General features: G+C 39.0%; 5 protein-coding genes and 1 long non-coding RNA gene across 6 annotated transcripts; 1 reads left to right on the forward strand and 5 right to left on the reverse strand.

Moving 5' to 3' along the window:
* Positions 1-738: 738 nt before the first annotated feature.
* On the reverse strand, positions 739-17,844 carry LOC122240342. Its single transcript, XR_006219927.1, has 3 exons — positions 17,470-17,844; positions 1,175-1,397; positions 739-827 (listed from the first exon to the last, which is right to left on the reverse strand). It is a non-coding gene; the product is annotated as an uncharacterized LOC122240342 (long non-coding RNA).
* Positions 17,845-25,871: 8,027 nt separating this feature from the next.
* On the forward strand, positions 25,872-26,952 carry LOC102957140 (testis-specific H1 histone; the record flags this gene model as incomplete). The annotated part of the gene is given in 2 exon segments (XM_015539910.2): positions 25,872-25,995; positions 25,998-26,952. Coding segments are annotated over 2 exon segments (897 nt in total), but the record flags the coding sequence as incomplete, so codon positions are not given.
* A 2,547-nt stretch (positions 26,953-29,499) lies between these two features.
* ZNF641 (zinc finger protein 641) lies at positions 29,500-45,144 on the reverse strand. The gene is made up of 6 exons (XM_042992190.1): positions 45,056-45,144; positions 42,085-42,293; positions 41,360-41,451; positions 40,096-40,225; positions 39,097-39,210; positions 29,500-38,268 (listed from the first exon to the last, which is right to left on the reverse strand). Exons 2-6 carry the CDS (start codon positions 42,266-42,268, stop codon positions 37,514-37,516), a joined length of 1,275 nt encoding a protein of 424 aa, XP_042848124.1. The 5' UTR covers positions 42,269-42,293; positions 45,056-45,144; the 3' UTR covers positions 29,500-37,513.
* On the reverse strand, positions 44,702-69,270 carry LOC102957426 (olfactory receptor 8S1-like). The gene is made up of 3 exons (XM_042993689.1): positions 68,345-69,270; positions 45,274-45,494; positions 44,702-45,225 (listed from the first exon to the last, which is right to left on the reverse strand). Exons 1-3 carry the CDS (start codon positions 69,268-69,270, stop codon positions 44,702-44,704), a joined length of 1,671 nt encoding a protein of 556 aa, XP_042849623.1.
* A 23,688-nt stretch (positions 69,271-92,958) lies between these two features.
* On the reverse strand, positions 92,959-93,870 carry LOC102957715 (olfactory receptor 8S1-like). The gene has a single exon (XM_007073068.1). It carries the CDS (start codon positions 93,868-93,870, stop codon positions 92,959-92,961), a length of 912 nt encoding a protein of 303 aa, XP_007073130.1.
* Positions 93,871-117,217: 23,347 nt separating this feature from the next.
* On the reverse strand, positions 117,218-118,129 carry LOC102958006 (olfactory receptor 8S1-like). The gene has a single exon (XM_007073069.1). The coding sequence runs from the start codon at positions 118,127-118,129 to the stop codon at positions 117,218-117,220; it is 912 nt and encodes a 303-aa protein (XP_007073131.1).
* Between the last annotated feature and the right edge of the window lie 26,050 nt (positions 118,130-144,179).

Raw genomic sequence — 144,179 nt, forward strand, 5'->3', positions numbered from 1 at the left:
GATGTATGGATAAAGAAGATGTGGTATATATGTACAGTGGAATATTGCTCAGCCATCAAAAAGAATGAAATCTTGCTATTTTCAACAATGTGGCTGGAACTAGAGTGTATTATGCTAGGTGAAATAAATCAATCAGAGAAAGGCAAATACCATTTGACTTCACTCATATGTGGATGACCATAGAGGAAGGGAAGGAAAAATAAAAATGAAATAAAAACAGAGAAGGAAGCAAACCACAAGAGACTCTTAACTACAGAGAACAAACTGAGGATTGCTGGAGAGGAGGAGGGTGGGGGAATGGGCTAAGTGGGTGATGGGCATTAAAGAGGGCACTTGTTGCTACCATTTTTTTTTTTTGAGACTGAGAGAGAGAGAGAGAGAGAGAGAGCGCACACATGCGTGCAAGCGGGGAAGGGGCAGAGGGAGAGAGAGAATCTCAAGCAGGCAGCCTCCATGCCGAGCACAGAGCTCAACATGAGGCTTGATCTCACAACTGTGATGTCATGACCTGAGCCAAAATCAAGTCCCTTAGCCGATTGAGCCATCCAGGAACCCTAAGGAGGGCACTTGTGATGAGCACTGGGTGTTATATATAAGTGATGAATCACTGAATTCTACTTCTGAAACAAATACTACACAATATGTTAAATAACTTGAATTTAAATAAAATCTTGGAAGAAAAAAAATAAAAGATGTTATTTGAAAAAAAGGGAAAAAAAAAAGAAAAACTTACTTAGGACCTGACTGTAAGAAAATTGGGTATACCATCTTTCGGTCTCTAGAATTACTATCATCAGGAAGAGAAGGAAACTAGGAAGGTGAGTGATCTAGAGAAGAAGAAAGTAATTAGAAATAAGGAATATTCTTACTTTCTTCATTACAATAGGGTCTATCTTCCCAAAGGTAATATTACTAGGAAAATGAAAACTGAAATGTATTTTTTATGTGTTTTTCATCCTTGATTTGAAATCTAGATCTGTTCTCCATAAAATTGATTCTAGAAAGATAGTTTGCCTTCAAGACCATCTATTGCTCTGCCCTAGGATGGTCCCAAACTGAATTTGCTTCTCAGAAAGTGAGAGTAAGAAGTTTGGGTTGAGGGGAGAAGGAGAAAGGTCATAACCTGTTTTCTGTCTATATTGGGCTTAAATAACAGACATTTCTACTCACTTACCTGGACTTTCCCTATTCCTCCAATCTGGGATACAGATACTGTGACTCCTCTTCTTAGGAAAGTTCTTCAAATTATGGTTTAGTTTTCTGTACTGGGGAAGTCAGTAATGCCAATTCCATCGAGTTTCTGGTCCTATTTCTGTATTTAGACTTGAAGACCATTCCTTGTTGCTATAGAATTCAGGGTTAAGACTTCTTGGAAAACTGGCTTGAGATGCATAGACCTGAGGAAAAGAGAAGGGGAAAGAGAAAATAGAGTCCTGTTTTCAGGGGTTATTAGGGATATTAAATAAATTTCCAAAAGACTTTGGCCTAAACCTAAAGCTAGGATCTCCTGAGATATAGGGTACTGAGAGTTAGAAGAAGGACCTTCCAATCTCTACTCAACTTTGTTGTCCTGTATTCATGCCTTCTAGTTTCATGTATTCCCATCATGACCTCTGCTATGCTACAGTAGTTGATAACTATAAGCAAAGAGACAAATTAAAATTAGAGGTATAGGGCCTTAGGAAAGAATCACAAACTTCTCTAAAAAGATTAGAGGCCCAAGAGAAATACAAATCTTGTAACACACAGCAAGGATACTGGCCCAAAGATACATAAATCTCTTCCTCACTGCTGCTTGTTGTTTTCCTTTTTGGAAGAAAATCCTCAAGAATATTTTCCAGTATTCCACATACTTAATTTGTGTGTGTCCTTATGGGAAACCAAGAGCCAATGAGCTCTATTCCTTCTCTTCAACTCTGCCCTTCTAGATTCCCTCTCTCGTGGATAACCCAAGTGCCCTATCTCACCTACTATGTGAACTTCCAGGACTCTTTCTGCAAGCTTTCTCTTATGTCATGGTTACAAATCCTCATCAATTTTTGGACTGTGCTACTGAACACATACCTAGATATCCTTGGGCAGAACATTAAGAATCTGCTCCTGTCCTTCCAGTATGTGTTCCTTGGTGTAATTTTGACTTCAACCCCTCAAGGCATAACTGCCAGAATTGAGTCAGAGCTAATTCAAAGAAGCTATGGAAAGAAATATTTGGGCCGAAAGAGCCCCCATTTATGCTGAACTCCTGATTCCAGGGAGGATGTTCCTGAGTTACAACACAGGTTACTCTTCTGTCTCCAATGCCTGGCCATTATCTAGCTTGGAGGACAACTGTAGGCCAGGGGAAAAGCCATCTTTTAAGAAAATAGATACGGACTCTCAGAAGTCCAGCCTGGCATATACAGGAACTCTATGGAAATTAAACACCATCTTAATTTACATGCTGGCATTCCAAATTCTGACTACACACCTCCTGCTAACCATTCCCTCAGAAAAGAGATTTTCCCCAGAACTTCCTCTAAACACTTCTTTTTATGTTTCTTACTTTTATACTTTTTCAAACACAACTCAGGGACATTTGGGGACCTGAAGCTCAAAATCCTTGAACCCATGTACCCTTCACCATGTGTTAAGTGCTTTACTCTGATAAAAATCTCATGTGTATTCGACCCCAGCCTGATGAAGTATCAGTACTCCCATTTAATAGATAAGAAAACTCAGAGAAGTAATTTATGTCAGATTTAATGATCAAGCTGGGACTTGAGTCTAGGCTTTCCTAAGGCTAAGACCTCTGCTTTTTCCAAATCCCATGCTGCTGATTATCATTGAATTAGGAATTCAATTTCTGAAGGTATCTAAGAAGAAAATAATAAAATCCTCTAACTCTATCATTTCATAGGTTAGCTTAATGTTTATTTATTTTTGAGAAAGTGAGATAGGGCATGAGTGACAGAGGGGCAGAAAGAGAGGGAGACACAGAATCAAAAGCAGGCTCCAGGCTCTGAGCTGTCAGCACAGAGCCTGAAGCGGGGCCCGAACCCACGAACCGCTAGATCATGACCCGAGCCGAAGTCGGACACCCAACCAACTGAGCCACCCAGGTGCCTCTCATAGGTTAGCTTAGAACTTATAATAATAATAATCACTACAAGGAAGAGGGGACATAAAATAGAAGGGATAATACAGCTTAGGTTAGAGCATAGGACACATTTGAATATGTCTACTTTACCAATTTCATGGGTCCCAGGCTCCTTATCACTGGAGATTCAGTTATTCCTCACAACCCAAAGCTCATGGGAAAGGTAAACTTACTTTGTAGAGCCAACTTACATAAGAAACTCCCCAGATGTAGGGACATCCATTTGTCTAGGCAGAAAGCCAGAATTCTGACGACACTTTTCCCTGACACTACCTCTCTAGCCTTTATTCACTCTCAGAAGTGTGAGAAGCTGATCTCCACACCTCATTGGCTTGCCTGTAGGTAAGTCATTGGAGAATGAGCCCTGGGTACTAGTTTCAATGCTGTTGCTATGTCATGGTAGGAGCTTGATTGAGCTCATTATCTCTCGGTTTTTTTCTTCAGTGAAATGAGGGAGTGTTCAAGAGCTACTATGGGGAGTCAAGCAATGGGAAAGGACAGACCCATAGATCCTCTGACCCAAACCATATATTTCTTCCCTTCAAGTCGGTACCCATAATGGGTGATCACTTTTACCCTCAGAGGCCTTTACCATATTAGGTTCCACAAAGGCCACAAACCTACTGACTTCTTTGTGCCAAGCACTGTGCTAAGCATCTTCACAGACTTGAGTTTTCCCATTAGCACTCTCCGGGGAAAAAGAAACAGAAACCAAACACAACCTCACTCCCTCACTCCAATGCTTAGGTGAGCAAAATAAAACTCCTAGTCGGTTTCTGGAACCCTCAGCAGTTTCAAAGAAAGAAACTGAAGGAGAGCAGCCCCTGATCTTCAGGAGGGTGAAATTTAGGAATCTGTCAACTTCTACCCCAGATTGTCTGTAGCCATCATCTCACCCATTTCTTATTCTATGTCTCATTAATAAGGAGCACAACAGACTCTTCCTTCTGAGGCAAATGACTGAGACAGTCCTGGGGCTGAGTGGCCTCCTAGTCCCATTTAAGAAGCCCTGAGACTACATTCCCCACAAGCTACGGCTCCACTTCCGTCTGCAGATTCCCCCTCCCCACCAAGGGGGCGTGCATGCTCTGACCCATCGGATGGTTCAGATTAGACTCACCCAGCCTTCAGAATATGGGAAAGTACTCAAAAGGTAGGTACTTTCGGCTTTTACCCACTCTTGGCACCTAATCTTTCTCCAGCACCTCTTGCGGTAGCCTCGGGACCCCGCATGGTCCCTTGGTCCTGATGCCTGTGGTACCTGGAGGACAGGAGTCCACTACGTTATGTCCCCTCAGCCTTAATGCAAGAGGGAGCCAGATCTCCCAGGAAAGGGATTTTGCAAAACTGCCCGGAAATTATTTATGCAGTTTGCATAATTTTAGTTTTAAGTGTAAATAGGTGGGGAGAAAATTATGAAAGGGAGTGAGGCAAGCAGTCAGTTTCTTAGCCATTGGAAAGCATAACTGAGGGTGCAGACCTGAAAAACCCGCCCCATTGCCACGGCAACAACCCAAGGACTACAATTTCTGGTTTCTTTCATTCTCAAATCAAATCTCAAATACACCGATAAAGGCCCACCAAATAAGATCTGGCCTTTGCTCTCCAGGAGATGAAGTAAGGAGAATAGGCGGTCAGTTGATAAATATTAAACTTCTACTGTGTAGGCAACATACTAGACATGGAAGTAAAACAAATAAATGCTGCCCTTGCTTTCAAGCAAACTAGTCTAAGACAAGTGATGATTGTTGTGATGTGTGCTATGGGAACAAAACACAATGACTCCTAACCCATACTGTTGAAATGGAGAGGTAGAAAGAGTCAAGGAAAGCGACCCAGAGAAAGTGATGGGTGTGAATAAAGTCCTAAAGTGTCCCTAGATTTGGAAAGAACTTCAGCCTTCATTATCTACACACAAAGTTAAATCCCAGATGGATTAAAGAATGAAACAATAAAAACAACTTTAAAAATATGTAGGATACTATTTTTATGACCTAAGGCAGGGAAACAAGTCACAAAACTAAGAAGCCATAAAGGAGAAGACTGATAAAACAGACAACATAAAATTAGCAACTTATCAATAATAGAAGATACCATAAACAAGGTTAAGAGATAACAGAAAGACAAGGGGAAAGTATCTGTGTCATGAATGAGAGCAATCAATATCTAGAGGTTTGTGTCCACCAGCCAAAAGTGCCAGGAAACCTGTAGGTAAGCAGAGTCGGATTTTTACATGCTGCAGCAAGAGAGACTATGCACCATGGGGAACCTGTGGGGGGTTAAGAGTGGATTAAGAGGAATTGGCTTGTGATTTGGGCTTGTGTTAAGTTTGGGGAGAGTCTGCCAGAACGTGGGGCAATTCCATGATTGGATAATTTAATTATCCAGAGGTGGGAGGACTTGAATAGAGCTGAAACTGTAATTGATTAAGCAGTAGCAGGCCCTTGTATTAGCTGGGAGAAGGGGATGTTTGGTCATTTTTTTGTAATTTGCACAGTGTTATTTTTATCTGTGCTCAGACATGATTACAGACTGGTAGTATTTTTGTCTTGCTCCAACAGAGTCACAAATAGCCTTGTTTGATGTAGGTGTTCTCTGAAATTGTTTCTATTAAGTAGGGAACTTCTGGGCCTAGGTTCTAGTTATAGGCTAGCTTCTATCTGACATTCTGTCATTTTCTTTCTTGTAGAATGTAAAGACCTTCTACAAGTCAATAATAAAACAATATAAAACATTACAGAAAAATAGAAACAATTCACAAAAGAAATACAAATGAAAAATTAAACACATGAAAGGATGTTCAACTGCACCAATGGGAAAATGCAAATTAAAACAGTAAAACACTATTGGCATTAATTTAAATCGGTTCAGCCCTTTCAGAGAGCAATTTGACAATACCTACCAAGACATTGTATGCATACACCCTTCAACCAGGAATTCCATTTCTAGAGATCTCTCCTAATGAATTATATGCACATGTACACAAAGAGGAATATAAAGAGAGACTTACTGTAGCATGTTTGTAATAGTAAAAACTGTCAAAGGGGCATAATCAAATAAACTCTGGAATATTGTAATAGGTATATTAGCAGGCACTAATCCAGACTAGCTGACTTGGCCAAATGATTGTCAAAATACAGTACCTATACAGAAAAGAGCTCATATGGGAATGCAAGATTTTCTAAAAGTACCCAGACTCTCTGACTTATTTTAAAATTCTATGAGGGCTTGCAAGGGGGAGTCTGGTTACTCTTATGTACAAGTGTTGCCAGCCTTCTAAACTGATTTAGTGACCTTGGTGACATGTTAATACTGCTTTAAAAAGCTCTTGTTATTTTTAATTACCGAGTAATGTGAGCATCAGGCCCTTTTATTTTATTCCTGAGCCTTACTCCATTCCTGAGCTTTCTTACAATTCTGGACTTTGCCAGAGAGTGTCATGGTTTGGGCAAGGTTTGAAGAAGAATAAGGTCAGGGAGGAATGTATAATAAATTCATAGGATGTATAATCTATTCAATAAAATATTTAAACTGTTTCTATTGACTTAACTTTCACTGAAGGTTAATTTTAATATTTCCACTTTCTTCTGGAATATCTCCTTTTATTAACTCAAATGAAGAGTGCCCAAAACCAAATATATCACTTCCTCTCACAATGAGCCATTATTTAATAATTAACACAGAACTTTCAGAAGATCAAACTCTAGGCCTATCCTGTTCTCACTGCAAAAAGACCAAAGCCTAACAAGCCCTTCTTAAATTTTGACGAAAGTGTATTCCATAGTTGCAGATCTCATCTGACCTTATCCAAGTAACTCCACCATAAAGAAGAGAATGAAAAATGTAACAAAGGAGCAAGTTCAAGAAGGATCAAGTGCTAAAGACAAGTGAGGACAACAGGACTCAGGCATATCTCAAGGTTACAGTGTGGTAAGGATTAGGCTCCAAATGAAATTGCCACATAGACTTTGAAGTGATTTTGTAGAGAGAGATAAGAATAAGGGCTTCAGTAGGTTGGCTGAAGGAGTTCACTGTATAACACTATGATGACAGGTAAACTTGATGGTAGAAAGCCTATGAATATACTCAAGAGTTTAGAACCAATTAGAAGATACAAGCAAAGCACAGTTGCTGTAATATGACTGGATCCAAACAGTATTATAACTAGGTTAATGTTACAGCTCTTGAGAGTGTTAGGAGATAACACTGTTAGGAGAATAATAATAGTGATGATAATAATATATATTATAGCCAAACTTTTTACATGCCTAATATGTTGCAAGGCTGTAAGTACTTTATAATCATTCATTTAACCAGTATTTATTGAACACCTAGTGTGTGCTTCTCAGCACAATACTAGTTGAGAATAGGGTGGTTAACAAGTCAGAGAAGATTCTTGTCTTATTGGGGTTTTTGTTTGTTTGTTTCAGGTGTAGCATTTAGTGATTCACCACTTAAATACAACTCCCAGTGCTCATCACAAGTGCCCTCCTTAATACCCACCACCCATCTAACCTATCTCCCTGATCACCTCCCCTCCACTAACTCCGTTTGTTCTCTATAGTTAAGAGACTTTTCTGGTTTGCCTTTTTCTTTCTTTCCCCCTATGTTCATCTGTTTTGTTTCTTAAATTCCACATGAGTGAAATTATATGGTATTTGTCTTTTTCTGACAGACTTACTTAGCATAGTACTCTCTAGCTCCATCGACATCATTGCAAATGGCAAGATTTCTTTTTGATGGCTGAGTAATATTCCATTGTGTATATATACCACATTATCCATTCATTAGTCGATGGATATTTGGGCTCTTTCCATAATTTGGCTATAGTTGACGATACTGCTATAAACATTCAGGTGTATGTATCCCTTCAAATCAGTATTTTTGGGTAAATACGTAGTAGTACAATTGCTGAGTCCTAGGGTAGTTCTATTTTTAACTTTTTGAGGAACCTCCATATTGTTTTCCAGAGTGGTTGCACCAGTTTGTATTCCTACCCACAGTGCAAGAGGGTTCCCCTTTCTCTGCATCTTTGCCAACATGTGTTGTTTCCTGTGTTGATTTTAGCCATTCTAACTGGTGTGAGGTGATAGCTCACTGCACTCTCGATTTGCCTTTCCCTGACGACAGGTGATGTTGAGCATCTTTTCATGTGTCTGTTAGCCATTTGGATGTCTTCTTTGGAAAAATGTCTATTCATGTCTTCTGCTCATTTCCTAACTGCGTTATTTACTTTTTGGGTTTTGAATTTGGGTAAGTTGTTTATAGATTTTGGATACTAATCCTTTATCAGATATGTCATTTGCAAATACCTTCTCCCATTCCATAGGCTGTCTTTTAGTTTTGTGGATTGTTTCCCTCACTGTGCAGAAGCTTTTTATCTTGATGACGTTCCAATAGTTTTTTATTTTGTTTACCTTGCTGCCAGAGACATGTCAGTAAGAAAATTGCTATAGCCTATGTCAAAGAGGTTACTGCCTGTGTTATCCTCTAGGATTTTCATTGTTTCAGGTCTCACATTTTAGATCTTTCATCCATTTTGAATTTATGTTTGTGTATGGTGTAGGAAAGTGGTCCAGTTTCATTCTTCTGCATGTTGCTGTCCAGTTTTCCTAACACCATTTTTGAAGAGATTTTTTCCCATTGGGTATTCTTTCCTGCTTTGTTGAAGATTAGTTAACCATATATTTGTGGGTTCATTTCTGGGTTTTCTATTCTTTTTCATTGATCTCTGTGTCTGTTTTTGTGCCAGTACCATACTGGCTGAATTACTAGAGTTTTGTAATATAACTTGAACTCTGGAATTATGATGCCTCCAGCTTTGCTTTTCAAGATTGCTTTGGCTAACAAATTCTAGCTCTGTGAAAAATCTGGTGGTATTTTTATATGGATTGTATTAAATGTGTAGATTGCTTTGAATAATATAGACATTTTAAAAATATTTGTTCACCCAGTCCATGAGCATGGGATGTTTTTCCATTTCTCTGTGTCATCTTCACTTTATTTCATAAGTATTTTATAGTTTTTGGAGTACAGATCTTTTACCTCTTTGGTTAGATTTCTAAGTATCTTATGGTTTTTTGGTACACTTGTAAATGGGATTGATTTTTCAATTTATCATTCTGCTGCTTCATTATTGGTGTATAGAGATGCAACAGATTTCTGTACATTGATTTTGTATCCTGTGACTTTACTGAATTTGTGTATCAGTTCTAGTAAGGTTTGTGTGTGTGTGTGTGTGTGTGTGTGTGTGTGTGTGTGTGTGTGGTCTTTTGGATTTTCTACATAGAGTATCATGTCATCTGCAAATAGTGAAAGTCTGACTTCTTTACCCATTTGGATGCCTTTTATTTCTTTTTGTTGTCTAATTGCTGAAGCTAGAACTTCTAGCACTATGTTAAATAACAGTGGTGAGAGTGGACATCCCTGTCTTTTTCCTGACTGTGGAGGAAAAACTCTCAGTTTTTCCCCATAGAGGATGATTATTAGCTGTGGGACTTTCATATGTGGCCTTTATGATGTTGAGGTATGTTCCCTCTATCCTTACTTTGTTGAGGGTTTTTATGATGAATGGATGTTGTACTTTGTCAAATGCTTTTACTGCATCTATTGAAATCATCATATGGTTCTTATCCTTTCTTTTATTAATGTGGTGTATCATGTTGATTGATCTGTGAATATGGAACCATCCTTGCAGTCATTGGACTTATTTTCCAGTGGATTTAATAAGGTATATAATGATTTCAACAATGTATCATAGGTAGTATTAAACCTATTTTTAAAATAAGGAAACCTAAGGAGCAGAGAAATTAAATAACTTTCTAAAAATCACAAGTGTAGAAAGGTGTCAGAGTTGGAAAATGAACCCAGATGGTCTGACTTCAAAGCCTTTATATTATGATCATGGTTAATTTTTCAAGGGCAATAATATATTTCTATGTGTGTATCAAGGAGTTCTTAAATTTTGAGGGGAAAAGAAAGGTCCCAATCACTACTCAAAAGGAAAACTTCTTCTTAGGCCCAAGACCAATTAGAGACATTTGTGATAGCCTGAATCTTAGAGTTCAACACCAAGAGCAATGCAAAATTACCTTTTGTAATTCTTGACTGAGAAACAACAAATGTGTGGGATTTCCACAAATGGAATGTAGTGAGAAAGAAATAACTAACTACCTCTAATATCCAGGAACTGCTTTGACACTCACAGATAAGCTATGGTGTCTTCCATTTGGACATAATCTCACAAGGATATCCACTTCAGACACCTTGTACAACCCACAATGCCAAACATCTCCCTTTCAACTAAATGAATTAATGCTACTTCTTTACCAATTACATCTTTGCCTCTGCCCTAGTTTATGCTCCCCATAGATAAAATTTATTAATACCCAATCATAGTGTTGCCTTGATTTTTAGAACCACCAAGCCTAAAACCTCCACTTCCTCAGACTCTCCCCCAAATTACCAAACCAAAGCCCAAATCCCAAAATAAATTCTTTCTAACATCCTCTTACTGAGACACTCCACAGCTCCTTGTGGTACATGTTCTCTCTTGCTATGAGTGAGTAAAAGATCCAACTTGTTTAACTGCAGGTGTTCCTGCAGCCTTTGGCTGAAGAACACTGACAGTAGCATTAATGATAAGTAACTGCGGGTTTATTTCACCAATTATTGCCTATGCTATATGCAAAGTGATATTTTAGGTTTTAGGGAGTATTTGTGCAAAGGAGCTTATAATCCATTGAGGATACAAAATAAGTACACTAATGAGGCACAAAGTGCATGGATTTTAAGAAGATGCAAAGGTTATATTAAGGGAATCAGGACAACTTCATGAAGAGGTGTATTTTGATATTCATCTCAAAGTAGAGGAGGATTCCTGATTTCTACATGTGGAAATAAGAAAGAGGATATTAAGAACCAAGGTAAGTACTATATTTTGCTTTAAGCTACAACAACATTGTCAATAAAGCACTAAATGCTCTAGAAATATCAGCCTTATTTATTCCTCATAATATCCAAATTTTATGGATGAAATTGAGAGAAGTGAAATCACTTGCCCAAGATCACACAGCAAATAAGTGTTAGTGCTGCGATTCAAACCCAAGTTTGCCAGACTTCAGAGTCCATAAATCTTAACCGCTACAAAAGAGCAAGCCAGGCTTTGTAAGTAATGGCAACTCTGCCTCAGTGTCCCCCAGTGTTGAAGTTACAGCTACAATTTAAGCCACTGGGCTCAGTCAATGATGTTAAAAGGAAGAAAGTGAGCCAAAAAAAGGTTTGAAGAAAAGGAAGAAAAAAAATAATTGGTCACTGTGGATAAGAATATTGTTATTGCAATATCTAGGCATTTGAGTATATCAGTAAGCACAGTATTTTTTAAGGCAAATTATTCTACTGAATTTACACTGACCAGCTAAAGGTCCATCACAGGTGACCTAGTGATAATTAATGTTTACTCTGATTGGAGGGGCCCTACATAGGAGGAAAGGAACCCTGACGGATGGTAGTCAGGGGAACAATTTACTTCTGAAGGTAGTAAATATCAATAGGACTACAAAATGGTAGCCATGACACACATAAGAATTATATGAAAGAGAAAGATGGTGTAATTTCAGGACAAATAAATGGTTCAGAATCCTTTCAGTGTATAACAGGGTTTAATGCTGGAGAGAAAGTTTGTAAATGGTGTTCAATATTTAAGGAAATTTAATTTGTTAAATTTATAAACTAAATGAGCACTAAATCTCAAAAGAAATAAACATAAACGTTTACAAAAAATCCAAGTTGAATATAAAGTTTATAACTTTACTATTAAAAATTAAGACACAAGTCACTATGAGTATTACCCCTCCCTATTAAACACACATATAAGTGCCCTCAGACATTAAAACCCACTAACACTAGGGGTGCAATAGGTGACAGGAAAATTCAGCGTCTTTCCATCTTGTAAGGATTTTCTGTCCTTAGTGTGAGATGTCTTGAGACTGTACTATGAATTACATTAATTCAATTAGCATGAATTATATGACTAACTATAACTAGGCAAGTGTAGAAGACAATAAACTGGTACCTCATGGACTCCAGTAGGAGAAACCCAGGTGAAGAAATAGAACTGTGCACCTCACTCCAGAAATTCTATTAACCTTGTCCCAGTAATAATCCTCTCTCTTCCCCCATATGTAAATGCTCACATGACTTTTAAAGTAATCACTCCTTGCTTTTTTAAAATACAATTTTATCACACAAATATGCATCCATAGTTACGATAGTTTAGTCTTGTCCATTAAAAAATGTTTGATGTGCTACTGGAAGTCAAAAGAAAGCTGGAACCATAATTATATTAGACAAACTAGATTTTAAACTAAAGACTGTAACAAGAGATGAAGAAGAGCATTATATAATAATTACAGGGCCTAACAATTTTAAGTGCTTATGCACCAAATTCAAGGCATCCAAATATATAAAACAATTAATCACAAATCTAAGCAATCTCATTAGTAAGAATGTGGTAATTGCAGGGGACTTTAATACTCCACTTACAACAATGGACATATCATCTAGATGGAAAACCAATAAAGAAACAATGGCCCTGAATGATACACTAGACCAGATAGACTTGACAGATATATTTAGAACTTTTTGTCCAAAAGCAGCAGAAAATACATTCTTCTTGAGTGCATGTGGAACATTCCTCAAGATAGATCACATACTGGTTCACAAAATAGCCCTCAATAAATACAAAAGAATTGAGATCACACTTTCAGATCACAATGCTATGAAACTTGAAATCCCCCCCAGGAAAAATTTTGGAAAACCTCCAAATGCATGGAGGTTAAAGAACATCATACTAAAGAACGAATGGGTCAACCAGGCTATTAAAGAATAAACTAAAAAATATATGGAAACAAATGAAAATGAAAACACAACAGTCCAAACCCTTTGGGATGCAGCAAAGGTAGTCCTAAGAGGAAAATACATTGCAATCCAGGCCTATCTCAAGAAACAAGAAAAATCCCCAATACAAAATCTAACAGCACACTTAAAGGAACTAGAAGCAGAACAACAAAGAAACCCCAAACTCAGTAGAAGAAGAGAAATAATAAAGATCAGAGCAGAAATAAACAATATGGAATCCAAAAAAAACAGTAGAACGGATCAATGAAAGTAAGAGTTGTTTTTTTGAAAAAATAAACAAGACTGATAAACCCAAAGCCAGACTTCTCAAAAAGAAAAGAGAGAGGACCCAAATAGATAAAATTATGAATGAAAATGGATTTATCCACAACCAATCCCTCAGAAATACAAGCAATTATCAGAGAATGCATGAAAAATTATATGCCAACAAACTGGACAACCTGGAAGAAATGGACAAATTCCTAGACACCCACACACTACCAAAACTCAAACAGGAAGAAATAGAAAATTTGAACAGACCCATAACTAGTGAAGAAATTGAATCAGTTATCAAAAGTCTCCCAACAAAAAAGAGTCTTGGGCCAGATGGCTTCCCAGGGGAATTCTACCAGACATTTAAAGCAGAGTTAACCTATCCTTCTCAAGCTGTTCCAAAAATAGAAATGGAAGGAAAACTTCTGGATTCATTCTATGAAGCCCTCATTACCTTGATTCCCAAACCAGACAGACACCCCGCAAAAAAGGAGCATTACAGGCCAACATCCCTGATGAACATGGATGCAAAAATTCTCAACAAGATACTAGCAAATCAAATTCAACAGCATATAAAAAGAATTATTCACCATGATCAAATGGGATTCATTCCTGGGCTGCAGGGCTGGTTCAATACCCACAAATCAATCAATGTGATACATCACATTAATAAAAGAAAGGATAAGAACCATATGATCCTGTCAATAGAGGTAAAAAAAGCATTTGACAAAATACAGCATTTTTTTTCTTAATAAAAACCCTCAAGAAAGTTGGGATAGAAGGAACATACTTAAACATCATAAAAGCCATATATGAAAAGCCCACAGCTAATATCATCCTCAATGGGGAAAAACTGAGAGCTCCCCCCTGAGATAAGGAACACAGTAGGGAAGTCCACTCTCACCACTGTTAGTTAACACAGTGTTGGAAGTCCTAGCATCAACAATTAGACAACAAAATGAAATAAAAGGCATCAAAATTGGCAAAGAAGAAGTCAAACTTTCCTTTTGCAGACGACATGATATTCTACATGGAAAACCCAAAAGGCTCCACCAAAAGACTCCTAGAACTTATACATGAATTCAGCAAAGTTGCAGGGTACAAAATCAATGTACAGAAAACGGCTGCATTTCTATACACCAATAATGAAGCAACAGAAAAAGAAATCAAGAAACTGATCCCATTTACAATTGCACCAAGAACCATAAAATACCTAGGAATAAACCTAGCCAAAGATGTAAAAGACATGTAAGCTGAAAACTATTGAAAGCTCATGAAGGAAATTGAAGAAGACACAAAGAAATGGAAAAACATTCCATGCTCATGGATTGGAAGAATAAATATTGTTAAAATGTCAATACTGCCCAAAGCAATCTACACATTCAATGCAATCCCAATCAAAATTGACCAGCATTCTTCTCAAAGCTAGAACAAACAATCCTAAAATTTGTATGGAACCACATAAGATCCCAAATAGCAAAAGTAATATTGAAGAAGAAAACCAAAGTGGAAGGCATCACAATCCCAGACTTTAGCCTCTACTACAAAGCTGTAATCATCAAGACAGTATGGTATTGGCACAAAAACAGACACATAGACCAATGGAATATAATAGAGAACCCAGAACTGGACCCACAAATGTATGGCCAACTAATCTTTGACAAAACAGGAAAGAGTATCCACTGGAAAAAAAAGTCTCTTTAACAAATGGTTTTGGGAGAACTGGACAGCAACATGAAGAAGAATGAAACTAGACAACTTTCTTACATCATACACAAAAATAATCTCAAATGGATGAAGGACATGAATTTGAGACAGGAAACCATCAAAACCCTAGAGGAGAAAGCAGGCAAAAACCTCTTTGACCTCAGCCGCAGCAATTTCTTACTCGACACCTCTCCAAAGGCAAGGGAATTAAAAGCAAAAATGAACTATTGGGACCTCATCAAGATAAAAGACTTCTGCACAGCAAAGGAAACAATCAACAAAACTAAAAGGCAACTGACGGAATGGGAAAAGATATGTGCAAATGACATATCAGATAAAGGGCTAGTATCTAAAATCTACAAAGAACTCACCAAACTCCACACCCGAAAAACAAATAATCCAGTTAGGAAATGGACAGAAGGCATGAATACACACTTTTGCAAAGAAGACATCCAGATGGCCCACAGACACATGAAAAGATGCTCAATGTCACTCCTCATCAGGAAATACAAATCAAAACCACACTGAGATACCACCTCATGCCGGTCAGAGCGGCTACAATGAACAAATCAGGAGACTATAGATGCTGGTGAGGATGTGGAGAAACGGGAACCCTCCTGCACTGCTGGTGGGAATGCAAACTGGTGCAGCCGCTCTGGAAAACAGTGTGGAGGTTCCTCAAAAAATTAAAAATATGTCTACCCTATGACCCAGCAATAGCACTGCTAGGAATTTACCCAAGGGATACAGGAATACTGATGCATAGGGGCACTTGTACCCCAATGTTTATAGCAGCATTTTCAACAATAGCAAATTATGGAAAAAGCCTAAATGTCCATCAACTGACAAATGGATAAAGATGTGGTTTATATTTACAATGGAATACTACCTGGCAATGAGAACGAATGAAATCTGGCCATTTGCAGCAATGGGGATGGAACTGGAGGGTATTATGCTGAGTGAAATAAGTCAGTCAGAGAAGGACAGATACCATGTTTTCACTCATATGTGGAGCTTGAGAAACTGAACAGAAGACCATTGGGGAGGGGAAGGGGAAAAAATAGTTACAGAGAGGGAGGGAGGCAAACTGTAACAGATTCTTAAGGACTGAGAACAAACAGGATTGATGGAGGGTGGGGGAGAGGGGAAAGTGGGTGATAGGCATGGAGGAGGGCACTTGTTGGGATGAGCACTGGGTGTTGTATGGAAACCAATTTGACAATAAATTATATTAAAAAATAAATTAAAAAAAAAAAACAGAACAAAACAACAACAAAAACAAGAAAAAACCCAACTCACAAAGAACAGATTGGTGGTTGCCAGAGGTGGGGGGTGGGATAGATCAGTGAAATGGGTGAAATAAATTTCCAGTTATAAAATAAGTCATGGGTATGTAATGTACAGCATAGTGACTGATGAGGGAAAACGGGGCAAGCTCCCTTGGCAAAGTACAGGCTAACAGCAACCCCCACCCCACCCCCGCCCCAGCCTCCAACCCCAGATGGGATACATGTGATATTCCTCAGACACTCCTGGCTACCCAAGAACAAAGGAAAGGAGTTTAAGTGCTTGCCATGGCGATGTGGGAAACTAAGGCCAAATGACAAATTAAATTCCCTTATTGCCTACAGTCCGTTGACAAGTCCTTGAAACAGGCAGAGTGATCTTCCTCTAGGAGCTCAGCTGCCTAGATGAGCTTTGCTACGGGCAAAAGGGAATCTTGGCTTAACATTATCCTTACCCCCCAGCATCCTATAAGCCTACTTCCTTTATCTCGACTGCCCCAAGATATATGCTGGCAATCACACTCCAAGCTTATGGCCCTCTGATATACATCTAAACGGTCTCGTGACTGAGGTTTTACTAAACAGCAATAAATAGCGTTTTCCTCACAACACTAGCCTGTTAAGGTCCTGGAAACCTTGCTTCCAAAATACGTTAGATACTTACTCTATCCCTAAACCCCTCCCAACCTGCAGGTATGTAACCAGTTACCTTCACAACCCCAGTGCAGCTCTCTCTGCCCACGGATCCTGTCCTTGTGCTTTAATAAAATCACCTTTTTGCACCAAAGACTTTTCAAGAATTCTTTCTTGAGGCCATCAGCTCTGGAGCCCCACCATCACTCCAAAACACCATCACCTGTAGTAGGAAAGCTCTTCAGAGGACAAGGAAACACTTGCAGGTGAACACAGGAAGGGAAAGAATATATTTTGTGGACTATTCAGAAATACCTGGTCTAGGTGCAGGAGAAAGAACGTCTTGTGGCCCTGCCCATGCCATTCTTTCTGACTAAATGCCTTGTTACCTGTTCTCTGCCTGGTCTAAACCTTTCACAAGCAACTCTTTCCCACCTCCAAGAGTCTCTTCCTCCATCCACTTGGCCAGCATTTTCCTCTCCTCAGCCTCACAAAGTAACCTTCATTCTCAGTGTTCCTTTCGCTCCCCGGCCTTACCTAATAATGGTCGCATTTCCTCCTTTGACTATTATTTAGCTTTTTTTGTTCCTCTTATCCCACGCGGGGCAGGAGCTCTCTGGCAGCAGCTACCGAGGTCCTTTATAACTCCCCGTTGGCTCTAAAGAGCCGCCTTCCTTCAGCCTTTGGGGTATAGGGCGAGAAAGCCACGGAACAGCTGCTCTCATTGGCTAACATTTGCTTTTCTCACCGCGCGGAGGCTCCTGGGAGGAGGTTTGAGGTGTTGTGTTTTGTTTTGTTTTGTTTTGTTTTGTTTTGTTTTGTTTTGTTTTGTTTTGTTTTGTTTTGTTCTTGCAGCGAAGCACCGCCCACTATAATTCCTGGGCTTGGCCACTATTGAGCTCGTGAGTTCCGGGTTTTCTAGGTCAGAGGGCGGGGCAGCCTGGGGAGGCTGTGCCCTCTCTCTGAATTAGGTTATCTGTGAACCATCATTTTAATTTGGATTCCTCTGGTATTCTGAGGGCCCCTCCACCTCCCTGGCGAGTCTTATGCCTGCATCCCTGCCAGGTCTGTTTGTGAACCTTCACTTCTGGAGTGGTGAAGTTTGCGAATTTTTGAAGAACGATTTTAGCAGATTCAGAAATGGAGGCTTTCCGAACACAAATATTCTACAGCAAGGGAAGAGGCAGGAGACTCATTACGTGGTCAGTATAGGACGTGAACAGGACGAAGGTAGAATAAGCAGGGGAAATGTTGCTCACCTTGTTTTCTTTGGGATAGTACATAGTAGAATTGGTTTAGGTATACAGTCATAAATATAAATAAAAATAATATAAAGTTTTAAATAAATATTTAAGATAAAAAGTAAAGATAAAAATAAATATAAAATAAATATTTTGCTACACAGAATATTAAAAAAAGGGTAGTCAAGGGTTTGGATTTAATAAAATTAGTTTTTATTGCTTCATCAACGATATTTAAAGTAAAACTTTTCTTCCCTTTCTTTTCTAGAAGTGTGTAGTGGTAAAGAATATAGTGTCTTCTAGTACAGTTTGGTGCCACTGCCTTGATTCATGCTTAAAGGCCAGCAGTTTTACCCACTATTGGTTTTGCACTATTGGAGTCAAGGTCAACACAGGTAAATAGTTTCTAAGGATTATTATGAAAAGTTTTGACCTCGTGATACTCCCCTGAAAGTCTTGACTTTCCCAGGGGTTTAAGGACTACATTTTGAGAATCAGTGCCCTAGGGAACAGTAAGGCCTTTTCTTTTTCTCTCTAATCCTTCTCATGCAGAGAAGGTAGTACACTTTAGTGAATTATTCAGTATCTCCTTTTCATGTGTGTGTACAGTTGTCCATTCAATTACATGCAAACACCATATTCAATTTGCAACCCACAGAAGGGATTTTAGAAGCCATCTGGACCAATAATTGGTCATTTAAAAATGTTCCACTAACTAATGGCCTGAATGCCATGATTTGAGTCTTTGTTCCCCTTAATGTAATGTCTTGTATTTCTTTGTCTGCTTTTCAGGTTTGTTTCTTCCAGTTTTTTAAGTAGTTTGATTGTGATGTGTCTGACTATAATTTTAAGTTCATCTGTTTGGGTTTTGCTGTGCTTTTTGGATCTGTGAATTTATACCTTTCACTAAATTTGGGTAATTTTCAACTATTTTATATATATGTATGATTATGTATTTTTTCTGCTCCGGTCTCTTTCTCCTCTCCCTCTGAAACTTCTGTGACATGAATATTGTTCCTTTTGATATTGTCCTACAGGTCTCTAAGACTATTTTTCAACTCATTTCATTTTTTTCCCTTGTTTATATTGAATACTTTTTTTTTATCTTCAAGCTCAGTGACTCTTTCTTCTGTTATCTCCATTCTGCTGAGTCCCTACAGTGTTGCTGTAGGATTATGTTATGCGGAATCTGCTACTGCTGCACAGTGGGGAGGAGGAGTTGCTCTGCCTCTTTATTGGCACTTCCCTGGAATAGAGTAGAAGGCTGAAATAGGGTTTGCCTTTCAGGGGCCACCTCACTGGTTGTGAGGAGGGGAAGGAGTGCTGCTAGTTTGAGGATAACCACCTGCAATAGGATAGGTAAAAATTGGAAAGATTCCATCCCATGGTCCTCCCTTTCTTATTTGCCAGTCCTATAGCTAGACAGAATAGAATTTTCTCCTTTTTTTTTTTTTCTTCCTGTCTGGGCCATTGGAAGTTCTGGTTTTTAGGCTGCTCTAGCGTCCAGAATATATATGAGGCAAAAAAGAAAACTCAAGGAACTTGCAGCTACCGTGTCCCCTAAGTCCTGAGACCCTGAGCCAGTCTGCCTGCTTTTATCTGCTTTTTAGAGGCTTCTGGTAGTTTTATATATTTTAGTCCAAGGTTGTTATTTATAGGAGAGGTTGAATGGAAGTGATTATCTTATCTGGAAATAGAAGTCTCTTATCTCTGTTTTTATTAAAAAATAATCTTTGTTACTTTGATAGGTCAAAAATTATTACTTACTTTGTAATGTTATTATAGTCAAGGGAAGAGCTTGTTTTTTCACATATTAACCATTATTTTCATTTATATATTGCTTAATTTGGGGGTTTACTCTTAATTTTGAAATAACTCTGAGACTGTTTTGGCAGATTTTTCCTCAGTTTGCTTTTTCACTCTTGTCTTAATCCTTTAATGCACAAAACTTTTAGATTTTTATATAATCATGTCAGTATTTCCTCTGTGGTATCTTCCATTAATTTTATACTTAGAAAATATTTCTTCTTCCTAAAATCAGATAAATACATAAACTTCTTCCTGCTTTCATTTTATATGTTTAACTCTTTGATCCATCTCAGTTTTATTAGTGTGTTGTTAAACATGAGTATTGTGCTTAAAAATTTTCAAGTTATTAACTATTGTATTCTATGCGTTTTTCTCATTAAAAGTTACTCCTACCTTGTTAAAGGTAAAGGTAGGTCTTTTAGCCACCTGGGTGGCTCAGTTGGTTAAGTGTCCAACTCTTGATTTCAGCTCAGGTCATGATCTTGCAGTTCGTGAGGTCGAGTGCCACACTGGGCTCTGTACTGACAGTGCAGAGTCTGCTTGGGATTCTCTCTCTTTCTGCTCTCTCTCTGCCTCTCCCCAGCTCGTGTGCTCTCTCAAAATAAATAATAATTTTTTAAAAAAACATTAAAAAAAAAGATATAAATTTTTTTTTCATTTGCCACAGTGGAGAATGGGGACTGTGTATGGGGCCAGCATTGGCCCATGGTGAGGCACGGCCCAGACCAGAGAAGCATATGTTGGGAGTGGACTGTGAAATGAGGTGGGGACATTATGTCTTGTTCTCTGCAGCTCAAAGTGCTAGTCCACATGAGTTGTGCCTACACACCATACAAAAATAGGCAGCAGGCTGGTTTTGGCCCATGGGCCACAGTTTTCCAACCTCTGCTCTAGCAACCTGGTGAAGGACCAGAGAACCAAACTGAAAGGGAAAACCCTTTCCTCCTGCAAAGTCTCTGCAGTACCCTTTACTTATAAAGCTTAACATCACGTCAGCTGGAAAAGGAAAAATATTTAAAAGGCCCAGATCCATTTTCACATTCAGGTAACAAAAGCAATAATTTGGCAACTGGCATAACTAGTATGGTAGAAGGTATAGTGAGGAAAGGGGAATCTGAATTGCTTGCCCAAAGCTTTGATTAGTGAAATGATATAAGAGCTGGTGTGGCAATTTCTTTTTTTCTAAGTGGAAAATGAAAAATAGGAATCCTTGGTAGGCTTAATTGTGAGGTGTAGAGAATTCTTATTCCAAACTTTTCCTTCAGTACACCACTTACCTTGTCATCTGTAAATGTGAATAATATTATCCAGTTTTCAGTGCTGTTGAAAGAACTAGTGATAACTTCTACATAATACCTGATCCATAGGCCTTCAATAAAAAGTAGCTCTTCTTCCCTAGATGGATCAAAAGCTGAGAAAAAGCCAGGAAGAAGAGTAGGATTAAAATAGAAAATTAGATGTAATTATTCCCAGGAAATGGAGAGGTAAGTGTTTTTGAAATGAAATATTTAGAACTGCAGGTTTGAAGGAAAAAATGGGGGAAATTATTCAGGATAATTCCAGGAAGTGTATTGTGAATTGTGAATGCAAATCAGTCTTGCTCTTGGTTGTATTCCTGAGCATGGGCATTTATTTACACCATTTAATTTGGAGGAAAGAAATTTTTAGTTAGTGAATTTGGGTTTCCTGGAATTTTAGATTTGCAAAGATTAGGATAGAAATAAGGTTCCTTGTAGTGGTTATAGGTCTGAGATATTTCAATTTTCAGACTACAAGAGTTACATATCTATGGTAACTGATTTCTTACTCTGCCATTTTTTTGTGTTTCTGCTTTGGCTTCATTTATACTGTAATTTGGGAATTGACAAAGGGGTTTGATGGCTGGGAGTTACTATAACAGAAATGAATGATGCCCAGCATGTAGTGTTATTCTGGGACTGCAGTTTATCTGTGTCTAGGGATGACCTAAGCCTCATATTGAAAGTAAAAATCCTTAGAGAAATGGGTTTTCAGTTTTGAGATTTAACTGACTATAGCAGAATGGTTCTTAGAGGTCCCACATTGTGGGATCATGGAAAGACTTAACTATTAATGATGCCTTGATGTAATTTATGAGAGATTTAATTTATATAGCACACCTTTGGGTGAGAAAAATAACTTGGGTAGGATTTTGCTAATACCAAAGCCCTTATTTCTCTCTTGTCATTTTTGGAGGGGTGAGTATAGATTTTATATTTGTGGGGAGGGGTGTGTTACACTAGGTGTTTAGAGCTTCCTGGGAGGAGTCAGGGAGACCAGATCTTATATTTTATATAATTGCTGAGAGATTTTCCTGTTCCTCCAGTAAGATCACCTGGATCTAGATTGTCTAGACTCTCTTATGAACAATTATGCTGAGGATTAGAAGGATGAATGCCCAATTGCTAGTCTGTTTCCATGCTTTTATGGAATCTTGATATTTTATTTTTGCATTCGTTTGTGTGAACTACTTTAGTCCTCCCAAAAGCCATGAGTGGACTGGTGGGTTTATTTGCTGAAATGACTGTTGTGCCAGGCACATAGCAGTAGTTCAGGAGAGAAAAGGAGTCTTTTGGGGAAAAACAACTAACAGTTTAAGGTCAGTGGGGGAGTTATAATAGATTAATGAACAGGTTAATGTCATTTGGTTTTGGGAGAGATAAACTGAGTCAATCCAAGATACTTGAGTGAGACCTAGAACCTTGGGGCTGCAGGCCTGTGGATCAAGGAGGGACAGTGAGGTATAGATTGAAGTTAGATCAGAGTGTGCTACTAAATTTTGCTGTACCCTTACATGGAGTTATCCTTAATGAAGTCAGAGCTGCATAACTCTATGTGAGGGAGTGAAATTAATGAAATCTGATGTTCTAGAATTTTGTAAGTAATTAAAGGTAGCCCTGTCTAAGGCAACCAAGTTCCTCTGGAGACCTCACAGAATCATGACCATCATAGAAGAGTCTTGTTACCAACAGAGAACAATATGATCTTACTCTAGAACTTGAAGCAGAAGGATTTAGGCTAAACATTATTCCCAAGTATCCTTTTTTTCTCCTCTGCCCCCACCCCCTTAACTCCAAAGCTTCCAGAAATTAAGAGCTATTGATCTTTTTCACAACAGGGTGGTGCTAGGTGGTAACTTCTGGTTTGTAATCATAGACCATTAAAATTGGAAAAGATGGTTCAGTTTTGTCTTTCTGGAGCTGGAGTTGGTGTCTCCTAATTAGAGGTATGATGCTGGTTTGTAGTGAATCTTTTCCTAATGAAATCTTTTTCCTAATGCATTCTATTTTTTTTTTTTTTTGAAATGTCTTTTTGTTTTGGGGCATCAGAATAAGAGGGCTGGCAAGTAGATTTATTCCAAAGAGGAACAAAGTAACTCCAAGGGATTGGTGCTATAGAAAGTTTCTGTCAGCTAGCTGGCTTTCTTAACCTCTGAACCAGCTGAGTGGTAGTAAGGCATTTGTTTCCTACCTCTCATTTTTGTTTTTCCTCTATTACTTAGAGTATATTTATACAGAAATCTATGTATAAATGAATGGTTATATATAAGTGAAAATGTTTTATTTTATTTTGCTTTCATATATTTCTTTTCCTTTAATTTCACCCTCTCCCAAAGGTTTCTATTTGGCCTCTTTTCTCATCACTGGGGTATCAATAAACATGGTTGATTTGGTTCTTGTCTTTCTCTCATGATGATACCATTGTGTGCAGCCAACCTATTTTTACCTGGAGCCAGTTGATATGAAGGTCAGACTTTGTTTACCTTCCTCTTATTCTCAAAGCAAACAGTTTTGCCCTTTTATCTCTAGTGGTTGCCCCATCCTATGGCCACTGACCTCTGTAAACAGGAAGTATAGCCAGACCAAGAGACTACACGAATGAGAGAAATCCTGCTCCATGTGGCTCTGCCTCTCCATCTGGCAGCTCTTCATTCATGCATTGTCCCTGTGCTGATGTGTTACTCTCCTGTTCTTAGAGATCCACAGTACCCTGCTCTAATTTAAAGACTGGGAGAAGGTACAATGAGTGCTGGTAGATCCTTTTGATTCTGAGCTATAATTGTGGAGACAAACTTCCTCTTGCTTTGTAGTAGAGATACATAAAGGTGTGGGGAGGGTCAACCTTGGAGAAAAGGAAACCTAGCTCAGTAGTTAGTAACTCAGGCATTAGAATTCAGTAGACTTAGGCATGAATCCACACTCTACCACTTACTGCTGTGTGACTACTTATAGCTGTGTCATTTTTATGTTATGTCCTTCACACCTTGGCCCTAACCTACCTTTCCAATCTAATCTCTTGCCTCTCCTGTTCTGTCTCCTCCCCACTCCCTCTAAGGGTTGTTTTATAACCAGATGGAACTACCTAGGAGCTTGTTGGAAAGATACAACCTCTGGCCTCATTCTAGACCTAATGTACTGGAATCTGTACTTTCTGAAGTACACATTAAAGTTTAAGAAGCACTGGTCTAAGCTACTTTCTAGCACTTTTATTCCTGGGAGAAACTATGTCACAGTCTAGCCTGTGACTGCTGGGTATATGTGAATGTCCTTTGGAGAAGTAGGATATGCTTTGCAATTTGAAGTGTTCTCTGAATAATTCCCAACTAAACTGTGTCCAAAATAATAAGTCCTTGAGCAACTAGCTTCCTTTTCAACCCTTTGAGATTCATCCTGCTCCTTTCTCCAGATTTTCTGGGAGTTTCCTTTGAATCCAGAGAAAGTCTCCTCACCAGAGAGGAGCTTACACAGACTCAATTAAATGCCTGTTGTGTTTAATAAAGAATAATGTTGAGTGCAGCATGGACCATAGAAATTCAAAGGCTATTTGGCTCTCAGGGACCTTTTAATTTAGTTGGAAAGACATAAACATTCAGGGTAAAGTTAATGTTATGCCTTATATTTGGGTAGTCCTTTGTCATCTACCATCACCTCTTCTGAATTTTTGCAATAATTCTGTGATGTTGGTAGGAACGTATTACTGGCTTTTTTTTTTAAGATAAAAAAGTCAGATCCAAGGATATGGAGGGATTTAGCAATGCCACATGGCTGTTCAAGAGCTGGGGTATGTGTCTATGTCTTACAGCTCTGAGTCTAGGCTGTTTTCTTGTTAAAACTATTGTGCCTCATTGTATCCTCTAGTACCGAATTAATTTAAAATAAAGAAAATGCAGTATAGCATTGCAAAATTTTAATGTGGTAGTTGAGAGAAATCATTTGACCAAAAGAATATGAGGGGGCTTCAGTGAAAAAGGTATTTTGCAGGACTCTGAAAGATGAGCAGGCATACTGGGCAGAGAAAAGGGGTGGGCAATCTAAGAAGAAGGACAAGAGGCAGAAAAGCAAAGTCTGCTCAAAGAATAATGATTATACCAGAGTTCTTAGGCTATTTGTAAACTGGACTGTTCCAATCCAACCGAATGAGGCATCTGAATTTCAGATGTAGGAATCATTGTTTAGGGTAGTGGTTTATTGGTGCCTTCTTTCCTTCATATTCTTGCATAGAATCCACCGTGTCATGAGACACATCAGGGAGGCATGACCATAGATCTCTAACTGGTGGGCAGAAAAGGTGGGAGTTTCTAGGTCGGGGGTTGTTTGCTAGACTACCACATTTTTTTTTTTTTAAAGGCATCATATGACCTGTTTTAGATAGTTGGGGGCAGCTTCTTTCACCTTAGGGAAATGTGGGTCAATGGTATTCAGGACCACGGAAAAATAGTGAACTTAAGTAAATGGTTGAGATCAAGGTCAAGAAGTGGTAGCACAATAAGGGGCGGGGCGAACACACCCTGGGATCATAAGGGTGATTCTTATGGGTGCAGAGGCGCTGAGGATCTGGATTGGTTTAGACCTAGAAGAAAGTTAAGTCTGATTGGACACCCTACCTGGGTGGCTGCTCCCTAACCAGGACCTGAACATCTCTGTGGGGCCTTGCCATTGTGACGTGGTCCAGACAGTCTCAGCTTTAGCTCCCGCCTTGGCTGGGGAGGCCCAGAGCAGTGGCCCCGCGGAGGCGGGAGCGGGGCCATGGCTGAGGTGCTTGGGCCCACTGGTGAATCCAAAGGCACTGAAGTTAAAACCCAGCAGGCCACGGAAAAAACCCTCAGGGCACCGCCAAGGCGGGGTCCACCCTCGGTGCTCAAAGTATCCCAGTTGTTGCTCCGAGCCATCACAGCACACAAAGGGCTGACTCTGGCCACTCTCAAGAAGGAGCTCGGAAATGCTGGCTATGAAGTGCGCCGGAAGTGCCGACACTCAGGCGAAGCACCCAGGTCAGATGTTAAGGGCACGCTTCTCCGAGTCAGCGGTAGCGATGCCTCCGGCTACTTCAGGGTTTGGAAGAGTCCAAAGCCGAAGAGAAAGCCTGGACGCCTGAGGTTGGAGGGGGGCGTGCGCTCTTCGAGGAGGACTCCTCCTAGGCCACGGAGCCCACGGAGGCGCAGCACGCATCGCAGGGCGGCCAAGAAGGCCAGGGAATTATGGAGACGGAGCACGAAGGGAAACACGAGGATGAGGAAGGTCAGGCCACGAGCCAAGGACTCGGTGCGTTCCAAAGCCAAGGAGGGAGCAAGGGCCAAGGTGATGAATCAGGGGAGAGGTCGCACCATGAAGGAAGACATCAGGCCTAGGACCCGAGAGAAGAGGCCAAGCTCGAAGCCCAGGGAAGAGAAGCAGCAGGACCAGGAGACGTTGGTAAAACGCACTATCCAGAAGACATCCTTGGTTAAAAGTGACCTAAATTTTAGCGGTCAGGGGAAGACCCATGCATGACCCAAGGGCTGTTCGCACAAAGACTTCTACTAAAGCTTAAAGTCCTCCGTATGCAGCCGGGAGCCTGTAGTGTGGGAGCAATTTCCCTTCCTCCAGGCACAGATGCCTTTCCCCTTAGGCTCTAATGAGAGCAGCTCTCACACACTGAAGTGGACAAAACTATACACAAGACCTTTCCACTACATTGTGTCTGTTTCGTCTTTGCTGTACCAGGAAGGGTAAGGGTGGGTGGTGAGGTGAGACCTATAGCAGAGGCATATGGAGTGAAGAGACAAGGAGATGTTGGGATTCTGTTCCTGCTTCAGGACCTGGGAAAATGCCTTTCAGAAGGAAAAAAGAAAATAGGTAGAAGAAAAGCGGCAACTTGACGAGATTAGATAGAAGTACTGAATTAACGTTAGACACCCTATCAAATCCAAATTGAGTTTTGGGGAGAAGGGTATGTAAAGAGCAAAGTGGGGGGCATCGTTGGGACAAGAAAATAGACAACCTTTAAGTTGAGTGGTCTCACTGATCCAAAGTGTTCTTAACTGAAATTCCTTTTAGGAAAAAGGCCCTTCTCCCAAAATTGTAATGGGTTTATAGTTTTTGCTTGACTTGATAATCTTAACTTTAAAACTTTGTCTTATATGTTAATCTTCACTTAAAGGAGAGTGTGAAAGCATCTAGCACAGGGTAGGTGCTCATTACTGAGATTTTAATGAGTATAAATAATTTGTGATTATGTAATAATGACTATAGCAGAAAACTATACAGGATCAGTACTTAATGAGACCAGGATTCTAGTCAAAGTTCTGCCACTCTGACCTTGGCTGAGTTGTTACTTACCTGTTCATAGCTTGGTTTTCCTTCTCTGTAAAAAAAGAGTTGCAATTGGGCTAGGATGATTTTAAGTGTTAGTAAAATAAGAAGTACTTAAAATATCATGACATAGGCTTTTCTTGCCAAAATTCAGTAAAGGAGTTATCAACTGGGAAAGCACTAACTATAAGAGAGGATATTATCAAGATTTATGAATGCAAAACAAGCAACAAAGATTTATAGAATGCTTATCAGAAGTATAAGATGGGGAAGGCTAATGAATAGCTAAGTCTTTTGCTTTTCTTAAAAAAAACAGGCATTGAACACTATATATCAAATATGGGGCAAATGTATGATTTCTTTTAGTTCTGAAAGCAAAGGTTAAGAGCAGCATGGGAGTAGTTCTCATGCCATAGGTCATGACAGGACACGGAAGTGGTCCCTAGGGAAGTAAATATCAAAGTTGCTGGTTCAGGGAAATGACGCTGTTTCCAACTGAAGCCAAACAAATAGGGGAAAGGGAACAACTGGGAAGGTGCTTTTTATTCTTGAAAAGAGGTGAGAATGATCGTTGGAGGTGGGAAGGTGTTGGGACAACCTGGGGAGCTTTTTCAGAGTGTACCTGACCAAGCTTTTGCCAAGAGTCTGATATCACCTACAAGGGGGAACAGAGTATGTGTATTTACAAAAAACAAAACAAAACAAAACAACCACACAAGAAGAAAAGAAAGCTTAGTGATGCTAATAATCACCCTCTCACACCCTTAAATAAGAATTACCACTTTAAACCTATGCAAAGCTAATAGTAAAATGCTTGAAGTATATCTCATCTATAGATGATTTGAACTTTGAAATTTCCCCCTGCTGTAATTAGGTTGTGTTCTTGAATTGTCTGTGAGTAGCAGAATGAAGCAAACGGAATCAGAGAATAGGGAGCCATCTGAAAAGAGGCTGTGAAAAACATTGTCTATTGAACACAATTAGAACAAAGTTAATCAGATGTCCTTGTGATAGCCAGATGTATTGCCCCTTTATAGTCCTGGGAGGTTTTATTATTTCATTTTTATTTTAGAGAAAGTGTGAATCAGGGAGAGGCAGAGAGAGGGGGAGAGAATCCCAAGGAGGCTCCACACTGTCAGTGTGGAGCTTGATGCGGGGCTCAAACCCACAAACCATGAGATCATAACCTGAGCCGAAGTTGAGTGCTTAACTGACTGAGCCACCCAGATGCCCCTATAGTCCTGGCAAGTTTTTACCTAAAGAATCAGATGATCTAGAACTAGATGCCTTTTCTCCTAAGATGGGATGCAAAACAGGGGCAAACATTTTTCTAGATTTCCTAAGAACCATCCCAGTTCTGTTTGTATTGTGATGATTTCATTTAAGCAAATTTCCATCTATTCAGTCAGTACATTTATTGAATTTATTAAGTGTCAGATCCTGACTGTAATAGCTATCAATGGTCACTACAGATTATTTTTCATTCATAAGCTTTTGGGTGGCTGTACTCCAATGAAATATAAGAAATGACTTTACTCATTGGCAAGCTATCCAGATTATCTAGATTATAATGCTAGCTGGGTACTTCTGTGAAAGGAATTCCCAAGAATAGGTAATCTCATCCCAAGTGTTCACTAATAACTAAATGCCTACAAGATTCTGGGTGCTTTGCTGAATAAAGATGGATAAAGCATAATCCCCACTTCTCACTGCTCACACTCTAGTGCCATATTTGGGTATTTAACTTTAGTCAGAGCAAATGGAACATCCCTGACCTCAATTCTTTGCTTTCAACTGCCTAGTCGATGATGATGATCAGAAAATTGTTGGACTTTAGAGTTGTAACAAAGCTTAGATGCCCTTTAGCAACAACTATTCAATGGTTGTTGATAAAACAGTTAACAAAAAATACAAATGGCCTTTAAAAATATGAAAAAGATACAATTTTACTCATAAGAGAGATGCACATTAAAACAATAAGATAACATTTTTAATCAATTCAAAGGTTTTGAGAACCTACTCCATTGGTAAGGCTGTGGGGGAACAGGCACTCACAACACTAGTGAGAGTGTAAATGGAGGGAATTTCCCTTTTACAATTACAAATGCAAATATCCTTTGACCCAGTGGAACCACTTTATCTTTTAGATGTAAATGCATTTGTGAAAAGACTTATGTCCAACGTATTCAGTACAGCACTGCAGTAACAGAAAAGGAAATAATCTAAATTTTACCAGGGGCCTGGTTAAACTGAAGCTTCCATAAAGTGAAATAGCATGCAGCTGTAAAAAGGGGGGATTCTCTATGTATTATGACAAGCTCCCAAAGATATGTTAAGTGAAAAAACAATTTGGGACATTGAGTATACCATACTACCTTTTGTGTAAAATGGAGGAAAATATACCTCTTTGTAATTGTATAAAATTCTGGCAAGATACACACAAAAAAAACTAACTGCTTCTCTACTGTGAGGGGAACGTGATGGGAATGGTAGAGGATACGTAGAAATGAGACTCTTTACTATATCTTTTTTTTTTTTTTTTGGATTTGTTTTCGGAATCAAGTAAATTGTAACTTGTTCAAAAATAAAGTAGAAAATTCCATGTAGTTGTTATAGTTTTTTCATTTATAAGATGGTTTGTACTTTTGCATGCATTATTTCATTTCATTTTCACCTCAGTCTCTTAGATCTTAAGTGAAAAAGCTAATGTTTAGAAAATGTGCACTTTAGAAATTGACTTTTAACTGTGAATCCAGTGCTCTCTTGTCTACAATTATTGATGTCAGATGGGGCCACATCATCTACTCAGTAACTCTCCAAGATATCTTTTCGATGTAGGTAAAGATCCCGAAGTTAGGATTCACTTCTACATTGAGTGTTTTGGTAACTTAGAGGATTTTTGTGGGGGAGGGTGTTCTTAAACACATTGTGGGGTTTTCAGAACATGCAAGCATCTCCATTTGTCAGTGGTCTCAAAGCAGTAGCTCTCTCCTGTCCCCGCTCCTCTGGGGAGCTCTGAAATGGCAAGGCAGTGTGGTTGGGCTAGAAATGCCTAGCAAGGACAAGAAGACATTCTGGGAAATTAATGTAGGGGCACCATGTCAGAAAGGGAGTTTGAAAAAGATAAAAGCCAAAGGATTTGGAAGAGAGGAACTGAAGACTGGGGTGGGGGGTTCAGCATGAGGCCGTGGATGGGGCTGGGAAAGGCACTGATAGAGGGGAGTAAGGGGAGGAAGTCAGGATTCCAATAGACCACTGGAGCCGGCAGAAAGAACAGGGCCCTCAGTGAACAATCACAGCTGGGTTTCTCCTCCCCCTGTTGTCAATTCCTTCCTTCCTCCTTTTCTGGTCAGGAGAAAGACCAGACTTGTCAAGAGTATTACTCCAAGTGACAGTGGGAAGTTAAGAGTGAACATAAGAAAATAGGGAAACCTGAAGCACTGAGGTAGGTGCCAAAACAGTCTGGCTGGTGTTCAGAAAGCTGCAGAGGCAGATTGTCCCCTAAACAGTAGGCTTGAAGCTCCATTAAGGCAACTCCCACGGAGGAAGAGCAAAGCCTTTGGGATGCACTCAAGGCCTGGGAAACGGCTCCTTCCCTTCTTCCCCATGTCCCATGAAGCTCCATAGGTGGGAGGTTGTGTCAGTGGATCAGAGGCTAGTGGTGTCCATGCCAGCTTCCCATGTTTACTCCCACACGAACTTTATTCTCTTACCTTATTCTCTTGATCCCCTTTGCCATATGCTCATCCTCTTTATCCACAAGGGCGAGTATGTCTGGTGGACCCAGTTCCTGCCTAACCCCATCTGTGCATGCCTCCTCTGGCTCCCCCCACCAAATCTCCAATTACTGTAAATTTGCCTAGGGGGTCAATTCATAGTCACCATCATCACCTCAGTTTCCAGACTTGGGTTCAGCACTTTAAGGGTCTCCCAAGAGCAGGGTCAGCACTTGAATGACCCTGAGATGGAGGGCCTTCTTATATTTGCTCCCTAGACCCTTACCTGCCTTACTCTAGGCCCAGTCCTGCTCAGCAATCTCCTTTTCCCAGCTCCAGGTTGGGTGAAGACCAGAGGAGGGACATCTGGAAGCCAGGACACCAAGAGAGAGATGGGGAGGCCTAATTTGTGGCATCTCAAGGTTTATGTTTTTGGGAGAAGCAGTGAAGGGGCTCACGCATGACTGTGTGACTCCTCCCAGAGCTGTCTGGTGTCTCCCACTCTGTTGCAGTCTTTTGATCATGAGAGAAGAGCTGAGAATGGAGGGAAGAGTAGAGGAGAGGACTGAGAGAGGAAATCAGTGACACAGCCAATAAGACCTTTATTCAACTGACAGGGACCATAGGGAGCATATTAGAGACCCCTAAGGATACAGACAAAGGTCCCCAGTGGGTAACCCATGGGAAATTCACAGTCCATCAGAGGGAATCAAGTCAGACAAGAGCTAGAAATCCAGCAGGCACAGAGCAGTTGGGTTGGATGGCAAGTGGGCATACACTCCCAAAACTTCCTGGAAGAGTGTGCCTTGGTGTGCAGTATCATGAGACATGGCAGGAAAGTGGTGCCAGGGGAGGGCTCAGTTGAGGAACATGCTGAGTACAGGGACCATGGTCACACTTGATTTCCCAGGCCTGGAAGAGCCGGTGCCTGGCACATAGTGAGATTGCCAAAAATGGCTTATAAAATTGAGAGGGATTCTCAGGAGCCACAAAAGACAGGAAGAGATTGAGTAAATTAGAGTAGCAAAAAGTAGAAACCCACTTTGGAAGCTAAATCTAGGGAAGAAGAGCCTGTAGGGAATGGAGTGTAGGGCCTGGACTTGGCAGTATGGACAACCTCTTAGCCAGGTTAGGATGTGGGGAAGGGTGAGAGAGAGAAAGAGATGCAGGGTGGTAAGATGGCAGCTGAGCTGCTAGAGCCAAGCCAAGGACTGGAGGGAAGAAAGTGGGAAGTATGAGTACTTGACCCCGCTTTGTAGGCTTACAGCTGACAAACTGGACAGCAGGCAGAGGGATGGAGGGGCTCACGGTGGAACGGAACTAGCTAGAAGCCTAAAGACAATAACTATGATGGAAAGAGAAGGATAGGGATTGGGAAGAACATATATCCTTAGGAAGGTGAAGCATTCCCCAGGCAAAACAAAACGAAAAGCTACTAAACCAAACCAACTGAAAAAGAGAAATGGGAGTGAAGAATGGAGGAGCTCCATTTATTGGGAAAATGAGGGCAGTAACTGGAAAAGCAAGAGAGAGAGACCCTGAAGACTGGAGTTGAAGAAAACTGTAGCCAAGCTTCTCCACCTTGGGGAGAGGAGCTGATCACCTCCAAAGAGACGTAGGTTCACTCCAACCTTTTGACCTTGGAGAGCCCCACAGGAGTGGTCATTTTAGTTCAGTCTGTCCTCATGAGTTTGGTTAGAAGAGGAGCTAGAGGTAACAGGACCAGGGCCTGCAAGACAGGCCCCTTCTTGCAGCCTGAATTGGACAGAATCTTCAAGCAGGAAATGCATTTTTGACACAGGTGCCATGGCTTAATTGATTACAACTCTACCTGGTAAACAGAGTCTGGGTTCAAATCTCACTTCTGTCACATATTACTAAATGAGCCTGGTTCTTTCTTGTGTCCTGGGGACTCTCCAGTACTTCTGTTGCCCTTGTCCACAGGGTATGCCAATTCATGGTTAGAAATCCCTTGCATGGTACCTCATTGGTCTCCAATGCAATTGTGAGGTTGGAAAACTTGGTTCCTTAAGGGCTTGGGAGAGCTGGCCATACCCTCTATCCTGTGCTAAATATCCACCTTGCAAGCCTCCAGGGCAACTTACTAGGCCTGGAGAAGGACCACTAACTAGCAAAGGAGGACCATTTCCTTGGATGTTAGTTTTTCAGTTTTACATTGGATTTCCTTTCTTTGAGGTATCTTCTCCTTTTTATCCTTTCAGATTTCTGGACCCGTGAATCCTCAGGGCCCATTTTAGAAGCTCTAGCCCCAGTAAGTCACGGCACATTGGTAGTTGCCCCCCGCCCCAAACACACAATTTCTAAAATTGTTGCCTAACCCAGTCCTTTCACCGATTTAAGGGTGCGGGAAGACCTTGGGACTCAAGGGAACCAGAAATGAAGAGAAACTAGCCTGGAGAGGTTGCAGAAAATAAATCTGGCAGCAGGGGTTTAAAGATTTCCCTCCCTTTCTCCCCATTTGAAGAGGGTGAGGTACCACTGATTGAAGTGGAACTTGATTCTCCTAGCCAGTGATTCTCAAACTTTAGTATACATCAGATATTCTCGAAGGCAAGTGAAGACCGATTGCTGGGCTCCACTCCCAGAGTGTCTGATTCAGTTTGTTTGGGATGGAGCCTGAGAATTTGCATTTCTAAAACAAGTTCCCAGGTGATGTCCATGTTGCTGGTTCAGAGACCACCTTTTGAGACCCAAGGCCTAATATAGCACTCCAGGAATAGAAGGAAATTTTGCCAGCTCAGGATCTCTAAGGGGTATATGGGAATAGATTTCACTTTTCTGTTACTGCCCAGCTCCACTCACCCCCATCCAGTGCATTCATCTGAATAGGAATGGAAAGAACATATCTTCTGGCATCTCTGGTTCTGAGTCAGGGCTCACCTTGCCCTTGATGGAAATAAGGAAACAGTGGTTTGAGTGCAGAAGTGCTGGAAAGAAAAGGACTTTGTCACAAATTATCACCCCTTTAGCTCCCGGAAGGAGCTAAACAAGGGAAAACTTTTTCTTTCCACTTCTACTATCAGAGCTAAGGCTTAAAATGTAAATGACTCTGGGAAAAGCTAATACTTTGAGTTATTTCCTCCAGTGTAAGGGATTCTTTGAAGACATACTTTGATGGAATAGAAAGGGGAGGACACTTGGGCCCTGAACAGGGTAGAGGCACCACAGAAAGAAAAGGTGACAGGTTTCTGAAGATGGACTTCCCCATTTTACATTTGCCCAGAGAGAACACAGAGACAGTTTTTTTATTTAAAGGGGATGGGTGGACACGTGGCAAAGCAAGTTGGGAGAAAGATGGGAGTTTGAGACTGATTCCCTATGGGACAAATCATTCAAATCTATTCACCCATCTGATGGCTGTTGCTTATTTTATTTTTCATCCAAGGAAAGTGGTGTTGGACCGAGGTAGAGAAGACAGTGGTATACCAGAAATGCCCTAAGATGTCCTTTCTGCAGAAGGCCCTTAGACTCCATGATGCCTTTCATTTGGGTATTACGACTGCCCCCACACTTTGGGGGCTTCGCTTACTCTCCTTACATTTACTAAAACAGATCAAAGGCTGGAGGTTAACATTTGGTTATTAAGAGGTGTAATCTGATAGTACAGGGAGTCACCTCCCACAGGTCTTTAAAACAAAGTTTGTGAGGAGCTGGATTTGTTAGCATGTCATCGTTTTAAAAAATATAAGTAGAATGTAAGCAATACTCTTGTAGTCATTAAAGACTAGACTCTGTCTTTATCCCCTATTGCCTCTGATATCTTAGTCCTTAAAATATTTAGCGATCCTTGCCCTGTAATTCTTGACACAAATATATAACGACCATACTGGGTCAGGGTAACTCCCTATGATCCCAGATTAGTGATTCCACGGATAGGCTCTGAACCTGCTAAATGTATATATAAAGCAGAGTGAATTGCTAATGTCTATTATTCTCAAAAAGTGAGTTTCTGGTTATCAGATTCTCAAAAGGGTCTATGATCTAAAACAGGTTCTGAACCATTGCTTACATAGAGCTGATCTACATTAATGAATGAGGTGTAGTGGGAGGGTAAAAGAAATGGTATAGCCCAGTTTTACCACTGGAATCCAATACTCTCCTAGTCCCTGGGGTATCTCCTAATACTAATCCTAAAATGTTCCTTTCTCTGAGGACTTTATAAAGGGCTGGTCATTTTGCTCTATTACTAGGAATGTAAGCAAGAACAGTACATTCCAAGCAAAGAAGGAAGGCTGCTCTGAGCAGCAGAAGGGAGGCAGGGGCTCGGCTGCTCAACTCATATACACTCTAAGAAGCCAAGTCAAATGGCCCTATTTTCAGCTCCATCTGGGTCCAGAACTCTGAAGAGCTGTGATTCACCCAGTTTTTCCTAAGCAAATGAGACAGTCATTAAACTAGATCGTTGCAGCTTACTTCCTCTTGCCTCTCTAGTTAATTCCACCAATTGTGGTTGAGAAATAAGTTAAGGACAAACCAGAGTCTAAGCATTAAAGAGAAACTACCCCACTTTCATCCACTTTGCTCCTTTCTCTCCCTAACCCCAAACTGCTCTTTCATACAAGATCATTTTTAAATTATAAGCTTGGTATTAACACATTATCAATAAAGCAAAACAATGACCAACTTATCAACCAACAGATGCTAGAATACTTATGTAAGTCCTGGAGTTAAGAGTCTTAGTGTGGATACCTGTCCAGAATTGGGAAGAAAACCCAATGCATTACCCTGCATCAGCTGAAAAGCTAAACCATAGCCATTTCCCTCAAGTTCTGTTTCTGGGAGAATGAGATCCCCAAGAAAAACTGTCTCCTTGATGAGGCAATCAAGGTCAGATAAGAATGATGACAACAACCTGCAAGCACTGTGATTCCTGCCCTAATTTCCCAGCACTAAAACAAGACAAAGAAACCCACTAAGCACGAAGCTTCTATATGCAACTTACTTGAAATCAACAAGAAACAGCTCACCTCACTGAGGATGGGTCTTTCTTTCTCCTCCCAGGCCAAAAGAATCTGTGGCCGGGAGAGTCAGACCTAGACATATATATCCACGTTTGTCTTGATCTTACTAATACTGGGGAAGACATTATATCTCAACTCCCACAACTTAACCCATCACTTAACCCTTTCCATGAGGGCTCTCTTAATTGCTCAGCTTACTTCCTATCTTGAAACAAAACAAAAACTCCCATACAATCCCTACTACCCTCATCCCCAGAAAACAGCCCCTAGAAAATCTAGCTTGTACAGTTTGCACTTTGCATGCTCTCTGAATTCAAAGACCCTGCACACAGATACACATAGACACATAAAGACACAGATAAGAGAAGAGGGGTCTGTTCAAGGGGATAAAGTTTTTTCTTCCGTGTGGGCCTGGGTTACTTGCGGGTATAAGTCCATCTCTTAGCATTGTATGTAGGGTGATCTCTCAGCTGGATATATGTATGAAGAGGATGAAGAGAGTAGGAATAGGGGGTGAAAAGGTTCTTGTTTCTATTTTTCAGGAGGTAGGGGTAAGAGGTGTGGATGTATATTTCGATGATCCGGTTAAGGGTGATGGACCCACACAGGAATGAGGTCTGCCCCTCAGCTTTCATTTGGATAAAAAAAGGGGGACTCTGGGTACCTGATCACTATTTCTTTCCTGTTTCCTCATTACTCTCTAACCCAGTGTTCACCAGTGTGTTTCATGGAGTCACCAGTTCTGTGGGATGTAAGATAGAAAGGATACTGAGGTCAAATAAATTTAGGAAACACTGCATTAAAAGAGGCTTAACAATTCCCTGTACCCAGAAAGTTCTCAGAGTCTTTAATATGCTAATATGGTCTTTCTCTCTATATATAGAGAGGATATAATAGTTACAGTATACAAAGGTGGTACTCAAATATTTAACTGGGATAGCATAGGCTCCAACCACTCGGTTTGGACCTCAGTAATAAACTCCCTTGAGAATGGGCTCAGGCTGAATATCAGCCCATGTAGTAAGCACTGTTTCCTAAAGTTTTGCCCAAAGAACTCATCTTGTGTGGTATCTCACAGAACTGGTGAGAAATGTCTGGCCAATGTTGGAACCTCATCTTTCCAGGCATGGAGCCAGGGCTCATGATTCTGGCCATTGGGATGCAGGAGAGGGGCAACTCTGGGAGAGACTCCTGGTAGCACCAGCTGCTGATAGATGTGACCACAGCTGCAGCAGAAACAGATCTCAAAAGACAGATGTCCCTCTGTCCCAGCTGCTCCGGGGACTTTGTCCCTGGTGGGTCAGCAGGTGCCTGTCCAGGTGATGTTTACGGCCAAAGCTCTTTTCACAGCGAGGGCACTGGAAGGGCTTCTCCCCAGTATGGGTCAGCCAGTGTCTCACCAGGTGGTGCCGTCGGCCAAAGCTCTTCCCACACTCAGTGCACACATGGCACTTTGGCACTGGTGGGGCCCGCTGCCGTTTCCTAGCCCCAGGGCTCTCTCCAACCTCTTGGCCCTTGCAGGATTTGCCTTCCGCATGCACTCTCTGGTGGCTGGCTAGATGGGAGTTGCATCGGAAATTCTTGCCACACTCAGAGCACCTGCTGGGCTTGTCATGTAGGTGGGTTTTCTGGTGCCGGATCAGGTGATGTCTTCGCCCGAAGCTCTTTTCACACTTGAGGCAGCTGTAGGGCCGCTCCCCAGTGTGTGTTTGCTGGTGCCTGGCAAGGTGGGAGCCCCACACAAACTGTTTCCCACATTGGGGGCATGTGTGCGGTCTTAACAGGGAATCCATCTCTGTGCTACATAGAAGGTTTGAGAAGCTATCTTCCTGAAGAAAAGGTGGACCCAGGAGCATTCCTCTGGAGCTCCTGGGCATGGAATCCCAGCTCTCATCCTGCTCTGGGTTCCAGAGAACAGTATCTTCAGACACACTAGATAACATTCTGGGAGGTTCTGCTTCTAGTTCAGGGGTATCACCCTCGTGCTCACTGCCATCTCCTGTGGAGAAGGGAAAATACCAACCCCAAGAGGGGAGTCACAAGAGAGTACCCCAGGACCCAAGTCATAGGTGAGGTAGTATGATTCCTGTTAGGGCCTAAACCTTACCCCACAAGGGCTGAGAGAACAGGCTCTAATGTTGTATAAGACAGTGCAAGAGGTGCAGAGGTTAAAAGCCTAGACTTAGGAAGCAGATTACCCAATTCTGAATCTCAGCTTTCCCACTTAACTTCTGTAAGCCTTCATTTTCTCTTCTGTAAAATGGGAATAATTATAAGATAAATGTTATAAGATAGATAGTAGAGTACCTGCACATAGTGAGCACTTAGTAAATGGTCTATGCTATTGTTGCTATTTATTTATTATTATGAGCATAGGTGGAGAGAGTTAAGAAATGTGCTGCAATCCTCACTGGCTGAGTGACCACCTGTCAGCAATACAAGAGACATTTTGGAAAGCATTTACAATAACATCAACAATAACAACAACAACAACTAACATTTATTGAGTGCTTATTATGTGCCTGGTACTGTTCTACTATGTTAACATATTTAAATCTCACAGTAACATATGGATGAGGAACCCAAAGAGGGGTGAATTTCTTTTCCAAGGTCCCCCAGGTGTGGTCCTAGATTACAATCCACAAAGTTTGGCTCTAGAGCCTGCCTTCTAAACCTTTCTGCTACACTGTCTTGCCGTTGAAGAAAAATATCTCTATACTTTTTGACTCCGTAACTCGCTGAGCAGAGGAGGGATTAGACGGACATGTAATGATGACACTCCAAGAGGGGTGAAGGAAGTGGCTGAAAGTCTATTGTAGGTGCTTACCTGTATATGTGACCCTCAGGATGTCCCTCTCCTCTAAGTCTTGGGGGTCAGGGACCCATTGTTCTTCCCCTCCTTCTAGTTGAGAAAGCATGTCCAGCTTGGGAATTGGAAATCCTGCCCATGGGAAAGGAAAACAGAGATGTCAATGAGTTCAACTGTAATTATCTATTTCTGACAAAAAGCTATTTCCTAGATTACTCCTTGGAACTGAAGATAAAAGAAGGCCAGATATAGGCCTCTCTCCCCAAGCCCCCATGTGATTTCTCTTAAGTCCCTCTTCTTTCTTTTAGAAAATCACATTCTCTTCCCTAGTGTGTCTGTTCTCTTCTACTCAAATTCCACTCAAATTTCAAATACTAGCACAACTGTGTTTAACTTCACTTAATTAGCCCTACTAGAGCCGTCCTACCCCCAGACTCCCATCTTACCCTAGGTGGCCGTTGAGTTTCCAAGGACTCAGTTCTATCACTTAAATGTCCTCTCTGCTTTCTAAGAATCTCCCAATTCCCAACCAAGGTGAGCCTAAAGTTCTCTTCTCCACAATTCAGCATTATTTTGCTGTTGTTTTTAAAAAATGACACCTCGGGGTGCCTGGGTGGCTTGGTCAGTTAAGCGTCCGACTTCGGCTCAGGTCATGATCTCACGGTCTGTGAGTTCGAGCCCCGTGTCGGGCTCTGTGCTGACAGCTCAGAGCCTGGAGCCTGTTTCGGATTCTGTGTCTCCCTCTCTCTCTGCCCCTCCCCTGTTCATGCTCTGTCTCTCTCTGTCTCAAAAATAAATAAACGTTAAAAAAAATTAAAAAATAAAAATAAAAAATGACACCTCACTTCCATTTTCCTTGAATTAGGCTTAATGCTCTTTCTCTGGTGAAAGCTTACACATATTGCCAGCCAGGGAAAGTACCCTAGACAGACACTCTAGAGCATCAGCTCTAGAGCAGATGGCTCCATCCTCCCAGAGTATAATCTTATAAAAGTGGCTAGGGAAGATTATGCTTACTTAGAGAGACCACTATCCCACAGTTTTCCTGCATGACATATTCTCCATAAAAGTCTGTCTGAGAAGGATCCAGGCTCCGCCACTCCTCCTGAGAGAAGCACAGTGATACATCCTTGATGGTTACCAGGCCCTGAAACAAAATGTAGCATCATCTGTTAGTAATTGTTCGTTAAGGAAAATGTGATCTCAGTATAAAATGCTGAGATAGTAGAGGAGAGAGGCACAGGAGCATCTAGAAAGAGAATTTCCCAGAGATAGGGCATACAGTTTTGGTGAAGGGTAAATGAACAGAGGTGTAAAAGTAATGGTCAGTGAGTGAGTAAGGATAATGTCTCTTGAGGAGTTTCCCACTGGGACCATGGCAAGTTGGAGGCACGCTCCCTCATTGCTCATTGCTCCCTCTGTTTAATTACAGTGTCTGCCCAGTGCTTCCCACTTGCCTTATTTTTTTCATTGCAGAAATTGGGTACTAACATCTCCTTCCTCCACTTGACCTTTCCTTTTCTATCAGCACAAAATCATATAGATAAAACATTCTTTCTCGCCCTCCACCCATCATGCCATATCCCTATCTTTTGAGGTAGCATAGTATGGTGGCTAGAAGCCCAGATTCTTGAGCCAAATGACTCCTGGCTCTGCCACTTATTAGCAGTTTGGCCGTACACAAGTGCTTCAATCTTATCCTACCCTATTTTCTCATCTGTATAATGGGCATAATTGAGTTTCTCTCAGGGTTAAATGGGTTAGAATATGTAAAGCGTTTAGAGAACCACAGTATGGTAAGCATTCTGGGAGTGTAGTTCTTCTGTGGTTCTTCCATTGCCTTCTGAATCTAAATCTCTCTGGCTCTGCCCCTCTTTACATCTTTCTGTTTTCTCTTTTTTTCCATAAATGCTCCACTGTCCACCCAGTCCTGCCTATTTTATGTTCTTCCAAACTTCCTTCAGGTCATCTTTTCCTAATCTTTCCAGATTTTTTTTCTTAAAAGACATTAACAAATTGTTCTTAAAATCCCTCTAGGGATAGCACAACCATCCATTAAAAACAAATTAACCTCTAGGAATTCACCCTCTTCTTGTCAAGCCTCCACTCATTTTTTCAAGGGTATGATGAGCCCCTTGGAAAGGAAAGAATCTGCTCAGTTATAAGATGGGGATACTATTAGTGATCATGCGAAATAACAAATCAATAGGGTGATGCTGAGGCTACAGAAAGGCAGTCGAGATGAGACCCTGGGAGAGGCTAAGGGAAGCACACGGCCCACCTGTGATCCTGCCGCAAGAAGTGCAGCTGCCATCTCCCAATCTCCGGTGCTCCCCTCCTGGGGAATGGCAGGAACCCAGGGGGCCGACTGAGCTGAAGAGAGGAAAGAGGAACCACTAGAGATGGACCATCCACCGTTTCCCAATAAGAGACTGGGCCCCATGTTAAAGGAGCTTAAGGGTCACATTGTCCTGTATTTTTGCCCACTGATAAAATTCAAATGCATACACCTAGTGGAAGAGACCTTTACTCAAAATATTCTGCAAGGGTATTGAGTGGTTTTTAGTAGAACTTATATGCCAGCCATCTCTACTGGACTAGCTGTGGTTTGAATTTATATTATTTGAATGTAATTTTCACCTAGTAAAGTGCATCTCACTGGGTATGTTCTCAACAGTAATCAGAGTCTGTCTGAGACTTGTCACTTCCTTTGTCTCCCACATACAATACCACTAACCATGCACTTGCAGCATGTGGAGGGAATGATTATGCAAGAAACGGGAGAAACCCAGTTTCATGGTTTACAGAACCCAGGAGCTCCTTATACTCTGTGACCAGGGCGCAGGAAGAATGGACTAGTCCTGGTACTGGTTATGGTGTTCAGTCCATGGCAATTTGGGGATTTTAACTCTGCTTTCAACATAGATTAAGAGACTACTCTTTGTACTGTGCTCTCCCCTCCCTGCTACCCAAACCCACACACACACACACCCTCCAGGCTCTTACCCTTCTCCTGAAGGGACTGTGGCTCCTCTTCAAGGTCACAGCACAGGTGCTCCAGTGGCCCTGGTGCTGTTCTCCATGGCCCCTCTTCTTGACTTCCCCTTTCCACCTGAGGCTCTGTTCCATCCAGCTGGACATTCATTGACTCCCATCCTGTCCCCAGGACTGCTGTTTGTTCTGAAAGCATCTTTGCTGCAAACCCAAATTGTGACCTGAAACAAATTCATTATCAGCTGTGCCCATTAAAAATGTAAAGGGGTAATACTCCTAAGGGAGTTATGGAAAACAGCCCTAGGGATAAAAGATGAAACTGGGTACGAGAAGCTTGATGGAAGATGAATTTTAAAAGCTTGGTGTGTTCCAATCAACTAAGCCTGGGCCGGGCTTCTTGGAGAAATTAAGAAATGAGCAGGTGCTAAATAGCAAAGTCACTAACAGTTATTTTGGGGACCTCATGGTAGATACAGAATATCCCTGATGGCTGTAAGAACTTCATTTGAAAAAAAAAAAAGAACAATCCTGGAAATTCAAAAGCTATTCATTTAATTTCAATCACTGAAAATACAATAAAGTAAGCAATCTGGACACATGCAGGAAAGAATATGCACTGACTTCCACTCAACAAAAATGGATATAATCACATGTAAGATTTTCTGCCACAAATCCATTCTCATCAATTGGTTCAGAATGAAATGACTACTATAGGTGGCAGTCCCAGGCAAAAGTATGTGTGTGTCAGGAGCACACACCTCCCTTATGAGACTAAACCAAATGACACCTCACTTAAGCCTCAACAAAGGGACACAACCTCTCTGATGCAGAAAATGAGAACTGGTAATAAATGTGGGACAAAGACCAGTAACTCAGAAAGCAGGGGTAAAACTCCCAAGCAACCCTGACAGATAGGAGAAATTGTTAGTCAACGGGGAGTCGATGTCTGATGGAGAAAAGTAAAAAAGAAGAGAAAGTGTTTGAACCAAAAGTGGATAAAGGGGAAATAGTTGCTGCTAATATGACCTCGCGGTGAATTCAAAGTCCTATGAGTTGAAACATAAGAAAGAACCTGAGACAGGAAAGATCCAGTCAGATCTCATAGAAAAATATATTCAATTTTAAAGAAGGGTGTGAAGAAGCCAGAGTATGTTCCATCAGAAGAAACAAAAGTGGAGAAAGAGATGGGAAATATGGCCATTGGTTAAAAGTTAAAAGCAACAGATACAGTTTTCTCCTGTCTAGGAGAAAACAGAAGTGGTTTCTATCTCTGTGTACAGGTCTATTCTCTTGATTGCCAAGAGAAGAGATTTGGGTTAGATAACAAACATTCTTAATAATAATCCTGTGGTGCATAGGACCAGGCTGTGGGCTTTTCTCCTCTCTGGACATCTTAGGGGTTAGGGCAGGTCTCACGTGTTGTTGACAAGTGATTCCCTGCCTCCTGGCAGATAAACAGTCTATGAGATGGCACAGAGAGCCCTTCTACTTGGCAACATCAGTGTGTGTGTGTGTGTGTGTGTGTGTGTGTGTGTGTGTGTGGTGTGATTTTTATTCAGTACCGAAGCCGTCAGAGCCAATGAAAGGCTTCCAAAAACAGGTCAGAACCTTGGTGAACTATCCTGGCTCACTCATACCCATTCAATGACATTTGCAAGAACCCAGAAGCCCAGGATAGGTAATGACAGATGTCAAGTCATTTATTTTCTTGCCTATTTGTCTTTGACAGAAGAGGTAGGTGACAACCCTAAGCCCAATGCACAGGAAGGGAACAAATTATCCTTTCATCTCAGAAGTCCAAAGGAGTCTCAGGGCCTCATGGGAGCATCCTGGACTGATTCCCAGCTTAGGAGGTTTCCTTTTCAGAGACTTCTCATGAGAAAGGAAAATTCCCCATAAAGCAATAAAGGGAAACTTCCTTTTTAGCTTTCTCTTCTGAATTCCAGCCCCTGTATTTGCCTCATTTTTAACATATAAGGTGCGAATTCCCTCCCTTCACTGGAGGTCTTCCTTGTTTCTCAAGCTCCTTTTGAACATCCTCCCTCAGGGCTTTACCTACAGCTACTATCTGAACACCTGTCTCAAACTCATTTCTCCATCCCCCCAGCAGCACAGTCCCTTGATGGGAAGCCTCCTTCTGCAGAGCTTACTGGGCTAGCTGTGAGCCTCTCCAGACTACTGGAGACTACTTTCCACAGAAAACCTGTGGAAGTGCTGGCAAAAATCTCAGCAGCAAGGGGGTGGCTACTTATCCTCACACTGCATTTCCTACATGTTCACTCTCTCAGAGACAGCACCTGGGCAGTTAAGGTGTCAGCCCTAACCAGGTTTCTCCTGGCTCCAGGATGTTCCCAGGCCTACTGGAGTCTGGGTTCTAGGGCTTGCATTTCTCACTTTTCCTCACATATCCGGGGCTCAAGCCACCTGCAGAAGTTTTTGCAGCGGGCGCTGCTGAATAGGGAAAAGGCGGTGTATCAAAATGAGTGGCCCAAGGGCACGAGGACGTGTCTCTCCCGTTCTGTCAGAGAACCCTGCCCTCCGCCCCGGGTGGGGCATGGGCGGGACGGGCGCCTGCTCCGGAGTAAGGTTGCTTCTTCCCTTCTTCTGGTCACAGTGCCCCTGGAGAGGGTCAGATTTCAGAGAATCCGAGAGGCTGAGCCGGGGCAGGGGAAGTGAGGTCAGAAAACAGGTTTCCCGTGAACTGGGGCAAGAGCAAGTCAAGAGAAAGGAGCCACGGGGTAACCTGTGCCCGAGTGACAGCGGCGGGAACCGCGGGGCCTGACAGCGACGCTGGGGACGGGGAAGCCTGGGCGAAGGCCGGACACAGAATGTCAGTGGGGCCAACCCCCCGGTTAAGGCAGCGACCGGAGGCCGCGTCGATCCTCCTCCCCGCCCCGTGGGTGACTAGGCCCCCACCCGCCTTCCCGGGAAGCCGGGCGTCCCTCCCTCCAGCCGCGACTAACTGCGGCTCGGCCCCACTCACCCCGGTCGGCTTGGCCTGCGGCCCGTGCCTCCCTCCTGGGCGCCGCCGGCCCCTCCCCTCCGCCCTCCGCTTCGTCGGAGCCGCCGGCTGCTGAGCCAGCGACGGGCGGAGACGGCGGCCGGGCGGGCGCGGGTGGGGCGGGCACAGGAAATCCCCGCCCGCTTCCGGGGCTCGGCGGCGGCGGCGGCAAGGGGGAGGGGGCGGGGGAGGGGGTGGACCGTGGCCCCCACGCCCCCCATCGCTCAGGCGGGTAGAGCCGGGGACCTCCGCGCCCGCCGCCCCGGGACGCCGGATCCAGCCTACGGTGGCCGCCCACCCGCGCCCGCTCCCTGACTGACCATTTTCGGTCCCGGCCCTCGGCCTCCCACGGGGTTCTTTGCACACGGGTTCATTAATTACCCCGACATTTAATAACCGATCGTTGTATGCCAGACAATCGCTGTGAGAGCAAATTCTCAGGCAACAATCTGGAATTCGTCAAGGAGCTTGACTTGTAGGTTTCAAGGTAGCATGGATAGGGGGCTTGAGAGGGCATTGAGGAGGAGTCACTAATGCTGCTTGAGAGATGGTCAGGTTGACTTCAAGGACAAGGTGCTATCTGAAGTAGGCCTTGCAGCCGCATTGTCCAATTTGCGGGAGCCACTAGCCATATGTGGCTGCTGAACTCTCTGTATGTGACTAGTCCAAATAGAGATGTGTTGTAACACACACACACACACACACCAGGTTTGGAAGACTGAATTAACAAAATGTCAAATAGCTAATAAGCAGCATTTGGTATATATAGGACTAAATACATTACTTTGTTTTTAAAATTTTTTTAAATGTTTTTATTTTTGAGAGAGAGAGAGACAGACTGTGAGCGGAGGAAGGGCTGAGAGAAGGAGACACAATCTGAAGCAGGATCCAGGCTCTGAACTGTCAGTGCAGAGCCCGATGGGGGCTCAAACTCACAAACCAGAAGATCATGATCTGAGGTGAAGTCGGTGGCTTAACTGACAGAGCCACCCAGGTAACCCTATAGGGTTAAGTACATTATTAAAATTAATTTCACCTACTTTTTTTCACTTTTAAATATGGCTACTAAAATTATTAAATTATATATGTGGCTTGCTTATTTTTCTATTGGACAGAGCTACCTCGGAGCATTAAGATGAATTTGAGAAAGATGAGAAGGAATAAACTATGTTACCATTAGAACCTATTTATAATCTACAAATCACATTATTTCATTATCACAACAATTCTGTACAATTTTGTAGACTTAAAAAATAAATGACTCACTTTAAGGTCATAAGTGACTATCACTCCTTTAATATATATTTAGTTTTTGCTATGTGCCAGGCACTAAAACTAACTGCTGGCAGTCAGCGATCCCAAAGGAATTGTCTGTGTTTCAAGAACTCAGTCTTTGGAAACATAGGTCAACAAATATTTGCAGTTAAATGTAATAGATGCTAAAATGGAGGAGTATACTCCACATTAGGAACAAAGAAATAAATATGTATGGGAGGGAAGTCAGAGAATGCCTCACAGAAGTCTTGAGGCACAGAAGAGTAGAGAGGGCTCCATAATGAGGAAGAAGAGAATGTGATAGACCTGCAATTGGGAAAGGGTATAGAGTATACTCTAGAGCCAATCACCAGGTATGTGGGGGGAGTGGTCAAGCCAAGATTTGTATCTTGGAGTTCTGGAACTAAGTCCAGGGGTTCTTTTCATTATGTTACCACTGTTGATAAATATAAGGTGTGTTAATCGGGTAGGCTAACAAAACCACTATCTCAGTGATTTAACATAATAAAGACTTATGTTTCATATAAGTCAGGTGTAGTGGGTTGGTTGGGGCCAGTGGGTTGGCTATCTGCTCCTTGAAATCATGGAAGGACATGGCTTGTATCTTGTGGCTCCACCATCACCAGTTGCCTTGTAATTGTCCAATCTATGGGCCTCAGATAAGGGAGAACTGTGGTGGACCTGTTGGAGATATCCGGGGCCAGCCTGGAAGTGAAGTACGTCATTTTCACCCCATTCCCTTAGACTGAATTCAGGTGTGTAGTCACATGGTCCCACCTGACTGCAGGGGTGGCTGGGAAGTAAAATGCTTGTGCCTAGTAGAAAAGGAAATGGGGTTTAATGGACACTTATATTGCCTCTGCCACACAAAATGAACATAACCAGGCACCTAGACCTGACTTTACTTAAAAGGGATATTTGGGGAGAGCTAGTAGATAGATAGATGATAGATAGATAGATAGATAGATAGATAGAAGAGGCAGCCCAGATTCTCCTCTCTTCTTTGGGAAACAAACCAGTGTAAGATTGTATGCTTTAAAAAAAAGGGGGGAGGAGGCAAAATAGGCTCTGGCCCAATGGCATGATAGTGGGCCATTAATAATTAGTAAACATATACTTTATGTCAGAACCTTGTCTTAAACATCACAGGGAAAAATGTAAAACACCTCTATATTATGCTTTGATGTGCCATCTCTTTACCTATCAATCAGCAAACTGTGAAGTGTAGATATCATCTCAGCATGGGTTTGGGGTATTAAGTGAGCCAAAAGGCAAAATTAGAAATTGAGCCCTGGGCTTAGACTTATAACCTGGTACACCAGAGTAGATCTTAGCTTTCACAGTAATATATGGACAAATCCAAATGCCTATATAATGTTACAAGGTGGAATAATTAAATATGCAGTGAGTTTCAGGTAAATAATTCCATCTTTTAAAACCGTTCTGGTGGAAAAGTTTCAAGATCAGTCTTGATGGCAAAATGTAGGAAGAACAGCTTGGATAGAATCAGAAGACACAAATGGACTTGCTGTGGCATGCTGTGGGATGAAGAATACAGATGTGGGGGTGTCTATCTAGAGTAGAGGAGAATTGAAATGAGGAAATTGATAGAAAGATGAGAATGTGGGGTTTTTTATGTGCCATGTCAAGTAATAAAGAGTCATTATATTTAGTATTACAAGAAAGCAATATACCTGATGGGTCTAATCATGTCATTCTAAGGAAATGTGGTGGCCTGTGGCTGCCCTATTGATAGAGTTCAGAACCTCAGAATGGGATGAAGTGGGCCCATAGCCAGATTCTAGTGTGTGGAATATAGAGTTCTTTAGGACACAGCAGTGTTCTTTCTGAGCCTCAGGGAGAGTTCCCAGGCACTTACGGTTTCAAGTTCTCTATAGACTTTGAAAGACCTTAAAAGACTCAGTCTCTTGCCTATCAGTCTTGGCCTCTTCCTTTCTGAAATCCTGTTCTGCTGTGGTTTGAATAAGAAAGTACAATGCAGGTATCTACCAGTTCAAGACTGTGTTATAAGAGTTCTTTTATCAGTCAGTTGATTGTAATGAATTATCAGCTTGGCTTATAAAAGCCTATTCGGCCATTATGAAGCCCTACCTTCTGTTGCTAACTAGAACCTAACCACCACTTATGACACTGCTTTTCTTCCATTCAAAGTTTTGAAGACTAGTGTCAGAGATGAATTTTCTACCAACAGGTCAGTGGGGATGTTTACTTCCTCTATGTCCATGACTATAAACAAGAGAGAAGGGTTGAGGGAAGTTTCAGATTAGGGCTCCTATGTAGAGAAAGGTCTCGTAACCAGTAATTAATAATTATAACTAACATTTGTAGCGCACTTTACATTTTACAAAGTACTTTTTGTATATGTGATCTTCACAACTCAGAGAGATAAGTTATTCCTAGTCTATGGTTAAGGAAATAGTGGTTCAGACATTTAAACTGTAGAACCTCCACCTTCTATCATCTTGGGCAGATTTATGTATATAAAACTGTTTACTAATCAATAAAATGAATGTCATTATGAAGGCCAAAATGAACCCCTTCTTGGTGGGGTTGCTGTGAAGGATGAGATGACGTAGATAAACAATTGAATGCATAGTAAGAATGCAATAAATGATAAGACCTAAGAATTGAAGCTGCATAATGATTGAAAAGAGGACTTTAGTAGGGTGATGGATAGGGAAAACATAAGATGAAAGATCAGTTTTATTCCAGAGTCTTAGTGAAGTAGACAAATTGGTTAGAATGTAATGAGCTGAAGGTGCAGGTGGTAGAGTGGGGAGCTTGAATTGGAGATAGGGAGGGGCTGCAGTCGTTGGTAGTAACTAGGTATAGGATACGACTGTGAAAGTGAGTGGCCAAAGTGGTGGACAAAGTCATTTCAGGTAAGAGAAAGCCAAGGAGCTGAGAGGCTAGGGTGTCAGCAGGGATAGTATTCAAAGTATTTAACTACCAATACTAGCATGGACATGGATCCATCAAAATGGATGTAGCCTATAGTGTTGGTCCTGGAGGCACCAGCGACTATGAAAATATTTCAGTATTTTAATAATCACACTTGTGCAATCTAACCCAGGGCATAAGATGGAATTGTCCACATGGATATCGGGGTCGCCAGGAATGATGATGGTGTTATGGAGCATGGGACAGCAAGCCGGTTGAGGGAGGCTTTGATGAAAAAAGGAGAATGACCAGGATATGTTAGGTCATAATAACAAGGAAGCGTGTTGTGTAAGATGGTTTGATGGCAAGTGCTTCAAAGATACAGGACATTATTTATGAAGGAAGGAGGGAAATGGTACTTGAGGCAGCATGAAAAGCAAAGAGAACATTTTACTTCTGGCCGTAGATAGTGTAAAGCCGTCATTCATATAGCTGAAACAAAACTTTCATGAAACAATACTCACCCTAACCACATGCAATGTATGCTGTTGGTTTCTATTCTATTACTTTATTTTTAAAAGTTTTCCATTTACTACCCACTAAATTAGTTTCACAACTCACTAATGGATTGCAGTTTATCATTTGAAATGTATTGGTATGTAAGTGGTAGGCGCAAACATAGCCACCTCTCCAGAGGACTGCATAGGAAGCGTGCTTTGTTAAGGGACAGCCAGGTTTTGACTAGATAAAGAAAATAAAGAAACGTCTATCAAAGACGTTGAAGGATATAGGGGTGTCTTGGTCCGTTTGGGCTGCTGTAACAAAATACTGTAGACTGGGTAGCTTATAAACACTGAACATTTATTTCTCATAGTCCTGGAGGCTGAGGAGTCTAAGATCAGTGTCTAGTGAGAACTTGCTTTCTGATGTCTTCTCACTGTGGAAGAGGTAAGGGAGCTCTCTTCTGAGGCCTCTTTTATAAGGCTACTAACCCCATTCATGAGCCATCTGTCCTCATGACCTAATCACCTCCCAAAGGCCCCACGTCTAAATACCATCACATTGGAGATTAGATTTCAACACATGAACTTTGGGGAGATACAAACATTCAGTCTATAGAAAGGGGGTTTTGTTGATGAAAGACCCTGAATACCAAAGGTCACAATGGAAGGATTTAGAGGTTGTTTTGGGAGTTGGAGTCTGATTCAAATTAGGCAATGTAGAGGACCGTAATAGGGTGAGAACCTCTATTTCGAGAGATGATCTGGAGTGTTGTAAGCAGAGATATAGGGCATGATGGGATTAGTTCTCTCAGGCGAGGGGGAGGGGTGGATAATCAGTTCTAATTATAGCCTCCTTCTTGGGACTGGTCCCTTAGTCAGTTTGTCAGTAGAGGGGTGAGGTATAAAGATTGGTTGGTGTTGAGTAAGATGAGGTGTGTGTGCCTCATCTTGAGGTGTGTGAGGTCTCACCAAGGAGTGTGCTGGGCTCTGTGGACTCTCTTTCAGTTCTGTTTTGGACAGAGTTAAGGCTAGAGGGATTGTCTTTCCAGAAGTTCCAGGCCTGTGAGGATCCCCTAAACCACGCTCGGCAATGAGTGGTAGTCGTATCAAAGCCTAAGAAGTTTTGTGGCTTACACTCAAATCCTACTGTCCTTGATATTGAGAGGGAGGGAAGGGGTGGCCTTAATAGAAGCTAATAGTTTCACGTACTCTTGAAGTAGAAACATGTTAATTAAAAAGACAGTGCTAAATTAAATAGTGGGCACAAGGGTATGCTAGAAATAGTGCTAAATTAAGAACCAAAAGATTTGTTTTTTAATTCTGGCTGTGCCTCTGGGTGACAGATCAGAGCCTTAACCTCATCTATCAAATTAGTATAATGTTGTTCTTCCTTTCCTTAAAAGCTGTTGTGAGGAATAAATTAAGTAAAAATATAGGCATATGGTGTAACATTTATAAAGCACTATTCAAAAGCAAGATGTTGGCAATGAGTATTACTTGGCAGAAATAATTTGTAGTCAGTGCAAATAGTGGACCAAGTGCAGGCAGCTGTCAGTTAGTGACAGCTGGTGTTACAATTAGGGTAAGACTAGATGTTTTATAAAATTTAAGGAGATTTTTGATGGTGGGACACAACTCAGATAGATAAAAAGGCAGAACTCTTTGTTAATTACAGCTCCAAAGAGAGAAGTCTGTCGTGCAGGGATGCATAGCAGGTTACACTTGAGGACAGGGTAACAGTAAGCTGAAACTGTAGGAAGGTGCTTATGTATGGCAAACAGGATAGAGTTAGGTAGGTTTCCCAGGCAGGCTTCCTGGGGATCAGATATTTTAAATAATTCAATGGGCCTAAGAAAGAAGTAGCTGTTCCTGAGTGTAGGTATCTGGGGGCCTCTGGCAGTTGGATATGTGTATATTGTAACCCAGGAGTGTTAGAGCCTGATAAGGGAAGTAGTTTGGGGTGGGGGTTGATAAGTTGCCAGTGAAGGAGAATTGAGAGTTTTAGCCATGACATCAAGACTGGGTCAACATGGCACTTGTGAAATATCATATTACACTGGGACAGTTTTGGAATGGTGTAATCTCAAACTGTCATTTTTTTTTTTATTGTACAAAAGCTTACTCAAAGCAGACTTCTCATTGATATAGTATAGTTTCTTCATTTAGCTGTTTATTTACAACACATTTTATTTATAAGTTACTGAAAACCTAATCTTTAATTCTATTATCTCTACCTCTTAATTTATATTTTAAGTAGGCCAGATTTCTGAATCATTTTAGAGAAATACCTGGCATCATCTAATACCCCATGGCAGAAAGAGTTACACTTTAAAAGTTCTTCTGAGATTATAAATGCCTATAGCATATAATGGCTGGTATAATACAGGCTCAAAGTTGTTTTCTCTCAGATTAGAGTTATTTGCCTATCATGTGGCTGTGCTAAAATAATTTTAAGATGTCTCCTAACATTCTAACCCCCTCATATATGTCCTCTGTAGTCCCTTCCTCTTGAATATGGATGGGACTTGTGAATATGGTAGAATTTTTGTGGAGTTATTTCTAGAGAATGTATTATAAGCCCTGGAGGGTGAATGGGGCAATAGCTGAAACGTCAGCAGTGTTCTGGTCTCAGGCTGTTGAACGTGATAGCATTATGAGATACAAAGCCCCATGATCCCCCCCAAGGACAGTTAAGAAACAGAACCCACCGCAATTTCCTGACACTCCTTGGAACTGTACATACTCCCTGCATGCCTTCATGTTGTCACCAGATGTATGTCTGAAAATCCTTTGTGTTCTCTTTCCATACTTTGATACTCTTGGATACTTATATCTGATAAAATATGAAATAAAGGCTATGTGCAGTCTCCTGCTTTTACTGCTCTCTCGCAGAGGCAGTCCTGCACGTCCGCTCAGTCTGGTGTCTGAGAACTTCTTGTTCTGTGCATGGCAACAGAATTTCATTTCCATGATTATCTACTGATCAGTTGGCTTTGAGTTAATCAAAATGGAGATCATCTTGAGTATCCCTGATCTAAGGGGGTAAGCCCATAGGAGTGGGCACTTCCTAAAGTCAGAAAGCTGCCATACTGTGAGGGGGCCATGTGGCTAGGAACTGAAGGCAGCCCATAGGAGCTAAGAGTATTCCCTGGCTGTCAGTTAGCAAGCAAGTGGGGACCTCAGCCCTACAGCCACAAGAAATTGGATTCTAACAACCATGTGATCTTGGAAGTAGACCACTGAGTCTCAGGTGAGATCATAGCATGGCTCGCAGTTTGATTTTAGCCTGATGAGACCCTGAGCAGAGTACCAAAGTGATCCATGCCTGGACTTCTGACCCACAGAAACTGTGAGATAATAAATTTGTGTTGTTTTTGGCTACTAAATTTGCGGTAATTTTTTATGCAACAATAGAAAATGAATACACTATGTATCCCACTTTTCATTTTTATGATTGTGCATGCATAGGCACTACACTTATTTTTTTTTTCCTTGTACATGGAAATGAATTATTTACTTTTTTTTTTTTTTTTGCCTCCTTGAACAAAGCTACTGTGAGCACCTTGTAAATTACTTCTGGTGTACTTGTTCAACAGTTTCCCTAGGATTAGAATTGCTGAACATGTGAATATTCATCTTTATTAGATAATGCCAAATTGCAAAAGTTGTCGCAAAGCTTTTTAAAAAAATAAATAAAGTTAATAAACCTCCACTAGACAAAAAGAAAAAATGAGTTACCAATATCAGGAATAAAAAAAGTGCATCACTACAGATTCTTCATAGACTCAAAAGTTAATAAAAGCTAATAAAAGACTGTTATGAACAATTTTATGCCAATGACTTGGACAATTAGATGAACTGGACAAGTTCTTTGAAAGAATTATCAAATTATAAGAAAATATAAAAATCTAAATATATCAACTAAAGAAATTAGATTTGTAATCATAAATCAGAAGGAATTTCAAGGTCCACATAGTTTTACTGGTGAATCTGATCAAACTTAAACAAAAGTATACTAATCCTACAAAGAAAAATACCTACAAAGAAAAGAGAGAAGGGGACAATTCCTCACTCATTTAAGGAGGCTATAATTATCCTAATACTAAAAAAATTTTTTTAATATTGGAAACAAGACAAGGGTGTCTGCTCTCACTGTTTCTTTTCAACATTGTACTGGAGGCCCTAATAAGTGCAAAAAAGGGCAAAAATAAAAAATAAAATCCACATAGTTTAGAAAAGAAAAGTAACCTTGTCATGTACATAGAAAATTTAGAGGAATCTACAAAGAAGTTACTAGACTATAAGTGAATTCAGGAAGGTCACATGATACAAGGTAAATACAGAAATCAATTATATTTTTATAAATAAGCAACAAACAGTGGGAAAATAAAAGTAAAGCAATTCAATTTATGATATTTAAAATATGATATACTCAGAGATAAGTTTAACAAAAGATGTGTAAGATTTGTACACTGAAAACCAGAAAACACTGCAGACAGAAATTGAAGAAGTTTAAATACATGGAGAGATACACCATGTTCATGGATTGAAAGATTCACTATTATTAAGATATGTTACCTCCAAATTGTTCCTTAGTGTCTTTAGAAGAAAACATAGGAGAATAGCTTTGCAACACTGAGAACATTTTGGTGAAACAACAAAAAATGTTAATTTTATTAAATCTTGACACTTGAGTATACATCTTTTTACTTTTCTGTGTAATAAAATGGGAAGTATGCATAAATCTCTTGTGCTGAAAAACAAAGCAGGATGGTTGTCTTAAGATAAAGCATCTGTAATTTCAGTTGTGAACTGAAGTAATTACTTTTTGAAAAAAATAGAATAGCACTTTTACTTGAGAGAATGTATTCAAAATGGATGAAAGACCTAAATTGAGATAGGAAAGTATTAAAATCCTAGAGGAGAACACAGGCAGCAACCTCTTGGACCTCAGCTGCAGCAACTTCCTACTAAACACATTGCAGAAGGCAAGAGAAACAAAAGCAAAAATGAACTATTGGGACTTCATCAAGATAGAAAGCTTCTGCACAGCAAAGGAAACAATCAACAAAACTAAAAGGCAATGTACGGAATGGGAGAAGATATTTGCATATCTGATAAAGGGTTAGTATTCAAAATCTATAAAGAAATTATCAAGCTCCACACCCAAAAAACAAATAAACCAGTTAAAAAATGGTCAGAAGAGATGAACAGACACTGTTACAAAGAAGACATCCAGATGGCTAACAGACATATGAAAAAATGCTCAACATCATTCATCATCAGGAAATACAAATCAAAACCACAATGAGATACTACCTCACACCTGTCAGAAATGGCTAAAATTAACAACACAAGAAACAACAGGTGTTGGCAAGGATGAGGAGAAAGGGGAACCCTTCTGCACTGTTGGTGGTAATGCAAACTGGTGCACCCACTCTGGAGAGCATCATGGAGGTTCCTCAGAAAGGTAAAAATAGAACTACCCTATGATCTAGCAATTGCACTACTTGGTATTTACCCCAAAGATACAAAAATACAGATTCAAAGGGGTACGTGCACCCTGACGTTTATGGTAGCATTATAAACAATAGTCAAACTATGGAGAGAGCCCAAAAGTCCATTGACTGATGAATGGATAAAGAAGATGTGGCACATATATACAATGAAATGTTACTCAGCCATCAAAAAGAATGCAATCTTACCATTTGCAGTAACATGGATGGAGCTAGAATGTATTATGCTAGTGAAATAAGTCAATCAGAGAAAGACAAATACCATATGATTCAACTCATATGTAGACTCTAAGAAACAAAACAGATGAACATATGGGAATTGGGGGGAAAATGAGAGAGGGAAACAAACCACAAGAGTAAACTGAAGGTTGATGGAGGAAAGTGGATGGGGGATTGGCTAGATGGGTGATGGTTATTAAGAAGGGCGCACTTGTTGTGATGAGCACTGGATGTTGTATGTAAGTGATGAATCACTGAATTCTACTCCTGAAACCAATATTGCACTGTATGTTAACTAAAATTTAAATTAAAAAAAATATTTGCCAGACTTTTTCTTAAAATCAACATAAATAAGCATGACAGAGAAAAATAAAACTGACATTATTTGTTGCTAGTGGTAACATTCTGAGATTGGTGATGATATTTTTGGATGTGATTTTTTATATTATCTAAGTAACTAAGTTAATATTTGGAACATCTGTATAATACATATTTGGAACATCAGGGAACCAGTATTTCTCATATGACCAATGCATGGTATTTTAAAAATCATGCCTGGATGAAAGTTCTACTCAAAATGCAATATAGACCAATGTATTTTAACAGAGTATGAAACAATCATTGATATAGTTTCAGATCTGAAAATGCTCCTCCCTTTTCAATAATGTATCTATCTGTCTGAGGCAGGATATTCTTCATATACTTCAGAAAAAACAGGTTCAGCTATCTTCATTAAGTCAGACATTAAAAAGATTTGCAAAAATGTATAACAATGCTACTCTTCTCATTTTTTTTGTTTCAGAAAATATAATTATTTTAGTGACAATGATACTTATGTTGGGGCACCTCGGTGGCTCAGTTGGTTAAGCCTCTGACTCTCGATTTTGGTTCAGGTCATGATCTCATGGTTGATGAGATCAGGCTCCGAGTCGGGCTCTGCACTGACAGCATGGAGCCTGCTTGGGATTCTCTCTCCTTCTCTCTCTCTGCCCCTCCTCTGCTTGTGCTCGCTCTCTCTCTCTCTCTCAAAATAAATAAAAATAAAACATTAACAAATGCTACTTATGTTAACACATAATGGATTTATTATTGTTATTTTTAGATGAATTGAAAAACATTTTTTAAATTCTCAGTTTTAATTAAAATTTTTTGAGAGTGTGAGTGGGGGAGGGGCAGAGGAAGAGGGAGAGAGAGAGTCTTAAGCAGGCTCTATGTCCAACATGGAGCCCAACTCAGGGCTCCATCTCATTATGGTGAGATCATGACCTGAACCAAAATCAAGAGTTGGACCCTGAACTGACTGAGCCATCCAGGTGCCCCTCTCAGTTTTAATTTATAAAACAGTAAATATCAATAGGTATAACCCACATTAAAAAGATACCTTTGGAGTCTTCAATAAGTTTTAAGAATATAACAGGGATTCTTTTTTAAAAAATATAATTTATTGTCAAATTGGCTAACATACAGTGTGTAAAGTGTGCTCTTGGTTTTTGGGGTAGATCCCCGTGGTTCATCGCTTACATACAACACCTAGTACTCATCCCAACAAGTGCCCTCCTCAATGCCCATCACCCATTTTCCTCTCTCCCCCTCCCCCCATTAGCCCTCAGTTTGTTCTCTGTATTTAAGAATCTTATGGTTTGCCTCCCTCCCTCTCTGTAACTATTTTTTTTTCCCCTTCCCTTCCTCCATGGTCTTCTGTTCAATTTCTCAAGATCCACATATGAGTGAAAACATATGGTATCTTTCTCTGATTTATTTCACTCAGCATAATTCCTTCCAGTTCCATTCACATTGCTGCAAATGGCATGATTTCATTCTTTCTGATTGCCAAGTAGTATTCCATTGTATATTCAAACCACATCTTCTTTATCCATTCATCAGTTGGTGGACATTTAGACTCTTTCCATAATTCGGCTATGTTGAAAGCACTGCTAAAAACATTGGGGTAAATATGCCCCTATGAATCAGTACTCCTGTATCCTTTGGATAAATTCCTAGTAATGCTATTGCTGGGTAATAGGGTAGTTCTATTTTTGAGGAATCTCCACTCTGTTTTCCAGAGCGGCTGCACCAGTTTGCATTCCCACCAACAGGGCAAGAGGGTTCCCATTTCTCCACATCCTCACCAGCATCTGTTGTTGCTTGAGTTGTTCATTTTAGCCACTCAGACCAGTGTGAGGTGGTATCTCAGTGTGGCTTTGATTTATATTTCCCTGATGATGAGTGACGTTGAGCATCTTTTCATGTGTCTGTTGGCCATCTGGATGTCTTCATTGGAAAAGTGTGTATTCATGTCTTCTGCCCATTTCTTCACTGGACTATTTGTTCTTTGGGGGTTGAGTTTGGGAAGTTCTTTATAGATTTTGGATATTAACCCTTTATCTGATATGTCATTTGCAACTATCTTTTCTCATTCCATCAGTTGCCTTTAAGTTTTGTTGATTGTTTCCTTTGCAGTGCAGAAGCTTTTTATCTTGATGAGGTCCCAATAGCTCATTTTGCTTTCAATTCCCTTGCATTTGGGGATGTGTCAGCAAGAAATTGCTGCAGCTGAGGTCAAAGAGGCTGTTGCCTGCTTTCTCCTGTAGAGTTTTGATGTTTTCCTGTCTCACATTTAGGTCTTTCATCCATTTTGAGTTTATTTTTGTGTATGGTGTAATAGGGATTCTGATACCAAATAATTTGAGAACTGCTACAGTAGGACACTGCTTCAATCCCACAAAGTGTTGTCACTCAGCTGCCATGATAAATGAGATTTCAAAAGGCCATTCTTCCATTTTATAATGGCAGCGTCAGGGTGATGGAGAATATGGTAAAACCAATAAATTCCATTGGCATGAGCACACTGCTCATAATTTTTTTCTGGAAAATGAACTCTCTGATTAGAAGCAAGACTATGTAGGGACACCTGAGTGGCTCAGTCAGTTGAGTGTCCAACTTTGGCTCAGGCTGTGATCTCATGGTTCATGAGTTTGAGACCCACATCGGGCTCTATGCTGTCAGTACAGAGCTTGCTTTGGATCCTCTGTCCCTTTCTCTCTCTCTGCCTTTCCCTTGCTTGCGCTCTGCCCCCTCCCACCCCCCAAAAAAGAAGCAAAACTGAGTAGAATATGATGACAGTCAATATGGCAATCCAGCAGCCCATGGATGATGGTTTTGGAATCTCACCATCTGGAGGACTTTCCTTAGAGCAGATACAACTTAACTCTTTGTAATATCTTGTCTTCATTTTTTCATATTTTACAAAGCTGATACTTTTATTTCTAGGAATACTCTATTTTTCTTCATCTTTGTATAACCTCTACTTGAATTTACTTTTCTAGGCATTTCTTAAATGTATAATAAAAGAAAAAAATGAGTTTTCATTATAGCATAGTGGCAATATGAAAAATCATATTGATCAGAATAAACTGGAGCAGTCACTTGGTTTGCAACTAATTTGTCAAACTTTACAGGAAAAAAAGGAAAGATAGAAGGTGTTATGGGTGGAATTGCAATTGTGTCTCTCAAAAAAAGATATGTTGAAGTCTTAATATCCTGCACTTCAGAATACAATCTTATTTGGAAATAAGGTCTTTACAGAGGCAATCAAGTTAATAATTAGGGTGGTCCCTAACCTAATATGACTGGTAGCCTTAGGAAAAGGGGCAATTTGGACACAGAGCCAGACATGGATAGAAGGAAGATTATAATATGAAGACACAGGGAGAATGCCATGTGAGGACAGAGAATTAGAGTGATGGCAATGGGAAGACAGTGTCTAAGGAATGTCCAAGGCTACTGAAGATGGGAGGAGGCCTAGAACAATTCTCTCTTACAGCACTCAGAAGGAACCAACTTTGGAGACACAAAATTAACAACTTCCAGAATCGTGAGACAATAGCTTTTTGTTGTTTTAAGCCACACAACTTGTGGTACTTTATTAATGGTAGCCCTAGAAAACTAAGGCAGATGGTAAAATATTTATGGGAGTAACTATATTAACCAACCCAACCTTTATCCCAGAAACCAAGCACTGAGTATTGAATACTTAATACATCAGGCCCACTGAATGTTGAATGAAGATCCTTGAAAGTGGAAATCTCCCTGAGGTATATGTCGATCATCTTGCTCCTTATTCCCTGTTCTTGGTCCAAAACATTAGACATTAAATGTTTTTTTAATAAAATAAGTACTGATAATTGGGATGAAAAACAAATATAAAATATGAATTTCAAATATATTTTATATTGTTAATTAATACTATTTTATAACATTTATTTTCTTTAAATATGGGAAATATAATACCTACTCTTCTAGGGGCAGTTCTTTCCTTCCTTCCTCCTTTCCTCCCTCCTTCCCCACACCCACACCTTCTTCCTTCCTTCCTCCCTTCCGTTTTTCCTTTTTCTTCCTTCCTTCCTTCCTTCCTTCCTTCCTTCCTTCCTTCCTTCCTTCCTTCTCTTTCTTGTTTTCAACTACCCCCAAATTTTATTTATTACAATATCACCAAAATAACAATAGGAAGATGTATTTTTTAAATAAAAAGATTATCCAGAATTCTATCTAAGCAGTAGGTGCTTTGGGATGATCAGGGCCTTGGAAATGAAAGTGTGGTGAAGTCAGGATAAACACAGGTATTGAGATCAAAATACCTAGTCCTAGTTCTGCTCTGTAGGAATAAGCTATTAAATAACCCCTCTGAGCCTCAGTTTTCCCATCTGTAAATGGCAGATGTTTAACATAAAACTGTTGAGAGAATGAAAGCAAAAATAAAATTATCCTTTATTAAGTTAATTTTACATATAAGAATATAGGATCACATGGGTTCAATAACTTTCACAAAGTCACCATCTAGTTAACTCACCAATTCCAAGGCCCAAATTCTATTAGAACTGACCCATACTATATGAAACCTTTTAACTTCACTTTTCAATGGTATATGGTGATTATGTAGCAAAATTGGTAGCCAGGGCTGACTCAACCTGCATAGCCTGTCTAGCTGCCCAGTTCAGTTCAAGTTCTTCATCTATTAATGCCTTCTAACCCTCATAGGGCTCCAAAGGTCCATGGGTTAAGGTCTTAATTTTCCAGACCTCATCTCTGTTTAGCAAAAACTTTGGATACAAGGCAATAGTTTGTGGAAGAGTAGATCACAATCACAATCAATCACCCAAGCTTGATTTTTCATGTTTGCTTCACCAGAAAATGGTATTTTCATTTCTAGAAAAATACAAAAGAACTTTTAAGCCTGTTATCAGGTAAAAGGAGATATAAGAATCCAAATTTGAACACATGGCTTAGGGATGCAGGGTATTAGAGAAAAGAAAAAGATCAGAGGTGAAGCAAAAAAATCACAGTTTGGGCTGCAATAGGGTGCATCACATTTGGTCATACCTGGGCTGGGAAGGCTAACTCTGTCATCAGACCATACCATTTAGAGGCACATGAGTCTCAAGACAGAGAAGGGATCTTGAATTTGGGCAAGAAGAAGGCTGCAGAGTTTGGCTCATTGACTGCCTTTGTGCCAACGAGAGTTCAAAGATTGCTGAGCCCATGCAAGTAGTAGGACCTTCACTAACACAACAAATGCACCAGTAGGAAGTGAGGAGGGTGGCCTGCTAAGGAAGCCTAATCCTGGAGAGTAGGGGAAAGGCCAAGAGAACCTTCAGAATGGTTCAGAGCTCAAAGTCAGGATACAGTGAAAGGTGAAGGTGGCCTGTCCTGGCCACTCAAGGAGGCTTCCATCAGGATCACTTCAAGAAAACTGACTACCCAGGCAGGCTGAGAAAAATAGGTCAATATATATTGCCAGTAAGAATCAAAGCAATGATGTAGAAATAAGCCTAAGCCTTAAAGCTAAGGAAAAGTACTTATACACCATAGGACTGTGCTTTAATAATTTATGGACATTATCTGTCTGACCTTATGACTCAGGTGCCAAACCAAGTTTATATATTGAGCCAACCACATGCTCACTAAAACAGGAGTGCTGTTGTCTTTTTTGTGACTGCTGAGTTGTAGATCCTTTTAAAGGGCAGGTTAAAAAGTTGGGTTAGATAGGAAAATGGCATTATATGTCCTTTCTCAAGCACAAGGTGACTTAATCTAGGCCAGTTGGACCCTTTCACTCAGGCATTTTCATTATCAAAGGTTATGGTTGTCCAATAGGGGGATAATCTGAAGAGATTATTCATTAATTTCCATGACTTAGATCTCCACAGGTACTCTAACTCCTGACCTGCCCGAAGTTTGGATCTTCAGCTTTCTCTTTGATTTCTTGAGATGCTCAATTTCCTTCAAATTTATTCTATTATTATTATTATTATTATTATTAATTATTAATATTTTGCTGAGGACAGCCATGTGGTATGTCTTTCCATTTATTCAGAGCTTGTTTTATGTCACTCAGTATAGTTTTATTCATACAAGTTCTGTACCTTTTTTTTTTTTTAACATTTTATTATTTATTTTAGAGAGTGAGAGAGACAGAGCACAAGTAGGGGAGGGGCAGAGAGAGGAGGACACAGAAATCAGAAGTGGGCTCCAGGCTCTGAGCTGTCAGACAGAGCCCGATGCAGGGCTTGAACTCATGAACTGCGAGATAATGACCTGAGCCAAAGTTGGCCACTTAACTGACTGAGCCACTCAGGTGCCCTTGTACTTTTTTTTTGGTTAAGTTTATTATAAGTTATTTTGTGATTTTGTTGCTAATGTGAATGAATGATTTTTTTTCCATTTCCAGTTTAAATTGGTTACTGACAGGATAGTAAAAGGCTATTTTTTGTTGTATTTATTTTGTGTGTTGCCAACTTAGTTTCTCTTATTACTTCTCATACTTTTCACCCCACCCTATTGAATTATCTATGAATATAATCACATTATCTGCATATAAGAATAAGTAACTGGTTTTCTACGATCATTCTAAGTATTTCATCATCATGTCTTATTACCTTAGTTATAATCTTCAAAACAATATTAGGAAACAGTGGAGAAAACAGGCATCTCTGCCCAATTTCTGATTTTAATAGTAATTACTTCAGTATTTCACCATTTATTTTGGTGTTTACAGTTTTTAAGGAATTTTTAAATATGCCATACATCCTGAATAGTACATGTAACATATATATATAGTTTAGCAAATAATTACAAAGTGAAGATCTATGTAAACACTATATAAGATTTTTTAAGATTTAAGTACATGTAACATATATGTATAGTTTAACAAATAATTATAAAGCAAAGATCTATGTGAACATTATAAGAACAAAATTAACATTTTTTAAAAGATTATCAGCACTGGGAATGTATACCACTCCATTATAAGAACCTTGTTCCTTCCCCTCTTATGATAACCCAAGCTGCCCTAACATTCTTACTGATTTCCTTGCTTACTTTATGGTATTACCATTTATAATGCATCTCTAAATAAAATAGTCCTGTTTGCCTTTACTTGAATTTTATATGAATAGAAAAATGTATTACATATAATTTCGTTCAATATTATATTCAAGATTCATTCGTGCTATTCCATGTGACTATAGTTTGTTAATTTTCATTGATTATATTCACTTCACAGTATGGATATATCAAAATTTATCTATTTCTATTATACATGGCCATTTGAGTTATTTTCTGATTTTGGTTATTACAAACAGTGCTACTATGAACATTCTTGTACATTTATTTTGGTGCAATGAGTATGAGTTTCTCTAGGATAAATGCCTAGTGGAATTCTGGGCTGAATTAACTTTACCATATAATGGGTCACTGAAACTTTTCCTAAAATGAGAGTCCTCATTGTTCCACATTATTGCCAATACTTCATTTTATTGGACTCCTTAATTTTTCCCATTCTGATACCTGTTTAATGGTCCTTTTCATTGTGGCTTTAATTTGCATGACTACTATTAAGGCTGAGAAACTTAAAGATTTAGACTTCCTCTTCTATCAAGTTCCTGTTCTTTTTGCTCATTTTTCTATCAGAATGATTTTTTTTCTTTTTATAATGTAGGATATTAGGATTTTTGGTATTCATATGTGTGGCAAATATTTTTCCCACTTTGTGGCTTGTCTTTTCATTCCTAAGAGAGTTTTGATAAAGTTCATAATTTTAATATAATTGTATTTATCAACTTTTTATACTTAGTGCTTTTCATATCTTGTTTTTAAAAATCCTTCTCTATCATCAATACATTGTCCTGTACTATTTTATAAAAGATTTATAGTTTTGCCTTTCACATTTAGTAGTTCAGTCTAATGGGAATTGGTTTTTGCATATGGTGGGTGAGGATAAGATTTCATTAATTTTCTTCATGGATAACTAATCATCCCAGCCCTACTGACTGAAAAGTCTATCCTGAATGAATTGATATGTCTTATGATCTCAGTATCCATTTCTGTATTTCAGGCCCATTTCTGAGTTCTCTTTCCTTGTCCATTGGTGTATTTGTTTGTCTCTGTGTTAGTAATAGAAAATCTTAGTTACAGTTTTATAATAAATCTTGATGTCTGGTGAAACAAGATCATTTACCTTGCTCTTTTTTTAATGTTTATTTATTTTGAGAGAGAGAGAGAGAGAGTGAGCAGGGGAAGGGGCAGAGAGAGAGGGAGACACAGAATCCTTAGCAGGTTCCAGGGTCCAGCTGTCAGCACAAGGCCAGACGTGGGGCTCCAACCCACAAACCGCGAGATCATGACCTGAGCCAAAGTCAGACGCTTAACCGACTCAACCACACAAGTGCCCCTACCTTGTTATTTTTAGCTTCAAGGGTAGCTTGGCATTTTTTGGACCATTTTGCTTCCACATAAGTTTTATTTTATTTTTTATCTTTTTTTAGTTTTTATTTATTTATTTATCTATTTTTTCTTTTTTTTCTTTTTTATTTTTTTCTCATACATTTTATTTTATTTATTTTATTTTATTTTATTTTATTTTATTTTATTTTATTTTATTTTATTTTACTTTATTTTCAATATATGAAGTTTATTGTCAAATTGGTTTCCATACAACACCCAGTGCTCATCCCAAAAGGTGCCCTCCTCAATACCCATCACCCACCCTCCCCTCCCTCCCACCCCCCATCAACCCTCAGTTGGTTCTCAGTTTTTAACAGTCTCTTATGCTTTGGCTCTCTCCCACTCTAACCTCTTTTTTTTTTTTTTTCCTTCCCCTCCCCCATGGGTTTCTGTTAAGTTTCTCAGGATCCACATAAGAGTGAAAACATATGGTATCTGTCTTTCTCTGTATGGCTTATTTCACTTAGCATAACACTCTCCAGTTCCATCCATGTTGCTACAAAGGGCCATATTTCATTCTTTCTCATTGCCACATAGTATTCCATTGTGTATATAAACCACAATTTCTTTATCCATTCACCAGTTGATGGACATTTAGGCTCTTTCCATAATTTGGTTATTGTTGAGAGTGCTGCTATAAACATTGGGGTACAAGTGCCCCTATGCATCAGTACTCCTGTGTCCCTTGGGTAAATTCCTAGCAGTGCTATTGCTGGGTCATAGGGTAGGTCTATTTTTAATTTTCTGAGGACCCTCCACACTGCTTTCCAGAGAGGCTGCACCAATTTGCATTCCCACCAACAGTGCAAGAGGGTTCCCGTTTCTCCACATCCTCTCCAACATCTATAGTCTCCTGATTTGTTCATTTTGGCCACTCTGACTGGCGTGAGGTGATATCTGAGTGTGGTTTTGATTTGTATTTCCCTGATGAGGAGCGACGTTAAGCATCTTTTCATGTGCCTGTTGGCCATCCGGATATCTTCTTTAGAGAAGTGTCTATTCATGTTTTCTTCCCATTTCTTCACTGGGTTATTTGTTTTTCGGGTGTGGAGTTTGGTGAGCTCTTTATAGATTTTGGATACTAGCCCTTTGTCCGATATGTCATTTGCAAATATCTTTTCCCATTCCGTTGGTTGCCTTTTAGTTTTGTTGGTTGTTTCCTTTGCCGTGCAGAAGCTTTTTATCTTCATAAGGTCCCAGTAGTTCATTTTTGCTTTTAATTCCCTTGCCTTTGGGGATGTGCCAAGTAAGAAATTGCTACGGCTGAGGTCAGAGGTATTTTCCTGTTTTCTCCTCTAGGGTTTTGATGGTTTCCTGTCTCACATTCAATTCAGGTCCTTCATCCATTTTGAGTTTATTTTTGTGAATGGTGTGAGAAAGTGGTCTAGTTTCAATCTTCTGCATGTTGCTGTCCAGTTCTCCCAGCACCATTTGTTAAAGAGACTGTCTTTTTTCCATTGGATATTCTTTCCTGCTTTGTCAAAGATGAGTTGGCCATACGTTTGTGGGTCTAGTTCTGGAGTTTCTATTCTATTCCATTGGTCTATGTGTCTGTTTTTGTGCCAATACCATGCTGTCTTGATGATGACAGATTTGTAGTAGAGGCTAAAGTCTGGGATTGTGAGGCCTCCTTCTTTGGTCTTCTTCAAAATTACTTTGGCTATTCAGGGCCTTTTGTGGTTCCATATGAATTTTAGGATTGCTTGTTCTAGTTTCGAGAAGAATGCTGGTGCAATTTTGATTGGGATTGCATTGAATGTGTAGATAGCTTTGGGTAGTATTGACATTTTGACAATATTTATTCTTCCAACCCATGAGCACGGAATGTTTTTCCATTTCTTTATATCTTCTTCAATTTGCTTCATAAGCTTTCTATAGATTTCATCTAGCATACAGATCTTATACATCTTTGGTTAGATTTATTCCTAGGTATCTTATGCTTCTTGGTGCAATTGTGAATGGGATCAGTTTCTTTATTTGTCTTTCTGTTGCTTCATTATTAGTGTATAAGAATGCAACTGATTTCTGTACATTGATTTTGTATCCTGCAACTTTGCTAAATTCATGTACCAGTTCTAGCAGACTTCTGGTAGAGTCTATCGGATTTTCCATGTATAATATCATGTCATCTGCAAAAAGTGAAAGCTTAACTTCATCTTTGCCAATTTTGATGCCTTTGATTTCCTTTTGTTGTCTGATTGCTGATGCTAGAACTTCCAGCACTATGTTAAACAACAGCGGTGAGAGTGGACATCCCTGTCGTCTTCCTGATCTCAGGGAAAAAGCTCTCAGTTTTTCCCCGTTGAGGATGATGTTAGCTGTGGGCTTTTCATAAATGGCTTTTATGATGTTTAAGTATGTTCCTTCTATCCCGAATTTCTCGAGGGTTTTTATTAAGAAAGGGTGCTGAATTTTGTCAAAGGCCTTTTCTGCATCGATTGACAGGATCATACGGTTCTTATCTCTTCTTTTATTAATGTGATGTATCACATTGATTGATTTGTGAATGTTGAACCAGCATCTATTTTTTAATATAAAATTTATTGTCAAATTGGTTTCCATACAACACCCAGTGCTCATCCCAATATGAATTTTAGAATCAACTTTTTAAATTAAAAAAAAAAAGTATTCTGGATTTTTGACTGACATTACTCTGAATATATAAATCAATTTGGGAACAACTGGCATCTTTACAATAACCAGGCTACCAATTCATAAGCATGGTATATTACTCTCCATTTATTTAGGTCTTCTTTAATTCTTCTCAGTAGGCTGCTGTTATATATTTATGTTTATTAATTAAGTATATCCAAAGGGTACTTTGTTAATCTTTTAATTTTGTTTCTATAATGATCATGTCTATTCTCCACTCCATATACTGGTATACAATATATATTTAGATCAAATGCACATTCTGTATTTTTAAATGTGAGACCTCAAGGTGAGAGAGTTTAAGAAAAATAAAATAGGCACAATATACTGATTTTCAATCTGACAATTGATTATTATTTTTATTTTTCCCTGCTCTATTGGTCACGCTTTTCCAGAAAAATAGAATGAACAGAATAGAATGGAATAGAAAAAGAGATATACATTGCTTCTTGGCCTTTTGGCTAAGACAAGTGTAGGAAAAGAGATTTGTTATGAGGGATTGACTGGCATGATTATGGAGGCTGAGAAATCCCATGATTGCTGTCTGCAAGCTGGAGTCCCAGAAAAGCCAGTGGTGTAATTCCATCCAAACTCAAAAGCCTAAGAACCAGGGGAGTCAGTAGTGTAAATTCCCATCTGAGTCTGAAGGCCCAAGAACAAGGAGCCCTAGTGTCTGAGGTCAGGAGATGGATGTTCCAGCTCAGAGAATGTAAATTTTCCCTACCACTGCAGTTTTGTTCTATTTGGGCCCTCAACCGATTGTTGAAGGTTGGGCCTTCCACAATGCCCCACATTGGTGAGGGTCATCTTTACTCAGTTCATTGATTCAAATTCATCTGGAAACATCCTGAAAGACACATCCAGAAATAATCAATTTGGCCAGACACCCTGCTCTGCTCCAAATACGCTTTATCTGTGTCAGCCCTGCTATCTTCTCAGTGGAGCCAAGATCCCTCTCAGATTATTTTGCAAAGGGCTGCTAGATAGGAGCCTATATATCAAACTCTTTCCCCACCCTCCATTTTTGTGATAGTTTATTTGCTTTGAAGTCCAGACAAATACTTGAATTTTTTTAAGGACATAGGGTGAGCTCACATTTATCATTTTCTTATTTTTTTTTAAGTTTTTATTTATTTATTTTGAGAGGGAGTGCAAATGGGGGACGGGCAGAGAGACTCCCAAGCAGGCTTTGCGTTGTCAGTATGGAGCCTGATGTGGGGCTCCATCTCATGAACCATGAGATCACGACCTGAGCTGAAATCAAGAGTCATACCCTCAACCAACCGAGCCGCCTTGGCACCCCCAAATACTTGAACTTAATTGAAATGAAATCTCCCCAAGTGCTCTATGCCCATAAAAATCTTTCTTCTTTAGAGATAATTTTTTTCTATTTCCTGAGCAGAATCACGCAGCTTTTATTGTACCATGAGGCACACTTTTGTTGCTTCAGCATCCTCTGCAGAGCAGCCTTCACCTCCTGGTTCTTGAGGCTGTAGATGAGGGGGTTCAGCAAGGATGTGATCACACTGTACTGAATGGAGACCACACGCTCCAACACCGAGCCTGAGGCAGGGCTGATGTACCTGAATAGAGCTGTCCCATAGAACAAGAGCACCACAGTGAGGTGGGAGGAGCAGGTGGAGAAGGCTTTGGCTTGGCCCTCAGAGGAGCGGATGTTCAGAATGGCAGAAATGATTCTGGAGTAAGAGAAGAGGATCAGGGGAAGAGTCAGCAGCCCTAGAAATGCACAGGACACCGCAAGAAGAATCTCATTGACAATGGGATCGGTACAGGACAGAGGAAAGAGAGGAGGTAGCTCACAGCTGAAGTGGAGGATGATGTTGGACCTACAGAAATACAACTTGTGGATGAAGAGACTATTCAGCAAGGAAATCAGAAATCCCACTGTCCATGCTATGCTCACAATCACAATACAGAGAGGTCTGTTTATGACCATGGTGTAGACCAGAGGGTGGCAGATAGCAGCATAGCGGTCATAGGCCATGGCAGAGAGCAGACAAGCTTCTGTTCCCCCAGAGAGAGTGAAAAAGAAGCTCTGAGTGATGCATCCCCACATTGAGATGCTTTTATTCTGAGATAAGAAGTTCTGTAGCATCTTGGGCACAGTGACTGAGGAGAAACTGAGATCCAGGAAGGATAAGTGTCCAAGGAAGAAGTACATGGGTGTGTGGAGGCGGGGATCAACCCTGATCACCAGGATCATCACCAGATTCCCCACCAGGGTCAGGAGGTAAATCCCCAGGAACAGCACAAAGAGCATGGTCTGGATCTGGGGGTCACTGGATAATCCCAGGAGGACAAACTCAGTAATCATACTGACATTTTTCATGGTTGCTTAGAGATTCTGTCCCTCAAAAGGAATGAATGATTTTTCCACTTGATAAGACATTGATCTGAGTCTTTCTCAGCGAACAGGAGTTTTCTACTCGCAGACAATATATCTCCTTACCTATAGACCAAAACAGGAAACTCAGGATAAGGAAGTGTCTTCTCAGATACAATCTCTTCACTTGTCCTTCTTTTCTAACTACTAGCACTATCTTGTCATGATCTCTATACCTTCACCCTACATGACTTTTTTTTAAATAAAAATACCATGCACATGCAAGTCAGGTACATCCTGGAATCAAAAGAAGGGAAAAGAGCCCCAGTGGCTAAGCCTAGAAAACCTTTTATGGTTAAGGGCTAGGAAGCCCATGCACAAGTGATTCCTTCTCAGAATAGTAAGGTCATAGACTCACAGTAACTAAGGATGGTGTCATAGTGGACTTTAAACCCTTCATTTTACAAATAAGGATAGGGGCGCCTGGGTGGCTCAGTGGGTTGGGCATCTGACTTCGGCTCAGGCCATGATCTCGTGGTTTATGAGTTCCAGACCCGTGTTGGGCTCCCTGCTGACAGCTTGGAGCCTGGAGCCTGCTTCGGATTCTGTGTCTCCTCCTCTCTGCCCCTACCATGCTCATGCTCTGTCTCTCTCTGTCTCTCAATAATAAATAAACATTAAAAAAATAAAAAAAAAAACAAATGAGGATAATGCATTGCCTAAGTTCTCATAGCAAAGTGATGTTGAGGTTGGGACTAAACCAGATGTTCCAACTCATCTGATATGCTAGTGCACCACACTTGTGGTTTTGAATTGATTATTAGAAGCTGAATTTTGTGTGGTTTTGGCATCACAAGGAACTTTGCTAGTAGGGAGTTCACTTAAATTGTATTTTAATATTCCTTGGCTCTGATACTTAACCAGTGGTATCTACAGTTCTGTGTCAGCTGCTATTGAAGTGGAAAGAGAACTAGTCTTAGAGTACAGTAGTAACCTTGTGTCTTAGTTCAAACATTCTAATGGTATCATTTGGTAAAAGTTACTCAGTTTCCTTAAGCCTTACCTTATTAATCTGTAAAATTGGGTAAATTAAACAAATACTTTTATAAACCAGAGGGCTCATAATATGCTGTGCAAAAATCAAATTTTTGTATGTATGAAGAAAGATTGACATAGAATATTGAAAATAGAAATAACTTCTCTATTGGGCAGTAGGTTTATGGGCATTTTTTTTCTTGTAAACAGTTTCTCTAATGTTGTAAAATTTTTTTTCCATTGATTACTTCCCTTTTTTTTTTTTTTTTTTTTTAATAAAGAAATGACTTGGAGACTTTCAGGAAACTCTCAGTCTAGCTTTGTTTTCTCCAGAGAGAAAGGCAAAGGGAAAATTGGATTGAAGTGAGAGAAAAGCCCCAGGGCAAAGGAAGCTGAACTCCTAAAAAGAATGTTCTTTTGTGGTCTCTTCCCCAACACCATTGGGCATCTCAGTAGTTTGGTTCTATGTGGGTACATAAGACTGGTGCCCTTTTGAAATCCCTCATACCTAGGATTCCAGAACACTACCAGGGCTGTGTTTTCATAGTGTGTTGAATGGAACCTTATATATTCTGCTGTAGTGCTTTAGGGACCACTCTAAATGGTGAGGGAGTGAGGAGTCAGAGGAGTCTTTGGGCCCTCACATCCATCTCAATTGCCTCAGCTCTTCTTACATCTATTTGTCATACTTGATTTGGTGGTAGAATTTCATTGAAGCAAAGGGTTTCATTAATAAAAACTTTCTAAAACCCAGTGAACTAGGGATTCCATTGCCAAAAGGACTACGAATCTCTCTCTGTTCTTCGTCTTTTTCATTTTCAATGCCCCAGGAAATCTCCTTCCTACTCTTCATCTGGCTTTGTGGCCAATAACACATTCCCATTTAAAATAAAAGCCTCACTTTTTTGTGTGTGTCCAGAACCAGATACATAAAGAAACAATAGGAAGGGGGCCCCCCGGGTGGCTCAGTCGGTTAAGTGTCTGACTCCAGCTCGGGTCTGATCTCACAGATCATGGGTTCAAGCCCTGCATCGGGTTCTGTGCTGACAGCTTGGAGCCTGGAGCCTGCTTCGGATTCTGTGACTTGCCCTCTCTCTCTGTCCCTCCCTTGTTCATGCTCTGTCTCTCAAAAAATAAATAAACGGTAAAGAAAAAAATTTTTTTTAAAAAGAAAAGAAACAATAGGAAGACCCCACATGGACAAATGGCAGAAGACTTAATCTTCCAGCTCAACTATTATCTGACCAGAAGTAGCAATGTCTGACTTTGAGAAAGTGACTTCCCTAATCTGAGTCCAGTGTAAACTAGAGGGGCTTGGGTCGGAGGTCTCTACAAATCTTTCCCAGTTACATATATAAATGTGCCTCTAAGGCTCTCACCAACCATACTGAGCAGGACTGCTTTTGGTCTGATGTGTCTTCTGGTTTTCTAGCCAGGCTGCTTGCCACAGGACACTGCTGCAGGAAGGAGACGCGGCTCCAACAGCTGGAGATGAGAGCCAGGTCCCATGAAAAGCAGACTTTGTTTTCCAGCCAATTATATGAGTAGAGACAGATACAGACAGGCAGTGGTTAAGAGCCAAAGTGTTCTGGTGAAGGTCTTTCTGGAGGTGGCTCTCTTATGACTTGGATTTTTCTCTTCTTTTTTTCCCCCTTTTACTCCCTAATCCTTGAAGAGAGCTCCTGGCCAGTTAGTATGACTTGTATTTCTTCTTTCATTAAATCCCTCGGATCTTATGCCAGGTGGGCCCTGGGGAGGAATGCGGAGGAGAGGCTCCAGAGAGTCAAGAATTGTTCACTGCCCATGGGAGAGGCAGCATTAACCCGAACCAAAGGGGCCACTGGTCCTAGGACAAAGTAGCTACTGACATGGCTATTGCCAAAAGAGGTCTGGCTGAGGGCATACAAGTGCAGGAAGCTCCTGGCCACAAATTGCTTTACTAATTAGGAAGAAGGGGTTCAGGAGGTTCTGTAAAGTTTCTGTCTTGTCTCTGGTAGTGCTTCAATTTTTAATGTGAATATGCACATGCACACACACACGCACACAGCCAGGTCCACACAATTTCAAAGGTCATTACTCCTATGAAGACACTCCTTTCTCAACCCTTGCTTCTCTAGCTTTCAGCTCAGGCTCTTGCCTCCTATTTCACAGAGAAAATGTTCCTTTTTCTAATTTTGTTGTATGGCTCTCTATTGGTCCTCAGCACTGGTTGTTGCTCAAGTTTTTCCCATTTAAAAGTGTAGTGGGCAGAATCAATAGTCCTTCCTCCTCCAAGGGAGCTGGTTTTCCTAGGGCCAGTACTGTGGCAGGAAAGGACCTATTTTGAAAAGGAAACATGTGGTGAGTATAGACACAAGAAAAGGTGAAACCAAAACTTTGGTCTACCTCTACAAACTAGAAGTTACTCCTCTGTAACAGGGGACTAGAGAGAAGCTAACTAACTGGAGGATATAAGAAAGCATATCAGACTCCAGGCTGCTGGATTTCCCAACCACTTCCTTGTCTTTCCTTCTCTTTATAGCCACATTTTTTTTTGAGGGGGAAGGAGTATACTCTATACTGTAGTCTCTTCCTCATTCACTTCTTGGTCCACTGTAATCTCTCTCTTTCTGTTTCCTCTATTGCCCCCAGGGACAATTTACCTACTATATTCAGATGTGCATGAGAGGCGTTAAGGCATTTGTGGACTCAGGTGAAGGCTTTGCTTTGGCCCCCAGAAGACTGGATACCTAGGATGTTTCTGGACTAGGAAAAGAGGCTTAGCGATAGTTTATAAGCCCAGAAATGGAAATGACCTCACAAATATTAACTGTTGACAGTAAGATCTATACTGGATGAAGGAGGAGTGGAGGCAGCTCAGAGATGAAGAGAGGCTAATGGACCTACAGAAGGGGAAGTTTAACGTATCAGTCAGCTTAGGTCAATTATGCTGTGATAATAAGTGACCCAAAATTTCAGTGGTTACCAACAATAACAATTCACTTATCATGTTACATGTCTGTTAAGTTAGCTGTGGCTCTTTTACTACATAGTCTTTATTTACTTCAAGACCTAGACTTATAGAGCAGCCTTTATTTTTATTTTTTATTTTTTGGATTTTGTGGTTGTATTTAATATGATTTATGGAATGTTTAAGAAGTCAATGAAATCTATGCAACTGAGAAACAATGATAAAATCTTGAGGAATTATGTTTCATGTATCTTTATAAGACTACCTAAGTCACACTTTCTTTTTTTAAAAGTTTTTATTTAAATTCCAGTTAGTCAACATAATAATAGTTTCAGGTGTACAATATAGAGATTCAACACTTCCATACAACACCTGGTGCTCATTATAACTACGCTGCACAAAGCAATTTACACATTTAATGTAATCCCTATCAAAACACCCCCAGCATTTTTCACAGAGCTAGAACAAACAATCCTAAAATTTGTGTGCAACCACAAAAGACCCCGAATAGCCAAAGCAACCTTGAAAAAGAAAAGCAAAGCCGAAGGCATCACAATTCCAGACTTCAAGTTATATTACAAAGCTGTGGTGATCAAAATAGTTTGGTACTGACACAAAAATAGACACATAGACCAATAGAACAGAATAAAAAACCCAGAAATGAACCCACAACTATCTGATCAATTGGTCTTTGACAAAGCAGGAAAGACTATCCAATGGGAAAAAGACTGTCTTTTCAATAAATGGTGTTGGGAAAACTGGACAGCTACATGCAAAAGAATGAAACTGGACCACTCTCTTACACCACACACAAAAATAAATTAAAAATGGATGAAATACCTAAAAGTGAGACCTGAAACCATCAACATGCTAGAGGAGAACACAGGCAGTAACCTCTTTAACACTGACTGTAGCAACTTCTTTCTAGATATGTCTCCTGAGGTGAGGGAAACAAAAAGCAAAAATAAACTATTGGGACTTCTTCAAAATAAAAAGCATCTACTCAGCAAAGGAAACAACAAAATAAAAAGGCAATCTATGGAATGGGAGAGGATAATTGCAAATGACATATCTGATAAATCTACAAAGAACTTATACAACTCAACACCCAAATTAAAAATTGGGCAGAAGGCATGAATAGATGTTTCTCCAAAGAAGACATACAGATGGCCAACAGACACATGAAAAGATGTGTAACATCACAGATCCCCCTCAGGGAAATACAAATCAAAACCACAATGAGATACCACCTCACACCTGTCAGAATGGCTAACATTAACAACATAGGAAACAAGAGGTGTTGGCAAGGAGGTGGAGAAAGGGGAACACTCTTGCACTGTTGGTGGGAATACAAACCGGTGCAGCCACTGTGGAAAATGGTATGGAGGTTTCTCAAAAAGTTAAAAATAGAAGTACAAGGTGATCCAGTAATTGGACTACTAGCTGTTTGCCCAAAAATACAAAACTAATTCAAAGGGATACATGCACCCTGGCTCCCAGTCCCTCCCAACCTATTTCTAAGACTTTTTCATCTTTTGTTCTCCCCAGATGTTCTCCCTCTCCTGCTGGGATACACTAACTTACAACTTGTATTTTATATTGTACCCCATGGAGAAAAATCTTAATTCCCTTCCTTTTTTCCCTCCTTACCCCAAATCTCATTTTACACATTCTCCATCCCAACCTCCCTTACTTAAACTTTACTTATAAGATAATATTATTTATTTAATGCATAATTTACGCCAGGCACCATAACAAGGTCTGTATATGCTTTTGATCTCATTTAGTCCTTATAAAATCTTGTAACATAGGTATTACTGACCCCATTTCTGTGGGTCAGAAAGATTAAGTGACATACTCAGTCATAGACCTTACAAAGTAGTAGAATTGGGACACACTCCCAAGGCTCTCTGAGTCCCATTACCATGTTTTCCCTACTTTGCAGCACTACAGAAGTTTGCTTATGAGTAAGTCTTTCCTGGTTTGGAAACTATGCTTTCTCCTGGGGGAACTTGGGAACCCAGACAGGAATTGGGTGGTCCTGGGATTTTGGGCCACTGGCTCTGTCTGGAACTTCTCCTTACGCAGAATGTCTGAATGCTCACAGAGATATAGGTATCAGGGATATGATTTCTTGGAACAGAAATGGGGACTTTTGGGCCAGGGAAAATTCTAAGAAGAGAAAACTAAAGGAAAAGCCGAATTGAGCACTATGAGCAATTAATGGCTGAAAGCAGAACTCTACAGAGGTGGGGGAATTAGCATATGAGAGATGACCCTTCTAGTTTTCCCTCTCCTTTTTCCCTACCTGAAGCATCTGAAGAAGTCCTGGTGGCGATGAATTAAAAAGTGACGGTAGACATGAAAGATTAGGATTTATTCATGCAAAGAGGAATTCTCTGATCCTCTTTCCTAAAAATAGCAGCCAAAAGAACCCCCAAAAAAACCCCAAAACAAAAAACTTCCATGCTCTTCATTATACTCTTGCAAAAGTTACTTTTCCTATGTTTTGATCCCATCTGGAGCCAGATACCGGCCTCAGTGAAACTTAGAAATTCCTAAGATTCTAGACTATAGTGCAAGTTTTCTGGAGTCTTTTTTGGGCTCCATGGAGCTTCCTCAGGGCCACAGGAGGCACTACAGGTACTGAGAGGCTACTCAGTGTGTGGGCCTTCCCCCATCCCCACCTACATGTTCTATAATCACTATGGCTCTTCATTTATCTGAGATACATATTAGGGAATCTTTGAACAGAAGTAGGAGAAAGACTTCCTCTTTGGTTTCCATATTCATGACTCTAGCCATCCTCCTTCTTAAAAATGCTTTTATCTATCTATCTATCTATCTATCTATCTATCTATCTATCTATCTATCATCTATCTATCTATCTTCCAGACATGAAGAAACAGAAAACTCCAAATAGTCAAGTAGGTAAAGAGCTGAAACTTGCAGAATAGTTACTACTTCATTTTGTGACTTGAGGAATAATCTTCCTCATCTTGGGTTCAATTTCTAGTTCTAATAAAAATTTAGAACTAGTGTCCATTCAGATCCTTCTAGCTAGATGTATTTCTCATTCACTAACCTACTCATTGAGCAGGCCTGTCCTGGGTCCAAAATGTACCCTGCACTTTGAGCCAGGCTGTCTACTGCCTCCAAAGTAGGGCTCTAACATGTCAAAGAAACCTTAGCAGTAGGGGTCTTCTGCAGAGGGTTCCAAATGGATTCATCACAAAGCAGGCTTAGTTCCTGATCAATGCTAGGTCTGGAGTCAAGTTCAAACTCAAAACAGCTCACTTCAAGATCACTTCTAGGGAAAGGCTAAAGTGTTCAGACATCCAGTTGATGCTTTTTTGAGTCTTTTGGTCTCACCTAAAAGAATCTGGTACCCATCTATTATTTTACTCTTCTTTGGTCTCCCTTGGTGTTGAGGAGAGCTCATGCCCAGCTCATGTGACTTATATATGTTTCTCTTCAACACTTTGTTGTTAATCTTGTGCCAGGTGGGCCCTGAAGAGGGATGTTGAGTAGGCACTGCTGGGAGCCAGGAATTGTTCACTGCTCATAGGAGAGACAGGAGACGGACAAGCTACCACTGTTGTGGCTTCAGGAAGACACAGGAGTGCAGAAGGCTCCTGGTTACAAACTGCTTTGCTAAGAGGGGAACAGGGGACCTGATGAACTCTAGTGTATGAGACTCTACTGAGGACTTGTTTCGTCCTGGATTCTGAGAACACCCCATCTTTCTCTCTCTCTCTCTACCCAAGCACACATACTTTCCTTTCCCAGTGTGACTAGTTCAATAGTTTCATTACTCTCCTGAAACTATGTATGCCTTTAACCCTATACTCCTAACTCTCAGCTGATAATTTCCAGAGGAAATGTTCTGTTCTTGCTACAGGTGACCTCTAACTTCCTAATCTCCACACATGGAGTTCTTCTTTTCTCCCCTTCAGCCTTAGGGGAAGGCCCTCTTTCATCTATGGTCAGTGCCTCTCTCTGCCATGGATCCTAGCCTGACCCTTCTCTTTGAACATCTCCATGAATCAACCATGCTCTTTCTCTTCTATTGTCTCTCCCTCCATGGAGCCTTTCCACTCAGTATATACAAAGAAACTGCTTAGGTTTATTTATTTAAAATAGAACAGGAACAATTAGTAACCCCCTCTTCTATAAGAAGCCTTAAAGGGGCGCCTGGGTGGCTCAGTCAGTTAAGCAACTCACTCTTGATCTCAGCTCAGGTTGTGATCTCACAGCTTGTGAATTTGAGATCCACATAGGGCTCTGTGTGGATGGTGCAGAGCCTGCTTGGGATTCTGTCTCTCCTTCTCTCTGACCCTTACCTGCTTGTGCTCTCTCTCTCTCAAAATAAATAAACAAATAAATAAATAAACAAATTTCACATATATATATATATACACACATATATATACTCACATATATATACATATATGTGTGTATACATATGTGTGTATATATATATATGAGTATATATTGTTTATTTATAAATAAACTATATATATATGTGTGTGTGTGTATGTATGTGTATATATATATATATATCCTTAAAATATAATGGAGTTTAGAGCCCTTCCATGAGTAATCAAGTCAATTGCTTTTAAAGGCTTCTACATGTAAAAACACTAAGATTTAGATACCTTTCCAATGGAGACACAAGGAAAGTACAAGTTAGTGAAAATTTTACTCACCCATCTACATTTTAATCCATTTCTAAGATTGCCTCAACCCTTCAGAAAAGATATATATGGAATATACTCCATAGTATATAACACCTCTGTTGTATCCCATAGTCAAGTACATTACTATTTCTATAATGAAACTTCTGAGTATTCCTTCTAAGTGGGGTAGAAAGAGACTACAAATAATCCCTTTTATTTTTTTTCCCAAAGTTTGTTTCTTGGAAGAAATGCTGCATCATGTGCCCAGTATACCCTTTTAAAATAAAAACCTCAAGGGGTTCCTGGCTGCCTGAGTTGGTAGAGTATCTGACTTTTGATCCCAGTGTCATGAGTTCAAGCCCCACACTGGGCATGCAGCTTACTTAAGACACACATACATACATAGATACATACATACATCAGAAATTCAAAGTTTTTATTTTTCAATTCAGTGCAGATAATAGTGGGAGGGAGGGAGGGAGGGAGGGAAGGAGAGGGGGAGAGAGGGAGAGAGGGAGAGAGGGAGGGGGAAGAGGGAAGGAGAGAAACAGAATGGTCATGAATTTGGACTCTGTAGTGCAGAATTCCTGGGTGTCAATCCTGACTCCACCACTCACTGGCTAAGTAAACTCAGGTAAGTCCATGGCCTTGGCAACCCCCAGCTTTTTCATTTATAAAAAGGGACCTTTTACCTTACAAGATTGCTATAATGAATACATAAGATTGCTTTAAAGTATACAAGAACAGTGCTGGCCAATAGCTTGATAAATGGTAGCTCTTATGTCTGTTTTTATGGCAAAAATTAAAGTAGAGACAGGAAGCTTACAACAAAAATTATTTCATAAGACATTAGAAATAAAGTAAGCCATAATTTATGACCATAAGTGTAAAAACCACAGTAATATTTAATACAAAGTTTTAAGTATCCTCATAAAAAGGCACAGATTTAAGAAACAAAATCTAATGATATGCTGCCTAAAGATAAAGTACATATAACAATATAATACAGAACTGTTTAAACTAAAATGATGGACAAAGACACTATTAGTGAAAATATATAAAAAGGAAGAACAACTGTTTGCAAGCCAGCTTGTCTTGAAGCTCTCCACACTAAGGGTGACCTTGAGGGACAGCTGAAGCTGAATTGGGTGCAAGCCAGGGTGCCCCAAGGTGTTCAGCACAGGGGATGCCTTGGCTAGGTTGACTGGAGCTGAGGGTGGTACAAGCGGGAGTGTTCCAGGGTACTCTGCACAGGGGGTGCCCTTGCAGGGTGGCTGAAACTGATGCAAGCATGGACCTGGGGTTCCCAGAGTGCTCCATGCAGGGGGCACCCTGGCAGGCTGGCTGGATCTGAAGCAGTCAGCGGAGAGGTTCCTGAGTGGTCTCCATGGGGTGGGGTGGGGGGTGCCCTAGCAAGCTTTCTGTTATGTGCTAAGTGAAATAAGTCAGACTGAGAAAGATAAATACCATATGTGGAATCTTAAAAAAAAAAAAACACGAATGAATAAAATAAAAAGCAGAATCAGAGAACAAACAGATGGTTGCCAGAGGGGAGGGGTGTGAGGGGAAAGGCAAAAATGGGTGAAAGGGAGTGGGAGATACAGGCTTCCAGTTATGGAATGCATAAGTCACGGGGATAAAAAGCACAGCATAAGTAATATAGTCAATGATATTGCAGTAACTATGTATTGGGACAGATGGCTATACTTGGAATGAACATAGCATAATGTATAAACTTGTTGAATCATTATGCTCTACACCTGAAGCAAATGTAACATTGTGTGTCAACTATAGCCAAATAAAAAAAAATTAAATAGAAAGAACAAGTGGAAATACTAACATCACAGAAAGTGAATTCAAATAGAAACATTAAGCCAAAAAAGAATTCCATTTTATAATATGTATAATCCACAATAAAGACAAAGCTATCAGGATCTTTTATGCTACATAGTACAATTTCACAATGAATTTTGAAAACATTTTGAAAAAATTTCAAAAAGCAAAAACATGGAAATATAAGGAAATATAGCCAGAGCACAATTATGGTGGCAAACTGATATCTAACTATCTAGCTATCTATCTAGCTATTTTTAGTCTTTGACAGATGAAATGGGGGGAATCAATCAACAATATTGTACAAGATTTGAATATATAATCAATAAGATAACACAATCTAAATACTGAAAGCTAAATATCAATCACTATTAATTATAAAATACATATGAACACTTCCCAAATACAAGTTAATTTAATTTAATGTTATTTGAAAAGATGTATCCTTGAGTGGGTTTTCTCATGAATGTAATGATCGTTTAATATTAGGAAAATTTATAATTGTTCCAATAAGAAGATATATATGATAATCTCCATAAATTCTGAAAATCTACTTTATAAAATTTGATACCTATTTTGATAGTATCTCTTTAAAACTAAAACAGATAGCTATAATGTGAAAAAAATATGGAGTATAAACTGATATGTAATGTCATAACAGTGAATTGCCAGATTCATTTTTATTAAAATTAGGAACAAAACAAGAATGATTGCTCAAACTATTACTTTTTAAAAAATATTTATTTTTTGAGACAGAGAGAGAGAGTGAGCATGGGTGGGGGAAGGGCAGAGAGCGAGTGGGGACAGAAGATCCGAAGTAGGCCCCACACTGACCGCAGCAAGGCTGATGTGCGGCTGGAACTCACAAACCATGAGATTATGACCTGAGCCAAAGTCAGATCCTTAACCAACTGAGCCACCCAGGCGCCCCTCAAACTATACTCTTTTGTATGATGAAATTATTAGTTTATGTTAAAAGATATGAGTAATAAATGCAAGTTTTAAGAATGAGAAAGAAGGATACTCAACTTCCATTTTGATAAAAATATGATTTATATCCTATTAGGATTATTTAGGAGCAAGGAGAAGCTCAGATCAGCTTAAGAAAGAAAAAGAGGGCTTGTTGGATTGGAATTGGAGTACTTCCAGATTGGAGGCAATCTTCATCCACTTTTCACAAGGACATTATCCCTCTAATTTTGAGCCTCTGACTGTTCTCTTATCTTTAGCCTTCTCAAGCTAAGAGAGTTTGATTACCTTGTTTAATCACCATTTCAAATGGAGTATTCCTCAGTAGTTCCTAGATCTGGCATTCTTCTCTGGTGTAGTGGACATGTCTGTATTTCTTTATGACAATTTTTAGTTGTATATTTTCACCCAAAGAGCTATATTACAAAGTTGTAGTCACCAAGACAATATGGTACCGGCACAAAAACAGACACATAGATCGATGGAACAGAATAGAAAACCCAGAAATGGGCCCACAACTGTATGGTCAAATAATCTTTGATCAAGCCAGGAAAGACTATCCAATGGAAAAAAGACAGTCTCTTCAATAAATGGTGCTGGGAAAACTGGACAGTGACATACAGAAGCATGAAACTGAACCACTTTCTTACACCATACACAAAAATAAATTCAAAATGGATGAAAGACCTAAATGTAAGACATGAAACCATCAAAATCCTAGAGGAGGACATAGGCAGCAACCTCTTTGACCTCGGCTGGAGCAACTTCTTACTAGGCATGTCGCCAAACACAAGGGAAACAAAATCAAACAGGAACTATTGGAACTTCATCAAGATAAAAAGGTTCTGCACAGTGAAAGAAACAATCAACAAAACTAAAATGCAGCCTATGGAATAGGAGAAGATATTTGCAAATGACATATCTGATAAAGGATTAGTATCCAAAATCTATAAAGAACTTATCAAACTCAACACCCATAAAACAAATAATCCAATGAAGAAATGGGCAGAAGACATGAATAGACACTTTTCCAAACAAGACATCCAGATAGCTAACAGACACATGAAAAGATGCTCGGTATCACTCAACATCAGAGAAATACAAATCAAAACCATGATGAGATACCACCTCACACCTGTCAGAATGGCTAAGATTAACAACACAAGAAACAACAGTGTCGGGAGGAGGTGAAGAAAGGGGAACCCTCTTGCACTGTTGGTGGGAATGCAAACTGGAGCAGCCACTCTGGAGAAGAGTATGGAGGTTCTTCAAAAAACTAGAAATACAGGGCGCCTGGGTGGCTCAGTTGGTTAAATGTCTGACTTCAACTCAGGTCATGATCTCACAGTCCATGAGTTCAAGCCCCACGTCAAGCTCTACGCCGACAACTCAGAGCCTGGAGCCTGCTTTAGATTCTGTGCCTGCCTGTCTCCTTGCCCCTCTCCCATTTGTATTCTATCTCTCTCAAAAATAAAATAAAAACATTAAAAAAAAACAAAAAAACTAGAAATAGAAGTACCTGATGATCCAGGAATTGCACTAGTCAGTATTTACCCAAAAGTTACAAAAACACAGATTTGAAGGGTTATATGCACCCAAATGTTTATAGCAGCATTATTAACAATAGCCAAACTACTGAGAGAGCCCAAATGTCCATCATCTGATGACTGGATAAAGAAGATATGGTGTACACACACACACACACACACACACACACACACACACACACACACACAATGGGATAGTACTAAGCCATCAAAAAAGAATGAAATCTTGCCATTACAATGGCGTGGATAGAGCTAGAATGTATTATGCTAACTGAAATAAGTCAATCAGAGGAAGACTAATACCATATGATTTCACTCATGTGGAATTTAAGAAACAAAACAGATGAACATATGAGAAGGGGGGAAATAAAGAGAATAGAAGGAAACAAACCACCAAGACTTTGAACTATAGAGAACAAACTAAGGGTTGATGGAGAGCAGTGGGTGGGAGATGGGCTAGATGGGTGATGGGTATTAAAAAGGGCACTTGTGGGCACCTGGGTGATTCAGCAGGTTGAGCATCTGACTTTAGCTCGGGTTATGATCTCACAGTCCATGGGTTCGAGCCCTGCATTGGGTTCTGTGCTGCCAGCCTAGAGCCTGGACTCTGCTTCAGATCCTGTGTCCCCCTCTCTGTTTGCCCCTCCCCTGCTCACACTCTGTCTCTCTCAAAAATAAATACACATTAAAAAAAATTTTTTTTAAAAAGGGCACTTGTTGTAATGAGCACTGGGTGTTGTATGTAAGTGATGAATCACTGAATTCTACTTCTGAAATCAATACTGTACTGTATGTTAACAAAAATTTAAATTAAAAAAATAGTGAAAAAAAGTAAAACAAGTTAATGGAGGGAAAAATAGAATAATAATTCTTAGTAAATTCAAAAGAAGGCAGGAGAGGAGAGGAAAAAGGAACAGAACAGTTGGGACTTAGAAAACAGTCAGATGGTAAATTTAAGCCACATTATATGAATAATTGTAGTAAATGTAAATTGACCCAACACCCCAGTGAAAAGGTAAAGATAATCGTATTGGATGAAAAAACAAAATCCAACTGTATGGTACTTACAAGAGACATATCTGAAATATAAAGACTGCAGAATGACAGAAGATGGAAAATGATATATAAGCAACATTAACCAAAAGAAGTTTGTGAAACTATACTAATATCAAAGTAATTTTAAGGGAAAAAAATTACTGTCGATAAGACACATTTAATAATGATAGAAAAATCAACCCAACAAGAACATAGCAATTTTTAAATTTTTTTTCAGTTTATTTATTTACTTTGAGACAGAAAAAGAGAGAGAGAGAGAGAGTGAGCACAGGGGAGGGGCAGAGAGAGAAGGAGAATGAGCGAATCCCAAGCAGGCTCCACACTGTTAGCACAGAGTCTGACGTAGGGGCTGAACCCACGAACCACAAGATCATGACCTGGGCCGAAATCAAGAGTCTGATATTTAACCGACTGAGCCAGCCAGGTGTCCCAAGAACATAACAATTCTAAATTTGTATGCACAAATAGACTAGATCATTGTTCAACAAATATCCACTAACCTCCTCCACCATTTTCATGGAGAAATACACTTCTCCATTCCATTGAAGTTGCGAACCCTATGGCTATGTGAATAAATTGCTTTGGCCAATGGAATGTAAGCACAAGTGGCAGACTGCCAGCTGCAAGCCTAGGCTTTAAAAGGCATTGCATGTTTCCATTTGTCTTTCAGAGAGTTTCTAACCTCTATGATGAGAATAATAGCCCCAGGTAGGCATTGCCTACCTAGAATGAGACACGTGGAACAGACTACAGCCAGGAAGCAAGCCCAGCCAATCTGCAGATCTCAGCCTAACACTTAGCTACCTCACCTATAAATGATAAACTTAAACAGTTACTGCTGCCACTAAATACTTTTGTGGTTGTTTATTGTGAAGCAATAGCTGACTGATAGAGCACCTAACAAAGCTTCAATATATATATAAAGCAAAAAATTAAACTAAAAGAAGAAATAGACAAATCGCACCCTTGATAACAATCTGATAGAAAAAGCAGACCAAAAATCAGCAAATGTGTGAAAGGTTGGAAAAACATAAGTAGTATTTTGACTTCACTGACATACATGAATCACTGTATCCAATAACTGCAGAATGCTCACTGTTTTCATACATACCTGAAACATTTTCTAAAGTTTGTCATATACCAGGGCATTAAAAAATCTCACTACATTTTAAAGAACCAAAATCAGATAGAACATGATGTTATCTAAGTTAAGTAGAAACAGTCGATTTAATGTTATTTCAGTATTTCAATACAAAATAGCTACAGAATCTCTAAATGTTTGGAAAATAAGCAGTACCTTCATATAACCCGTAGATCAGAGAAGAAATAACAATGGAAGTTAAATTTGATGTGTTAAGCTGTCTGGCTGCTATCAGGTTGGCAGTTCTAATGTAGAAATTCCACAATTATCTTCTATTGTTTTATTCATGTTTAGTATTTTAATAGTTACTAATTAGAATGTATTTCTCTTTTGCAGTGATAATTTACAGTTAAAAGATCTTTCCACAGTGATGGGTCATTTTAATTGTTACAGGCAAATGACAGAAAATACTGAAGACTAATCATTTCTTGGGCCAAGTGGAGGCTGAAAGACATCAAAGTGCAGTGAAAGAAATAAAGATAATCACCAGTATCTGCATTATTAAATATCAATGAAAGACTTTTCATTAAACAATGTTTTTTTCATTATTTTACTGAAAAGCATTAAATTGACCATTTCATTAAAATAGCATATATTAGATAAAGAGAGTCAGTTGTTAAAAAGAAAAATAAACAACAGTGATAATTACAGTGACTCAAATGATAATTCATTATGCTCAGAATCAAACGGATAAAATTGGCCAAACATAAAGCAAACAAATACAGCTTTGTATTACTAAACCAAACAAAGATAATGTTGGTATATGAAATGATAGTATCTATTCCATTAATGTAGTTAATTTGAGTTTTATAAGTTTTGTGATATTGTGCAAGTTTAATTCATAAGACTGGTTTGGTTTCACAGTGTATTATATGCCATAAAGGTAAGGAAGTTACATCTTGTGTGAACATTTTTTAATGTTATAATAAAACAATATAAGAGAATATTGATAATATTGGAAGTTTTTTTTTTAATTTAAAAGAGTATATACACTTTTTGAGTTAGGGAAGCAATGCTGTGTGTGTGTGTGTGTGTGTGTGTGTGTGTGTGTGTGGTACCTACTTGTGAAATAATAAATATATATATTGGTCTCTGCCCCTTGTTCTTGCTAGTATTTGGTCTTTGACTCCAGTTACTGATACAGAGCTCCTAAATCCTTGTAATTTCTTGAGTGATAAGAGCATCCAACACAGAACCCCTAAGTCCCTCACAATTTCTGGAATGACAGGCACATCAACTCTGGGTGGGCTCCCAGATGGGGACTGGTTACTAGAAAAACGAAGCTGTGATTAGACACTTGGAACTTTGAGTCCTACCTCCCATCCTCTGGAGACGGGAGAGGAGCTAGAAAATATGTGAATCAACTATGTCTATGTGATGAAGCTTCCATAAAAATGCCTAAAGTATGGGCTTTGGAGAGCCTCCAGGTTAGCAAACTTGTAGAGATGCCAGGAGTGTGGGCCCCAAATGGGCATTGAAGCTCAGTAGCTCTTCTCACATACTTTGCCCTATACATCTCTTCTATCTATCTGTTCTTGAGTTGTGTCCCTTTATAATAAACTGGTAATCTAGTCAGTAAATTGTTTTCCTGAATTTTGTGAGCTGCCCTTGAAAATTATCAAACCCCAGGAGGGGATTGTGGGAACATCTAATTTATAGAGCGTTGGTCAGAAGCACAAGTGACAATTGGACTTGTGATTGGTGTCTGAAGTTGTAGGGCATGGATAGTCTTGTGGGACCAAGCCTTTAACCAACCAGGTTTGTGCTAACCCCAGTATCAGAATTGAATTGAGTTGCACACCCAGCTGGTGGCAGAAAATTGGTCGGTGTGGGAAAAAACCCACACATCTGGCCATGGAAGTGTTGTGAGTATGAGAGTAAAAGAAAACACAGTGTGCTTTTCCAAGACTATTAGCATAAGTTTACTTGTCAGTATATAACAAATATCATGTATGTGGTACGTGTCATAATTTTCATTATTATACATTCTCTTTGCTGGTCGTAATCACTTAGAAGACATAATAAAAAAAGATTTTGTTTACATTATCTATAAAAATAAAATAAAATAACTGAGACTAATCCTGGATAAGAAATACATAGAATCAGTATGAAGATAAATCATTGGGGCGCCTGGGTAGTTCAGTCGGTTGAGCATCTGACTCTTGATTTCGGCTCAGGTCACAATCTCACAGTTCATGAGATTGAGCCCCACATCAGGCTCTGTGCTGACAGTGCAGAGCTTGCTTGGGATTCTCCCTCCCTCTCTCTCTCTCTCTCTCTCTCCCCCCACCCCACTCACTCTCACTCTCTCTGCCCCTCCCCCACTCTCTCTCCTTCTCTCTCAAAATAAACTTGAAAAGAAAAGAAAAGAAAAGAAAAGAAAAGAAAAGAAAAGAAAAATCACCTGTTTCCTAAGTAGAAAATCTCAGTGCATACAGATTTCATTTTCCTAGATCAGAATCCTGAATGTTGCAAAAAGATCCATTCTGTCCAGGTACTGGCCCTAGCAGGTAGGGCCATTTCAATACTTTCCATGCAAGTGCTTTTGGCAGTTTATGGGAACTGAGAAGACCTGCTTAGAGAGCCAAGAAATACCCCTAGGGTTTCCCATAAAGGCAGGTCATGAGGGAGGGAACAAACATCCAATAGTAGGTGAACCTCCTTCCCCCAGATACTTTTGGTTATGGTTTATGTGACTCCATCTTTCAAGCCCTGGTATGGCCAGAAGCTATAAAGATGGCACATTAATACAGTTTGACCTAGTAAATCTACTATTGGAAATCTATCCTAATGAAACACCCTAAAATGAAAACCAGTGTTTAGGTACAAAGATATTGGTTACAATAACATTTACAATAGAAAAACCTGACAAAAATTCTAATTATTCCATAATTATGAAATCGTTCATATTAACCCAAACCAAATGAAATAAGATTCTTGTTTTTCCCTCATTCATCAGATTTATTGGTTACCAAGTTTTTTAATGCTACTTTCTAAATATATCTCAGATGGCAGCTTCTTAAAGATGAAGTTCTAGGGAAATCAGATATTCTAGATGAGACACATGACTGGTTATGTTCTTTACCAAGGCCCTTTTTCTCTGAAGGAATCCAGACAGTTTGCTACCTCCAAAATAAACTAGAAGCTGACTCCAAAGGATAAATTTATATTTTTGAAACAATTACTATGAGTGTCATAGCTCAATTTAATGCAGTTATATTTTAATGAAATATTTTATTTAAAACAAGGTATCTTAATAAAACATAAGATACTCAAGATGTTGATGACAAGTCTGGAAGTCAGGAGAGGACTGGGTCAGAAATTGGGTTAGCCTGGTGGGCATGGAAAGTATCAAGATCTGTTGACTGAGGAGGTAACTTCTATTTCTGACAGTATAGCTGATTAATTGTCTCACAGTCTTAAATAATATGCTAAATTACAAAAAATTAATAGGTTGCCGAGATGATATTTTTGGTTCTCCCGAACTCACAAATGAAATGAAAGCAGAATTCCTAGAAGCTAAGCAAGTACCCTAACCAGCTTGATGCAGGGGGCAACAGATAAAACCTAGAGACCAGCTAGGCTAGGGAGTCTAATAGGAGACTCTTAATAGAAATCATTTCAATAAGAAAACTCTAAACAGTGAATTTGACAAACGTTCTTTGGAATAAATCCCAGAAGCAGTATAGCCTTGCAGTTGTGAGCATAGACTCTGTACCCAAACTGCCTGGGTTTAAATCCCAGCTCTCCCACTGACTTTTGGAAAGTCACTTTTCCTCTCTGTGCATCAGTTTCTAAGTCTGTAAAATGAGGAAAATAATAGTACCTATCTCATAGTGTTGTTCAGAGCATTAAATTAGTTAACATACATAAAGTTCTTAGAATGCCTGGTACATCGCAAGAATTATGTAATTGTTAGAAATAAGGTGCTACACAACATGCAGAAGAATGAAACTGAGCCACTTCCTTACACCATACACAAAAATAAACTCAAAATAGATGAAAGACCTAAACGTGAGACAGGAAACCACCAAAACCATAGAGGAGAAAACAGGCAACAACCTTTGACCTCAGCCGCAGCAACTTTTTACTCAATGTGTCTCTGAAGGCAAGGGAAATAAAAGCAAAAATGAACTATTGGAACTTCATAAAGATAAAAAGCTTCTGCACAGTGAAGGAAATAACAAAACTAAAAGGCAACTGACAGAATGGGAGAAGGTATTTGCAAATGACATATTGGATAAAAGGTTAGTATCCAAAATCTATAAAGAACTTACCAAAGTCAACACACAAAAAACAAATAATCCAGTGAAGAAATGGGCATAAGACATGAACAGACACTTTAAAAAAAAATTTTTTTAAGTTTATTTATTTGAGAGAGAGAACAGGGAGGGGCAGAGAGAGAGAGAGAGAGAGAGAGAAAATCCCAAGCAGGCTCAATGCTGTAACCACAGAGCCCGACACAGGGCTTGAACTCACAAACAGTGACATTATGACCTGAGCTGAAACCAAGAGTCAGACCCGTAACTGACTGAGCCACCCAGGCATCCCGAATAAACAGTTTTCTAAAGAAGACATCCAGATGGCCAATAGACACATGAAAAGATGCTCAAAATCACTCATCATCAGGGATATACAGATCAAAATCACACTGAGATACCACCTCACACCTGTCAGAGTGGCTAAAATTAATAACTCAGAAAACAACAGATGTTGGCAAGGATGTGGAGAAATGGGAACCCTCTTGCACTGCTGGTGGGAATGCAAACTGGTGCAGCCGCTCTGGAAAACAGTGTGGAGGTTCCTCAAAAAATTAAAACTAGAGCTACCCTTTAACCCAGTAATAGCACTACTAGGAATTTGTCTAAAGGATACAGGAGTGCTGATCCACAGGGGCACATTTACCCCAATGTTTATAGCAGTGCTTTCAACAATAGCCAAATCATGGAAAGAGCCCAAATGTCCATCAACTGATGAATAGATAAAGAAGATGTGGTTTATATATACAATGGAATACTACTTGGCAATGAAAAAGAATGAAATCCTGCCATTTGCAACAATGTGGATGGAACTGGAGGGTATTATGCTAAGAGAAATAAGTCAGTCAGAGAAAGACAGATATCAAATGTTTTCATTCGTATGTGGAACTTGAGAAACTTAACAGAAGGGGGAAGGGAAGGGGAAAAATAGTTTCAAACAGAGAGTAAGGCAAGTCTGTAAGAGACTCTTAAATACAGAGAACAAACTGAAGGTTGATAGCGGGTGGGGGGAGGGCAGGAGAGAGGGGAAAATGGGTGACAGGCATTGAGGAGGGCAATTGTTGGGAGGAGCAATGGGTGTTGTATGTAAGCGAGGAATCATGGGAATCTACCCCTGAAACCAAGAGCACACTGTATACAATGTATGTTAGCTAACTTGACAATAAATTATATTAAGAAATAAATAACAAATAAAAAGAAATAAGGTGCTACAATCTCAGTGGAAGCATAAATAAGAAATAATCTACCATGGGGATGAGGGCCATGAGAAAATTACCCCTTTTGACATTAAAGTTGGGTAAAGGAAGAAGAGGATATTTCCTGCAAATTCATAACCTGGTGCTTATTCATGCCTGGTGCTCAGGCAAGAGTGAAGTCTGAATTCATGCTGTCTGTGTGTGTGCTCAGAAACACGTCAAGCAGAGAATTTAATTTGAAGTGGGGCCGACTCAAAGGTAACAGGTAGAAAGAAATATATATACTTTCTAGAGAATAGAACTTAACTCAAGCTACAACCTAGAAATTTATGGCCAGAAAAATTACCTTTCAAGAAATAAAGTAATTTTCAGGCAAACAAAAACAGTTCATCACTAACAGACTGACACAGGGAATTCTAAAGGATCAAATCTGGACATGAGAAAATGACCACTAATGGAAGATCTGAGATGCAGAAAGGCATGGTGAGTTTGCCTGCATTTCATTAGGGTCTCAAGTGCAAGTGTGCTGGTGGGTACTGTCATAGGAATAAATTATTAATGTGTCATTTGTCACTGGTACCCAAAACGTTATTCAATATTTGCAAAATACTTTCAGTCCCTTCTACAAAAAAATACACACAGATCCCAAGTATTATGGTTTAAAAAAATTTTTTTTAATGTTTATTCATTTTTTTGAGAGAGAGACAGAGAATGAGTATGGGAGGGGTAGAGAGAGGGAGACACAGAATCTGAAGCAGGCTCTGAGCTTCTCAGCACAGAGCCTAATGCAGGACTTGAACTCATGAAATGGGAGATCATGACCTGAGCCGAAGTCGGACACTTAACCAACTGAGCCACCCAGGTTCTCCACAAGTATTATGGTTTAATAACAGATCCCAAGCATTACGGTTTAATAAAACAATCCTGAAAGTAATGATAAGTTTTATCAGAAAAGTCAATATTTGTAGCTGGTAATTCTAGTATGTTTTACTGGCAGGCACAGGCAATATTGATACAATAACCTCTAATCTTATACTATAAAACAAAGTTTTTTTTCAATTTAGTAAGGTATAGAGATCTATAGAATGTATAGTAAAAATACAAATCATTTAAAATCTCCTTTATTTTTCCTTTAGGTTATAAAATATCACTATGGTGCTATATATAATTTTGTATTTTGTCTATAATTGTACCTTTACAAATATATTTTCCATAAATTAAGTTTCTTCAGCAACTGTAAATACTATATATATAACAACCATATCATTTTTTAAAAAGACATAGTGAGCCAAGATATAATAAATATATGGGTAAATTTAAATAAAAGCTGACTGATTAAATAAAATAGTAATGATAATGTCTAATTTGTGGGGGAAATTTTAGAACTAAAATACTGGATTTTAGTGGCATATAAATTTGGGATGGTGTTGCTTGGAGTTAAAGTGTTTTATTATCTTTATATTGTTTTAGAAGAGGATAAAGATACTAACTTTAGATTTTGTTTAGTAAAATTAGTATATTTAAAAAAAAGAAAACTAGGATAGCTCTCAAAAAATAGACAAGGAGAGGGAAAAATGGAAAGAAATAAAAGGAAGTTACAGAAGAAGTGGGAAACACAGAAATGTATCTGAACACACAAGTAACTATTGTAACAATTGTTGGTTAAACTCTTCTTTTTAAATAATTTTCAGACTGGATAAAATAATAAAAATGCAGCTCTATGCTGCTTATGAAGACATACCTAAAAACAAGAATAAATCATGTTAAGTGAAAGAAGCAAGTCATAGAAAAAAAACTTACAGCATGATTCTACTCATATGAATTTCAAGAACAAGCAAAACTCACCAGTCTTATTTAGGGATCACAAATAAGTGGCAAACTTTTAATAAAAGCAAGGGAATGAGTACCAAGTACTGCGCAATTCAGGACAATAGTTACCTCTGGGGAGAGGAAAGAGTGATATGATGGGGGCCACACATGGAGATCCTAAGGCTCTGGGAATGCTCTATTTCTTAAGTGAAAGATAAAAAGATAAAAATAAAGATTGAGAGGGCATGCAGACCCTTAGGAAGAATATGGAAAATGTAGTCTTGTGACAAAATGTAAAGAAGCAAGAACTCAGCCCCCAGAGCTCCTGACAGCATGGCCCAGGGCAACCAGGTCAGGAAGCAGGAGTTCTCAGTGAAAGTACTCGCATAGGAAGTTCCAGTTCATCTGGTCTATTGCTTCCACCATAGCCTCAGGCTGTCTTTACTCTCTAAGACAAACTAGAGACCACTAACCAGGAACACTGGCTATTTGATGACCTCAGGTGCTCTCAGGTGAGGTGGAGGAAGCGCTTGTGAGTCACTGTTCTGGGACATCTGTCCCTTGGCTTTATGCTGTGCTAGCTTCCGAAGAACCTTTTAGAATGACGCTCCCAAATCGTGGTGGAGGGAATGGGCTGGTCTGCCTTCAGTGGAGCTCTTCCCCTCTTTCCAAGGTCTTTTTTTTTTTAATATAATTTATTGTCAAATTAGTTTCCATACAACACCCAGTGCTCATCCCAACAAGTGGTAAGGTCTTAAAATAATGTAGATTTTTATTTTTCTCTTTCCCAGTCTTGCAGAAGGTGTGATCATAAGATCACACAATCAAATGTTCTCATCTTGACTACTTGACAGACCAACTCTCCCATTGAAAAGAGATTCTACATTTTGAGATGTCAATATTTTGTCTTTCACCAAAGACAAGTTTCTCAAACACATTAGCTGTCCTAGAACATTTTTTTTCTCATACTTCTCACACTCACCTAGTTGACTAAAACATAGATCGTTGAGCTCTACTGTTGATTCCGTAGATTAGTGGTTGGGCCTGAGAATCTGCCTTTCTAGCAAGCTCACAGATGCTGCTGATGCTGCCTTGTGGATGACACTTAGAGAACCACTGACCTCAAATGTCTTTTATCCTTTGCAGGTATTGCTGAAGATCTCTCCTCCCCATTCTTTGACTGAACCCTACACAGAGAATCCTTCATCTGAGGAGTGCATTTACTGCCTCAGCATCCTCTGCAGAGCAGCCTTCACCTCCTGGTTCTTGAGGCTGTAGATGAGGGGGTTCAGCAAGGATGTGATCACACTGTACTGAATGGAGACCACACGCTCCAACACCGAGCCTGAGGCAGGGCTGATGTACCTGAATAGAGCTGTCCCATAGAACAAGAGCACCACGGTGAGGTGGGAGGAGCAGGTGGAGAAGGCTTTGGCTTGGCCCTCAGAGGAGCGGATGTTCAGAATGGCAGAAATGATTCTGGAGTAAGAGAAGAGGATCAGGGGAAGCGTCAGCAGCCCTAGAAATGCACTGGACCCTGACAGAAGGAACTTGTTGGCAGTGGGATCAGTACATGACAGAGGGAAGAGTGAGGGCAGCTCACAGCAGAAGTGGAAGATGATGTTGGACCCACAGAAATGTAACTTGTGGATGAAAAGATTATTTACCAGTGAGTTCAGAACCCCTATTCCCCATGCTGCGCTGACCATTACCATGCAGAGAGGCCTGTTCATGACCATGGTATAGAGCAGAGGGTGGCAGATGGCAGCATAGCGGTCATAGGCCATGGCAGAGAGCAGACTGGCTTCAGCACACCCACAGAGAAGAAAAAAGAAACTCTGGGTGATACAGCCCCACACAGAGATGCTTTTCTTCTGAGACAGGAAGTTCTGTAGCATTTTGGGCATAGTAACTGAAGAGAAGCAGATATCTAGGAAGGACAGATGTCCAAGGAAAAAATACATGGGGATGTGGAGGTGAGAATCCCCTCTGATCACCAGGATCATCACCAGATTCCCCACCAGGGTCAGGAGGTAAATCCCCAGGAACACCACAAACAGCAGAGTCTGGATGCGGCAGTCAGCAGACAGCCCGAGGAGGATGAACTCAGTGAAGAAAGTGAAGTTATCCATGGCTGTTTATAAATTCCAACCCTAGAAAGAAATCAACTGTATTACAGAATCTGAGTAGTCTTTAATAATCAGACTATCACTCCCACACCCTAAAACTTCTCAGGAAATACTCCTTTCAGCTTAAAAATAGAAAAGGTAAATAAGTTGAGTATTTCCAATTGTGATAGCTATGAGTTGAATTATATCCCCACCCCCCAAATATGTTGCAAGTCCTAACCCCCAGCACCTCACAATGTTACCTTACTTGGAATTAGGATAATTGCAGATGCGGTAAATTAAGATTATCTTATTTTGGAATAGGATGGGCTCTTAATCCAATATGACTGGTGTCCTTATAAGCAAGAGGAGAGTACCATGTGAAAACAGACGCACAGAGGGAAGGCAGCCATGTGACAACACAGGCAGAGATTGGGGTGATACAGTTGCAAGCCAAGGGATCCTAGTGATAAACAGCCACCACCAGAAGCTAGGAAGAGGCAAGGAAGGATTTTTCCATACAAGTTTTAGCAGGGGGGAGTGGTCCTACTTACATCAGCCTCTAGAACTGTGAGACAATACATTTCTGTTGTTTTAAGCCAGTTTCTGGTACTTTGTTACATCAGCCCTAGGCAATTAATAACAGTGACTTTCAGAGTTTCTGCCCTTTGGCCCTCTCATTAATTCTGTCAGTGAATATAGCAAACATCTTTGGAACCTAAATCAAACTACACAGTTTGACCCTTAAGAGTATACTTATGAGAACAAACAAATGTGAGGCATCAAGTGAAACTGTTTCAGAAGACAGACAATTGAGTTGCAAGTGTTTTTATATTTAGGTTTGGGTCCTAAAGCCAAGGACTAGAGAACTCACCCTCTCATTGTCTGGATTTTGGGTAAAGATGTGAAGAAAGGACTTGGAAAATGTTACTACAGATTGCACAGGGCTTCCCAAACATTTCAAGATCCTTCAAGAGTAACCTGTCACTCTAAGTTCATACTGCAAAACTGGAGAAATGTGTGTGGGAAAGGGTGGATGTGCCACAGACAAGCTTGCTCTGTCCTCAGGCCCACGAGGTCAGGTTCTCATAGCATCTCTAGCAGGGAGATGAAGGCCCACCGAGATGAGGGGACTTGCTCTGCATCACACAGCTGATCAGCAGAACAGCTAGAAATGAACCAGAACACTCTGCTCTCAGTCCAGTGCTCCTCCTACCACAACACAGCCAGCAGAGGGATGACATATTTTTTGAGCCATTTAAGGTATGCTTAGAGGACTACATAGCTATGTCTTAAATATAGCACTGTGTTTAGAATTAAAAAGCTGGACCTAAGAACTGAAAGCTGTATGAACTTAAACCTTCTGAAGGACAATTTTTCACATCTTTAAAATGGAACAATTATATCTGTTTCATGTGTTTGACATGAACTTATTTAAGAAGACTTTTAAGTGGTTGAAGACAAATTTCTGGAGAAACTGTTCTGGGAGTTTTCATGGAAAGGAACTGACCACTAAAAGAGGGAATAGGAAGAAAGTAAGAAGGATGAGCTGTTGGGGGTGCCTGGGGGGCTCAGTCAGTTAAGTGTCTGACTTTAGATCAGGTGATGATTTCACGGTTCATGAGTTCAAGCCCCCACATTGGGCTCTGTACTGACAGTACGGATCCTGCCTGGGATTCTCTCCCTCTCCTCTCTCTGCCCCTCCCTGACTTGTACTTTCTCTCTCTCTCAAAATAAATAAACAAACTTAAAAAAAAAAAAAAAAGAAGGGTGAGCTGTGCCCTTATGTGGGAATATTTGTGGTTAGTGGCATTGCCTTTTAAGATCAAGAAGACTTCCTTTCTCATTCCTAGTTCTGACAATTACAGCAAAGGCATCGTTGGGGGAAATCTCCACCTCTGAAATTTGCTAAGAGATTGAACTCCCAGTCTGTCCTCTCTGCAGATTATTCTTATTTGGAGACAAGGAATACAACTTAATGATCTCTTGCTATCCCTAAAGCCATAAGACCTTAGAACTCTTAGCGAAAGTCAGGCAAGAGGGAATGAGAAGGACTCCTGTTTCCTTTACTCCTCCTATGGCATATATTTGAGACAATGCCGTCCTGACAACTCCTTCATGCCAAAAGAAGACATGCTTTAGTGTCAGGGACCAGGGACATGAGCAGAGGAGATAGAGAGATCCCAGATGGACAGAAGTGCACATAGATGAACATCTCATGAGATTCTACTCCCAGGGAGTACTTATTTACTTTAGGCAATATATTTCTCTTATGCTTGATTTTACTTCTTTTTCAATACCATGAGGAATCTGGGTCAGACCCAGATTCCTCCCAGTTATGCAAACCCATGAAAATTGGACATTTTTCACTCCTATTGCTGAGCTGGATTGTTCTAAATCTGGCTCCTATTTGGGATTCTGAACCAGATTGCCTGTCTCCCCCCACCCACCACCACCACAGTTGGGCAAGTGGGATGAGACAGTGCTCTAGCTAGGCCTTGGGCAAAGTCAATTTTATATCCTGACATTTTCTAGGATCAGAGCCTGTGGGGTCAGCTCTAGCTAATGCCCAAAGGGCTTGCATTCTTGGCACTGGGACTTTCTGGGCCTTGCTAAAAGTCATTAACTCTTGTCAGTCCTCCTCTAGTAACCTACCTGAATCCTGAGAAGAGCTCCTGACCAGTTTGTACGAGTCTTATATTTCTCAAGCCCTATTCTCTTTGGCCATCTCTTTGCCAAGATAACCCTGGGAGATGAGCATGAGGAAAGACCTCAGGGAGCCTGGGACTGCTCACTGCACATGGGGGATGCTGCAGCATCAGAGTCATTTGAGATCTGGTGCTGACTTTGAAGGCTGGCTGTGATTTGGAAGTGGGGATGCAGAAACATTTCTAGGCAGAGCATAAGGCATGATGCAGAATCTGACAAATAAAGCCCAGTTTAGGGTTTCTCAACCTCAGCCACGAGTATGTACACTGAGAGGCACTGGTGTGTCTGCTAGCATGGGCGTGCGCGCGCACACACACGCATGCGCGCGCGCGCGCACACACACACACACACACACACACACACACACACTCATGTATAAAGTCTAACATTCTCCTTTTTCTTTTGGACTTACTCTAAATTCTATTGTCTCAGGTGTGCTATGTTTCTTCCCTCACATTCGCCCTACATGGCCTTGTAAGAGCAATTAGAGGTATGAGGCAGGAACTCTTTCATTTTCGTGATTTCCCACTTACACATGTGTTTCTCTGCCCTTTCTTTAGTAGAGGTATCTGCCTTGAATCTAAGGCTAACACCTGTATGTGTATTTTAACTCCCATTCCATCCTGAGCCTCTGGGTCCTTTTCCTTCAGCCATGCCAATTATCTGTTTTCATCATCAGTTTCTCTCTGTTATTCATTTGTACTAAGAATATAAACAAATTAAAATATCTCTTATATTTACAAGTATCCAGTTGACCCCATTTTTCACTGGGGCGGGGGGTGAACTGATTTTACATTGCATTACTCTACTTCTCTCACAGCTACATTTACTGAAAGCCTAACTTCACTATATTACCTGCCAAGCTTTTTCACTTTTCACGCCACAACACTCTGGATTCCGCATCCACCACTCCTTTTCTTCCATGTTGCTAGTGACTTCTACAACCAGTATGAATTTTTCCCCTGATACTGGAATGTAAGAAACATCACATTTTAGTCCTCATTTTCTAGGGTTGACCAGACATTAAATTTCTGAACCCTGCATAGTTAAGAAAAAGTTGGGGAGAGGGAGGTGATTATTCTTTTTCAGCCATAATGAAAATAGCCCTTTATCCACGCTTAACTTCGGAAGGAGTCTAGAATTCTTCCCCAGTAGGATAAGATTAGGAGGAGTAATGATTTCCTTTAATGAAGGACACCTTTCTCATAAGCTGTAGGACACCAATTGGCAATGGATGACTAGAAGTACTTACATTGCATACACATAGCATAAAAATGTAAATATGAATTAAGTTCGTTTAGGGATCAGGTTTAGAAGTATTACATATAGCATTACTATTTACATTTATGTTTATTAATACATAAACTACCTTTTTATAAAAATAAATTTGATATGGCTATATTAAATTTAGTATTGCCAGGTTAAAAAGTGTGAAGGGGAGTGACCGCAATTACAGTGTGGAGCAGGTTTAAGAAGGATCTTATATGCAAGGGGTTGACAAACTATGGTTCATAGGTCAAATTCAGCTTACCTGTCTGTTTGTAATAAGTAAAATTTTATTGGAATAGCCACACTAATTCATTTACTTTAGGCCATGGCTGCTTTCACATATGGCAGAGTTGAGTGGTTACAGCAGACGCTATACATATGACCCACAAAGCCTAAAATGTTTGCTACCCTGCCCTTTAAACAGAAGTTTGCTTACCCCTGCTATATGACATGCTAAGGAACTCAGAGTTTATCCTGAGTCATTACTGAACCATTGGATAGATGGGAAGAAATTGAGTGGGAGCAAACAAATCACTAAAATGACTATTGTAGAGCCTGGGAGATAAAGGATCCTGCTCCTGGACAAGTGAAGAATGGTTCCATCATTTTTTAAGTATTCACCTGATAATCCTACCCTATCTGCTGGGTTATTGTTTTCTGTAATTTAAGATATTGAAAATACACTGGAAATAGCTATTTTAATAATCAATAATTAAATTACAAACATAGCTATTTTTCTTATCAGGGTTTTCCCCTTACATTCTAGTCCTTCCCTCTGGGATCACTTTATTTCTTGTGGAAGTATTCTTTTAGTAAATGTAGTCATGTGTAATAAATTCCCTTAGTCTTTGCACGCTTGAAAGTACTTTTAGTTTTTCCCCATTTAAAAAGATATTTTAATACATATCCATGGTACAAAAAGTAAGTTTCTCCAATCCCTATTCCTCAATTAATCCCTTTCTTAGATGCAAGAACTGTTTACCATTTTACTTGTATAAACTTCCAGAGATAGTCTATAAGTATAACCACATCTGTGTATATAGTATTTTCACACATAAATGATAGTATAGTTTATATACCATTTTGCAACTTTCTTTTTTTACTTATCAATTTATTTTAAAGACCATTCCATATTGACATATATAGGCTGCCTCATTTTTATTTTTATCTTTTTAAGGACTCAGAGGTCATAGTTCATATTTCCAAAAGAAAACAATTTCTCAGAGAGATATCAGAGATATTTTACAAGGACATCGAAGACTATGGTTTGTAGGATTCTCTTAATGGAGGACCATGTTTTCTTCATAGAGAATGTTGGCTTTTTTTTTTTAACTGATGTGTAGCTGACACTCATTGTTACATTAGTTTCAGATGTCAGAGCTGTTTCATTTTTTTAAGTGGCTGTCTAGTGGTCCCTTGTATGGGAGTACTACTATATTTATTTAACATGTACTTTATAAACGGCAATAGCCAAGATTTCATCATTCTTCCATTCATTCACCAAATATCTTGAGCATCTACTATGGCCAAGAAACTCTTCCAAGATGCTCAGGAAGACATTAGTGAACAAATGGAGCTCCCTGCCTGCATAGGGAAATATAACGATTATCCTTGTATATGTTTCCTTTTGCACACTTGTAAGAATATTGGTAAGATTAATTCCTAAGAAAAGATATACTTGAAAAGATCAAAACATCTTTTATAGAGATATCCAGATTTCTCTTCATGAAAGCGGTACTAATTTTAAAAGCTCATTAGCAGGGCACCTGGGTGGCCTATTTGGTTAAGTGTCCCACTCTTGATTTTGGCTCAGGTAGTGATCTCATGGTTCGTGAGTTCGAGCCCTGAGTCGGTTTCTGGGCTGACAGTTCAGAGCCTGCTTAGGATTCTCTCTCTTCATCTCTCTGCCCCTCCCCTGCTCATGCTCTCTCTCTCAAAATAAATAAATAAAACTTAAAAAAAAGTTCATTGGCAATGTATGATAGTGCGTATTTCCCATACTTTTGCCAACAGTGTCTTATCAAACCTTTTGATCTTTGCCAAGCTAATAGTTTTTAAAAATCTCATTGTAGTCTTATTTTGCATTTATCTCTATTCTAGGTGAATTTAAACATATTTTCATATGTTTAAGAGCCCATATATTTTCTATTTGGTGAACTCTCTGCTCATGTAATTTGCCCAGTTTTATTCCGGGCAAATTGATTTTTCATTGATTCATCGCCACTTACCATATTTTAAAGAATTGAGTGATACAAGTTGCAATTATTTTCTAGTTTTATTGTTGTCTTTTTGATTTGTTTAAAATATTTCTTCTTGAAATATTTTCCTAGTTTTTTTGTTGTCTCTTCTTTGAATAACTTTTAAAATTTTGATACAGTTCAATTTATTAATCTTTTACTATATAGTTTCAACTATTCTGGTCATACTTACAAAGACATTTTACTTATAACATATTTAGACATTCTTCCACATTTTTGTAGTTTCATTATTTTTCTTCAATTCATTTGGAATTTATTTGGTTATAAGACAGGAATCCAGTTTCATTTTTCACACAGAGTTACCAGTTATCCCATGTCTTGTAATGAATGATCCATCTTCAGTCTATTGATTTGAATTAGCATCTTTTACATATTCTAAATTGTATACATTTGGGTTCATTTATGGACGATTCTGTATATTCATGCGTATGTTTGAATTATTGAATCCTTATAATGCGATTTCATATTCTAAAGGACTATTTCCCCACTGCACGTTTTTTCCTGGAAATTTGCTGAGTATTCTTGCTTTTTTTTCCCCCCTTTGAATTCTAGAAAGAAATCATTCAATTCTAAAAGAAGCTTGTTGCCATTTTTATTGAGACTATGTTAAATCTATAGGCTTTTTAGATAGATATGAGATCTTCATTATAACTGAGTTCTACCACTCAATAATAAGATATACTTGTTCGTTTGTTTAATCTTCTTTTGGGTCCCTTGATTGAATCTTAAGGTTTTCTTCTAATAGTTCTTGCACATTTTAAATAAGTTTATTCCTAGGTATTTTGTATTTTTTATTGCTACTATAACATTAATTTCTTCCATTATGTCTTCTAATTAGTTGTTGTCGAAGATGTAAAAACTACTGATTTCTGTTTATTAACTTTATATCCAGTCACTTTATAAATTCTTTTATCATTTGTAACAGTTCTGAGTATAGATCTCCCAAATTTTCCAGGTAAACAATCATATCCTTTGTAAAAATCCTAATGTTACTCTCTTTACAGTTCGTATTCTTCATTTCTTATTTAGTTGTATTCACTAATGCCTCCAGAGATATTCCATGAATATTTAATATTATATACACTTACACAGTAGTGATTATAAGGAACTCCTTTTTCTGGTTCATGGAAATGTTCTTAGTGTTATGCCATTAAGCATAATGTCGGCTTTGGAGATACGTACCTAAACACATGTATATTATTTATTTACATATATTCATATGTTTATATATAGCATATTAAGGAATTTTATCCGTATTTATCATATCAATAAGTGTAAACAAGACAAACTCATTTATTAAAATTAAAATGCCCATTTTAGGTTATAAGACAAATGTAAGTATAGTATAGACAAGAAACAAATATAATTAGAATGATTCCAAAATGAAAGAACAAGAATAAAGTTATATCAGATAAACAGAAATAAACAGAAGGCACATGGTTAAGATCTTAGTAATAGATAAAGTTTAATTATTGGTAAAAATATTACTCATGTCAAAGAAGAATATTTTATAATAAATGACTATTCTTCATGATAAAGAACTAATAATTGTGAATAGCTCTGTTTCCAAAAAAATTAGCCTCCAAAATGATCAGAAATGCCAGAAATATCTGAACCAAATTAATAAAAGAAGACCTTAATTCAACTCTTTAGTTCATCCTAGACCCAGAGGGGGGAAAAATGAGGATGTAGATGATGTTAGTAATAAAATTTAGTTATCTATAACTTTATAACTCATAGAAAATTTTTAAATGGATGATATATTTTATTTGGCTAGAAAGAAAACCTTAATAAATTTTCTCAAATAGAAAAATATAGATAACATTTTACTAAATGTAATGAAACTATAAATTAATTACAAACTTGTAAACTATCCTTGCCATCTGGAACATCTCTTATAAGAAAAAAGGAAATCAAAACTAAAATTTGATATCTAGCAAATCTTTTGAAAAGCACAACATATCAACTATGGTGGAATATTAATAAGCAGAAATAGGAAGAAATGGGGCAGCTGGATGGCTCAGTTGGTTAAACTCCTGACTCTTGATTTTGGCTCAAGTCATGATCTTATGGTTTGTGAGATTAAGCTCCTCATGGGACTGTGGGCTCTGGCTGCTGGCACAGAGCCTGCTTGGGATTCTCTCTCTCTGCCCCTTCCCCACTCATGCACTCTCTCTTCTTCTCTGTCTCATAAATTGAGGAAAGTAAAAGGAAAGAGCCAATAAAAATACAAGCTGAAATAAATTAATTAGAAGAAGCATCTGAATTAATAAATCCAAGAGTCTGTCTTATGAAATTAACTCATTAAAAAAAGAGGAAGAAAAAAATCACTGAAATGATAAATAATAATGTATAAATAACCATAGATACAGAAGAAACAGAAACCATAACTAGTTATAAAATATAAGAAAAAAGTAATTAAAGATTCCTCTCCCCAATGCTCTCTTTTCTCTCCCATTGCCAATAGCAATAAGCCAAGGATATTTCACTGTGATTTCTACCAAACATTCAAAGAAATGATAGCCCTGATACTATATAAATTGTTCCATGGAATAGAAAAAGAAGCAAGCTTCCAAGTTCTTTTTATTAAGCAAGTATAATATTAATACCAAAGCTCCATGAAACAGACCATAGGAGGAAAAAAAAGACTAACTAACATTGATATAAAACATCTTAAGTAAAATATTAGCGAAGAGAATACATCAAAATACTAAAAAGTGATAAACCATGACCTAATGCTATTTTTTGCAAGAATGAATAGTTCAATATGAGGAAATTTCTTGATGTCTTCTACATTAACAGAGAAACTGACAAATGATATAATTACTTCTGCAGATTCATTACACATACATTTATTGAATGTTTACTCTCTGCCATGCACTGTTCTTATTACTGAGGACATATTAGTGAACCAAAAAGATAAAAACCTCTGCATTCCTACTTGTATGGAGCAATGAGAGCTTCAGAGCTTGAACCTGAAGGGCTATTTTGACCTAATATAAAGCCTCTACCACTATGCTGTACTTTTTCAAAATAAAAATTATAAACACCATCTTGAATAGTGATATTGGTCTTCTGTACTTTCCTCTGTACTTCCCAACCACTATATCCAAGTACTCTTCTCAACACTTTCTCACATTTAAAAATATTATTTATTTTATTAATGACAAATTTGAGGTGGCCAAAATTTGGTTCCTCTGTTATCACTCTCCTCACCCTTACTCCTTATCCACATCCCCAGTTCCACCACCACTTGACCACCACAGAACTATTTCATTAGATGTGTTAAGAATATAAGTCCTTTGAGAAATTGCATTTTGGAAATTTGCTTTAAGATGTAGAAACACATGAGAAATATTGAATTAAAAATTGACTTAACCATTTCACAAATTTACTTCATCTTCTAACATATTTTCATTTAACCTCCATATATATCCTTGTGAAATCTCATTCTATGTCCATTTAGAGTCAGCAACTCCTAGAAAACAATTGGGTTGGGAGGAAGCAGGGATTAGAGATAGCACATCATTCTGAAAAAGGTAAACATGATTGATCACACACCAAAATCTTGGGTAGTAAAGGATGAAAATGTAGTATGTTTATAAACTAAGTGAAGTGGACATTTATGTTTTGTCTTTCCTGCATCTTTTTTTCCATTTATAGATTACTCTTCATTTGCTCCATATTGGATTGTCAACCACAGAGGTTTCCTACCCTCTAAGATTAGAGGTTGATATTGCACAGAGATTAATCCCAAGAATGGACATGTAATCCACACAGAGCTGATCTGAGTCACTTAATGAGATCTGACGTAAGACATAAATGTTTGAGGAGAGGGCAAGAAGAAGAAAGGGAGAGGAGAGAGAGAGAGACTACCTATGAGATTTTAAACTAAGAAAAATGTAAGTCTAGAAATGCCAGTGGACAACTTTCTCACTGTGTGGAGAGGCTGAGAATAAAGCCAAAACAGTGAAGATAAACTATAATCTGGGAAGAGGAAAGTACAGAGGACTAATGTCATTGTTTGAACACGTGGAGCCAGCTGTTCCTGGGGCCACTGAAATCCTGAACTTTCCAGGAGCAAGTTTTCAGTGTGCAATAGGAGTTTTAAGGGAGAATGGGTCAGTGGTCTGGCACCAAGAGAATGTCAGAAGGTACAAGTGATAAACAGTTTGAGTTCTGAAGCCTGAGATTAAAAAATGTTGATTCCATGCATAGAAATAAATGAGGATAAAGAAAAACTATAAGGTTTCTTTTTTATAAAACATGGAGGAAGGAGATAGATGATTTTTTAAATGATCAGAAAGAAAATAATAGATGTAGAAGAAGAGTAATTAGCTTTTCTAAAGAAGAGAACTAAGAAAAGTGGGACTAGACTAATATTCCTTAGCACAACAGAGGGACTTTTTCCTGAACTTAAGATCTGACTTTGTTTATCTAGAATGTCATTCAAAATTCATAAAGATTGAATAATAATTGCCATTCATAAATTTCCTGCCTGGTATCAGATGTTTGGAGTGCAGAACCTGGTGCAGAACTAACAAAACTGTGAGATCATGACCTAAGCCAAAACCGAGTCGGACACAACTGACTGAGCCACCCAGGCACCCCTCCCTAATTATCCTTTTAATATTGGTAAAATTTGTGGTCAGGTTCCTCTTTCATTGTTGATATTGATCAGTTTTGCTAGAAGGTTATTTCATTGATCTTTTTTAAAGAAGAAAGCTTTTGTTTAATGTGTCCGTATTTTTTTGTTCATTATTTATATCCTTGACTTGGGTTCTTATCAATATAACTTTCTTCTGTCTGGTTATTTTGAGCATAACTTGCTCTTCTTTTACTAGCTTCTCAGGATGGAAGCTCATATTGAGTTTAGACTTTTTTTCATTTTTGATATAAGCATTTAAAGCTCTAAATTTCTCCCAAATCACTGCTTTATCTGACAACTTTTGAAAATTGAGATACAATTGACATAAGTTTAAGGCGTACCATGTGTTGATTTGATACTTTTATATATTACATGATTACCACCATAGCATTACCTAACACCTCTATCACATCACATAATTATCATTTTTTTTTAATGGAAGCACTTAAGATCTAGTTTCTCAGAAACTTTGAAGTACATACTACAGTATTGTTGCCTGTAATCACTATGCTGTGCATTAGATCTCCAGAACTTATTCATCTTCTATCTGTAAGTTTTTACCCTTTGACCAACATCTCCCCAATTCCCCCACCCCTGAGACCCTGGTAACTACCATTCTACTCTGCTTCTTTGAGTTCAGCTTTTTAGATTCCACATATTCAGGTCCATCCATGTCGTCACAATGGCAGGATTTCCTTTGTCATGGCTGAATAATATTCCTGTGTGTGTGTGTATTACTACACTTAGGTGTTTTCATATCTTGGCTATTGTGAATAATGCTTCAATAAACATGTAAGTGCAGATAGATTTATGATAATCTGTTTTCATTTCTTTTGGGTATATATCCAGAAGTGGGATTGTTAGATCATATAATAGTTCTATATTTTTAATTTTTGAGGAAACTCCATACTTGTTTCCATAATGCCTATACCAATTTACATTCCCACTAACAAGTGTTCTCTTTTCTCCACATCTTTGCCATCACTTGTTATTTCTTGTCTTTTTGATGTTAGCCATTCAAACAGGTATAAAATAATATCTCATTGTGGTTTTGATTTGCATTTTCTAGATGATTAGAGAGATTGAACATCTTTTCATGTACCTGTTGGCCATTTAGATGTCTTCTTTGGGAAAATGTTTATTCAGTTCCTCTGCCTGTTTTCAAATCAGATTTTTGTTATTGTTGTTATTTAACTATATGGGTTCTTTATATATTTTGGATATTAACTCCTTATCTGATACATGGTTTGAGAATATTTTCTCCTATTCAATATATTGCCTTTTCTCTTTGTTGACTGTTTTTTTTTATGCTGTGCAGAAGCATTTTAATTTGTTTAGTCCCACTTCTTAATTTTTGCTTTTGTTTCATGTGTTTTTGGTGTTATACAAAAACTCATTGCCAAGACCAATGTCAAAGTGATATTGCTCTGTTTTCTTCTAGGAGTTTAAAATTTTCAGGTCTGGAGCACTTGGGTGGGTCAGTCAGTTAAGTGTCTGACTCTTGATTTTGGCCAGGTCATGATCTCATGGCATGAGATAGAGCCCCATGTTGGGTTCCACACTGGACATGGAGCCTGCTTAAGATTCTCTCTCTCCCTCTTTCTTTGCCCCTCTCCTGGTTTTGCTGTCTCTTTCTCTCTTTCTAAAGAAAAAAAAATCAGGTCTTAGTTTTAAGTCTTTAAGCCATTTCAAGTTACTTTTTCTGAGTCATGTATAATAGGGGTCTGATTTCTGCATGTGGTTATGCAGTTTTACCACTACCATTTTTTTAAAAGACTATCCTTTATCCATTGGGTGTGCTTGGCTCACTTGTTAAATATTAGTTAACTGTATATACAGGATTTATTTCTGGGCTTTCTATTCTGTCCAATTGATCTATGTGTCTACTTTTATTTCAGCACCATACTAATTTCTAGAGCTTTGTAGTATAGTTTGGAATCAAGAAGTGTGGTGCCTCCAGCTTTGTACTTTGTCAGGATTGCTGTGGTTACTTGGAGTCTTTTGTGGTTTAGAATTGTTAGTCTCTTTACATGAAAAATGCCATTGTAATTTTTTTTTGAGAGACAGAGAGTGGACGCAAGTGAGCGAGGAGCAGAGAGAGAGGGAAAGAGAACAAATCCCATGAGGGGCAGAGAGAGAGAGGGTAGGGAAAAGAGAAAGAGAGAGAGAGAGAGAGAAGTAGGGCTCACCCAAAGTGGGGTTCAAGTTCACCCAAAGCGGGGCTCAAGTTCACCCAAAGCGGGGCCCAAGCTTGCCCAAAGCAGGGCTCAAGCTCACCCAAATGGAGCACAAGCTCACCTGATGGGGACTCCAACTCAAACTGTGACATCATGACGTGAGCCAAAGTCAGATACTTAACTGACTGAGCCACTCAAGAGCCCCCATTGGAATTGTTTTTTGATAGGAATTGCTTTGAATCTGCATTGTGGATTTGACCAGTATGGACACTAACAATATTAATTTTTCTGATCCATGAACATGTGCTATCTTTTGATTGTCTTCTTCAATTTCTTTCATCAAAGTCTTATAGTTTTCAGTATACAGATCTTTCACTTCTGTGGTTAAATTTATTCCCATGAATTTTATTATTTTTGATGCTATTGTAAATGGGATGGTTTTCTTTACTTCTTTTTAAGGTATTTCATTGTTATTGTATAGAAGTGCAACTGATTTCTAGATGTTGATTTTCTGTCTAGCAACTTTACTGAACTTGTTGATTAGTTCCAACTGTTTTTTTTTATTGAGTCTTTAGAATTTTCTATATATAAGATGATATCATCTGAAAATAATGACAATTTTAATTCTTCTTTTCCAATTTGGATACCTTTTATTTCTATATCTTATGTATTTGCTATAGCTAAGATTTACATTATGTTGATTAAGAGCAGTGATTGTGGCCTCTTTGTCTTTTTCCTGATTTAAAGAAAAACTTTCAACCTTCCACTGTGGAATATGATGATAGTTGTGGGTTTCTCATATATGTTATTATGTTGAAGTATGTTCCTTCTATAATTTGTTGAGGGTTTTTTCATGAAAGAATGTTGAATTTTGTCAAATACCATTCCTGCATTTGTTGAGATGATATGATTTTTATCTCTCATCCTATTAATGTGATGTATTACATTTATTGATATGCCTATATTGAACCATCCTTGCATCCCAGGGACACATCACACTTGATCATAGTTTGTGACCCTTTTAATGTATTGTTGAATTCAGTTTTCTAATATTTTGTTGATAATTTTTTCACCTATATTCAACAAGGATATTAGCCTGTAGTTTTCTTGCAGTGTCCTTGTCTGGCTTTGGTATCAGAGTAAGGCTGGCCTCATAAAATGAGTTTGGGAGTGTTCTCTCTTCAATTTTTTTGGAAGAGTCTTAAAAGGATTGACATTAATTCTTTAAATGTTTGGCAGAATTCACCTGTGAAACTTTCTGGGCTTGGACTTTTCTACATTGGGGCATTTTAGATTACTGACTCAATCTCCTTACTCATTATTGGTCTGTTCAGATTTTCTATTTCTTCATGATTCAGTCCAGCTTGGTTTTATGTTTCCAGGAATTTATCCATTTCTTCTAGATTATCCAGTTTGTTAGAGTAAACTTGTTCATAGCAGTATGTATGATCCTATGTATTTCTGTGGTGTCAATTGTTATCTTCTCTTTCATTGGTTTTATGTATCTGAGTCATATCTTTTTTTTAGTCAAGCCAAAGGTTTGTCAATTTTATCTTTTTAAAAATAGCTCTTAGTTTTATTGATCTTTTCTATTGTTTTTCTGGTGTCCATTTCATTTGTTCCACTTTGAGCTTTGTTATTTCCTTCCTTCCATTAACTTTGGATTTGATTTGTTCATCTTATTCTAGTTCCTTGAGGTGTAAAGTTAGGCTGTTTTCTCAATCTAGGTATTTATTGCTATAAATTTCCCTCTAGGAACTGCTTTTGCAGCATTCCATAGAGTTTGGTATGTTTTTTACCATTTTCATTTAAGTTTTTTTTGTTTCTATTTCAATTTCTTCTTTGACATACTGGTTGTTCATAAGTGTGTTTAGTTCCTACATGTTTGTAAATTTTCCAGCTTATCTCTTGTTGACTTCTAGTTTCATATCATTGTGGTTGGAAAACATTTACATCTTGCATTTGCAAAGACATCTTTTGTGACCCATTAAATGATCTATCCTGGAGAATGTTCTGTGTGCAACTGAAAAGAATATATATTCTGCTGCTGTTGGATGGAATGTTCTATAAATGTCTGTTAGATCCATTTGATCTAAAGTGTGGTTCAAGTCCAACATGCCTTTATTGTTCTTTTTTCTGGATGATATATCCACCGATGAAATTGGGATATTGAAATCCTCTACTATTATTTTATTGTTGTCCACTTCTCCCTTCAAATCTTTCAATATTTGCTTAAAATATTTAGGTGTTTCAATGTTGGATGCATATATATTTATGATTGTTATATTCTCTTGATAAGTTTACATCTTTATTATTATGTAATGACCCTCTTTGGCTCTTGTTATAGTTTTGGGCATAAAGTTTGTTTTATCTGGTATAAATACAGCTATTTTCTTTTGGTTTCCACCTTCATGAATATCTTTTTCTATCCTTTCCCTTTGAGTGTATGTGTGTCCTTAAATCTGGAGTCTCTTGTAGGTAGCATATGGTTGGATCTTATTTTTTTATTCACCTAGCCACACTGGATACATGAATATAGGATGTCTTTCCATTGTTTTCTTTCAATAGTGTTTATCGTTTGTAGTTTTTAGAGTATAAATTTTGTACTTATTTTAATAAATTCATTCCTAAGTATTTTATTATTTTCAATGCTATTCTAAATGGCATTATTTTCTTAATTTTGTTTTTGGATTGTTCATTGCTAGTTTATAGAAATACAATGGTTTTTATATATTGATTTTATATCCTGCAACTTTGCTCAATGTTAGTTCTAATTCTTTTTTTTTCAATTTTATTTTTTATTTTTTAAAATTTACATCCAAGTTAGTTAGCATCTAGTGCAACAATGATTTTAGGAGTAGATTCCTTAATGCCCCTTACCCATTTAGCTCATTCCCCCTCCCACAACCCCTCCAGCAACCCTCAGTTTGTTCTCCATATTTATGAGTCTCTTCTGTTTTGTCCCCCTCCCTGTTTTCATATTATTTTTGTTTCCCTTCCCTTATGTTCTAATTCTAATAAGTTTCATTAGAACTAATAATTTTTAGTGGATTTTGTAGGTTTTTCATGTACAGATCATGTCATCTGCAAATGAACATAGTTTTAATTCCTCCTTTCCTTTATGGATTCCTTTCATTTCTTTTACTTGCCTGGTTGCCCTGGCCAGATCCTCCACGACAATGCTGAATAAATGTGGCAAGAATGGACATCCTTCTCTTATTCCTTATTTTAAGGATAAAGTATTTAATCTTTTACCATTGAGTTTAATGTTACCTAAGGGTTTTCCCTAGATGACTGCAGTTTTCTTGTGATGTCTTTATCTGGTTTTGGTATAAAGGTAATAGTGGCCTAATAGAATGAGATGGGAAGTGTTACCTCTTGTTCTGCTTCTTGGAAGAATCTGTGAAGAATTAGTATTAATTATTGGGCAGGCTATGTTAGCCCCACTTCAAAGTATGACATTTTTATGGACTCTTGAATTCTACAAGTGTTCAATGTGGTTTTCCACTCTGGATGGTCACTAACTAAGTATTCTCAGTCATGTGAAATCTCTTGGAATTGTTTTCACAGCTTCTCACAGTAGTGGTGCTTACTTGGCCTATTTGAGTTTCACTTAATGATTCACAGACAGCATAACATTAAACATAGGCTAATGGGGCTCTATACTCAAATTTCTGAAATTTTTTATCTAAGTATCTCTTCTTTCTAGCACTCTTCCCCACAAGTCCCTCTTTCTTTCTCTTCTTGAACTCAATCTGTGTCTCCTAACTCAACAACACTGTCATTTTCTGCTTGTTTTCTCCCCTCCTGCATCATGGTCTATAAAGTGCCTCCAGTGAGAAAGGCAGGACTCACTTTATCTGTTTCCTGTCTTTCAGGATTCAAAATCCTAAGCTGCCTGTTTTCTAGTGGGGGCAAACAGGACCTTTTCCAGATATTTTGCTCATTTTTCTAGTTATTTATGAGTAGAAGGACAAATCTGGCACCAGTTATCTATATGGCTAGACATGGAAATCCCATCAAATAGTTTTGAATGTCTCCTGCGGGCTAGATATTGTTTTAGGTGCATAAAATACAGATAAAGTCTCTGTTTTCAAGGTGCTTATATTATTTTGGGGAGGACCAAGTGTAAATACAAATATACATAAATACTGTTAGCTGGTGATAAATAGTAGAATGGAGAAGGTAGAATATTTAATATAGGGTAGTCAGGAAATAATTCCATGAGGAGAATACTCTTAGGGAAAACCTAAAGGGAAGGAACAAGGCATGTGAATATACAGAGAAAAATATGTCAGTAGAGGAAACAGCAAATGCAAAACTCTTGAGTGGGGAGAAATCTGGAGCCTTTGAGAAACAGTAATAAGGCCAGTGTGGTTGGAGTATAGTAAAAAAGGAAGAAACAAGAGAAGTGAGGTCACCAAGCCCACAAAAGACAAATTTTGTGGGCCTTGTAGATCAAGGAAGTTTGGACTTTCAATGTGACAGGAAACTATAGATTTTTCTTTTCTACCTCTTTAGGGGAGTGATATAATCTGTTTTATAACTTTTCTAAAAAGTTCATCAGTCTGGTTTTTTTTTTTTTTCTGTTTGTTTGTAGCTTTAAGAGACAATAATAGAAGCAGTGAAATCAGTTGGGAAGCTATTGCCTTTTTCCCTAGCTGGGCTAATATTCAGCCAGTATTCATGGCAGACAAGAAAATCATAATCCATTTTTATCTGTTGGGAATCTATTTTGATTGCTCTGTACTCATGCCTTACTGGTTATTAAATATTTTGAATACCAGCCCTGAGTCCAGGTGAGAGAAAATAATGGCTTGAACTAGATTGGTGGAGGTGAAGGTGATGAGAAGTGTCCAGATTCAGGATAAATTTGAAGACAGAGCAACTGGGATTTATGTATTGAATATATGCTGGGAGAAAGAGAAAAAAGGAATCAAAAGATGACTCTCAGGTTTTGGATGAATTATGGTGCCATTAACTTAAATAATGACTTCAATTTGAACATCTTACATTTGAGATACCTGTTAGATAACCAAGAGATGTCAAGTAGGTAATTAAATACATGAGTTTGGAACTTGCAGGAGAGGTCCAGGGTGGAGATACATATTTGGGATTCATAGGAGCAGAGGCAACATTTAAAGTCAGGGATTGGATGGGATAACCAGTGGAAGAGGGTACATATAATTGGGAAGATATGTTGGGAGAATTTCATAGAATTTTCTATTGGTATTGGACAGATGAGTCTGTTTCTTAAAGTTGTGAATGAATTTATAATTTGGGAATCTTAAGATTGTAGATAATGGTTTTAAACCTAGGAGCAGATGAAACACTTTTCACATTTCCTCCCTATCCTTACATAAATCAGAAGAACCATTCAAAAGTTATGTTTCAGATCCTCTTTACTAACTCTAGTTGGAAACCTACTATTGAGAATTCATCCATATAGTTTATTTGGCTCTTGACACTATTTTAACTCAATGTCTTTCCTTTGTTTCTCATTCATTTCTGTGTCTAGCCCTGCCTCCCTGAACTGAACAAGGGTCAGAGCTGTGATTGTTTGGATGGGGCAAGAGAAATTCCAGAAGGATTAAGTGTAAAAAAAAAAAAAGGCACACAAAAACTAGAAGAAAATTTTTGGACACAGACGGTAAAGGATTTTGTAAGCTTAAAAGCAGAGAAAATTACACAAAAAGAAAAATAAATAGATATGGCTACATAACACAGTTTAAAAAATAAAAACAATAGAAGTAAAATGGTAAACTTTGGAAAAGTTTGCAACAACTTATAGCAAAAGATTAATATCCTTCTAATTTAAACACATCATTCAAATAAAAAAATAATACTATGAATGAAGTAACAAACAGGAAAATGGTATGCTAATGATAAAAGAAGAAATACCAACGTTTAATATTTGAGAAATGCTAAATGTTATTTATGATAAAAAATAAATGCAAATACATGAAAGAAGTAGCATTTTATGCATATAAAATTGATAAAGATTAAAACATGATTTAAAAATGATTCTCAGGCCTGGCAAATAAGTATTGCCGGACCCTCTAATATTCTGTTGGTTTGACTATAAATTAATGCAAAAACTTATGCAAGCATATGGGCAATATAAATCAAGAACATAAAATACTTATAGCACTAAGATAGGTGTGGAAATGCAAGTGAGAAAATGAGGGATTGCAGTTTAAGTGTAAGCCACGCTTTCACCAACACAATTCATACATATAGTATGCATATGTGAAGCAAGTAGGGAAGTCCACTAGGGATCTTATTGCATAAGAGTCTGCAGTAAGAATTGAAAATAAAGGAGCAGGTGGCAAGCACACATGTAAGCATGTGCCAATAACTGTCTCAGTCTCCTAAGGGAGGGGAGATTGATTATAGATTGGTCCTTGGATCCATCTGTCAAAGATGCAGATGAGGAAGGGAATGGTTACATGATATAGATGACAGACTATTTACATAGTTTATGTGACTTCATTCATATCCTTTATTAGGGTGTGGTCTGGGTAAGGATTCTGGGTATAGTTATGTCCCTATACTATATATAAATATGTCCACTTTGGAAAGTTTCTCTTAAGAATGTTTTAAAAGTTGGGGTGTGGGAGCATAATGATGTCATTATGAACTGTTTCTTTAAAAGTCATTAAATTGGGCACCTGGGTGGCTCAGTCAGTTAAGCATCCAACTCTTGGTTTTGGTTCAGGTCACGATCTCATGGTTCATGAGTTCAAGCCCCATGTCGGGCCCTACACTGACAGAAGCGCAGAGCCTTCTTGGGATTTTCTCTCTCTCCCTCTTTCCCCCTCTCCTGTTCATGTTCTCTCTCTCTCTTGAAATAAATAAACTTTAAAAAGTCATTAAATCATGTTAATTCTATTCCTACCATATCTCAAATTTAGATCACTTAAGGAGAACCAGATGCACCACATGAAGTACATGATTTACTACACTCCATACTAAAATCCCTTTTTCCAAAGCATAAGAGACTCTTAAAAACTGAGGACAAACTGAGGGTTGATGGGAGGTGGGAGGGAGGGGAGGGTGGGTGATGAGTATTGAAGAAGGCACCTTTTGGGATGAGCACTGGGTGTTGTATGGAAACCAATTTGACAATAAATTTCAAAAAAAAAATCCCTTTTTCCTTGACAAAATCAGATGATGTCAATCCTTAGAACTGATGCAAGGGTAATTATTATTGTATAAAACCATTATCCATATTTTAGCAATACACTTCAAAATGAAGTATATTTTTTCTGAAAACTGATTTTTATATATTTACATCTCTAAAAATTATAAAATACCTTTCTTGTCCATCCATTCCCCTAATTTCATAGAGTTTATTACATATTTAAGATTAAAAGTTCATAATTAAAATATTAAATGAACCAACGATATTTATTATTTTGATTTGTAAGAAATTAAGAAAATGCCAAAGAAAAAACCTTACTTTTGGTTAATGCTTATAAGGGTATAAACACAGTGATTCATATTAACATTTTCATTAAAGGAGATCATATGAGTCAGCCTACACTTTGGGTTTTGAGTTTATTGTCTCCTCACTCCATGAATCTTATTTATTTATTTAGCTATCTATTTTAATTTTAGTTAACATACAGTGCAATTTTGGTTTCAGGAATAGAATTCAGTGATTCATTACTTACATACAACATCCAGTGCTCATCACAACAAGCGCCCTCCTTAGTACCCATCACCAATCTAGCCTATCTCCCACCCGCTTCCCTCTATCAACCCATAGTTTGTTCTCTGTCATTAAGAGTCTCTTGTGGTTTATTTCCCTCTCTTCTCTTCTTCCCCCACTTCCCATGTGTTCATCTGGGTTTTTTTCTTATATTCCACATATGAGTGAGATCATATGGCATTTGTCTTTCTCTGATTGACTTATTTTGCTTAACATAACATATTCTAGCTCTATCCACAGCATTGCAAATGGCAAGATTTCATTCTTTTTTTTTCTTTTCTTTTCTAATGTTTATCTTTAAGAGAGAGAGAGAGAGCAAGCAGGAGAGGGGCAGAGAGAGAGAGGGAGACACAGAATCCGAAGCAGTCTCCAGGCTCTGAGCTGTCAGCAAGCGGAGTTCAAACTCACAATCTGCAAGATCATGCATGACCTGAGCTGAAGTCAGATGCTTAACCGACTGAGCCACTCAGGCATCCCAAGATTTCATTCTTTTTAATGGCTGAGTAATATTCCATTGTGTGTATGTATATGCATATATATATGTATGTGATATATCGATAGATAGATAGATAGATAGATAGATAGATAGATAGATATCACATCTTCTTTATCCATTCATCAGTAGATGGACATGTGGGCTCTCTCCATAGTTTGGCTATTGTTAATAATGCTACTATAAACATTGGGGTGCATGTGCCCCTTTGAATCTGTATTTTTGTATCCTTTGGGTATACAAAGTAGTGCAATTCCTGGATCATACAATAGTTCTATTTTCAGGTTTTTGAGAAACCCCCATACTCTTCTCCAGAGTGGCTGCTCCAGTTTGCATTCCCACCAAAAGTGCAAGAGGGTTCCCCTTTCTTCACCTCCTCCCAACACTGTTGTCTCATGTGTTGTTAATTTTAGCCATTCTGACAGGTGTGAGGTCATATCTCACCGTGGTTTTGATTTGTATTTCCCTGACAATGAATGACGATAAGCATCTTTTCATGTGTCTGTTAGCCATCTGGATGTCTTCTTTCAAAAAATGTCTACTCATGTCTTCTGCCCATTTCTTAACTGGGTTGTTTGTTTTATGGGTGTTAAGTGTGATAAATTCTTTATAGATTTTGGATACTAACCCTTGATCTGATATGCCATTTGCAAATATCTTCTCCATTCTATAGGCTGCCTTTTCATTTTGTTGATTGTTTCCTTTGCTGTGCAAAAGCTTTTTACCTTCATGAAGTCCCGATAGTTCATGTTTGATTTTCTTTTCCTTGCATTCAATGACATGTCTAGTAAGAAGTTGTTCCAATTGAGATCAAAGAGATTGCTTCCTGTGTTCTCCTCTAGGATTTTGATGGTTTCCTGTCTTACATTTATTTTTTAATCCATTTTGAATTTATTTTTGTGTATGGTGTTAGAAAGTGGTCCAGGTTCATTCTTCTGCATGTTGCCATCCAGTTTTCCCAGCATCATTTGTTGAAGAGACTGTCTTTTTTCCATTGGATATTCTTTCCTGCTTTGTTGAAGTTTAGTTGACCATACAGTTGTGGGTCCATTTCTGGCTTTTCTATCTGTTCCACTGATCTATGTGTTTGTTTCTGTGCCAGTACCATACTGTCTTGATCACTACAGCTTTATAACATAGCTTGAAATCCGGAATTGTGATCTCTCCAGTTTTAATTTTCTTTTTCAAGGTTGCTTTGGGTAATTGGGGGTCTTTTGCTGTTCCATACGAATTTTTGGATTGTTTGTTCTAGTTCTGTGAAAAATGCTGGTGGGAATTTTGATAGGGATTGCATTAAATGTGTAGATTGCTTTGGGTAGTATTGACATTTTAACAATGTTCTTGCAATCCATGCCCACTCCATGAATCTTTTGTGACAAGAAATTAATTTATTTGACTGAATATATGTCAAAGCAGTAATGGGCACTGGACTCAGAAGGGATTGGCTGAATGAGACCATGAAATACTGAATGAACTAATTGGCTTGACAGCCTCAAGGTTGAATGAAAACATCATTTTGTGAGACCATAGTCATTCTATTCTTTGGGTTCCAACAAGTCACCAAAGAGCTAGATCTCATTCCAGACACTAGTCACCACCAGAACACCTGAAAAACTATTTTTCCCCCTTGAATCGGCTAGGGCAGGTCCCCACCAACCTGTGTCTTTGCTTTCTGGCAACTAGGCATATCAGTTTTTTAGGCTACTCAAGGTTAGGTGGATGAAGCAAACTTCATTCAGTATCATATTCAATTAGTAACTACTTTCCACTTTGAAGTGCATTTTACACTCCTATCTTAAAAAAAAAAAAAAAACCACTCTGAACTCTATCCTAAAACTCTTGGACAAAACAAACATATTTGGACTTAGTTTGTCTACACTACTCCATTTTAGTACTTTTTTCTCAGTCTTCACTTAATTTTCTTGCCAAATACAATAAAATAAGCAATCACACACTTAAACCTCTATTAACAAGAGGTTATTTTCATCAAATGGAATATTCTTAAAGTGATCAAGTTAGCCATTATGAATGTATTTCATCACCTGTTTTCTCACTGTCTTCAAGCCAAATACAATAGGAATTCTCCATCACAGAAGGACACATTTATTGCTTCAACATTTTATACAGAGCTGCCTTCACCTCCTGGTTCTTGAGGCTGTAGATGATGGGGTTCAGCAAGGATGTGATCACACTGTACTGAATGGAGACCACTTGTTCCAACTTGGAGCCGGAGAGGGGAGTCATGTATCTGAATAAAGCTGTGCCATAATACAAAAGCACCACAGTAAGGTGGGAAGAACAGGTAGAGAAGGCTTTGCCTTGACCCTCAGAAGAACGTATGCTTAGGATGGCAGAGATGATTCTGGAATAAGAGAAGAGGATCAGGGGAAGTGTCACAAATCCCAACAGTGCACATGACCCAGCAAGAAGGGCCTCATTGGCAGTAGGGTCAGTGCAGGAGAGAGGGAAGAGTGAAGGCAGCTCACAGCAAAAGTGAGGGATGATATTGGGGCCACAGAAATGTAAGTTGTAAGTGAAAAGACTGTTTGGCAAGGAGTTTAGGAACCCCACTGCCCATGCTGCAGTTACCATCCCGACACAAAGAGGCCTATTCATAACCATGCTGTAGAGGAGAGGGTGGCAGATGGCAGCATAGCGGTCATATGCCATGGCAGAGAGTAGGCAGGCCTCTGTGCTCCCAGAGAATATGAGAAAGAAACTCTGGGTCACACAGCCCCACACAGATACGGTTTTCTTCTGCATTAGTAAGTTCTGCAGCATCTTGGGCATGGTTACTGAAGAAAGACAGAGATCTAGAAATGACAGGTGACCTAGGAAGAAGTACATGGGTGTCTTAAGGTGAGAATCAGTTCTGATCACCAGGATCATCATCACATTCCCCATTAGGGTCAAGAGGTAAATCACCAGAAATAGTGCAAAAAGGATGGTCTGGATCTGGGGATTTCTGGACAATCCCATGAGGACAAACTCGGTAACGATGGTGAGATTTTTCATGATTAAAGTTACTGGCCCTGGAAGAAAACATAATGTAGCTGAGTCATTTCAGATGAATAAGACTGCCTCTCTTATTTAAAAAAAAAATGTGACTTCCAGCTTAAAGGTATAAATAAAAATCTATGAGACCAAGGAGTTTCCTTCTGGGTCACACTCATTATTACTTCAATTCTGGTGACATGCAGCATTCCAAAGTGCCTCCTCTGTAACTGCTTCTTTGAACTTTAATACCCATTTATTCAGGAAATATTGAATAAGCATCCTAGTGCTGGGCACTGTACCAGATCCTGAGAATACAAAATTGTTTCAGACATGATTCCTGCCCTCAAAAGGGCTTAGGATTTAACAGAGGCAGATAGACATATAAAGAAGCAAAATAAAGGCTGTAATAACATAATGCACAGGATACAGCAATGGCAAAAATGTGAATCAATTATCTCTGGATGACCTGTTAAACAAAGAAGTAATGCTTAAGACTGTTTGACTGATATTTACTCCACTAAGTAGACAAAGTAGAAGATAGTGTTCTAGGCAAAGGAAATGGTATTATCAGATATAGGGAGGCATAAAATAATAGTGCTTCTCTGAAGAACTTCATTATCTCAGAATGAGTGGGTGCAGGAGGATACACAGGGACATGTGGTGCCAAGCATGAAGGTCATGTGATCAAATTGGCAGTTTAGAAGCATTAACCCTACAGAAAAGTGGAAGATGAGCAGAAGGTCATGGAGCATATAGTTAAGGCAATTAGCTCATTCTTTCAGTAGGTATTTACTGAGTATCTACTATGTGCCATGTAGAGTTCTAGACTGTTAGGGTGTGCCATTGAACACAACAGACAAAAATTTGTAATGTAAGCTTCACAGAGCTTACATTCTAGTTAGGAAACTCAGAAAATAAATAATAGACATAACAATTAAATATAATGTGTTAGAAGGTGCTATGTGCTATGTAAAATAATAGATCACGGAAACAGAGATTGTTAACGAGAGGGTAGAGGAATGCGGTGAGGTATGCAATTTAAATCGAGTGGTCAGGAGAGGAGAAACTGAGACAGTGTCACTCAAACAAGGATTTGAAGGAGATGAGATCGTTATCCCTGCAAACATTCTGTGGAAGGAGAAATGGTAGAGTATAGCAGTAAGCCTGGTCAGAGATGATAAAGGGTTAACAGAGGTTGCAACAGTGAGGGCAGACAAGAGGAGGCAGATTTAACAGATATCACTGAGATGAATTCTAAAGGATGTCATTACCAATTTGTTGGTTAGGGTGAAAGAAAGTAAATAAACAATTGATTCTCAGGTTTCTGCCTTTGGTGACTGAGGGGTCCCATTCACTGAAATAGGTGATCCAGGGAAAGGAACATGTTTGAGGCAAAGATAATAAACACAGTTTTGAATACGTTGTTTGACGAGCCTTGTGGGACAGTGAGGGTGTGTCCAGGAGGCACTAGGAATTTGGGTCATGAAGTTCAGGAAATATATTTGGGCTGAATATATGAGTCAAAGAGTCATCAACAAACTTACTCAGAGTGAGCCCACTCATAATAGAAGATGCTCTAGAATGGAGTTCCATATAACAGAAAAATCCAATGGGAAAGAGGGAAAGAGAAACTCACAAAGATCCTGTACTCGTTCAGCATGGTCAAGCATGGACCTATGCCTTTCTGACTTGAAGGACTCATTGGAGCTCATAGAACCCAATGTCCTCTCTTTATAGGTGAGGAAACTGAGGTCCAGTGAGGGGAAGTGAACTGTAACTCTTCCCACCAACTCCATTACTCACCAATCTACCCATCATCTTTGTTCCTCTTTCCTTGCCTATCCTGTTAAGAACCCTAAGGTCTCAGCTCAAGGGTCATTTCCTCAGGGAAGGCCTTACTCTTCATCCTGCCACTGTAATTTCCTTTTTTACATTTGTTTCTCCTTTATTATGCTTGCTACAATTGTAAAAAAAAATTTTTTTTTTAAATAGGGTATGTAAGAGAGGTCTTCTCAACCTCCCTCAACTTTTCCCTATCCCCTGCAGTCAATCTTTGTCTTATTACCTTGTTTTGTCCTTACAACACTTACCAGCACCTGGTATTTTATAATACATTTATTATCAACTTTCTCTTCCACTGGGATGTAAATTCAAAGATTTGTCCTGTTTTGGTCATTACTGTATCCCTAGCACTTAGAAGAATGCCTAACATATAGAAAGGGCTCAGTATATATTTAATGAATGAATTTGTTTCATGTCTGTGTTTTAAGAAGTTCCATGAGGCCATGGACCATGTCAGTGTTTTTTATCTTTATATCCTCAGAGCTTAGCACAATGCCTAGAACTTAGTAGGTATTTAGGAAAGGTTTATAGAATAAATGCATGAAAACATCACAAAGCTAGCTCTTGTACACTATTCTACTTTTAATGTAGGAGATTAGAAAAGCATTTTTGATTACTGAATAAGTAAAAGAATAAAGAAATAAATTAATGTATGATTCATAAACAACCCCATTAGTGAGACATAAACTGCCCTGGGAAGTAAGATGTCATATTATACTCTGATGCCCGTGGCCCTGTCCTAAGGAAGGGTCAGTTTGAGGTCCCTTTGACTTTCTTGAATGGATGGCAATGAGGCTGTACAGAGAGTCAGAAGACCTTGACACGAGTCTCAGCTACTGGTCAGGCAATGTGGTTTTAGGCAAGTAGGCAAATCTGAATCTGAATCTCTATTTTCTCGTTAGAATTATCTCCCAAGGTCTACATGGCAAACTAGATAAAAATGAATTATTTTAGGATTTAAAATCTGGTTTCTGAAGAGGAGGGAAAATGGCAGCACAGTAGGAGGACCCTAGGTTCATCGTGTCCCACAAACACAATTAGATAACTAACAAATCATCCTAAATGCCCCAGAAAATCAACCTGAAGACTGACAGCACAGACTCCTCAACTAAAAAGAGAAGAGACCACACAGAAAAAGGTAGAGAGTGCACAGACATGTTTTAGGGGAGAAAAGGATAGCAGATACTGGTGGGGGAGAGGGAGCCATGGTCGTAGGGAAGGGCAAGAGAGATTGGAGCACACAGGGGGATGCATAAGGAAAACATCTCCCCAAAGCCATTGGCTTAGAAAATGAGAGTAACTGAATTTCATGGGTTCTTGCAACCACCAGGGCTTAAAGCCTGGAGTTTTAAAGGTTAGTGGCTTGTCTGGGATAGAGCCTGAAGGGGCACTGTGCTGTTTCTGGAGAGAAGGCAGGCAAAAAACCTGGGGAGCAGATGGCATGGAACAGTGATATAAAGAATTCCTGGGGCACACAAGAGGGTGCTAATTTGCTCTTCTCAGAGCATGTCCCCGAGAGGCAGCACTCATAGGGATGCCTCTCCAGGAACAAAGGAGCTAGCTGGCACCATTTCTTCTCCCATGCTCAGCGTAAACACAGAGCGACCTGCGGGAAGCAGCACAGTGCCAACATTGGCTGCCTAACTTGCTTACACCAAGCCCCACTCCCTCTGCACTCTGGCAGGATTGCTTTTCTCACCCAAGTTTGCCTCAGTCCCAGCGTGGTGGGCCCATCCCCCAGAAGACCAGCATAAACCTCTGTCCATATCATGTCTTTTGACTAGGGAGTTCTTCAGGGCCTCAGTTCTGGCGGAGGTGGTACCAGATTTCATTTCACAAGCAGACCAGAGCATACCTAGTTCAAACTCAGCACATTCAGATCAGGGACCAAACATTGCCCACAGCAGGCAAGGAGACCCTCTGCAGGTAAGTGGCCTTAAGGGAGGAAAGGCCAAACCCAACAGCAGAGCATATGCAGCACACACCAGAGACACTTTTTTAAGTGCTAGGCCCTGGAAGATACATGACCTCTTCTTCATAAGGCCCTTACTTTCAGGAGCAGGAGACATGACTTTTCTAACACAGACAAGAAGGCAGAGATATAGACAAACTGCCAAGGTGGAGGAATTTACCCCAAATAAAAGGACAAGATAAGGCCATAGCCAGAGATCTAAGCAAAACAGATGTAAGTAACATGCTTGAGGGAGAATTTAAAGTAACATTCAGAAGGATATTCACTGGACCTGAGAAAAGAATAGAAGACATCAATGAGATCCTTATGACAGAAATAAAAGAGTTGAAAAATCAACCAGAGGCGAAAATACAATAAATAAGATTGGAAACAGCGTTGATGCAATAAACAGGAGGCTTGAAGAAGCAGAGGAATGAATTCGTGACCTGTAAGACAAAATAATGAAAATAGTGAAGTTGAACAAAAGAGAGAAAGAATTATGCAACACAAGAACAGACTTAGGGAACCCAGCGACTTCATCAAATGCAGTAACATTTGTATTATAGAAGTCCTGGAAGAAGAGGAGAGAGAAAAGGGGGAAGAAAATTTATTTGAAGAAATAATAGCTGAAAACCTCCTAAATCTAGGGAAGGAAACAGACATCCAGATCCAGGAGGCACAAAGAATTCCCATCAAAATCAACAAAAGCAAGCCAACACCAAGACATATTGCTTGAAATTTGAAAAATATAGTGATAAAGAAAAAGTCTTAAAGCAGCAAGACAAAACGAGTCCTTAACTTACAAAGAAAGGCCCACAAGGCTAGCTGGAGATTTCTCAACAGAAATGTGGCAAGCTAGAAGGCAGTAGGATGATATATTCAGAGTGCTGAATGGGAAAAATCTGTAGCCAAGAGTATTATATCCAACAAGTCTATCATTTAGAATAGAAGGAGAAAGAGCTTCCCAGACAAAAACTAAAGGAGTTCGTGACAACTAAGCCAGCCCTGCAAGAAATATTAAAGGGGACTCTGAGTGCAAAGGAGAGACCACAAGTGACAAAGATAAGAATCAGAGAAAATCTCCAGAAACAATGGAAAACAAGTAATAAAATAGCAAAAAATATATATCTATCAATAATTACTTTGAATGTAAATGGACTAAACACTCAAAAAAAAAAAAGATATAGGATGTCAGAATGGATAAAAAAAAAACAAGACCCATCTATATGCTACCTACAAGAAACTCATTTTAGACCTAAAGACACCTGCATATTCAAAGTGAGGGAATGAAGAACCATCTTTCATGCTAATGGATGTCAAAAGAAAGCCAGAATAGCAATACTTAATATCAGACAAATTAGACTTTAAAACAAAGACGGTAACAAAAGATAAAGAAGGGCACTATGTCCTAATAAAGACACAATCCAACAAGATCTAACAAGTGTAAATATGCACCCAACATGGAACACCCAAATATATAAAATAATTAATAACAAACATAAAAGAACCCATTGATAATAATAGTAGGGGACTTTAACACCCCATTTATATCAATGAACAGATTATCTAAACAGAAAACCAATAAGGAAACAATGGTTTTGAATGACACACTGGACCAGATGGACTTAACAGATATATTCAGAACATTCCATCTTCAAAGAGCAGAATACACATTCTTTTCAACTGCACTGGAACACTCTCCAGAATAGATCACATATTAGGTCACAAATCAAGCCTCAACAAATACAGAAAGACTGATATCATACCATGCACTTTTTCTGACCACAACACTATGAAACTTGAAACTAACCACAAGACAAAATTTGGAAAGACCACAAATATATGGATGTTAACAACATACTACTAAAAAATGAATGGGGCAACCAAGAAATCAAAGAAGAAATTAAAAATATACATGGAAACAAATAAAACTTAAAATACAATGGTCTCAAATCTTTGGGAAGCAGCAAAAGTTGTCCTAAGAGTAAAGTATATAATAGCGATACAAGCTTACCTTAAGAAGCAAGAAAAATCTCAAATAAATAAACTAAACTTACATCTAAAGGAGCTAGAAAAAGAACAACAAAGCCTGAAGCTCACAAAAGGAAGGAAATAATAAAGATTAGAACAGAAATAAATGATATAGAAACTAAAACAAATAATATAACAAATCAATGAAACCAGGAGCTGATTCTTTGAAAAGGTTGATAAACCTTTAGCCCAACTTACCAAAAGAAGAGAGAAAGGACTCAAATAAATAAAATCACAAATGAGAGACAAGAAATACTACAGAAACACTACAGAAATATGAACAATTATAAAGGAGTATTGTGAAAAACTATATATGCCAACAAATTGGACAATGTGGAAGAAATGGATAAATTCCTAGAATCATACAAACTATCAAAACTAAAACATGAAGAAATAGAAAGTTTGAACAGACCAATAATCAGCAAAAAAATTGAATCAGTAATCAAAAAACTCTCAACAAACAAAAGTCCAGGGCCGGACGGCTTCACAGGCAATTTCTACCAAACATTTTTTTTAAAGTTTATTTATTTATTTTGAGAGAGGGAGTGCACAAGCAGGGGAGGGGCAGAGAGAGAGGAAGAATCCCAAGCTCTGCACTGTCAGCACTGAGGCCAATGGGGGACTTGATCTCACAAACCCTGAGATCATGACTAGAGCTGAAACCAAGAGTCAGATGCTTAACCAACTGAGCCATCCAGATGTTGCTCTACCAAACATTTAAAGAAGAGAGAATACCTATCCTTCTGAAACTTCTCCAAAAAATAGAAAAGGAAAGAAAACTTCCAAATTCATTCTATGAGGCCAGTATCACCCTGATACTAAAACCAGACAAAGACTCCACTAAAAAAGAGAACTACAGGCCAATATCCCTGATGACCATGGATGCAAAATTTTTCAATAAAATACTAGCAAACCAAATCCAATAATACATTAAAAATATTATTCACCATGATCAAGTGTGATTTATATCTGGGCTGCAAGGGTAGTTCAATATTTTCAAATCAATCAACATGTACACCACATTAATAAAAGAAAGGATAAGAACCATATGATCATTGAGGCACCTGGGTGGCTCAGTCGGTTGAGCATCCAACTTCAGCTCAGGTCATGATCTCGCCGTCTGTGAGTTTGAGCCCTGCGTCAGGCTCTGTACTGACAACTCAGAGCCTGGAGCCTGCTTCAGATCCTGTGTCTCCCTCTCTCTCTGCTCCTCTCCCCCTTGCTCTCTGTCTTTATTTCTCAAAAATAAATAAACATTAAAAAAATTTTTTAAAAAACATATGATCATTTCAATAGATGCAGAAAAAGCATTTAATGAAGTACAACACCCATTCATGATAAAAACCCTCAACAAAGTAATTTTTGAGAGAATATACCTCAACATAATAAAGGTCATATACAAAAAACCCACAGCTAATATCATCCTCAATGGGGAAAACCTGAGAGGTTTTCCTCTATGGTCAGGAACAAGACAGGGATGTTCACTCACCACTGTTACTTAACATAGTACTGGAAGTCCTAGCCACAGCAATTAGACAAGAACAAACCAAAAAAAAAAAAAAGAGAGAGAGAGAGAGAGAGAGAGAGAGAGAGAGAGAGAGGAAGGAAGGAAGGAAGGGAGGAAGGGCATCTAAATTGGCAAGGAAGAAGTCAAACTTGCCCTGTTTGCAGATGACATGTTACTCTATGTAGAAAACCTGAAAGACTCCACCAAAAAACTGCTGAACTGATAAATGAATTGGGTAAAGTCACAGGATACAAATTCAACATACAGAAATCTGTTGCATTTGTATATACCAATAATGAAGCAGCAGAAAGAGAAATAAAGGAATCAATTCCATTTACAATTGTACCAAAAACAATAAAATACCTAGGAATAAACTTAACCAAAGATGTTAAAAATCTATGTACTCTGGAAACTATAAAACACTGATGAAAGAAAGTGAACATGACACAAAGAAATGGAAAGACATTCCATGCTCATGGATTGGAAGAACAAATATTGTTAAAATGTCAATACTACCCAAAGCAATATACACATTTAATGCAATCTTTATCAAAATGCCACAAGAATTTTTCACTGAGGGAGAACAAACAATCCTAAAATTTGTATGAAACCACAAAAGACCCTGAATAGCCAAAGCAATCTTGAAAAAGAAACGCAAAGCTGGAGGCATCATAATTCTGGACTTCATATTATATTACAAAGCTGTAGTGATCAAGACAGTATGGTACTGGCACAAAAATAGACATATAGATCAATAGAACAGAAAACCCAGAAATGAACCCACAACTGTATGGCCAATTCATCTTCCACAAAGCAGGAAAGAATCCCCAGTAGAAAAATGACAGTCTCTTCAACAAATGGTGTTGGGAAAACTGGACAGCGACATGCAGAAGAATTAAACTGGACCACTTTCTAACACCATATACAAAAATAAATTCAAAATGAATGAAAGACTAAATGTAAGACAGGAAACCATCAAACTCCTAGAGGAGAAGACAGGCAGCAACCTCTTTGACCTTGGCCACAGCAACTTCTTTCTAGATATGTCTCCTGTGGCAAAGGAAACAAAAGCAAAAATAAGCTATTGGGACTTCATCAAAATAAAAAACTTCTACACAGTGAAGGAAACAATCAGCAAAATGAAAAGTCAACCTACAGAACAGGAGAAGGTAACTGCAAATGACATATCTGGTAAAGGCTTTTTACCCAAAATCTATAAAGAACATCTAAAACTCAACACCCCAAAGAATAATCCAATTGAAAACTGGGCAGAAGACAAGAATAAACATTTTCCAAAGAAGACATACGGATAAAGCAGAAGACGCTCAACATCACTGACCATCAGGGAAATACAAATCAAAACTACAATGAGATATCAATTCACACCTCTAAGAATGGCTAAAATCAACACAGGAAAGAATGGGTGTTGGTGAGGGAACCCTGTTGCACTGTTGGTGAGAATTTAAACTGAAGCAGCCACTCTGGAAAACAGTATGGTGGCTCCTCAAAAAGTTAAAAATACCAATATTGCACTATATGTTAAATAACTAGAATTTAAATAAAATTTTGAAGAAAAAAAATTGCCAGATAGTATTAAAAAAAAGTTAAAAATAGAAGTACCAAACAATCCAGCAATTGCACTACTACTAGGTATTTACCCAAAGGATACAAAAATACTGAATCAAGTGGATACATGGGTGTGTGTGTGTGTGTGTGTGTGTGTGTGTGTAGATATAGATAGATATAGATACAGATAGATATGCATATAGATATATAGGTGTATAGATATATATCTTGCTATTTGCAATGACATGTATGGAACTAGAGAGTATTATGTTAAGCGAGATACCTCAGAGAATGGCAAATACCATATGATTTCACTCACATGTGAAATTTAAGAAACAAACAAGCAAAGGGAAGTAAAAAGAGAGAGAGAGGCAAGCAAGAAACAGATTCTTTAACTATGGAGAACAAACTGATAGTTACCAGAAGGGAAGTGGGCAGGGGGATGGGTTAAACAGGTGATGGGCAATAAGGAGTGCACTTTTTGCTATGAGCACTGGGTGTTTTGTAGAAGTGTTGAATGATTATATTGTACACCTTAAACTAATATTACACTGTATATTAACTAACTGGAATTTAAATTTAAATTTAAAACTTTAAGAAATAGAAAAAAAATAAAGTCTGGTTTCTGGTCTTAATTCCAACAGCAATTGGTTTAGCTTAGGAACCTTAGATTAGTCAGTTCACTACAGAGAGGTTCTGTTACACTGTTGGAAAAAAATAGGGATAATAACATACTCTTAATGGAGTAAAGTTAACTGCAAAACAAAAGTAATTTGGTCATGTATGAATGCTGTATTTCTGATAGGAACTAGACTAACTAGCTTATGATCTTTAACAAGTCAACTGATTTTTCTGGGTCTAGTCTAAACGTGGTGCAGAGCACAGGGTAATCTCCCTGATTTCTCCCTAACATATTTTGTTACTCTTTTGTCTCCTCACTATTTTAAAATTTCTCTCTTTTAATAATCTTCTACAGTATTTACCCTTTGGGATCATCATAAAGCGTTGAATGACTTCAGAAACCTATTAGTGGCCTGTCTGTATGCAAGTTTTCCCCTTCTGTGATGACCTGCAGCTGCTGTAATTCCTTGGGCGAAATTAAAGTGACGGCACGAATGCCTGAAATCCTATGCATGTACGATAGATAGATAGATAGATAGATAGACAGACAGACAGATAGATAGGAAAAGATCTCCACTCTACTTATAATCAAAGACTTCCAAACTAAAGCCAGATGATGATACTGCTCAGTATCTATTTATATGGAGATAAACTTTATTTATATGGAGATAACTAAATAAATAAAACTTGCCAGTGCTGGCAAGATTTGGTGAGACTTCTATGCCCTTGTACATTGTTGGTAGCATTATATGTTGGTACGATACTTTTGGCAATATGAAATATAAAATGTCTCCTTTGGAAATTTATCTTAAACGCATACTTCAAAAGAAGAGAAAAACAACCGTGTGAAAATGTATATTCCAGAATTCTTTTCTTTTTTTCTTTTAATTTTTTTTAATGTTTATTTATTTTTGAGACAGAGAGAGACAGAGCATGAACGGGGGAGGGTCAGAGAGAGAGGGAGACACAGAATCCGAAACAGGCTCCAGGCTCTGAGCTGTCAGCACAGAGCCTGACACGGAGCTCAAACTCACGGACCACGAGATCATGAACCAAGCCGAAGTTGGATGCCCAACTGACTGAGCCACCCAGGCACCCCAGTATTATTTTCAAGATAGTAGCACTAGGATCAACCTAAAGATCTAATAATTGGAGAACAGCTGCTACATTTTAGTAGAAACACATAACAGGATATTATGTAATGATGAAAATGATAATTACAGAGAGGCAGAAACTATAGTTCAGTAAAAAGATCAGAATATACAATTAGTACAAATTCATATAATGTAAAAATATGCACACAATAGGAGTTTATATGAAATTAAAAATGGGGAAAAATCGTTAAGCTGGTAACAGAATGGACAACTGTTTTGATTTTACATTTAAAAATATGTTTCTTATACTTTCAATTAAAAATATCTTTTGGGGGTAGGTAATATATGAGCCACATTGTACCCTTTTGCTTCAAACTCAGCAATGAATTAAATCTAACTCCAATAAAGAGTATGTACCTCTTTCTTTTCCCATTCTATGTCTGCCCTGCCTGTTCTGTAACAAAATTGAATTTGGTCTAAAAAGCCATTTCTTGAAGGAGTCTTAGTTGCTCAGATGGAGAATGGAAAACTTTTCTTTTAAAAAAAATCTTGTTTTAGGGGCACCTGGGTGGCTTGGTCGGTTGAGCGTCTGACTTCGGCTCAGGTCATGATCTCACGGTCTGTGAGTTCGAGCCCCGTGTCGGGCTCTGTGCTGACAGCTCGGAGCCTGGAGCCTGTTTCAGATTCTGTGTCTCCCTCTCTCTCTGCCCCTCCCCTGTTCATGCTCTGTCTCTCTCTGTCTCAAAAATAAATAAACGTTAAAAAAAAATTTTTTTTAAATCTTGTTTTATAACAAGAATGCAAAGCAAATTTAAGATTTTGCTTCATCTCTGAAAAATTCTAAGGAGCTGCCCAATTAGGCTATGCTTTCTATATATTTGGTCTTGCTTGGAGATGAGGCCATGAACTAACTGAGCTCTGAAATTAATTTCAGCTTAAGATCTTGGCATTTAGCTAGGAAATTCCCCACCGGAGAAAATGAGAATACTCCAAACTCGCTGTCACCCATAAATCAGGAATGCTCCATCCAGCTGCTTACCTGGTAGCTGTAGCTGCACCCTCCCCATTTAATCCCAAAAGAATCTCAACCTTTTGTCTAGAATCTGATGAAGAAAAAGGACAAACAGATTATGGATTAATGACGTGACAAACTACTCAACCTCCTAAATATTTCATCTCAGCCCAGTCATGACCTTCTTTTGTGAAATTGGAAAGGCATTTTTGCTTCTTCCTGGGCTCACTTCCTCTGCTGTGCAATGAAAGGTTTAGAACAGCTGTCTAGTAAGATTTCTCACACCTGGTGAGATGGGGAAGATTGAGAAGGACTATGAAGTCTAGTTTTCCTTGGAGACCTGATTTGCTGCCTTCTGCCTACTTTTGAGAGATGAATGATGTGGGGTACTCAAAGAACTCAGGTCTTAGGAAAAACTTATTTTCCCTCCCAACCAGTTGAAAGCTGTGCCCAAGTGCAGTTAAGCAAGTCACCTTATGTTTACTTTAGATAAAGGATTAAGTGTTGACATGCATGGGCTCTGGTGTGAGCCAGTACCTGTCAAGAGGCTTTGGCCATCCTTTTTTTCTTCCTGTCTTCTTTTCTTTACCTCTTCTGGTTCTGAGGAGACATGCTGGCCAGTTTGTAAGAATTTTATCATTTTTTTTAGTCTTTTTCTACTTGGTACCCATATGGCAGGATAGCCCTTAGAGAGGGCAAGTGAGTAATGAGGGCCCCAGGGAGCCTGGACTAATCTGTACTTATGGGGGAAGTGATATTAGTCAGTTATCTCGGCCCCTGGCACTCTTGCCTCAATTGTAGTCTGAGGAAGGGTGGGAGAATAGGGGTGGGCCCTGAGGGCCTGTAAATGCTTCTCCTAGCCAGGGACCAGCCTGGGGCTTCCTCGGGTTTGGCAGAACTTGATCTTCGCTATACATTTCCATGCACACACACTCCTACCACACTCTCTCACATACATGCACACAGTTAAGCCTCCCTTCTAGAATCACGGGATTCTATGGAGCACAAAGGATCACACAGGTCATTTTATTTCAATCTCCAACCTGAAGCATGAGCCCTGTAAAGCATCCCCCAAAAGTGTCCGTTCAGCCTGTTGGACCTTCTTCAAGAATTCCCTTCCATCAACTATTATAGAACTGATTTAAGGTTTGTCTCCATCCTGCCTAAAATCTTGATATTATATTATCTACATGACCATTTCCATGAACACCTAAACAAGCTTTAGTCTTTCTCATCTTAAAAACAATAAGCAGAAATAAACAAAAACTCCCTTGACTCCCTTTGCCCTAAACCTGTGGCCTCATTTTCTCGATCTCCTTCACAAGAAAACTTCTCAAAGAAGTTATCTGTGGTTGCTCTTTACTTTTTCACCTGCCACTCTCTCCTCATCTTACTCCAGCTAACTGAAACTTCTCTTGTCAATATTATCAACTACTTCCAAAACCAATGTTGCAAGATCCAATGTAACTTTTCTGTTTCTTCTCACTTGAATTTTCAGTGGATTCAATTCAACACAGCTAACTTCTCTGTCCTTAAAACACTCTTTTCTTGGCTTTTGTGATACAAAAATTACCTGATTTTCTCCCTTACTCAATGGCTGCTGCTCCTGTTTCTCTTGTTGGATCATTCTCGACTTGAATTAGAAATGCTGAAGTGCTCCAGAGCTTATTCCCAGGACCTCTTCCCCACTTCATTTTCCTTAGACGTTCTCTGCCAATCATATAATATTTCCTAATACCACATATACCCCAAATACTAGCCCTGACCCCTCCCTAGAACTTCAAAATAATATATAAAACTAGATACTTGACATTTCACTTTGATGTCTAAAAACCATCTTAAACAGTTCAGTTAAAATGCAAATAACCGACCAGCCAATCTAACAAACAAAAATCAAATCCTTAATTTTCACCCTCATAATGTGCATTTCCCCCAAATATGCTGATTTCAGCAAATGATGCCACCATCTCCCATTTGCTCAGGTAAAAATCTGACTTACCGTTGAGCCTTCTCTTTCTTTTCCAGTTTATATCTAATGTGGGAGCAAGTCCTATAATTATACTTCCAAAACATACCCCAAATTTCTCTACTCTTTCTTTCTCTGAGCAACTTTAGTAAAAAAACTGCCATCATATTTCACCTGGAGTACTATAATAGCTATTAGTCTTTTTATCACCAGTTTCAATCTTGTCCCTCTATTAGTTCTCCATAGAGTAGCCAGAGTAATCTTTCAAAGCTCTTCTGCTTAAAAATCTAAACACGTAAAAGTTACTAGGGGACCTCTGACAGTCTTTCTAACCCCTCTCACACTGAGCTTCAGGTCTGCAGTTTCTTTCTGTCCCCTGTTAACTCAAGCTCCTTCTACCTTAAGGCTTCTGCACTGTTTCCTCTGCCTGGAACGTCCTTCCTCCTGAGCATGGAGGGCTTCTCTCGTCATTCTATCTCAGTTCAATGACACCTACTCAGAGAGGTCTTCCATAACAACCCAATCTAAAGTAAAGAACCAGACAGTATTTACCATGTAAGCCTAATGTCATTCTCCACACAGAACTTATCATTGTTTGAGATTTAATTATTCATTATCCATCATTTATTTGTTTCTTTTATTGCTGGTTTCACCTCACTAAGCTGTGAACAGTATGAGAGCAAGGACATTGACTATATCTTTCAACATGAATTCTCTAGTATGAGGAACAAAGCCTAACAATGTGGATTTTGTTAAATAAAGAGTAGGTCGGGAAGCTCTTGCTCTTAGACACACCAGCCCACATTTTTTATGCTAAAATATCACCTTTTAAATACTTAGTACTCAATGATTAGGAGGCCAGAGAAATTTTATCAATTTTGATTTAATATTTCCCATTCTGATGTCTTTTCCTACTGTGTCTTCTAAAAACTCCCAAGTGAAGCAAACAAAGATGATCTCAGTTTACCTGCTTAACTGGTTCAATCTTGTCCATAAAGCTCAGTATTAAGATTTCCTTTTCCTACTATTAGAGATTTTTTTTTTAAATTGTGGTCTGTTTCTTCAGCAAATGGTGCTGGGAAATCTAGACAGCAACATGCAGAAGAATGAAACTGGATCACTTTCTTACACCATACACAAAAATAAATTCAAAATGGAAGAAAGACCTACATGTAAAACAGGAAACCATCAAAACCCTGGAAAAGAACACAGGCAGCAACCTCTGTGACCTCGAATGGAGCAACTTCTTACTAGACATGTCTCCTGAGGCAAGAGAAACAAAAGCAAAAATGAACTACTGGGACCTCATCAAGATAAATAGCTTCTGTACAGCAAAGGAAACAATCAGCAACACTAAAAGGCAACCAATGAAATGGGAGAAGATATTTGCAAGTGGCATATCATATAAAGGGTTAGTATCCAAAATCTATAGAGAAATTATCAAACTCAGTATCCAAAAAACAAATAATCCAGTTAGAAAATGGGCAGAAGACATGAATAGACACTTTTCCAAACAGGACACATGCTTGGACACATGTTAGGTGGCTAACAGACACATGAAAAGATACTAAACAACACTCATCATCAGGGAAATATGAATCAAAACCATGGTGAGATGCCACCTCTCATCTGTCAGAATGGATAAAATTAACAACACAAGAAACAACAGACGTTGGCGAGGATGTGGAGAAAGGGGAACTGTCTTACACTGTTGGTGGGAATGAAAACTAGTGCAGCCACTCTGGACAAGAGTACGAAGGTTCCTCAAAAAATTAAAAACAGAACTACCATATGACGCAGCAATAGCACTGCTAGGAATTTGCCCAAGGGATACACGAGTGCTGATGCATAGGAGCACATGTACCCCAATGTTTATAGCAGCACTTTCAACAATAGCCAAACTATGGAGAGAGCCTAAATGTCCATCACCTGACAAATGGATAAAGAAGATGCGGTTTATATATACAATGGAATAGTACTTGGCAATGAGAAAGAATGAAATCTGGCCTTTTGCAGCACCGTGGATGGAACTGGAGGGTATTATGCTAAGTGAAATAAGTCAGGCAGAGAAAGACAGATACCATGTGTTTTCACTCATATGTGGATCCTGAGAAACTTAACAGAAGACCATGGGGGAGGGGAAGGGGGAAAAAAAGTTACAGAGAGGGAGGTAGGCAAACCATAAGAGACTCTTAAGGACTGAGAACAAACTAAGGGTAGATGGGGGGTGAGGGAGAGGAGAAAGTGGGTGATGGGCATCGAGGAGGACACTTGGGATGAGCACTGGGTGTTGTATGGAAACCAATTTGACAATAAATTATATTTTAAAAAAAGAAGATGTGGTGTGTGTGTGTGTGTGTGTGTGTGTGTGTGTGTGTGTGTGTGTGTTGGAATATTACTCAGCCATCAAAAAGAATTGCAATTTGCAACATCATGGATAGAACTAGAATGTATCATGCTAAGCAAAATAAGTCAGTCAGAGAAAGACAAATACATGATTTCACTCATATATGTAATTTAAGAAACAAAACAGATGAACATAGGGAAGGGAAGGAAAAATAAAGTAAGATAAAAACAGAGAGGGAGGCAAACTAAGACTCTTAGATACAGAGAACAAATTGAGGGTTGCTGGAGGGGAGGTGGGTGGATATTGAGCTGAATGAGTGATGGGCATTAAGGAGGGCACTTGTTGGAATGAGCACTGGGTGTACATATAAATGATGAATCACTAAATTCTATTCATGAAACCAGTACTACACTATAGGTTAAATAACATGAATTTAAATACATTTTTTAAATGTGGTAAAATACACAGAACATAAAATGTATCATCTTAACCATTTTTAATGTACAGTTCAGTAGTGTTAAGTACATTCACACTATAATGTAACAAGACTCCAGAACTTTCTTCATCTTGCAAAATGGAAACTCTTTACCCATTAAATAACCACTCCCATTCTGCTTTCCTTCCCAGCTCTGGCAAGCACCTTCTACTTTCTGTCTCTATGAATTTCACTATTCTAGGTGCCTCATATAAGTGGAATCCTGCAGTAATTTCTGCACCTAGCTTATTTTACTTAGCATAATTTCCTCATGGTTCATCCATGTTGTAGTGTGTGTCAGAATTTCATTCCTTTTTAAAGCTGAATACTATTCCTATTAGAGATATTTAGCCTTGCATTCGTATAAAAGCCATAGATCACAGAATCTCTTTATCACAAAACTTTATATTTCTTCATCTTTCCTTGACACTTTAAGGTCAAGGTTGTTGACATTTCAAGGTCAATTTTATTTCCATCAAAGCACCATTTCTTGCATGTCCTGAATTGGATGAAAATGTCTTTAATTCACTGAGTATGGCTGCTCTGTTTTCTACCTGAAAATTCCATAGTCTCCTTATTCCTGAAGATGTGTTTGCTCTCTCACCATCCTTTGAATGCATTTCTTCTCAGGCTGCTGGGAAGAATGTTCAGCTTCAGTTTCCACTCAAAGAACAACAGCAATCTGGTGAGGGAACTCTAGGTCAGGAAGCCTCATAGAGACACTACCATTATGTTTACTCAGAACCAACTCTCTTCTGCTCTTTATGTGTTTAAAAGACATATTCCAAGGAAAGATATCCTGACGCTTAGCTTGGGTCTCATGTATTTATCTTTGGCATTTACTCTGTCACGTCAATTGGGTAAATAACTGTCACATCTTGATTTCCTGAATACCAAAGGACACTCTAATGGTACCGGTTGTCCATGTGGACTAGCTAAGTGACACTTTTTGAAAGGAAGTATGGATTGCTATAGATGAAGAAACTAGAAAACATACTGTTTAGGAAAAAAACAAAATAAAATCCACTACATTGTGAGTAGTAAATAAACATTACCTCAAAACAGGGATTATTTGACCATCTTGTTTCTTCTGAGAAAATTAAGACTGTGTCATCACCATGAAATAGTTCCTTAACCTATCCTGGTCCACATGGAGATGATGTCACTTTATTTTTTAATTTATTTTTTATTTTTTGTATTAAATATAATTCATTGTCAAATTGGTTTCCATACAACACCCAGTGCTCATCCCAACAGGTGCCCTCCTCAATGCCCATCACCCACTTTCTCCTCTCTCCCACCCTCCATCAACCCTCAGTTTGTTGTCAGTCCTTAAGAGTCTCTTATGGTTTGCCTACCTCCCTCTAACTTTTTTTCCCCTTCCCCTCCCCCATGGTCTTCTGTTAAGTTTCTCAGGATCCACATATGAGTGAAAACATATGGTATCTGTCTTTCTCTGCCTGACTTATTTCACTTAGCATAATACCCTCCAGTTCCAACCATGTTGCTGCAAAAGGCCAGATTTCATTCTTTCTCATTGCCAAGTACTATTCCATTGTATATATAAACCGCATCTTCTTCATCCATTTGTCAGGTGATGGACATTTAGGCTCTCTCCATAGTTTGGCTATTGTTGAGAGTGCTGCTATAAACATTGGGGTACATGTGCTCCTATGCATCAGCACTCCTGTATCCCTTGGGCAAATTCCTAGCAGTGCTATTGCTGCGTCATACGGTAGTTCTATTTTTAATTTTTTGAGGAACCTCCACACTGTTTTCCAGAACGGCTGCACCAGTTTGCATTCCCACCAGCAGTGCAGGAGGGTTCCCGTTTCTCCACATTCTCGCCAGCATCTATAGTCTCCTGATTTGTGCATTTTAGCCACTCTGACCCACATGAGGAGGTATCTCAGTGTGGTTTTGATTTGTATTTCCCTGAAGAGGGGTGACATTGAGCATCTTTTCATGTGTCTGTTGGCCATCTGGATGTCCTCTGCAAAAGCGTCTATTCATGTCTTCTGCCCATTTTCTAACGGGATTATTTGCTTTTCAGGTGTAGAGTTTGGTAGGTTCTTTATAGATTTGGGATCATAGCCCTTTATCTGATATGTCATTTGCAAATATATTTTCCCATTCCGTTGGTTACCTTTTAGTTTTGCTGATTGTTTCCTTTGCTATGCAGAAGCCTTTTATCTTGATGAGGTTGCAACAGTTCATTTTTGCTTTTAATTCCCTTGCCTTTGGGGATGTGTCAAGTAAGAAATTGCTGCAGCTGAGGTCAAAGAGGTTGTTGCCTGCTCTCTCCTCTAGGGTTTTGATGGTTTCCTGTCTCACATTCAGGTCCTTATCCATTTTGAGCTTATTTTTGTGTATGGTGTAAGAAAGTGGTCTAGTTTCATTCTTCTGCATGCTGCTGTCCATTTCTCCCAGCACCACTTGTTAAAGAGACTGTCTTTTTTCCATTGGATACTCTTTCCTGCTTTGTCAAGGATTAGTTGGCCATACATTTGTGGGTCCAAATCTGGGGTTTCTATTCTATTCCATTGGTCTAAGTGATTCAATCAAATGGAACAATATCCATATCACAGGAATTCCAGAAGAAGAGAGAGAGAAAGGGGCCAAAGGTGTACTTAAACAAATCATAACTGAGAACTTCCCCAATCTGGGGAAGGAACCTGGCATTAAAATCCAAGAGGCACAGAGAACTCCCTTCAGATGTAACTTGAATCGATCTTCTACACAACATATCATAGTGAAACTGGCAAAATACAAGGATAAAGACAGAATTCTGAAAGCAGCTAGGGATAAATGGGCCTTAACATACAAAGGTAGACACATACGGGTAGTAGCAGACCTATCTATTGAAACTTGGCAGGCCAGAAAGGAATGGCAGGAAATCTTCAATGTGATGAACAGGAAAAATATGCAGCAAGAATCCTTTATCTGGCAAGCCTGTCATTCAGAATAGAAGGAGAGATAAAGGTCTTCCCAAACAAATAAAAACCGAAGGAATTCATCACCACTAAACCAGCCCTACAAGAGATCCTAGGGGGACTCTGTGAGTGAAATGTTGCAAGGACCACAAAGTACCAAAGACATCACTACAAGCATGAAACCTACAGATAACACAATGACTCTAAACCCATATCATTCAATAATAACACTGAATGTAAATTGACTAAATGCTCTAATCAAAAGACATAGGGTATCAGAATGGATAAAAAAAACAAGACCCATCTATTTGCTATCTACAAGAGACTCATTTCAGACCTGAGGACACCTTCAGATTGAAAGTGAGGGGATGAAGAACTATCTATCATGCTACTGGAAGTCAAAAGAAAGCTGGAGTAGCCATACTTATATCAGACAAACTAGACTTTAAAGGCTGTAACAAGAGATGAAGAAGGGAATTATGTGATAATTATAGGGTCTATCCATCAGGAAGAGCTAACAATTATAAATGTCTATACACTGAATTTGAAAGTACCCAGATATATAAAACAATCACAAACATAAGCAACCTTATTGATAAGAATGTGGTAATTGCAGGGGACTTTAATACTCCACTTAGAGCGATACTGTTACTTTAAAAAATCTGGGTACTAGCAAACATTTCTTTAACTGCTATAATCTCCCATCTGAAAAAAACCCTGGAAAAGTAGCCGCAGAGAGAATCAAATCAAGAAATCTTTCATCCTAGACAAAGGGTCCACATGAGTCAACTGTGAACAGACAGACAGGTTACACAGGTGGTTTTAAGGATAGCACAAATAAAACCTTCCTCCTAACATCCCAAATATGGATGCACTCACACCCCTGGGTGTACAGAATCTACGAATTGTAGAAAGGTTTCCGACCTTGGAACTGAGGCTCCAAACTGAAAAACATACATATTGCTAGATTATTTTCTCACAGCCTGTGCTAAGAGTTAATGTCACTAGCCAGAGGCTTGACATCTATAAATCAAACAGTAGGTTTTTGAGTTAGGGCTATTAAAATGATCATGAATGATATCCCTAAAATAAAATATTCACTTCCTTTCTCCTGCAGCTAATGCTGAAAATTTCTTCAATGAGGTTTTATTTATTCAGATTGTGCATGCAAAGTTAAAATTCAAGGAGCTCTTGGAAGCAAGGAACATAATAACTGTCACCTCGTATCAACAAGCCATAGCCTGGGTTTGTTGGAATTTGTCTAAAAGAAATGTTACTTGAGAACAGCTCCTTACAGAGTGAGACATACAAGAAGTACTTGGCATACAGACTTGAAGAACCTAGATGACCTGAAAAAGAACAGCGTTTCACTGTTTTTGTAAGACACATGAGGTTAAGTTGATCAGAATGAGTAATTTAGGGCTCTGTACTAGCGTGAAATCCCTGAGTTTGTGGGAATGTATTGGTCTGGGAAGAAGAGGAGATAACCAAAAAACAAAGGTAGGAAGGTATTAGAGACAAGTTTACCTGGTGTAGAATTTTGCCCAGCAAATGCCTAATCTTGCATCCTTTCCATTTTCTATAACCTACAGTCTTGATAGGTGGACAGAATTGGAGATTACTATAAGAGTAGAAAAATTAATGCTCTGGAGATCATAGGAATGGGGTGCTGGTTGAGATGACCTATTGAGAGACAGGAAACTCAAAATATCTTTTTTTTAAAGTTCATTTATTTATTTTGAGGGAGAGAGAGCGAGCATGAACAGGGGAGGGGTGGAGAGAGGAAGAGAATCCCAAGCAGGCTCCATGCCATCAGCACAGATCCCGAAGATCACTGTGAGACCATGACCTGAGCTGAAATAAAGAGTCAGATCCTTAACTGACTGAGTCACCCAGGTGCCCCTCAAAATATCTTTTTGGTGAAAATAAAATATCAAAATCAAAAAATATCTTTTTTTTCCTATCCTTTCCAGATAGCTAGTGCTGGAAGCTAGCTCTGGAAGAGTCAGATCCTTAACTGACTGAGTCACCCAGGTGCCCCTCAAAATATCTTTTTGGTGAAAATCAAATACCAAAATCAAAAAATATTTTTTTCTATCCTTTCCAGATAGCTAGTGCTACAATGCTAATATCAGCTTCCCTGAAGTTCATGCCCCAGAGAAATACAGACTTTGCTCTAGAGGCAAGAGAAGGCAGCAGGATACATGAAAATCAAATATCAAAAATCAAAAAATATCTTTTTTTCTATCCTTTCCAGATAGCTAGTGCTACAATGCTAATATCAGCTTCCCTGACATTTCATGCCCCAGAGAAATACAGACTTTGCTCTAGAAACAAGAGAAGGCAGCAGGATACAAGTAAATTAAGAAAGTCTTGCAGACATATCTGGGGCCAAGCCATCAAGTCCTAGTTCTGTTTCTCACTAGCTGTATAATCTTTTAAAAAGTTTTAAGGCTTCCTTATCTCAATTTTCTGATCTACAAAATGGCATCTAATAATACCTCTCTTACATGGTTTTAAGAAGTTATTTAGATAACTTATGTGCCATGCTAAGCACATTTTGGCTGTGATTAAACTGTGCTATTCATTGCCTAATTGTAATCCCTTAATGTTCCCAAGGAAGAGAAAAATCCATTCTGAAGGCAGATCAGAACACATTAGTAAAAAGAGAAGTAAAAACCAGATCAAGGTGGGAGAGATGGAGATGAGTGAGGGGAGGATGATCCCACTTGTGAGAGCAGAGTCTCAGGAGCGCTCAAACACAAAGAAAGTACAGAGCAAAGGAGACATAGAGAGGAAGAGATGAAGGGAAGTGTGATAAATGGCCCAGGAGCTGATCAGAGATATCAAGGGGGACCTGGCTCTCCTCTTCCCAGATGGCAAAACCCTCTAGGTGCTCTGGCCTGTTAACTGAATGTCTCAATAAACCTTCATGCAGAAGGAAAAAGCAACAACTTTCTTTCCAGGAAGAGGCTTTTGCCTATCTAGGTGCCAGTATTAGAAAAAGAAACGCATTAGTGCATGTGCCAGGATCATTCCAGGCTAAGATTTCACAACCCCTTTTTAGATTCTTATAAGTTTGGGCTGCTCTGAATCCAAATAAAGAGAACTTTCGAAAAGTTTTGATTCTTGACATATAAATATTTGACCAATTATTCAGACCATTTCAAACCTGATTACGGTTATTTTTCACTATTTTCTCTTATTGGTCTAAATATTTTTCCTGAGGGTATTATGCAAATAAAGGTTTTTCAGATCTAACCATTCAGAAGGACAGCTAGATTTAAGTAGCCAATGGCTGGGCAGCTGGGCCAGCAAGCCCAAGAGACAGCTGAATTGATGCCTTGAATTCTGTGGAGTTCAGCCAGAAGCAAATTTTTGACCTCATTATCTTAGAAATTTCCTTATGTGTATGTATGTATTGACCAAAATAATCTTAAAGTTCTCCACAACTTGACTAAACTTTAGACAGGTTTCTTCCTGAGTATAGACAGTTCCCTTCTCTGATTTCTCTTTTCTTAAAGCAGTTACTCTAGAAAACTTGAAATTGTAAATTCTTTCTTTGCCTCTTTAAAATGGATATAAATCTTCTCCCAGCCTTTTGCCTGTCTTTCCCAAGGACCTGGGAACTACCTCAGTGAAATGCAAACATTGAAGGAGATAGTACTCCTATTCCTCAGTCTCTGTGGGAGGATAGGAGCCTAATTTAGGTGGACAATTAGCAAATACAGGTGGCCTAATCACAGAGAAGAACATTTGGAAACTCATGAATAATTCAATGTATTTGACACAACGCAATGATCAATATCCTCCCCCACAATCCTCTAGTGCTTTTCAACTAGCTCATACCAGTTTTTTATTTATTTATCTTTATTTAAAGTATAGGTGACATACAATGTTATATTAGTTTCAGATATACGACATAGTGATTTGACAATTCTATACATTACTCAGTACTCACCACAATAAGTGCAGTCACCATGTGTCAATATACAATGTTATTATATCATTGAGTATATTCCCTATGCTGTGTTTTTCATCTCGATAATTTATTTTATAACTGGAGTTTGTACGTCTTAACCCCCTTAATCTATTTTGCCCATCACCCCATCCATCTCCCTCTGGCAACCACCAGTTTGTTCTCTGTATTTAAGAGTCTGTTTTTTTTTTGTTTTTGTTTTTTTATTCATTGGTTTTGTTTTATAGATTCCACATATAAGTGAAATCATATAGTATTTGTGCTTTAAAACTCTCCTGCCTTTTCCTTCAGTGGAGTTCAGTCTCTCTCCCCTATTGTAGGTTTTTTTTTTTTATGTTTATTTATTTATTTTGAGAGATAGAGAGAGCACTTGCATGTGCATGCAAACAGGGCAGGGGCAAAGAGAGAGGTAGAGAGAGAATCCCAAGCAGGCTCCAAGCTCAGTGCAGAGCTCAACACAGGGCTGGATCTCACAGTCTGAGCCGAAATCAAGAGTAGGACATTTAACCAACTGAGCCACCCAGACGCCCCTCTCCCCTTTGTAATTTTAAGTCTAGTATAAAAGTTGAAAGAAGAAAACTACAGTAACAATAACTTATTAATGGAAACACAATATTAAAAAATGCTCCAGAGATGAGACAAGAGGATCAAGGCATGGGAAATGAAAATGGGCTTAGGTAAAGACATAACAATTTGATTTCCACTGTTTTCTATGGGTGAATTTGGGAAAGGTTTTGATCCCTCCTTTTTTCCCCCCAAAGTTACCACAGAGATAATAATATTCTCTGTAGAGTTGTGAGGATTTCATTAGGATGTGAGGATTTAGTTACGAATAGTGCTCAGCATTAATTAAACATATGACCTTCAGTCATATATTTCCAACTTTTTCAACCATTCTAAATTTAAGTTCCCAGTATCTCTACAAAGATAAAGAAAACTAAGGGAACAGAGACCTAGGAAGCAGGTAAGGAGCAAGTGTAGGGATAATGGTCTGCTCTGTGAGGCAAGCATCACTACAAGTTAGATGATTAGAGGACACAAAAAAAGAAGAAAGAAGAAAAGACATATTCCAAGTGAAATATGCAGAGAGGGAGGGAATTAAGAAAAGTCAGCAACTCTGTGTTAAAAAAAGAAAACTGCAGGCCTAAAATGGCATCACTTAGAACGAATTTCCAAACCAGAGCTTAATACCAGTCTAGCTGCAGTTTTAACCTCCTCCAGAAATGTGACCTTAACCAATCAGTTAGGAAAATTTTTCTTTCCATTAGCACCAGTGAGTCTCTCACCTGGGTCCTCTCCATCCCCCAAAGATGAGGTAATCTGAATAAGACACTTTGCTTTTTCCCCTAGCAAACATCCTCCTCTAGAACAATCTTTTTCTTTTGCTAATAATTTTCTTGCATTCTTTGTCTATAAAAACCTTCCATTTTGTACAACTTCTCAAAGGGCCTCTACTTGCTAGATGGGGTGCTGCCTGATTCATGAATCATTTAATAAAGCCAATTAGATCTTCAGATTTACTTTGTTGAATTTTGTTATTTAACATCTGGTAGATAGGCAGGAGAATTCAGAATGGTACCTTGCTTCTATCTTCTGAGATAGAAAGATTGACCAGGTTTTCTGCCTTGATGGGCAAACAGGTCTGACTTCAGGAAAACTTTGCATCTGGGGACAAACAGTCTTTTTCCTTTTTCTTTCTGGACATAATTGTGAAAAAAGTGAACCATATTGATTGAGGTTACAGGAATCCCCAATCAAAATATTCAGAAGCATTTCTGAACTTACTAGTGTACTCTGAAGAGAGCCAAGATCAATCAAGAAGTTACAGTTCTCGGGGCGTCTGGGTGGCTCAGTTGGTTAAGGGTCCAACTTCAGCTCAGGTCACGATCTCCTGGTTCATGAGTTAGAGCCCCATGTTGGGCTCTGTATTGACATCTCAGAGCCTGGAGCCTGCTTTGGATTCTGTGTCTCCCTTTCTCTGCCCCACTCTCACTCTGTCTCTCTTGCACACTCTTAAACATAAATAAACATTAAAAAAATTTTTTTAATGTTACAATTCTCTCCAGGTAATTTTTTGAACACCTACCCGCATGCTGTTTCATTCCCAGTCACACATCCACTTTTTTCCTCCCATATAGCTTTCAGACCATTCTAAGTACCTGAGAGTATTATCAAAACAAAGGATTATCAGGTCTAGTCAACCAGAAGTGCCACTAGGTTTAAGTAGCCAATGGGTGAGCAGCTAAATTGGATCTAGAAGATGGCTAAGATGGTACCTAGCATTCCTTGGAGGCATAGCCTGAAGCCAAGCTTTCAATTTAATTTTTTGTTGCTGTTGTTTTTTGTTGTTGTGGTGGTGGTGGTGAAGTTTTGTATAATAATAACTTCTAAATTCGTAGCATTTTTTCATTATTGGTCTCTGCAATGTACTCTTTGTTTATTTTCATGCTCATTGCACAGGCCCATTTCCTTTCATTTGAATGTGTCCTTGTATATTGGTGGTTTGTATAGTTCATGTAAAAGGTATTTATTTATTTAAATGTTTATTCATTTTTTTGAGAGAGAGTGAGAGGGGGAGGGACAGAGAGAGAGGGAGACACAGATCCACTCAGAGCCTGATGCGGGGCTCAAACTCACACACCACAAGATCATGATCTGAGCTGAAGTCAGACACAACCAACTGAGCCACCCAGGTGGCCCTGTGTAAAAGGTATTTAAATGGCTTACTCTGCCATGTGCAATTT

The sequence above is a fragment of the Panthera tigris genome, chromosome B4 (assembly GCF_018350195.1).
Source record: "Panthera tigris isolate Pti1 chromosome B4, P.tigris_Pti1_mat1.1, whole genome shotgun sequence".
Lineage (NCBI taxonomy): Eukaryota > Metazoa > Chordata > Mammalia > Carnivora > Felidae > Panthera > Panthera tigris.

Excerpts from the sequence above, each read along its gene's own strand:
- ZNF641 (XM_042992190.1), bottom strand. The coding sequence starts at position 42,268 with ATGCTTTCAGAACAAACAGCAGTCCTGGGGACAGGATGGGAGTCAATG. Across the intron at positions 41,452-42,084 it reads ACAGTCCCTTCAGGAGAAGG|CTCAGTCGGCCCCCTGGGTT; the intron begins GTAAGAGCCTGG and ends TCCTCTCTTCAG. Across the intron at positions 40,226-41,359 it reads TTCTTGCGGCAGGATCACAG|GGCCTGGTAACCATCAAGGA; the intron begins GTGGGCCGTGTG and ends ATTTTGTTTCAG.
- LOC102957426 (XM_042993689.1), bottom strand. The coding sequence starts at position 69,270 with ATGAAAAATGTCAGTATGATTACTGAGTTTGTCCTCCTGGGATTATCC. Across the intron at positions 45,495-68,344 it reads CAACAAAAGTGTGCCTCATG|CGATTGTCTGGCATACAACG; the intron begins GTACAATAAAAG and ends TTGCTCTCACAG. Across the intron at positions 45,226-45,273 it reads TGGGGGGCGTGGGGGCCACG|CCCCGGAAGCGGGCGGGGAT; the intron begins GTCCACCCCCTC and ends GCCGCCGCCGAG.
- LOC102957715 (XM_007073068.1), bottom strand. The coding sequence starts at position 93,870 with ATGGATAACTTCACTTTCTTCACTGAGTTCATCCTCCTCGGGCTGTCT.
- LOC102958006 (XM_007073069.1), bottom strand. The coding sequence starts at position 118,129 with ATGAAAAATCTCACCATCGTTACCGAGTTTGTCCTCATGGGATTGTCC.